The 101,736-nt window shown below is 48.3% G+C and overlaps 2 protein-coding genes, 1 non-coding gene and 1 pseudogene across 4 annotated transcripts; 2 read left to right on the plus strand and 2 right to left on the minus strand.

Moving 5' to 3' along the window:
* Positions 1–764: 764 nt before the first annotated feature.
* On the minus strand, positions 765–59,021 carry SMC1B (structural maintenance of chromosomes 1B). Of its 2 annotated transcripts, XM_070411285.1 has the most exons (25): positions 58,913–59,021; positions 56,972–57,160; positions 53,216–53,328; positions 52,924–53,127; positions 49,590–49,828; positions 48,063–48,318; positions 46,747–46,887; positions 40,484–40,566; positions 39,705–39,912; positions 37,105–37,290; positions 35,508–35,687; positions 31,085–31,231; positions 29,671–29,808; positions 29,264–29,380; positions 27,648–27,754; positions 21,689–21,830; positions 20,683–20,828; positions 16,057–16,210; positions 11,146–11,244; positions 9,312–9,468; positions 8,680–8,834; positions 7,490–7,641; positions 4,984–5,053; positions 2,440–2,550; positions 765–1,291 (listed from the first exon to the last, which is right to left on the minus strand). In XM_070411285.1, the coding sequence occupies exons 1-25, from the start codon at positions 59,019–59,021 to the stop codon at positions 1,190–1,192; spliced, it is 3,705 nt and encodes a 1,234-aa protein (XP_070267386.1). In that variant the 3' UTR covers positions 765–1,189. The 2 variants fall into 2 exon arrangements, with proteins under 2 accessions (XP_070267386.1, XP_070267387.1); XM_070411286.1 differs by lacking the exons at positions 4,984–5,053; positions 7,490–7,641 and having other exon boundaries at positions 2,440–2,546; positions 8,676–8,834.
* LOC139007755 (U6 spliceosomal RNA) lies at positions 45,844–45,947 on the minus strand. Its single transcript, XR_011470919.1, has one exon. It is a non-coding gene; the product is annotated as a U6 spliceosomal RNA (small nuclear RNA).
* Positions 46,250–46,402, plus strand: LOC139007715 (U4 spliceosomal RNA; annotated as a pseudogene).
* Positions 59,022–59,197: 176 nt separating the features above from the next.
* Positions 59,198–72,076, plus strand: RIBC2 (RIB43A domain with coiled-coils 2). The gene is made up of 7 exons (XM_070408028.1): positions 59,198–59,463; positions 60,237–60,318; positions 61,778–62,122; positions 66,432–66,550; positions 68,815–69,042; positions 70,523–70,689; positions 71,909–72,076. Exons 1-7 carry the CDS (start codon positions 59,350–59,352, stop codon positions 71,985–71,987), a joined length of 1,134 nt encoding a protein of 377 aa, XP_070264129.1. The 5' UTR covers positions 59,198–59,349; the 3' UTR covers positions 71,988–72,076.
* The last annotated feature ends 29,660 nt before the right edge of the window (positions 72,077–101,736 follow it).

Raw genomic sequence — 101,736 nt, forward strand, 5'->3', positions numbered from 1 at the left:
AATGTGTGTAAACTAGCTGTTATCAGGTTCCTATTTTGTTTTTGGAGTGTGGTGTTCCAACCCGCTTCCTGTTGCGTGGTGGTTTGCATAGAAGGTGGTTTCAGGAACGCGAGGATGCTGCCTGAGGACCTGCCGCCTGAGTCCAAGTTATGAGAACGGGCAGCCCAGGAAGAGGAAGGGGCCACAGCTCTGATGGCACTGAAGGGACATGACAGTGTTCAGCTGATGTCTTTCAAGGCAGGAAAGTCGGAGATTGAAGTGCTATTGCCGGCACTGAAACAAGGAACACGGGGAGACCGAGTGGTCTCTGTTCTCCAGTTCACAGAGAAGCTGTGAGCAGGGAGCAAGGCTGTGACTTCACGTTTGGCACATGCGTCTTGTTTATATGCGACGTGAGTGTAGTTTGAAAGCGAGTCCGCTACTTCAGGAGCTACTCCTTGGTGGCACCTGGGCCCCACGCAGTCTCCACTAGACCAGCGGCACCTCCGAATGTTCTATCCGTCCTGAGAGGGAAGTAAAGTCCTGCTGACTTTCTTTCGCACCTGGAACAATGCACTGACATGGCAAAGTCAGTTACTTGGGAAAGTCTGTTCATTTCCTTCTGAACAGAAATTACATTTAGAAAATGCAGATTGCATTAAGCGGACATAATTCAGTTTCACCTTAAAATTTTTGTTTATAAAACTGTAAATTGGAAACATTTGAAATTAGAGTATTTTTATTGATATTTTCATACATCAGTTCCTCTGAAATAATTTCTCAAAAACCAGGTTCAACACCCTATAACTAGGATATTCAGAAACCAAGATTATCCTTTAAATGTTCCTTAAATGGACAAGGCAAGACCAGAGTGAAGAGGATGTAGAATTCAAAATGTTTCTGGCTGGGCTTCAAAATGGAACTTGAAACTATGGTAACAAAATTGTACCTTTTTTTTAAAAAATCGTTCAAAGCTAACTCTTCCAGGAAACGTTCCCTACGGGAGCGGGGCCTAAACACTCCTAACGGGAGTGAGCAGCAGCTCCTTTGCTGGTAACGGTTCAGCTTTCTCAGATGGCACTCAGGCTGGCTGGCTCCACAAGTTGGTTACTCAACAGTTTGAACACTAAAGAGAGAACCGAGCAGTGATGACCTGACCACAGCTAACTCATCCGCTGAGAGCCGGCAGCTGCGCCGGGCCACTCGGACCCTAGCGGGACTCTCGCTGTCTCCTGCTGCCTTCTTCGCCTTCAGTGTCTGGATACTGAGAAAGATCTAAAGTCAGAACTCGGCTGAACATGTAGTCATCGTGCTGAAATGGAGAGCAGACAGCTAAGTTAGTCCTTCTGCGAAGGAAAAGGTGCTATTAAGCCTAAAACAAGAGCCAGTAGTGAAACTGGACTTGGCATTTGAAAGGAAACGTATGGTATGGCCACCTCAGAAGATTATCCATGGCTTGCATTTACATCAGCTTTATTAGCTCATTTCTGTATTACCTGGACAGGGTATCAGGATGTGCCACGCCAAAATACGGCTCTGGCATATGGACTGTTGGAGCTACTGAGATGCAGGAAAAGCTCTAAACACTGGCCACAAGTCCTGCTTTTCTAAATTCACACCTTCCCTACTCTAACGACTGCTGTCAACGAAAGGCACCTATGTGATCTGCAGAGCAAACCTGGCTTGTTCACCATGCTTTCCTGGTCACCTTCCTGTCCCCCCACCCCCCGCCCTTTCCTCACTTCAGCCTAAGACTGGAGAGGAGCCCAAGTTCTAGCCACCCCTTTGGGTTACTCAGCGATGATGCTCCTGCTTGCTTTTCTGTCTTGCCAGTCTGATTTACAGGCCCAGCCAGAGCCGCTAAAGTGGGCAGACTGTTCAGATTGTTCTCCTCCCTTACCCCGTGGGAGAATTTTCATTTCTCTACTGCAGCATATCTCCAGTGGTCCCCTAACAATTTGTAGGCACAGGGAAGGAAATTTTTATCTTAGCAACTCATTGTCCAAAAATGGAATGATCAGAAATCCTCCATTACCTCGAGTATTTTGAATAGCTTAACAAAGATTTGTTCACTTCTAAAAGTTACTATACAACTTGGAACTTTCAGTCAATTTCTTTGTTTTTCCCTCTGGTATTTTTGGAAGATAAATGGTTCCTTATTAGTTCTACCACAATGATATTTGCTTTTGCCTAAAACATTCAAACATTACAGAAATAGGAATACAATATTATAGCTTACTTTGTGTAAATATGCTCTTATTTTATAAAGAAAATTCTGTAATTTTCAATTTGCCTTTTCAGATCTTAAATCTCTTTGTACTGTCACAGAAAAATACCTGAATAGTTACTTTTAATCTTATTTAATTAAAAAATAATGTAAGCCTGTATTTATCACTGCAGAGACCCAGCAGCATCGCCAAGTCTCCAGGAAGAAAGGACGGGAAGGGTGCTCATCTTTACCTCTGGGTAGATGCCGATCAGGGCGTCAGCCTTGGCATAGAACTCCTCCTTGAGGGAGATGATTATCATCTGAAACTGTTCTTGAGTCTGCTCTTTGATGTAACTTGCTACCTGGGAGGAAGGAAAAAGCACACACTTCACCAGCAAGGAAGGCTCGTTTCTGGGCCCGGGGACAGTGATCCTGCAGGGCTGTTTGCCCGTTTAGGTGGCAGAACTTACTGCCTCCCTGGTAGTTTGGTAAACCCACTCCAACCACAGAAATAGAGGTTAGGAAGGATACCTCTAAATCTATGATCTAAAACTTTAAGAATATTTTTAAGGATAAAATTCTACCTTATCTACAATATGGTATAAATAAAGCCTTTATTAACAGTATAAAAACTACCACTCAGATATTTTATGAGGGTGAAGAAGGGCTGGTATTTAAACTTCCAACTTCCTATTTTGCCAACTCAAAGCCTGAAAGAGGGAAGCCATGGCAATGGCGTATTCATGACCCAGTCATGTGGGGGAGGTGCTTCTTCAGGACCGTCAGTGCCAGGACCGAGCAGAACAGAATAGTCTGCACAGAAACGGGTCTTAGTGAGCACCTGCTCAGAGCCTGGAGGGTGGTGACCTAGGACCCAAGCCACAGCTCACTGAGACGCTTCCAGCTCCCGCCCTCCCTGCCTGGAGGGGGCTTCTCCGTGTGCCCTGGTCCTGGCTGCACCCGCAATGCTAAGGACGATACTAAGGACGCAGCGCCGGAGGCAGGAATGGGGAGCTTCAGGGAGGAGTGAGTCACTAGGGAGCTGAACCCTGAGGAGGGAAACTGCTTTTGACTCAGAGAAGGAACTCCAGCTTGAGGGGCACAGTAGTCATCCCGATGCAGGACTGAGTCCCAGGATACTGACCGGACGGAAGAGGAGGGAGGATGCAAAGACGCAGGGCGTGCGTTTTGCCTGCAGAGTTGCCTGGGTAAGGGTTGGGCAACCTGATCACAAGCAGCGGTGGAGCTGCTGCTTAGCTGTTCATACTACAAAACTGCCCCCTGAGGGCGCAGTGGGGTGCCAGGAGCACACACCCCTACGGGAAACTGGGAGCAAAGAGGCTTTCAATACACACGACAGGTGGTGACAGGTCTTATGTTAGACCTAGTACCAGGGGATACCATGAATACGTCTGAATTTTGCAAGAAGATATGGACATCCTAAGTGCCACTGAAGATGCAGCCTACCGAAATATGTCCCCTCACCCCCGTAACAGAAGAGGGGACACAAAGTGCCCACATGCATCAAAGGGGCGATTTCTCCCAAATGAGGCGGGCCCGGAGTCCAGGCAGCTGATGCGGACTGGTTGGCATTCAAGGTGTTCTCTGTTCCTAGCATTCTTCTCTCCGACAGTCTGGCAGGGCACAGCATGTGGCTCTTGCCTGTCACCCACAAGGTCCAGGGACCAGTGTGTGGGTCTGAAGTTGTGCTGTTCTATGTCCACTCTGACATGTCCAGGGAGCAGGCTCCCAGAGAGGTGGGTTAGACGAGTGCCCCTTGGGAATGCTGAGAGGCACCTTCATGCCACTGGAAGGAGCCTCAGGCTGCAGCTCCTGGGAGTCCTCACTCCCAAGCCTTCCAGAGAGACTCGGAAGAGAAGTCGGGGAGGTCAGCTTCAGAGACTCGGAACCTGAGTGGCACCCCAAGATCAGATGCCTCTCTCAAAGGGGGACTCTTTAACCAAGCCCACAGGACTAAGGTGTAAGCCAGGACGCCAGTTTACAAATGAGTAATGAGAAACACATCGGTCGGCAGGACCAGGGCAGCCTCCTGGTCAATCAGCTGTGAATGCAAAGCCCAGCCGCTTCTGGAGGAAGGACACGCCTGGAAGGAGAAGCAGGAGTCTCATCATCCATCCTCAGAAGTGGGTTTTCTCTGCAGGAAGGAGTCTGTGAGCCAGAGGGACCGCTCCCCTGGGGAGTGATGGGTCCTGCCAGTATTTGCCTCTGTCCTTTGTCCATGCGTCCATGGTTGAACCACTCTCATGTCAAGAAGTGTGGCCCGAGAGCCTCTCCAGGTGGCTGTGTGTCTATGCACTGATTGTCAAGGCTGACCTGAGACTGGACTCTCAAGAGCTAGCTGTTTCCTTAGTTCCCTCATTGTCTTAAATACTGAAAACATGATCCTGCACAAGTGCAGCCACTGGATAAATGTTAATAAGTATAAGGGGGGGGGGTATACAGTTTTGAACTTCAATTCTGACATTTTAGTTAGAGATGTTAGTTTTGGGCTTTATTAAACTGATTTGGTCCTGTTTGCCACGGGCCCTATTAGTGACCCTAAGGTCCCAACCTCTAGATCAGGAAAGGCTCGCACCGCAATCTTCCCTCAACTCCATGCAGATTCCCCAACTCTGAGGCTCCCCTAAATCTTGAATGGAACTCCCCTGAACCATGTTGCTTGTAGATATTGAATTTAGATTTGATTTTTAACCAACAGTTATGGAACAATTTTTGCTCAGGGAACACTGAATTCCAGGTGTCCTGCTGGAAATGAAATGCAGGAAGAAACTTACTTTGCCGATGTTCGTATTGTCCAGGGCCGCATCCACTTCATCCAGAACGAAGAATGGAGCAGGCCGGAAACTGGAAGAGATGAGAGATTACCACTCCCCACTTGTACAAAGACTCGGAGGAGAGGATTAACCAGATGCAGATACATCCTCTTGGATGCTGGAGTCTAGGTCACCAATGAGCTGTACATTGCTAAATCCAATGATCAATTCTCAGTCCGTGTTCCAAGTGTCCTTTGCAGGTAGTACCTGGGGTGGTGCTCCCGCCTGTTCCTCTGATGTCAAGGGTAACAGGGTCCCGTCCCCCCCCCCCCCCCCCCCCCCGCCCTTACTCACTGCTCCTTCCCAGTCTGGTCTGCGAACTCCTAGTCTCTCTATTGAACACTACTGGTGCCGGTGGCCATGGGGCTCAGTGCTCAAAGCGCTCCTCTATCTAATTACCTCCCTGGGTGGTTTCACTTGATCCCAAGGTTGTAAGTGACTCCACGTGTGGATGGCTCCCACACTTCTGAGAGTTCTGAGCTCCTGAACCAGTGGTTCTCAACCTTGGCTGCACATTAGAGTCACCTGGGAATCTTTTTAAAATCCTGATTTCTGGGCCCCATCCTCCGGAAATTGTTTCTTTGTTACTAATGTTGTGGCCTCACGCCATAACAAAGAAACAGCATTTCCGGAGGATGAGGCCCAGAAATCAGGATTTTAAAGATTCCCAGGTGACTCTAATGTGCAGCCAAGGTTGAGAACCACGAACTCTCACTGCACACATTTAGCAGCTTCCTCAGCGATTCCACACAGTGTCTGATAAACAGCTCAAACTCATCCAAAATCAAACGCCTCACCTGCCCGTCCAAACCTAATCCCGTCTGTGGTGTCCCTGTCCTCAGTTATGGCAGCTGTTTCACTCCAGCTGATTAGGCCAGAACCCCTGGAGCCATCCCGACTCCTCCATGCCCCATGCTTGTCTCTGATGACCCTTCTGCTCTCACCCTGGTCCAACACTAGTTCCCTAACGGTTAGGAACTTAACCCATGCCTGCCACTGCTGCACAGTCTCTTCTCCACAGAGGCCAGGCTCACTCTGGCCGTACAGGGCCTTTGCACTTGCTGATCGTTATGTCTACATTCTTGCTCCCCTAATTCCTTTGTATCTTTGCTCAACTGTTACCTTCTCAAAGAGGCCTTCCCGGATGACTCTCTTTAATATTGCAAACCCTTCCCTACTACTATCTCCATTCCTTGCTTTAATTTTTCTCCCTACAGCATTTGCTATTTGTCATAGTCTCACATTAGAGAATTCATTTGTTAATACACCTTATTTATCAACTGTCTTCCCCGCCTAGAATGAGGTTATCTTTGAGACGGATTTTGCTTTGTTCTCTGCTCTCTCTCCAATGCCTAACCACCACCTGGCACAGTAAATATATGATGCTTATCTGTTGAATAAGGGGATGGTGGGGGGGGGTGATACCTAGAAATCATCTTATTCTGGCAAGTTTTACTCAACACAAGCTCCCAGTTAGACCCTGCTCGGCTTTCCCTAAGCCCCCTGCACTAATGGCATTTCTTTCCTATAATGGCCTATTCCTCTTCCTTCTTGAGATCAATAAAAACCAGCTGCAGAACTTCCATGCTATTCTTCTTGACATGAGATAGAGGCAGCATCGTCTCCTGAGATCTTCGCCTAGTGCTCTGGATGCTGAAAGTTAATTGCCTTCATGTTGGCTAACTTTTCCTTGATTGATTTTATGAACAGTGCCACCATCAGTGGAAATGAGAGGTGAAACATTTTTTTTCAGAAGAAACACTTTGCTTAACATTCTTTACTAAACAGCAGATCTCCAAATGTGGACCAGGAAATTAATATACAAGTTGGGTGTTTTTGTTTGCTTGGGGTTTGTTATTGTTCTTCTTGCAATTCTGATGTCACATCTGGCTATTCCAAATATTTATTTTTCTTCCTTCTTTCTATAAATCTAAAATATCAGTAGCTACTGATAATAGAAATTTAATAAAAATCTGTTAAAGACTGAATTTTCTCTTAGATTATCTGTCTAAATTGTTATAGACGTAAAACATCACCTGGATTGTCTGGCTGGAGAAAACAGTTTTGTATTCACATACTGCTAAACACAACTAAAGACAAGCAGCCCTGACCGGTTTGGCTCAGTGGATAGAGCATCAGCCTGCGGACTCAAGGGTCCCGGGTTCGATTCCGGTCGGGGGCGTGTACCTTGGTTGTGGGCACATCCCCAGTGCGGAGTGTGCAGGAAGCAGTTGACCGATGTTTCTAGCTCTCTGTCCCTCTCCCTTCCTCTCTGTAGGGAATCAGTGGAATATATTTAAAAAAAAAAAAAAGACAAGCAATTAACAGGATTCTGTAGGACAAGCATGTCAAACTCAAAGGCTAACACGAGCCAAATAAACGAGGCCTGCGGCGCGACATGCCTGCTGTAGGAGGTCCATTGGTTTCTGTGCTGATACAAAAGCCCCATAGCTCACGGTGGCCTTACCTGTGCACAGCGAACAGGAGCGCCAAAGCTGCCACACATTTTTCTCCTCCTGACAAGTTGTCCATTGGCATGAACCGTTTGCCTGGGGCCACACAGTTATAGCCAATTCCCTCCAAGTAAGGCTCTTCTGGGTTCTCTGGGCTAAGAAATGCCTGAAACACATGTTACTTAATTAGCAAAATCAGAAAAGCAATTAGTATATTTTAACTTGGATTTGCAACAGGCTTAACTGCGAAAATATTTTATCGGTTAGGTTTTCCTCCATTTTTTGGGAAAAATATCAATGCCTACAAATGTATTTAGCTCTACATGCAGGCACAGGCAACAGGGTTGTCTGGGTGGGAGAAGAGGAAGAGCATTCCAGCATACACGAAGAATCAAGCCTTCCACACACTGCCATTCAAGCCACAGCAGCACATGCCAGTCTTTAAAAAGTCTTCATTCAGTTCACTCACTGGTCCATTCATTAACCATTTATGGAACACCTATTTTGGGCCACGTACTGTAGACTCAGATGAATCCTGCCCTCAAAGAGTTAATGGGACTTTTATAGTCCTGCTTTACTGAAACTAAGTAAATTATTTCTGGTTGAAATTCTAAATATCTGCTCTAGGATCAGCTCTCAGGCATAAAGGAACATCATGAGAAAGAGTAAAAGCAGATACCTAAGACCCTATCTACATCTTTATTCCACATTCAACTCCATAGTATTTGCTGTGGATTTCGACAAGGAAGGCATACTTCCAGCAGAAACCACCATTACAAAGGACATAACTGGATTGGAATCCGGCCTGGTTCTTCCCTTCCCTTTGTTACTCAGGTCACCTTCGTAAGCCCAGATCAGCCCTTTACCAAGATCCTCTGCATGACCCTGCCTCACTTCAGTTCTAGAAAATTAAATTAGGACCAGATAACAATTCCAGAAGTAAAGGGAACTTGAAAACCAAATGATTGAACCCACTCATTCTGCAGGTGAAGAAGCAGGACTAGAGAGATCTGGACTTGTCCAGGCTGGCGATGCTAGAGTGGGGGACCGAGCACAGGCCATTATGATAACCAGTCTTCATCAGCTGACTTCGTCCTGTCAGTGGGTCACTCAAATAATGTGGTGGGTGTTTGTTTCCCATCAGAAAAAAAGCACTACCAATAACAAAGTTTTTACTAACATTTTGGGGTAAAAAGATACATACTTGGGCACTGTTGTTTCTGCAGAGCTTCTTGTAGATTTGATCAATTGAGACTGAGATGTGCTCAAAACACTGGCTGAAAAGATCATATCTCCTTTTTTTCACCTGTTCAAACTCTTGCCTACACATTCTGGCTTCCTTTCTGCTGGCCTCAAAAGCTAAGAGAGAATCAGTGTTGTTTACTGTAGAGACTGTGGAGGGACTTCTCTTCAACTTTAAAGCATAAATTATTTCTTAAATTAGATTTTGATTGTCTTGAATAAAATCTACATGGAAAATAACTCAATTATTAACTCCATGAATATGGCTCTTACAACTGACAAGCCCTTTTTCTGATAGGGTGAATTTTAAAATAATGACAAGTTCTAATACAGTATCTAATATGCCTATTATGCTAATATAAAATATATTACCTGTTCGAAAATAACCAATAAACTTGTTTTTTAATTAAAGCAGAACACTTTTCAAAAGGGAAGCAATTAGTGATTCAGTATTAAAAGTACATATTAATATAAGACAACAAAGAAAAATATACATATAATAAAAACAAATGTACAATCCAGGGTGGGGTTGCTGAGAAGTGTTATGGAAATCAAAACCCAAACACCCATGAGTATGATCTTGCTAAAGTTCACCATCTGTGGACTCCTGAAACTTGTCTCGGACAGTCTTTAGGTTCTCCAAGGCTCTGAGGTTCGGGGCTGCTGTCCTCAACAGGACATCTTCTTGTGAGGCTACTTGTTGCAGAAGGAGTTTAAGGTGGGCCTCAACTTCCTTATCAGATTGTAGAGCCTGTTATTGGCAGCGAAGAGCAACAATTAGCACGCCTTCTAGATCCCAACTGCTGAGGGATCTGGCACAGAGCCCTGTGGGGTCTGGCCCTGTCGCCCGCCCTCCCATACGGCCCTCTCCAGGCTGACATTCAGGTGCACTGTTTGTGGCCTCCAGAGTGGGCTGTGCCCTCTCATTGGCTTCAGTTGGTGTTACAGACACTGCTCTCTTGGAATGTGCTTCACCTCCATATTAATCTGTCTAGAAAGCAACAATTCAGCTATCACCTTCATTTACTCTTTCTTTAAAAGTACTGACCATCTATTAGACACCAAGGATGCAACAATACAAACTTGCCCTTCAGGAGCTCACACACACACACACACACACGCGCGCACACACACACACACAGACACACGGCATCTACAGCATGCGGGACCCCTAGCAGGCCAGCACAGGGACCGAGGGGCAGGGAGGGCCATCCCACCCACCTGGAGGGTATCACGAAAGCTGAAAGCCAAACAACGAAGAGCACTAGCTTGAGCGAGGAGGAAAGGGAAAAGGGGGTGGTGCAGGCCTGACCTTCTAGGAAAATGAGCTTCACCCCTCAGAGGGGGTTGGTTAATATATAATAAAGATGACAATTTATTGGGAAAAGAATTATTTGAAAAACGTTGAGTAAATTGCTTAACTTAGATACCTTTTTAAAAAATAGATTATTTCATACCATATACTAAAATCAATTTCAGATGAATTAAAACCATAAACAGGAAAAAATATATTTATTCAATAATGAAGTAGGCAGGACTTTCTAAATAATAAAGCACTAAGTAGACTATAGGAAGACAAAAGCTTTTCTCTGATTGCCTAAAGATACCAGTACGATCAGAGCCCAACAAATGTAACAAAACATATGAAGAACACATGAAATGAAAAGCCGTGGAGGATATTGCTCTCTGCATCCCTGCATTCACCATTTCCGCCTTTCTCGCAAGCCCACGGGACCATTTCTCCCTCATGGGTCCATGTATCTGGGGTGGGGGTGGGAGGGAGGTGACTGGTCAGGAATGAACATGTGTCCCAGTTCAGGCCACTGTGATGAGGGGCCACTTGCTGCAGCTTTGCAGGAAAAGCCTCCTTAATGGAAGAACAGCGCCACTGCAAAGGCCTCTCCCCGGAAAGGTCCTGGCTTTGGCTGGAAGCCAACAATGGCTGCAGTCGCTTTGCCCTCCTGAGAACAGCAGCCTCAGGACAGCCAGACGCCAAGAGCAGAGCGCACACGCCCACAGGTGACAGCGCAGAGCTGCCCAGGTCTGTGCTCCGCAGCTGGGAAGGACGCCACCTACTGGGCACTGCCCTGGGGATGCCGGAGCACACTGGCTCCTTTTGTCCACTGCAGGACTTTTCAAAGACTTTCATGCTCATGGTGAATCTCCAAGAAGGGGGTAGCCTTTCAGAAAGCTGGTGACCAAGAAACCTTTCTTCTTTGGCAAGAGTTTCATGGTACAGTGTCCTACAAAACACTGTGAGAGGTGCTGATACACACATTTACAATGTAACCTGTCGACACGATTTCTTCATAAACCATTAAGAAACCGACCCCCTCCAGCACTTACGCTCCATGGACTAAAACTTATCCTGCTTTATTAAAATTTTCAATATACTGTTGGTCATAGACAACGGAAACCTTCCGATTACCTTCAAGTCCTCTCTCAGGGAGCTGTAGTCTATCTCAATGGCTGCTTCTCTTTCATAGATGTCCATTGTGGCCTGGCTGCTTTCCGCTTCAGTTCCCAGCTGAAAAACACAGGAGACCTTTCCTTGTTACCGGAAATGGCCGTCTCCCCTCATCTGTCTGCTCCCACCTCCAGTTGACTGTTACCTCGCTCCGAGTAGAAGTGGAAATCTTGACGATGCCGCAAGGCCACGCAGGCCTGGCCCCAGCCGTCCGTGCCAGTCTCCCTGCGCCCACTCTGCTGCGGCCGCACAGGGCAGGCGCACAGCCACCCAGGCCGGCCCACTGACCTCCACCTGCACAACCGTCCCTGAGATGTCTGTGTCCCTTCGCCACTCACCTACTACCAACTACCTTTGCTTAGGCCACCAACAGCCTCTCCATCTAAGATGCAAACCTCCCCCCACCAATGCTCTCGACTCTTTCCTGCTTTGTTTTTTTGACCTGCACCCAACATGAGGGCTTCATGTTTACCGTTTTGTGTGTGTGTCGATCTGTCCCCCACTCGCATGTGAAGGAAGGGATTCGGGCACATGTGTTCACTGTGACTGCCTAGTGCAACCCCTGGCGACACTTGTTTCAGTTTCAACATGTATTAGCCTCTGAAGGAAGGAAAGAAGGAAGGAAGAGAAAGAAGGAACACAGAAACAAGCACTTATTCAGCTGCAGGCTTCCTGTCGGTGTAACGCTGACACCAAACACTAAGATTCACAAATTAAGAGAGAAAACCTGTGTCACCATTTCTTTCTAGATATTCTCTGAAAAACAAATGAGACTATTTTGGGAATTATGCCTACATTTGATGTAATATATGCTAAAACAGTTCACATAGAAGTTGAACCTAAATACAAAATGTTATACTGAATCTCTCCATTCCATTTATGTAATTTGACATCGAATTTTGTATTCAACTTCCCTGAGTCACCTGGGGACTTGCTACTCAAACCCTGGTCATCGGGCCAGCACCATGAGCCTCACCCGCAGCCGTGAGAATTGCAGACTCCTGCGCAACAAGATCCCGGCAGCTTTAGGCCCCCAGAAAGATTCAGAACCAGTGATCTGGTGTGGTCTCCGCACGTGAGAATCTGGGAGAACCCTGGCAGGTGCAGGTAGCGCTCTCTGCGTCTGAACACCTCGAGGGGAAGGGCAACCTCAGGCTCTACCTCAGAGTGTGTAGGACAATCACTCCGACCCAGGGCTCCTGCTCACCCTCTGGAGAGACGGTTTCCGCCGCTTGCCTTTGCTATCCTGGGCTCTACAGAATACCTTGTGCAGCGTCCCCATTACACGCCACTACTAGACGTCCTGACGACATTTTAATCAGGGACTCGCCATGACAGGCCGCCCATCTTTCTAGTAGGAAGTTCCCCAGCTGCAGAAACCCGACTCTGGCCTCCACCACAGCCCGTGTGATCCTGCTTCTGTGCTAAGACCTTCCACTGGGCCTCTTCACCCCTCTGGTCACGTTACTCTTAGAAAGCAGCATGCTTCACCAAGTGAATGCAGAACTCCGGTGCGGCTTGACCAGCACAAAGTGGAATAAAACTACCCCTTTTTCTTTCTAGATAATAATTCAGTATTAGTCCAGCTTAAGGTCTTCACACCTGCTCTAAAATACCCCCTCACTGAACATGAAAGTGTTTCAAGCTAATACAGTCAATAACTCCACTCTCCTGGTGGGCAAGGTGGACAATGACTGGAGGTTTGCCAAGTGAAAGAGCAACAGGACCCACAGTGCTCACTCAGCAGTCAGTCACTAAGGCGGCTTCCTCCTCCCCTGCTCCGTAACGAACCTCTTCTAAAATGACCCTGCCTTTATTTTTATTTTTTTTAAATATATTTTATTGATTTTTTTTTTTTATAGAGAGGAAGGGAGAGAGATAGAGAGTTAGAAACATCGATGAGAGAGAAACATCGATCAGCTGCCTCCTGCATGCCTCCAACTGGGGATGTGCCCGCAACCCAGGTACATGTCCTTGACCGGAATCGAACCCGGGACCCTTCAGTCCGCAGGCTGACGCTCTATCCACTGAGCCAAACCAGTTAGGGCATGACCCTGCCTTTAAACAGACTTCCCATTGCTTCCCATCTGCTTCTGTTAGCAGACCCATCCTTTCCCTCTCTGCACCCGTAAGAGTGGACACATGACCCACAAAGAGCCAGAATTCCTCCCCAGGACTCTTCTGAGGTCAGGAAAGCCTTCCTTCCCTCTGGTCAGAGCTCGTGGATTCAGCTGCAGCCTATGGGGAAACTGACCTGAGAGAATAAAGCCAATAGATGCCGAGCCAGAATGAGTTCTTGATGGTGTTCAAATTCCTGGACTGAGTCATGCATGAGACCACTTCCCCTCTAGCCCTATTCATTCACTTCCCTCACCCCCAAAGCCATTTGAAGTGGGTTTACCAGGTGTACCGGTTAATAATGGTGGGTTTTGTAATCAAAGAAAACACGATCATTTCAAGAGAAACATCGAAAGTGCTTTATTTAAAGTAATGTCCATCGCTACCTACACAACTCCCCCATCTTTCAGGTAATTTGTTGGATGCCGTCCCAATAGAACTTTCCTTGTTTTGAGCAAACCATTAAGAGACCCAATTCTCAACTTCTTCATACGTTTTGAAGTGCTGCTCAGAAAGTGCGTGTGCCATCGATTAGAACAGTGGTTCTCAACCTTCTGACCCTTTAAATACAGTTCCTCGTGTTGTGACCCAACCATAAAATTATCTTCGTTGCTACTTCATAACTGTAATGTTGCTACTGTTATGAATCATAATGTAAATATCTGATATGCAGGATGGTCTTAGGTGACCCCTGTGAAAGGGTCGTTTGACTGCCAAAGGGGTCTCGACCCACAGGTTGAGAACCGCTAGATTAGAACAAGTGGTCATCTGAAGGAGCAAGGTCTGGTGAATAAAGCGGGTGGGTTAATACTTCCCAGGCAAGATCTTTTAACTGGTTTTGAAGTGTGTGATGGTGCATCATCATGAAGCAAAATTACTTTGCTGTGCCTTCTGGCACATTCTGGTCGTTTCACGATCAAAGCATGGTTCAAATTGATTCTTTCTTGTCAGTAGCGATCAGTATTAATGGTTTCATCTGGTTTTAGAAGCTCATAATACACCACACCTTCCTGATCCCACCAAACGCAGAGCATTGTCTTCTTTCCAAAGCGATTTGGCCTTGCAGTTGATATTAATGGTTGACCTGGATCAACCCATGATTTTGTGCGTTTGGGATTCTCAAAATAAATCCACTTTTCATCGCCAGTCACAATTTGATGCAAAAAAGACTTTCTTTTGTGCCGTTGAAGCAACATTTTACTGATGGCTTCAGTTTTCCATTTGTGTTTCATTCAGTTGATGTGGCACCCATTTTCCTTCCTTTAAAATCTTTCCCATTGCGTGTAAATGATAGGAAATTGTTTGCTGAGCAACGTTTAATCTTTCTGCAAGTTGTTTTTGAGTTTGCAATGCATCTTCATCCAATAATGCTTGGAATTGTTGGTCTTCAAGCTTTTTTGGTTGACCTGGACGTTCTTTGTCTTTCACATCAAAATCATCACTTTTAAAGCGTTTAAACCAGCGTTCACAAGTATCTTGAGATGGAGCATGCTCACCATAAGCTTCCCAAAGTATATGATAACTTTTCCTTCAAAATAAAGTAATGAATTAAAACTTCCCGCAAATGCTTTTTTCTGCACGAAATTTGACATTTTTAAGCGTAAAAATATCTATGATTTTAACACCTTCAGAAAGTTTGACATATGAAGTTTTGAAGCTTGCTGTCAATACAACAAAATAGCATACATATCAAATCGCCTATATATCAACATATGTGTAACTCCATCTATTGAAAAAATCCGCATTATTAACTGGTACACCTGGTATGTCATTTGTGGCCAGAACTTGTTTTCTCCTTTCCTTACCTCCTGTCTAAAATGTGACCTCTGCTAAAATAGAGAAAAAGACTCTTGGAGTATAGTAGCACCTCAGATTTATGCTAGAAGAAGTGGTCAGTGTTAGCAAGAGAAGCATGGTTTTAGAGATGCTTCATTCTGAAGATTCCAAAGGATGGAAGCCTCTTCTGGAGCAGAAGGCTGGATGGAAGCAAAGGGACTTTGTCTGAGGGCAGAGCAGAGGGGGAGGGATGTGGAAAGCAGAACAGAGAAGTGGTTCACTAACATAGTAAGAACTCAGAGATGACTTGAGAGGCAAAACAAATAACTATTTTGGCATCTTCTGGATTAGCTAATATTAAGATAGTCTTTCTGAACTACACAGTCATACCTTTCCTAACATGGGAGACAGAACTAAGGGTGCATACTTCCAATGAACCTAGAGTGATTCAGATACAGTGAGAAAAAAAGCAAACCAATGTCCACTAGTAGACCTTGCTTTATCTTCTGATTCCTTGGGGGTCCATCCTTGCTCCCCTGCCCTCTCATACGTGCATGGACTCAGTGAGGCATGTTCTTGTGAGAACCACCTTGAGCTGTTGGTGAAGGTGCACATGCAATGCTACCGAGTGCGGGGAACTGCCCTGCGGTGGCAGGCGTGCTGCCGCAGTCCCCTGTGGCACCTCCCCAAAGGTCCCAAATTCCAACAGCGTTAACTCTCCCATTTCTCTTGGGCATCTCTACACAGGTCAGAAACTCGGGTCCATCCTGTGGGCTAAAGGGCCTGGATGAGCAAGAGACAGGGGAGAACTGCACCAAGTTCCTGGCCCTCGGGAGTGATGATGGATGGTTCTCTCTGTCCTGGAAGGAGGCTTCAGAGCCCAGGGACAGTCCGCAGAGCTGGGACCCACTAAGCAGCACAACGCATGACAGTCAGTTCGACACAATGTACTCATTCAGAAACCACTGGCTACAATACCTCTACTTCAATGATGTCATCGAGGGACCCCAACAGAAGAAGGATTTCAATGTCTTGAACTTTGCAATCAAGCAGCATATTATGCTTCTCTAGCCGTTTCTGTTCCAGAGAAGACTGAACGATCACAACTTCTTTTTGCCGTTTTCCCACTTCCCTGCAAATACAGATATGAAAACGTGATTACGTTTCACTCATCATGTAAAGTTGCCCCAAAGAAGAAGAATGTGTTATAAGCTTACATGAAATTATTTTTTTCTATGAGTGCTGTAAGTTCTCAAGCGATCTCACTGACCCTAATGGGATTAGTTAGCCCAAGGGAGACTATTCAATAATGAGTATTCTTCCTTCAATCAGGCTAGCAACAATACTGCTTTTTCTGCTTATTTTAATTCTAAATCTGTACAAATTTTCAAGCTGCATTTCTATTTATGTATTTAACTGAATTTAATGGGGTGACATTGGTTAACACAATGACATAGTTTTCAGGTGTACAATTCTATAATACTCGTCTGTATAACTATTCTGTGTGCTCATCACCCCAATCAAGCTGCATTTTTCCCTGAATATACACTCTACTAGAGGCCCAGTGCACGAGATTTGTGCACTGGCAGGGGATGGGGTGGTCCCTCAGCCTGGCCTGTGCCCTCTTGCAGGGACCCCTTGGGGGATATCCACAGTCAAACATCCTTAGCACTGCCGTGGAGTGGGAGAGGCTCCCGCCATGGCGGCTGTGCTTGCCAGCTGTGAGCCGGGCTTCTGGCTGAGCGGCACGCCTCCTGTGGGAGCGCACGGACCACCAGGGGCAGCTCCTGCGTTGAGAGTCTTCCCCCTGGTGGTCAGTGCATGTCATAGCCGTTTGGTCAATTTGCATATTAGCCTTTTAGTATATAGGATATTTCTTTTTTTGTTTGTTTGTTAATCCTTGCCTGAGGTTATTTTTTTCCATTGATTTTTAGGAAGAGTAGAAGAGAGAGGGAAAGAGAAACATCGATGTGACAGAAACACATCGATTGGTTGCCTCCTGCACAAGCCCTAACTAACCAGGGCCTGGACCAGGGAGGAGCCTGCAACTGAGGTACATGCCCTTGACCAGAATCGAACCTGGGACCTTTGGGCCTCAGGCTGATGCTCTATCCACTGAGCCAAATAGGCTAGGGCTAAGCTCTACATTTTAGAACCTCAAACCAAGAAAGTCTCTTAGCGAGAGAAATCTCTTGCCAATTAAGTCCCTGCACAGCTAACAGTCTGAACTTTTTTACTACCACCACTAATGTAATGCCTTCTGTAGTTTAAAAATTTTTTTTTATTGATTTCAGAGAAGATGGGAGAGGGAAAGAGATAGAAACATCAATAATGAGAGAGAATCATCAATCTGCTGCCTCCTGCATACCCCTTACTGGGGATTGAGCCCACAACCTGGGCATGTGCCCTTGACTGGACTCAAACTCAGGACCCTTCAGTCTACAGGCCGATGCTCTATCCACTGAGCCATGCTGGCCAGGCATGCCTTCTGTCTTAAATAAGGCCTTGGAAATTTTACCAGCTGAAACAATGTATGATTTTAAAGAGAAGCTAGAAACAGAACCAAAAAATGAAATAAGAATTATATGGTTTTCAAGAATATAACAACAAAAATGTGGTTCTGTTTAAACTTAAAAAAATCAAGAGTAAACAAACTTTCACTGCAATCAAGAATCTTTTTTTAAAAAAATATATTTTATTGATTTTTTACAGAGAGGAAGGGAGAGAGAGAGAGAGAGAGTTAGAAACATCGATGAGAGAGAAACATCGATCAGCTGCCTCCTGCACATCTCCTACTGGGGATGTGCCCGCAACCCAGGTACATGCCCTTGACCGGAATCGAACGTGGGACCTTTCAGTCTGCAAGCCGATGCTCTATCCACTGAGCCAAACCGGTTTCGGCTGCAATCAAGACTCTTAGACAAAAACCTTTTTGTCTCTATCTTGTGTGGATGAAAAAGAGGCCACACACTAAACCTGACAAGCTCAGAGGAGGCCTACATGGCTGGCCTTACAAAATCAGACTGAAAGTAACTTACGATTTTATGCGGGCTGTGAAAGAATTCACAACTTAAAGAAGCGATGCAGAGAGGAAGTTTATTTTACTTTCTCCGAAGGGAAAGGGCAGGTGTATTGCTAATCAAGACGAGGGCAAAGAACAAAAAGCTGGTCCCCTTTTTAAAGCCTTGGCTGCTGTTGCTAGGTGACAAGGGAGGAGGATTTGGGGACTGAAATAGAGCAGGCATCAGGGCGTGGGTCTTTGTTAGTTTTTCAGGAGACAGTCCAGGCAGATGTCCTAGGGAGGTGTCTTACTAGTATTTTCTCAAAGCCTGCAAAATATGCTTAGAGCAAAAGTTATGAAGAGTTTAAAAGAGGCTTGTTTGAAGAGGAGCAGGGAAGGGAACTTTCTACCAATTATCCCAGAGTTGTAAAAAAACCAAACCAGCAAGGAGGGGTATGCAAGAATGTACTAGTAGACTTGAGAGTAATTTAATCTTGTCTTGCAGTTTGAATAGAGGGGCTATTTGAATTAGAGGAGCTAATAATCTTGAGTTTAATTACCAGGTGTTTTTTATAAATTGTGGATGGCCACAGCAAAGCAAAAGAAAGGCCTTCCCCCGCTCCCCCCCCTCCTTACAGTAACCATACAGGATGGTCTAAACATAAAATTCCAAACGAACAGGGAAGCATGGCAGGTAGTCACCACCGAGGCCTATAGCGTCCTTGACAAAAGTCAATCTTTTTTTTTTTTTATTCTTTTAAAAAAATATTATAATAAGTATTACAAAGGGTATTACATATGTGTCCTTCCTCCACCCCCCGACCTTGACAATCCCCTGCCCTCCTTTACCCCCCAGTGGCTTATGTCCATTAGTTATGCTTACATGCATGCATACAAGTCCTTCGGTTGATCTCTTACTCCCCTCCCTCCTGTCCCCCAACCCTCTCTGGTCTTCCCACTGCAGTTTGACAATCAGTTTGAGGCAGCTCTGCCTCTGTATCTATTATTGTTCAAAAGTTTGTAATGGTCTTTATTATCCATGAATGAGTGAGATCATGTGCTGTTTTTCCTTCATTGACTGGCTTATTTCACTTAGCATAATGCTCTCCAGTTCCAACCATGCTGTTGCAAATGGTAAGAGTTCCTTCTTTTTTACAGCAGCATAGTATTCCATCGTGTAGATGTACCACAGTTTTCTAATCCATTCATCTACTGATGGGCACTTAGGCTGTTTCCAGATCTTAGCTATGGTGAATTGTGCTGCTATGAACATATGGGTGCACATATCCTTTCTGATTGGTGTTTCTGGTTTCTTGGGATATATTCCTAGAAGTGGGATCACAGGGTCAAATGGGAGTTCCATTTCCAGCTGACAAAAATCAATCTTTACCTTAATGAGCCTGTCTGTTGTGTTTTCGCATCTAAGATCGCACCCCCTTGGAATGTCAGAATATTCCCCTTTTCCAGACCCCTCAGGGTACAATCTCCCACCAGAGCATGAGACCAGAGAACTCCTCATTATCTTGTTGCCCACATACCATCTCTGTGTTGTAAATGTTAAATATGAACTGCCTTCTGCCCACCAATGTAAAAGTGTGTCTCTCCTTTGACTTTTTATTAATCTCAGATCTTTCCTTGCTTTGCTTTTTCCCACGCCCTTAATCTACCTCCAATGAATTTTATGTAACCCTCTTATGCAGGGGTCCTCAAACTACGGCCCGCGGGCCACATGCAAATACAAATATTGTATTTGTTCCCGTTTTGTTTTTTTACTTCAAAATAAGATATGTGCAGTGTGCATAGGAATTTGTTCATAGTTTTTTTTTAAACTATAGTCCGGCCCTCCAACTATCTGAGGGACAGTGAACTGGCCCCCTGTTTAAAAAGTTTGAGGAGCCCTGGTCTTATGTCTCCTCCTCTGATTCGAATGTATAAAATAAGCTGTAAAACCGCTATTTTCTGGAGCATTTTTCTCAATCCGTTCAGATTTCACTTTCCGGCAACTGTCATCAGTTTGGCTCAAATATTTTGTCAATCATGATGGGAAGTCGATGTCATGGTAGTGCAACAAAGCCAACTGATTCAGAGTGTTATCGTCATCATCATGGCAAATACACATGCTGATCAGGTGCCGGGTACTGTTCTGAGAGTCATGTAAACAATCACTCACTTAGTCCTACTACTGAAATAGGCACTATTCTCCCCGTTTTACTGACGAGGAAATGAGGGCACAGTATTAAGTAGCGGAGATGGGACATGCAGCCATGTAGTCATAGCCCTCACTCACCTGTTATGCTGTGACACACACACAGACTAGAGGGAGACTCTACAACAGGAAAACTCCAATGTCAAGAGGGATGTAGGGTAAGGGACTCTATACAGCTCCATGTTTTCATCCGCCTAAAAGAACTGCTCACTCAACAGCTAAGCATCTCTCTTGGTTTTCCCCTAAATTAGAATGTTTGAAAGGTGTGATGTGGGACCACAAGTAACAAAGGACACATATTCAAATAATAAAACTTCCTATAATAAATGTCAAATTCATAGTACACATCTTTAAAACTCTGGTTATGGCCTTTCAATCTGATAAAATTCTTAATTACCTGTCAACAGCCAAAAACTTCTTCCGCTCCTCTTCAGTTTGAGCGTGGGCTTTCTCAACATTGGAATTCTGGGCGGCAAATGCGTCCTGCAGTTGCTGCCGCTTCACCATGAGCTCATCCACAGCCTGCAGACAAGTTTCTTCAACCTGGATGGAGATGATTTGCGTTGTAGATTTACCATCTTTTACATCAATAATGTCAATAGCTCTTCTTTTTTTAAATAGCTCATCTTCTTATCAATACAGTCAAACCAGTCATTCCGAGATCCACCCTCGCCCTGTGATTCCTGAGGCTCTCTCATGGAAGGGGACCCTCACTGTACACTTCCTGGAAATTGGGGATCACAGCCCTGCCTTTTCCTTCACTTCGGACTCAGTCCTCACTAACTGCCACCGGATTTCTCTTCCCATTGTCTGGGGAAATGTTCATGCTACTACGAACTCTGAATTAGCAAACTAGACAGACATAGACTTTACTTTTTTAACTAAATCAATAAATTTTACTTGCATCACTTCCTCCTTTCAGACTCTCTGGGGCTTCAAGGATATCACCCCTCTGGCTCTCTTCATGGCAGTACTATGTGACCTTATTCCAGAATCCCATCCCTGCTCCACCGCCTTCCTCTCTGCCTGGGAGTCTCAACCACTCATATATGGTTCCAGTTTACCCCACAACCCAGCCCAGCCTTCCCATTATCTATGCGCTCTTTACCCGACAGAAATTGCTATCTAGATGTCACATAACTCAAGCCCCACAGGTCCAGAATTTTCTCTCCTTAACCTGCTTTTCCTATCCACCAGTTGCCCAAGTTAGGACCAGTCATTTGTGGCATCTCTTCTCCCACTCCAACATCCAATAATGCGTGAAGCTGTGCCTATTTTACTTCAAGTTATTTATCAAATCTACCCGCCACACCCCACTCCTCTGTAAGACTTAGGAGCACAACAATATGCATTCAATGGAGGAAGTAATTATTTTAATGATGAGACACTTCATTATTAATTACCTTCTTCAGGTTATCAATGTCTTCTCTACCTTTCTGGATAGTTTCTTTTAATGTGTTGATCTTATTTAGTTTCTTCTTCAGCTGATTGCGACTATATTCTAGTTGAATATTAAGCCGAGTTTTTTGTTTTTCAAATTCTAACCTAGAGTAGTAAAGTCAAACGTTATAAGTGGCAAACATAGTCCTTCAATTCACTGTTTATTATGGAAAATTTCAAATAAATACAAAAGCAGGAGGAGTACTACAGTGAATTCCCATATAGCTACCATCCAACTTTAGTAATTATCAATTCATGGCTAATATGACCCTACTCATCACTCCCTCCCCTCACTGGATTACTTGAAGCAAATTTCATACATATGTAATTTCATCTGTAAATGTTTTAGTATGTATTTCTGAAAGTGCAGTGATTTTTAATGCATAACCATACACTATTACAGATAAAAATGATGACAATTCCTTAAATATCAAATTGCTATCACTGGCAAATTTCCCAAGTCTCACTATTTTAAAACTGGTTTGTGTGAATCAGTAGCCATACATTGCATACAATATGTTTCTTAAGTCTTTTACACAGGTTTCCTTCCCTTTTCTCTTTTAAGTTACAATTTTGTACTTATCCTTATTTAGTCAGTCATTTGTAATAGCAATTTATTCAGAAACTCCCAAACTTGGAATTTAAGAACACGTTCCTTCCTTATGCACTACCGTATTACACAGGTCCTCCTTCCCGCCCCCAACCTCTTCCAGCTGGCCCTGCACTCCCTACTTTACCAGAGTGACAAAGTCCTCTAAAGAACCCCCTATCACAGTAGTTCACCCTTTCCATCCTCTCCCCCTCTAATATCCTGCTAACAGAGTCATTTGTTCAAGAAACATGTTAAGCACTACGTGTATCAGATACTGTGCTAGATACAACTGATACAAAGACAACAACAACTGTAATGACAAAAACAAGTACTATTTAATGACAGGTTATAAACGCTCTCGCATGAAGTGACTCACTTAAGTTGCCTGACCCTCTGAGACAGGTAATAAATGCCACTGTCCCTACTTAACTGACAAACCAAGGCACAGAGAGGTGAGCCTCTCGCCCCAGGCTACCCACTTAGGAAGTGAGGGAGCCAGCAGGACACATCACGCAGGTACAATAGAGTCCCTGCACTCAGCCACTGCCTGTAGGAGTGGCCGAGAACAAACTCTGAGGTTATTTCTGCTCCGGCAGGAAGACATCCAGGCTGCACACGAGGGAAACACTGCTTTCCTGGGCTGTGGGACTCCACACTCCTCTGGCTTTCCTTCCCCCTCACTCACTGCTCCTTGAATGGTTCCTTCTCTTCTGATCAATTTGTTAACATCGCCTGGGATCTCTTTTCTACCTACATTGATTCACTTTTGATCTGATCCAGTCACATGACTCAAATGCCATCGGTATGCCAATCATTTCCACCTTTATACTTCCAGACTGGACCTCTCCCAGGAGCTCTTAACTGTCCATGTGACTGCCTGCTCTACATCTCCGATTGGATGGCAGAGGCATCCTGGGACACATAATGGATAATCTACTAAAAGCAATAAGTTTTAGTAAGTTATTAGATGTTAGACTATCTAAAATTTAATACCATTTTCTACATCAGTACAAGACAACCAGAAAAATATCATACAAACAGATACTATTCACAAGAGAGAAAAACTAAAAATCTAGAAATTAACTGAATAAGAACATTCATATTTCTATGGAAAATAACTGTAAAATTATAATGAAGAATATGATGATCAGAATAAGTGAAGAGACATCCTATGTTCTTAGTAAGAGGGCTTAATATACTGAAGATGTTCTGCTTAAATAAATCTATAAATCCAGCCCTAGCCACATAGAGCGTCGGCCTGTGAGCTGAAAGGTCCCAGGTTTGATTCTGGTCCAGGGCACATGCCTGGGTTGTGGGCTCGATCCCCAGTGGGGTACTTGCAGGAGGCAGCCGGTCCACCATGATTCTCTCTCATCATGGATGTTTCTATCTCTCTCTCCCTCTTCCTTCCTCTCTGAAATTAATAAAATATTTTAAAAATCTATAAATCCAATGCAATCTCAATCAGAATACCAGGTTCATTTTATGAGAAGCTCAATAAAAAGCAATAGGCAGAATTCTTTACAAAGAAAATCTACTGAAATTAAAGTAGACTTCAGAACAAGGAATATGACAGGGATAAAGAAGGGCATTTTACAAAGATACGGAAATCAATTCAGAAAAAAGACATAACAATCCCAAATATATATGCACCTAATCACAAGGCTTTAAAATACAAGAGGTAGCCTTGGCCGGGTAGCTCAGTTGGTCAGTGTCATTCTGATATACCAAGGTTGTGTGTTCTATCGTCAGTCAGGGAACATACAAGAATCAACCAATGGCCCTGGTCAGCTTTGCTCAGTGGTTAGAGCATCGGCCCAAGGACCAAAAGGTCAGGGATTGATTCCCAGTCCAGGGCACATACCTGGGTTACAGGCTCAGTTCCCAGCGTGGTCGGGGGTGGGGTGCCTGAAGGAGGCAACCAATCGATGTGTGTCTCTTACATCAATGTTTCTCTCTCTCCCTCATTTTCTCCCTTCCACTCTCTAAAATCAATGGAAAAATACCCTCAAGAAGGATTAAAAACAACAAAAAGTTGTTAATGACTGCATAAATAAGTAGAACACAAATTAATGTTTCTCTTTTTTCCTTCTCTTTCTAAACACGTTGTATGCGGGCCGTTTTTGCTAATTTTTTGCGCAAATGGCAACATTCAATAAAATTACAATAACTTTAGTTTTACATATTTTTTTCAATGAAACTTTTTGTGATTTACTATAAAATGTATACTGAATTATTATTATTATTATTTTTTAATATATTTTATCGATTTTTTACAGAGAGGAAGGGAGAGAGATAGAGAGTCAGAAACATCGATGAGAGAGAAACATCGATCAGCCGCCTCCTGCACACCCCCCACCGGGGATGTGCCCGCAACCAAGGTACATGCCCTTGACCGGAATCGAACCTGGGACCCTTCAGTCCGCAGGCCGACGCTCTATCCACTGAGCCAAACCAGTTTCGGCAATACTGAATTATTTTTCTTAAATTTTAAACAGACAAATACTGGAAAACTCACTGGAAATTGTGTTTACCAGTCAACGTAAAACGTATAAATACGTTTCCTGTATACAATGTGTAAAAAAACCCAATAGACAAAAAAATTTCCAAAAAATTCATGAAGTAAAAACTGAGAGAAATTGAAGAAATTGACAGGCTTGAAAGCATAGCTGGAAGTTCAGCACTCCCCGCAGTGACTGCGAGAACTAGACAGCCGAGGACGCGAGCAACATGAACCAACTCAACTGCCACTCAGAGAACACCCCATCCAAGAGCAGAATGAACGTTTTTCTCAAGTGTACACGAACATTTGTTAAGATAGAATACATGCTGAGAAATCAAACAAGCCTCAGTCAATGTAAAAAGACTGAAACAATGTGGAATTTATTCCTATCACATGTAATTAAAATAAAAATCGGTAACAGAAAAATATCTGAATCTGCCCAATATCTGTTAAACAACATGCTTCTAAACATCCCATGAGTCATAGAAAGAAATCACAAGGAATATTAGAAAATATTCTGAGTAGAATGAAAATGAAAATACAACATACCAGAAGTAGTATGATGTAGCTTTAGCAGTACTTAGTGAGAAATATATAGCTTAAAAAGCTTATTAATATAAAAAGAAAAGTCTAAAATACATAATATAAGCTTCTATCTTAAAACCTAGAAAAAGAGGAGTAATTTAAACCCAAATAAATAGAAGGAAATAAAGTTAAGAGCAGAAAGCAACACTATAGAAAGACAAACCATAGAGAAAATCAATGAAGCCAAGAACTGGTCTTAGAAAAAAATCAATAAAATTAACACACTTCTAGCTAGAGTCTAGCTAGCTGCTAGACATTAAGAAGGAAAGAAAGGAGACAAATCACCAATATCAGAAATGAAAGCGTGAACATCAGTACAGATCCTAGACATTAAAATGGATAAAAGGAAATATTATTAATGACTTTATGTTTATGAATTTGACAACTTGGATGATACGCAAATTCCCTGAAAGACACAAACTACCAAAGCTCACTCAAGAAAAACCATACCCTGAATAGCTCTATATCTGTTAAGAAAATGGAATTTGTAATTAAAAAACCTTCCCATGCCCTGGCCCTTGTGGCCCAGTGGTAGTGTCTGCCTGCGCACCGAAGGCTTACTGTTTCTATTCTTGGTCGAGGACATGTACCTGGTTGCAGTTCGCTCCCTGCCCCAGTCAGGGCAAGTGCAGGAGTCAACCAGTCCATGTGTCTCTCTCACATCCCTGTCTCTCTCTCTCTCTGTCTCCCCCGCACCCCCCTTCTACTCTCTGAAAAAGCAATGGAAAAAAACATCCTCAGGTGAAGACTAACAAAAACAAACAAACAAAAACACCAAAAAAACCTTCCAACAAAGAAAGGTGGATGGCCCTAGGTCAGTGGTTCTCAACCTTCTGGCCCTTTAAATACAGTTCCTCATGTTGTGACCCAACCATAAAATTATTTTCGTTGCTACTTCATAACTGTCATGTTGCTACTGTTATGAATCGTCATGTAAATATCTGATATGCAGGATGGTCTTAGGCGACCCCTGTGAAAGGGTCGTTCCACCACCAAAGGGGTCGCAATCCACAGGTTGAGAACCGCTGCCCTCGGGCTTTCCTTGCAAGTTTTATCAAACATTTAGGTAAGAAATATTCTTCTAAAGAAATTCTCCCAGAAAAAAATACAGAGGAGAACACTTCCTGACTAATTTTATGGTCTGGCATTACCCTGACACAAAAACGTGACAAAGACGTTGAAAGGAAAGAAAACTATAGGGCAACGTACTCAACAAAATTTTAGCAAATCAAATCCAAAAACATTTAAAAAGGATAATACAAGACCAAGTGGGTTCATTCTAGTTGTGCAAAGTTGGTTTAACATTCTAAAGTCAAACAATGTCATTTACAATATTAATAACCAACCCCCCCAAACCCAACCATACACTCCTTTCAATAGAGGGCAGAAAAGGTATCTGACAATCTCAACACTCCTTCTTGATAAAACATTCCAGCAAACTAGAATTAGAAGAGAACTTCGACTTCCATAAAAAGATGCATTTCTCCCTCTTCTGTACTATGAAACAGTGTAATTATTGAAGGTTTTCTTAAACATTAACTGTTGAAGTTTCCTGTGTCTTTAGAGGTTGCTGGGATGACTCCTCTGTGAAACCGTACGTCCTGGTGAATTTGGGGATGGGGTGGGTAGAAGTTTTTTACTTTTTTTTCCTATGGTAACTGGCCTCCTTAGAATTTTCGATCTTAGTAATATATTATTTCTTGAAAATTATCATTTTATCTACATATATAAATATTCACAGAGAACTAAGTAAATTAGTGTCTTATTATTCTTTTGATAAGCACTGTGTTATTATGTTCCCATTCTCTTATTTTGCATATTTGTGTTCTCTTTAAAAAATTATGAAATGAAAGAACTAGATCTCTTTATAAGAACATGAGTAATTACTAGCTATTTCTTGATACACTGAAATAAATACCTCAGGCATCCCTTGAATTATGAAATAATAGTTATTTATATATGTGTACTTTGCTCAACAACATTTTATTTTTATTTATTTATTTTTTAAATATATTTTATTGATTTTTCACAGAGAGGAAGGGAAAGGAATAGAGAGAAACATCGATGAGAGAGAAACATCGATCAGCTGCCTCCTGCACATCCCCAACTGGGGATGTGACCACAACCAAGGTACATGCCCTTGACCGGAATCGAACCTGGGACCTTTCAGTCCACAGGCCGACGCTCTATCCACTGAGCCAAACTGGTTAGGGCTGCTCAACAACATTTTAAACAAAAATACCTTTTTTGATCAATTTCTTGTTGCTGTTTAACATGTTTTTTCTCAAATTCACGAATATTTTCCACACCGATTTCTTCACAGAAGTGTTGAAAAATATCATCTTCAACCTTTTACATGATTTCAAAACAATTGGTTTAATAATTAATTTTAAGAAAGTATACAGACAATGCTTAAATCTAAATTTTCCTCTCCAAGGATTTCCTGGATTAGGCAAAACACTAATCCCAACAAGCATTACTGTGCTCTTTGGAGCCTGTGCTTTCTTGTTCTTCAACTCCATGAACTACGCCCATTTATTTTCAAGTTTCTTATTCTAAAAATTAAATAAGAATGCGCAAAAGTAGTTCTATTAAGAGTTTTGGCTTCATGACGTGTTTAAAATGAAAAACATTTCAATTACATTAGCCACACCAATATGTAATATTATATATAAATAAAATATTCTTTTTATGAGCAATACCACTGTGTCTTAGGCAGAATAAAGCCTGACTAGAGAAGAGAATTAAGACTCAAAAAGATTTGGAAAAACTAGAATAAGCCAAATCCAAAAAAATAACATTTAGCTTCAATATTTTTAAAGCCCTGCATTTATGTAAAATTATACAACAAACAGACCTATTTTTACAGCACGACATGTTTAAAACTTTCAGATTTTAGTTGAATGAAAATGAAATATGAATGTGACTGATGGTTCAATGGTGAGCTGATTACACAGTAGACCATCCGAACCATGGAGTGACAGCTCTGTGTGGTGCTCCAGGCACTGTCCTGCTCAGACAGTACTTTGACATTATGCTTTGTTCTGGGCACTGACAAACAACACAGCACCCAAGAGGATGGTTACCAGAACTGGCTTAACCTGGAACAGAGACATTAAGGAGCTACGTAAGTATGGCTTCAAATCATGTGATAAAAGGTAGAACTAAAAGCAATGGGTGAAAATTACTGAGTGATGGTGTGACGAATAACTTTCTAAGGATCACAGAGAAGCCACAGGGAAACACATTAAATCAGAAAGTTCCTGTTAAGAAGCAGAGGCTAGATGACCAAAGCTTTGATTCCCCAGAGCCAACCACAGTGCCTGGCAAATACAATAAATGTTCCAGAAATAATTACTGAGCGAATTTTTTGATTTAAAATCCTCACTCAAGGATATGTTTTATTGATTTTTAGAGAGAGTGGAAGGGAGAGAAGGAGAAGGAGAGAGAAACATCAATGCAAGAGAAACACAGATTGGTTGCCTCCCATACCAGGGATTGAACCTGAAACATTTTGGTGTATGGAATGATGCTCTGATCAACCGAGCCACCGGACTAAATAAGTAATCTTAACGGATAACTCAAATGACAAAGTTCTTTCTTCCTGATGTTAATGGCAGTGGGAGAAAGACAGAGGCGGTAACTTTTACAATGAGCAAGGAAAGGTTGGAGAGCAGAGAGAGTAAGTATGCACTGGTCATTGTCCCCTAAGATGGGCAATAGTGGTTCTCAAAAGACCAAGAAAATCAATTTTGCAAACGAGTGAAACTTAGTACATATTCAAGAAGCTCTAAATCTGGCATCTGGTCTAGAGCTACGTTCTACATGCCACTTAGTAATAAATATATCATTCATGACCTTGTCTATCTTTTCTTGAAATTCTTCAATCCTTTGTTGCCACTTTTTGATTCCATCATTCAACATAGAACACTGAGAGTCAATATTTAGTAGTTCACTTTGTAGCTGAGATTGCTCCTAATTACAAGAAAAAAAATTCTTTTTTAGCATGGCTATTTTAGCTTTATATAGTGAAGCAAAAAATGTGATAGGTATCTTTTAGAATAAAAGGGGAATCCATGAGGTAGGGTAAATTCAGGTACAATTGTGTAAGATTAACAACCATAAAAATAAAGTAACTAAAGGACTATAATATAATCTCAAATCATGAAGTAGAGTGTAAAATGACACGTGCTATAGAAATGTAACTCCTGAAACTCCATGTCCTGGTTCTAATGTCCATAAAGTTTTATGTAAGTCTCTATTACCCGCTGAAAGGCAGCAAGGTGCTTTTTCTTCATCATCTCTAGTTCACTTTGCGAATATTTGAGTCGTGTATGAGTTCCTTGTACTAGAGCCTGTATTTGTTTTAAATCTGCTTCCTTGCGAAGCATCTTCATTAAATCCTAAAGAGGAAGAGAAACTTAGTGAGAACATTTTACAGCAGAAAAAGCACTTGCACTTTTCCAAGTGCTTTCATAAGTCATAATGTCACTGACGTTTTACAGGTAGCCACAGCCACATTCCCCCTTCCCTGCTTCGGGGCTGTTAAGAACATAAGCCACCTGGAGTAACCGAGAAGCCATGCAGCATCCTCAGACCTTCAGCGTCACTCACACTTCCCGACAGGAAACAGGAATGGAAACGGAGGATGGGGACTGCGGGCTCTGCTCAGGCACATGGATGGGACCGTGTGGCGCATCGCGCCTGGCTTTTAGTGCGCCCTTACCTTTCTGCTGGCCTCGTCCACTCCCTTCTCCCTTCACTTACCCTCTTTACTTAACCAAATTAACTGCCTAGTGTATGCTCTTCTGTATTTTACTCCAAGGCCTTACATGAACATGTGTGTACATATCTACCTATGTTTTTTTCTTCTTATTTTGCAAATTAAGAATCATATTGAACATGCATTCCTGCCTCTTGCTTCTCTCATTCAGTTACTCACAAAAGTCAACTTAGATAAATCTCTAAATTCATTCTTTTAATAGCCGCGTATTATTCCAGAGTGAGTCTGTACCAAAATTATTGAACTATTCCCTAAATAAGGGGCATTCACTTTGTTTCCAGGGTTTTGCGAACACAAACAATGCTGCAACAACATCCTTGAATGTCGGCCTTTACTATAAGCACTGGTGCTCCTATTTCCATGCAATCGATTCCCCAGGGTGAGATTGACGGTCAAAGGTATTCATGTTCTTAATAGCTGGTACCAAGCACTTTCCCCAAGACTATAACAATTTACATTTCTATAAATAATGTATGAGCTCACGTTTCTTTACATCTCCACCAGCATAGATATTTTTCCAAGTGTCTTTGATCGGTATGAAGCAATCTTAATTTAATTAGTATTCATCTGAGCACTCTATTCTATATTGAGCATTGTTTCATGTGCACTAGCCATATGGAGTTCTTTCTCTGAATTGTTTAATCCTATCCTTTGCCCAGGCGTTTCTCTCATAATGTCGTTATTCATGTCAATTTGTAAGTTCTTTGATAGTACAGAACCTACAGTATTCATTTTAAACTTTAAGAAAACATATACAATGGCTCTTTCTCCTCATTAAAATTTTTAAAGTTTGATTTATCTGGAATTTATTTTTTATGTTATAATATAGGGAAAATTAGTTTAAAAAACATAATTATTCTACTTAGTATTCTATAACTTTTATAATGTGGATTTACCTTTAATTCTTGCATTAGTTGGGTTCTTCTGTCTCTTAAATTCTTTATCTCTTTCTCATCCCAGCATCGAGCCTTGTATTTTAAGTCACTTGAACCTCCAGAGATCACCCCAGATTTTAAAAATAATGTTCCATCAAGAGCCACTGTCTATAAAATTAAAAATATTTTACCTTGGAGAAATGTACATGAAGAAGATAAAAGTAGGACATAATAAGGCAATTTTTACAGCTGAGAATTTTTAGATAAGAAAAGCCACATAATAAATCTGTAGTATATGAAGAGACACCAACCAATAAACCACAAATACAAAACCCTGTTTTACTCAGGCTCAAAGCAATTCTAGGCAACAAATTAAAAAGGTTCAAAATAAAGTGTATATTAGTTCCAAACATATTCACTATTGAGAAGAAAAAACCAAGGATATTTGTATCTAATATCAAATAGTTTGCATTATATAATGCTGTCTTTTGAAGATTTTGAAATCACATGTCAATGGCATATTTGGCTCAATGAATAAATCTTATGCATGCATCATTTCACATACATGTGAGTTTATCTATGTGAAGTTCCTAAGAAGTACAACTGGTAGAATTGCCCATCACAGAGCTGATACGAACTCACACTATCACAGTAGTGAATGGCAGAGCCTCTCTCTCCATGAAGTGTTGTCAAACTTTTTGATGTGGATCAATCTGAGGTGAAAATACTATTTCGGTGCACCTTTATTGGGCATTTCACATATTTTAACCCTTTGCACTCTGAACCATTCTGGACATTGGCTACCAGCTACTCGACGCTACTTTGCGGCGGAAACGTGCATTTACAGACCTTCGTATTATTTAGTATAATTTTGGAACCAAGTAACGTATTATAATGATATTGGACTTATATGAATTGGGTGACATCGAGGAATGTATATTTGCAAAAAAACCAATATTTTATTGTTTATAATTTTGTACAGTATGGTAAGTTTTGTAACACTCCCCAATATGCATTGCAGGCTGATTAGCGCATGTTTGACAGTAATAAGTGGTTTGACGCCTGCCACCAGGTGTTTTCCTGTTAGAACACACAACGCAGTCCCGTTTTCTTTGTCCCACATCGGGAATATGTAGTTTATTGTTTAATCCGACACAAAACCCGCTGACATTTCTTGTATATATCTTAGTAATTTTACGATATTTTGATTTAATTTCTTGTGCCATTTCAAGGTAAAACTTCAGGGAAACATGCATGTCTCAAAAAGTTGCGTTGAAATAACTCAATTCCCCGTAATCACTAATAAACTGCAATGTCCCCTGAGAGGGGACATCCGAGTGCAAAGGGTTAAGTAAGGATGAGTTTTCATATTTAAGAGCAATTATATTTCCTTTTATAAAATTTGTTCATATCCTTTGTCCATGTTTATTTTTATTCATTTTCTGATTAATTTGTAGGAAAATTTGATCTTTACTATGAGTTGCAAGTATTTTCCCTGTTGCCATGTCCTTATTTTATTCATGGTGGGTTTTGCCATGCAGAAATGTTTTATGTTTATGTGAATTTATCCATCTTTTGCATAGATTTTGGGATTTTATCATATTGTAAAGGCCTTACTCTCTGCAATTTAGAAAAAATTCCCATGGTTTTTCTTAGTACCTTTATAGTTTAATTTTTACACTTTTCTAATCCACCTGGAAAGCAATCTGACATAAGTGTGAAGTCTAGATTCAACTATATTTTATTCCAGATGGTATCCAGTTTTCCAACTTTCTATACCTTGCATTTTTATTCTCTCTTGTTTAACGTGTACAATTTTTGAAAAAATGATCTTTTCACAAATTATCCAGCTAGTTAATGACATTTTTCTGGATCTTTTTTCTTTTTGCTATACCATATTAAAAAGATAAAGTATAAATAGATCTTCCTATATACAAAGTAACAACCATCCAGTCTATTGGAAGAGAAAGCAAATAATTGTTGTTTTTCTGGTGACAGGGAATAGATGGAAGCACATGTATTTAAACAAATTCCAGCCCTAGTTGGTTTGGCTCAGCGGCTAGAGCCTTGGCCTGAGGACTGAAGGGTCCCAGGTTCAATTTCAGTCAAGGGCACATGCCTGGGTTGCGAGGCTTGATCCCCAGTAGGGGGCGTGCATTCTCTCTCATCATTGATGTTTCTATCTCTCTCTCCCTCTTCCTTCCTCTCTGAAATCAATAAAAATATATTTAAAAAAGAAATTCCAGATTTAAATATTTTGTTACATAAAATTTAAAAAATTGAATTATCATAAAAATCTTGATGACCAAATGATAGCTAGCAGAATTACTATAATTTATATTAGTAGTTAATATATACTACACGTTGTTTAGAAACTAACCAAAATGTTATTTGGTGATGTCACTTGCAGTATTTGAATAAAGAAAATTCTAAAACATGATATCAAGTCTATGAAAAGATATGAAGTCCATAAAAAACCAAAAGAATTGAAGACATATATGTGAAAATGTGACATCTAGTCAAAGGTTTTCCATATCCTAAAGCACAGAGAAAATTCCTGAAGTGGCATAACAATAATAGGGAGCAGATAAGGTCTCTGTAATATAACTAGGACACAAAATACAAAGCTGATTACAATTTTGAAATAACGATAAGAACAAGATGTAGCCTAAAGGGTTAAGGCATCTTATGTGAACAGATATAAACCATTAATATTTGTTAAATGAAGGAAGGAATAAACAGTCTTCATGTGAGTTCTTTAAAATGACCTCACAGCCAAAGCCGGTTTGGCTCAGTGGATAGAGCGTCAGCCTGCGGACTGAAAGGTCCCAGGTTCGATTCTGGTCAAGGGCATGTACCTGGGTTGCGGGCATATCCCCAGTGGGAGATGTGCAGGAGGCAGCTGATCGATGTTTCTCTCTCATCGATGTTTCTAACTCTCTATCTCTCTCCCTTCCTCTCTGTAAAAAAAAATCAATAAAATATATTTAAAAAATAAATAAATAAAATGACCTCACAAATCTTCAAAAATCAATTTTACAAAATATATTTTATAAACATACAAAAATAAAATGTAACATATTTAATTAGGTAGCAAAATAAGGAAGATATCTTAGTAGCTCATTTATTCCATCTGCTTAAATTTAATATGTAGAAATCAATGACAGTGATTCCTAAGACTGTGATCACATGATCATTAAAATTATTACTGATAGGAGTACTAAAATATGTGAGAAGTTATTTATGTTAGCCAGTCAATAAAAAACTAAAAATTACTATCTTTCATAATAATAGCCTGTTTTGTGTTAACTTGCAATAGTGGGCATTCCAGATCAAATATTTTAATTCACTAGTAAATAAAAAAATGACTACGATTTCTTTTTTTTTTTTTAAATATATATTTTATTAATTTTTTACAGAGAGGAAGGGAGAGAGATAGCTAGAAACATCGATGAGAGAGAAACATCAATCAGCTGGATCAGCTGCCTCCTGCACACCTCCTACTGGGGATGTGCCCACAACTAAGGTACATGCCCTTGACCGGAATTGAACCTAGGACCTTTCAGTCCGCAGGCCGACGCTCTATCCACTGAGCCAAACCGGTTATGGCCGATTTCTTGAGAGTTATTTGCAAGGCACTATAGTATTTTGAATGTTATTACTTAATTTAACCCATATAACTCTATGTAATAGGTACTGTTATTTCCCCAATTGTAGATGAGAAAACTAAAATCAGAGGTTTAGAAACTTGTCTAAAGTCACATAATTAATTCCTAAGCAGCATCATGGTTTTGCTTCATGGCTTATGCCCCACGGCACTATAAGCTTCATCAGGAATATACTAGTAGTTTTAAGAAAATGTACGTCAGATAATCTGAGAAATGAAACATTGTTAACTAAATACACACTCTATTCAACTGAAACTAAGACAATATTTATTTTTAAAACCACAATTTCCTTGAAAGATATTTAGTACACTCATTTTAATTGTGCCAATTTTATAACTTCAAATGTGTTAAAACCTTGAATGTGTAAGAATTCTTCCATTAAACTATGGAAGAATTAACCCAGAATATAAAATAAGCACCTAAATTTTTCCGGATACTCAGAAACACATGTAAAACACATTTAAATGCAGGGCATATCGAGATTCAGCTAGAACATATATTGCATCTGAGCAAAAAAAAATAAACTGCCTTGAAGGTATTATTACAATAAATCTAATTTCCAAAATATAATTTATGATATAGGGAAATGCTACAGAAGTGAATTTTTGAAAACTCAACTAAGCATTATAAAAACTATTGAAGCCATTACCATCTTAGGTTCTATGTTAGTTTTCCTTATTAAAAGTCACATGAAAGCATATATTAACATTTGTGTAATATATTAGGCTTATACATCTTGCTTCAGATTACCCGAAAGTACAATCTAAGCACCTTACTTTCCGTCTTTCAGGCCCATCGAAGGCAATGCGCCTTGCTTCCTCCACAGTCTCGCAGACAAGGCCATTTCCACACACAAACTGAATTACTTTCTTCAGCTGAGGAAACTGAGTCTTTATGACATCAATCACCATTTTACAGCCTTTAATCTCCCGCAACCTTTCATTAATTGGCTTGATCTAAAAAGTTTAAAAAACACTTATTAGATACACTAAAATAAAAAACCAAGAAAAGTACTCTACATTCTTTCTCAAAAAGCATACATAAGCGTGACAGTAAGAGATTAACAGTATACACTTATACACAATGAAAGTTTGACAAGAACCTGTCAAACTGTATCCCACCATTGGCTCGTGTACTATTTTTTAAAAATACACTTCGTCAGCCCTAGCCAGTTGCTCAGTGGATAGAGCACCAGCCTGCAGACTGGAAGGGTCCAGGTTCGATTTCGGTCAAGGACACATACCTTGGTTGCAGGCTCAAGGCAACCAATGTGTTTCTGTCTGTCTCTCCCACTCCCACTCTCTCTCTCTCTAAAAAAAAAAAAAAAAAAAGAAAAGAAAAAGAAAAATATCCTTGGGTGAGGATTAAATTTAAAAAAATACACTTCATCAAAGTCCAGAAGATAAAATTTCCAGATTCGACTCCATCACTAGCCAGCTGGGACAAAGTAATGCATGATAAGCACTCCATGCTCTCAAAATCATAAAATCTAGTGAGAGATAATACCTTTATGTGTGTGTGTCAGAAGAGTGGCACAGCATTGTGGCGCTCAAAAAAAATCACTGAGAGCTAATTGGGAGCAGGGCTGAGATTCATACTCAGGTCAGTCCTGGTCTAGGGCATGTGCTCTTGACCACTGCCTTCGGTTCAGGTTCTGGAAGGCAGGACCAACAGAACATTTTCTTTAGTAGCCACGAAAAAAAATCAACGAAGGATATAAATCTTAAAAAAAAAAATTGACGAGAGAGAGATTTGTTGTTCCACTTATTTATGCATTCATTGGTTGCTTCTTGTAATGCCCTGACTGGAGCTGGAACCTGCAACCTTGGCATATTGATCGGGGCGATGCTCTACCAACTGAGCTACCCACCCAGGGAGAGGAAAGCAATCTTGACAATGACAGAGTTCCTGCCTCAGGATTCAGACTCTCGATAGCCCAAGGCCTCTCAACACATGCCCCAAGGCTCCACATTCGCCTGCTCTACCAAGACTGATACACATTTACTGGATCACTGACGCATATTTACCACTGAGACCCTGGTTGGCATTTCTCCGACACACCTTATGTCTTATCCATCCCTTACACTTTGCTATTGAATAAAAATATTGCTGTCTAGTCGGCTAAAACAATGTCCTCAAAAGCATCAAGGTAGAGTTATGGCAAGCCAGCTATGGAAGAAATGGTATGAAGTCAGAAAGGACAGCACCCACTTGATGTTATTCCTGGCCTGCCAATACATTAACACCAGCCATCTGAACGACTGGCTGGCATCCAGGCTGATTTTTTCTATCACTACCATAGTTTTAGGCAATAAAGACATACTTTAAACAAGATTTATCACTACTAAATGCTAAACATTATAAATTTCTTACATCAAGGTAATCTAGAGCAAGGAATGTCTCAGGTTCGGCTCTTTCCTCCTTCAGAAATCGAATACAATCTCTTGCTACTTTTTCAGAGGTTACAATAATGGCGACTATGTACCGGCCAAAAAGCTTAGTAACAGCCAGCTGGTACTTCTTATGAATAGGATGACACAGGTCAAGTAGTCTTCCAAACTTAGCAGGTTTCAAAAGAGGAGAGCAAAAAATACATTCATGAGGAACATATAATTCATTGTTTTCTAATGTAACAAAGCAGCATAAACCAAAGACTAATTTGATAAAATTATAAACATCAGATTTTCGTGGAGTCTCATTCAAATGGACCTAAGTTTTATTATGAAATATTCATTTAGGTATGTCATATTTCACTTAAGAATAATGAGGAGGAGCTAGCCTTACCAACGTGTTACAATATGTTTACAAAGCCACAGTAATTAAACGGTATTCATCCATTCCCTCATTTACTAAATAAGAATTAGGAGGACCCCTCATTTCATCACCACATGCAGGTACTGAGCTAGGCACTGGGTAAACATTACTGAACAAAGCAGATACATTCTGACCTCACAGAGCTGTCTGTCTAGTAGGGAAGAAAGATATGAATAATCAATTATTAGACATGTACAAAATAGACTTATAATAGACACTGAGGTAAAGCACAGAACACTCTGAGAATGTATTACATGTAGGTTGACCTGAGATGCCAGGGACGGCTCCCCACAAAGAAGTGCTATTTGAGATCTGAAGGAAGGCCAAGAATTGATTAGATTCAATTCAGTAAGTTTTCTTAAAAATGTCAGAACATCAACCATACGATATCAATGCTTCCTAGACTATCTGAAGATTCAATTTTATGTCTTAGACTCTTTTTTCATTTGCTTGGTTCTACTTCAGGAATACTAATTTCTTTATGATAGGTCATGATTGTTGTTAATACTTGGTATCCTGCTCTTTTTTTTCTTCTCCTTTCACCTTTGACTATTAAAAATTCTTGCAGCACACTAGTTAAAAACTGCTGACCTAGAGAGTACTATGCTAAGTGAAATAAGCCAGTCAGAGAAAGACAAATACCATATGCTTTCACTTGTAAGTGGAATCTAATGAACAAAATAAACAAACAAAATAGAGATAGACACATAGAGAACAGACTGACAGCTGTCAAAGAGGAGGGGCCTGAGGGGCTGGGCGAAACAGGTGAAGCGATTAAATAAACAAAAAACCAAACCTCACAGACACAGACAACAGTATGGTTATTACTGTGGGGCAGGTGGGAGAGGATAAAAGGGGGATAAATGGTGATGAAAGGAGACTAAACTGGGTGGTGAGCACACAATGCAATGTGCAGATGATGTATCGTAGAATTGTACACTTGAAACCTATATAATTTTATTGACCAATGTAACCCTAATAAGTTCAATAACAAAAATAAATGCTTTAAAAGGATAAACTTCAATTTTAAAAAAAATATCCTGGACTATTACCATTTTCTGAAGTTTATGGCATTAGATGTATATGAGCCCTTGTTGGCCCAGTTTTTTGTTTTTTTTTTAAATACTTATTGATTTCTTACAGAGAGGAAGGGAGAGGGATAGAGAGCTAGAAACATCAATGAGGATGAAACATCAATCAGCTGCCTCCCGCACACCCACCACTGGGGATGTGCCCGCAACCAAGGCACATGCCCTTGACTGGAATCGAACCCGGGACCCTTCAGTCCGCAGGCCGACGCTCTATCCACTGAGCCAAACCGGTTAGGGCCAGTTTGTTTGTTTTTTTTAACTAGTTTTTGTCATTTTGTTTGATTCTGGTGGAAGGATTCTGTGACCAAGACTTACTCCTTCATCATTATCCTGAAGTCAAGACCAACAATTAAAAGTCAGAAAGTAAAAAAGGATGGTATAAGGGAGAAGAAGCTGGGGTGGCCAGAGATAGGAGGAAAATCATGAGACTGGTATCATAGAAGCCAATGGGCAGGGGTTTCAAAACAGTGCAAGTGGTTAACAGTGTCAAATGCTGAAAACAGGCCATCATGAAATAAGGACTGGGCAGTGAACAATGGTGTTAGTGACCAAAGCGTGAAATGCCAGACCCCAATACCAAAGGAAATAATTTTGTGAAGTTGACACTCTAAGCAACAGATTAGATATTGCTGTATTTGGGCTAATGAAATATACTAGCAAAACTGAATGCAGGTCAAATTTAGTAAATAAAAGTTCATTGTTACAAAAGTATATCAATGATGTCTATTGAAAATATAATTTAAAAAAAAAACAAAAACAGGAAGAGGTGTGAGGCTGTGTGCTTTGGGGAGAGAAACTACTTCATGACAACCAAGTCCTTAGGGATACTGGCCATAACCTGGACTTTCTGGTAATGTGTTCATGGAAATGTTCCTCCCCCAAAATTACTTATCTATAGATACTACTGGATGTTATTTTCATTTTTACCCCAAATACTTACTATAGTTTAAAAATAAATAATAAAACAAAGATTTCTGAAATAATTTTTCTTTCAAATAATGATAACATTTTAAATCCCAAATAAGAAAGCTTAGCCTTTTTGTTTAAATTAACTGTGCATTCTATTACCACAGCATCTGGGTAAAGTCTTTTAAGGTTTTCCAGAATCTCTGCTCTCTTTTGCTGACGTTTTCCCTCATGGGTATCAATCCCAGCATTCTGCAGGTCACTTCTAATAAGACTCATCTCTTCATTAATTTCCGCAATTCTTGATTTTGTTTTTTCAATTTCATCCACTAGTATTTCCTCTTGCTGTTTTTTCTCTTTCAAGCAATCCCTACATAATAATAGCAAAAATAAATTATATAGCAAAAAGTAAAACAAAAATTTAGAAATTACAAGATACAATATACTCAGGTCTGGCATTGCAGGGGAATGGAATAGTGCTCTATCAATTGTAAGTGACGAAAAATGCAATAAAATAAACCTAGCACCAAACTTGGGCAAAAGAGATTTTAATCATTCTTTAATGATCCAAAAGGTACATATTTCTGGATATTGAAAAAGTAAAGATAGAGCAATATAACCAGAGCAATCATCATGGGCTTAATAAGTAAATGCCAATTTAAAAAATTCTTAGTGGGAGAATACTTAGATTGTACTAGCTTTCATTACGTAACTTTTATTTTAAACTGTTAATACCAAAAGAGAATTTTAAGTTTCACTCCTGATAAACATTTATATTTTCAAAACTTAAATATTTTATTTATGTGCTGAAGTATAATTTTTTATTATATACACTGGGAGAGTGAAAACATGACACAATGAAAGCATTTACTTGATGAATATACCACAAATAAACCAGACCCTTGAACTTTGACAGCTGCAAAAACCTTAACAATACCCACGTGCATGTTTTTGTATACTCCTCCAGCTTCTCTATTCGCTTTTTATGATCTTCTATTTGTTCTTTTACTTGTCTTAGATTTTCCTAAATTAGAAAATGAAACCTAAAATCAATTACAGCAACTCCAAACAAATAAAATTGATTATTTTTCACTATTTGCTTAGAACTTACTATAATATCCTTAGTTGTTCTGAACTTGAAATACATCAAATATAACTACATGAAAATACTCATAAGAGCAAATTTTAATTGTGAAAAGGCAGGATGGTATAGAGCTTTGAGGTTATAAGAATCAGGATTCAAATCCTGGCTCCACCCTTTACTAAATATCTGATCTCTACAAAGTTTACTGTGGTAAACTCAAACTCCCTCCAAGGGCATTATTTTCAAACTAGAGGCTTGATGCATGAAATTCGTGCAAGGGGCGCCTCTGTCTCAGCCCCCGCCGCCACAGCGGCTTTGTCCAGAAGGTCGTCCAGAAGGACTTCTGGTCTAATTAGCATATTACCCTTTTATTATTATAGATGATATACAGTTCTTTTTCACATATCTGAAATTTTTTTAGTTAAAATATTTTAAATTAGTACCAAACTGAGATGGAGTAAACAGGTCATCCACAGAGAAATAAAAGAACAATGAAATAACAGTAGAATCTAATCTTAAATGTGCAACTAAAAGAAACTAAATCTCAGAAAAATAAAAACTAGGTGTCCCTCTCTGAGCAATTAAGAGAAATATTATCCTGCATTATAAAATTAGCTCATAAATGAAAAGATGCCATTTGATAATGTTATAATATAGTATAAATTGAGTATTTCACAAGAATATCAATAATTTCTCCTGGGACTTCTCCTTTAATATAAACTATCTGTGCTTTGTTATATATAATGAACTTTTAAAAATTTATTTTTCAATTACAGTTTACATTCAATATGATTCTGTATTAGTTTCAGGTGCACAGCGAAGTTGTTAGGAAATCGTGTACTTTACAGAGTAGGCCCCACCTGGCCTCACACATACGCATCCCAATATCACTGACCATACTCCCTGTGCTGCAAACGATTCATGCAATAAATACTTATTCACTGGCTAACATGGCGAGGACCTAGAGATACAAAGAACAGGACTCCTGAAGGGATGCGGGATAGAGGGGGTCAATGGGAGGGGGAAGGGGGACATCTGTAATACTTTCAACAAGGACACAGTCTCTGCTCTCAAGGACCAATGTCTCGTGGGAGAGACAGATAATTGAATAAGTCATCCTAGCGGAGTGGCTCAGTGCTATACTAGCACAGGACATAGAAGGCAACTCTAGGCTGTGGGAGGGGCTTCACAGAAGCCCTGCTCCATCCCGTTATCACTATATCTAAGTGCGGTGGTAGCCTCCAATCAGCTTCATGTCTTTAACCTCTCTCCTGTCTAATTCCTCTTGTGCACCACACAGCAAGATTAATCTTACTCCACTACTAACTAATTTAAAACCGAAGTGTAGAAAAGTGAAAAACACAAGTCTTTTTCAGTCTACCACACCAGGAAAAAGAAGAAATATGGAAGTTTTAAGTGGAAAGGAACAAACACATTCTATGAAGATGCTTATTTCACTGTATTCATGTATCACACAAATTCACTGCACAAACAACTCTGCTAGGTGCCAGAGTTGTAAAAATAAGCAAGACACCGTTCATTTTTCTCTAGGACGCAAGCATCTTAAAATTAGAGCTCCCCTATTGAAATTTTAATATCTCACTTAAGAATTCCATGCAAAGGACAAGGAGAACCAAGATGGCGGCATAGGTTAACGCCGGAGTTTGCTGCCTCGAACAACCACTTCAAAAATACAACTAAAAGACGGAACGGACATCATCCAGAACCACAGGAAGGCTGGCTGAGTGGAAGTTCTACAACTAGGAGGAAAGAGGAAACCATACGAGACTCAGAGGAGGCGCAGTGCTGAAGTGAAATACTAAGGTTCGGGGTGCCTGTGGAGCGGGCCAGCGGCGGAGGGTGCAGTTGTTGTTTTCAATCGGGAGGGAGTTTCAGACTCTGAGCTCCAGATCTGGGGAGTCTCTAGGGACCCAGACTCAAACAGGAGAAGCGGGAAGGCAGCTTTCTCTCTGAGGTTTGCAGCGGTTGCAGAGCCGCTGGGGACGGAACTGAGAGCAGCCATAACTGCTCGCTCCGCCCACCCTGTAGATCCCCTGGGACCCGCCCCGCCCAAGCCCTGCACAGAGGCATTTGCCGGAGAGCCTCAGGCAAAGACTAGATTAGCACCGCCCTAGAGATCTAGCACAGAAGCTCTCCCACTGAAGACACAGCTGACTCTCATAGCCAGTTAGCCTGGAGGTCAATTCACCCACAGTATTGCCGACAACAATCAAGGCTTAACTACAACAAGACTGCGCACAAAGACCACAAGGTGGTGCACCAAGAAAGCGTAAAAAATGCGGAGACAAAGAAACATGACAGAAATGGAGGATATAGAGCTAAAAAACGCACTTTTAAGGTCTTTCAATAATTTTCTAGAAACTGCCGATAAACTTGATGAGAGCCTCAAGAAATCTAATGAGACCCTCGATGTTGTGATAAAGAACCAACTAGAAATTAAGCATACACTGACTGAAATAAAGAATATTATACAGACTCCCAACAGCAGACCAGAGGATCACAAGAATCAAGTCAAAGATTTGAAATACGAAGAAGCAAAAAACACCCAACCGGAAAAGCAAAATGAAAAAAGAATCCAAAAATACAAAGATAGTGTAAGGAGCCTCTGGGACAGCTTCAAGTGTACAAACATCAGAATTATAGGGGTGCCAGAAGAAGAGAGAGAGCAAGATATTGAAAACCTATTTGAAGAAATAATGACAGAAAACTTCCCCCACCTGGTGAAAGAAATGGACTTACAGGTCCAAGAAGCGCAGAGAACCCCAAACAAAAGGAATCCAAAGAGGACCACACCAAGACACATCATAATTAAAATGCCAAGAGCAAAAGACAAAGAGAGAATCTTAAAAGCAGCAAGAGAAAGAAAGTCAATTACCTACAAGGGAATACCCATACGACTGTCACCTGATTTCTCAACAGAAACTTTGCAGGCCAGAAGGGAGTGGCAAGAAATATTCAAAGTGATGAATACCAAGAACCTACAACCAAGAGTACTTTATCCAGCAAAGCTATCATTCAGAATTGAAGGTCAGATAAAGAGCTTCACAGATAAGGAAAAGCTAAAGGAGTTCATCACCACCAAACCGGTATTATATGAAATGCTGAAAGGTATCCTTTAAGAAGAAGAAGAAGAAGAAAAAGGTAAAGATACAAATTATGAACAACAAACATGCATCTATCAACAAGTGAATCTAAGAATCAAGTGAATAAATAATATGATGTACAGAATGAACTGGTGATTATAATAGAATCAGGGACATAGAAAGGGAATGGACTGACTATTCTTGGGGGGAAAAGGGGTGTGGGAGATGCAGGAAGAGACTGGACAAAAATTGTGCACCTATGGATGAGGACAGTGGGTGGGGAGTGAGGGCGGAGGGTGGGGCGGGAACTGAGAGGAGGGGAGTTATGGGGGGAAAAAAGAGGAACAAATGTAATAATCTGATCAATAAAGATTTAATTAAAAAAACAACAGTATTTTAAAAGCAAAATTAAAGCTAAAAGTCCAAAAAAAAAAAAAAAAAAAAAAAAAGAATTCCATGAAAGAGAAAAAAACAAGATTACTTCACAAAGAACACAAAGTTTAGTCAACTAGGAAACCTGCCCCTGCCTTTACTCTGGCCGCTCCCAAGGCTCGTGTCATGCCAGATGGTTCCTTTGTGGCAATTACTTCACTGGGCAGGTGGGTCTCTGAGGGATCACTCCCTGTTATGTAAAGAGCCTGGAATAAGCGTCAGACATGCTTTGGTTGAGGAATAGCTTTCCTGGAGGAAACGGGAAAGACCAGGGCCATCATCCCACAGGGAGGGGGTCAGGGGCTGGGTGCTCTGCTGGACACATAATGGGGGAAATCAGTCCGCCTTGGTAGCAGACCTTCTGCATTTGAGATGCCAGCTGATAGTGCTAGTGTCTGGAAAACCAACCACTGCGCAGCACCTAGCCACCTGTATCTGTGGGCAGTCATGCCCCCTCCTGTCCAGGGAAGGAGTCCCCAGTCCTATGGGACACTGAGTATGAATACAGATTTCTCCATCTTCCTCCACCTCAATCTATTTCTTCTCCTGTCAGTGTTTTCATATTCAAAAGACAACAGCAATTCAACCAAAACGTACTGACGTATACTGAGTACAAAATTTATAATGGACACTATTATGAATCCTGCCTTTAAGAAGCTTCCAGTCTAGTAAAGCTGTACCAACTAACTGTGCTTTTCCTTCAATTGGATAAAATTCTTTAGATATAGATTAAGAATGAGTGATTAGATGCAGAAGAAACTATTCTCAGGTTTTTTTTTTTGGTGGGGTAGGGAGAAAAGGCAGGCTAGGTAAGGCTTTGTGCTGTGGTAACCATAGAATTTAAAATGTAGCGGTAAGTTAAGTTTTTTCAAAATTAGCATGCACAAAGGCCAACGCGTGCAATGAGAATTTATAGCAATCAGTGTACAATCTGATAATGCAATACAAATTATTCAAGTATTTAAAAATTAATTACTGCTATGTTACTATATTTCCTGCTTTTAAAATTTATTGTAATCCTCATTTGAGGATATACTCATTGATATTAGAGAGGAAGGGGGAGACAGGGAGAGAACATCAATGTGAGAGAAACAAACCTGTAACCTCGGTGCGCCCTGACTGGGGATCGAACCCACACCTTCTGGCGTACGAGACAATGTTTCCACCAATGCAACAGGCCAAGGCCTTTTTTCTTAATTTTTAAAAAATTAATTTTAAAGAGGGGAAGGGAGAGGAAGAGGGAGAGGGAGAGACAAACATCGATGTGAAAGAAAAACATCAATCGTTGCCTCCCATACACATCCCAACCGGGGACCAAACCCACAACGTGGGTATGTGCCTGACCGGGGATCGAGCCCTCAATCTCTCAGCGGACAGGACATGCTCTAATAAACTGAGGCGCACCAGCCAGGGGACATTCTTCTCCTCCGCAAAAGTCCTTTCGTCTATTCATACGATTATCACATACTACACCAGTGATGGTGAACCTATAACACACGTGTCAGAGGTGAGACGCGAACTCATTTTTTTGGTTGATTTTTCTTTGTTAAATGGCATTTAAATATATAAAATAAATATCAAAAATATAAGTCTTTGTTTTACTATGGTTGCAAATATCAAAAAACTTTTATATGTGACACGGCACCAGAGTTAAGTTAGGGTTTTTTGGTTTGTTTGTTTTTTAAATATGGAACGCTTCACGAATTTGCGTGTCATCCTTGCGCAGGGGCCATGCTAATCTCTGTATTGTTCCAATTTTAGTATATGTGCTGCCGAAGCGAGCACAAGTTAGGGTTTTTCAAAATGCTGACACGACGAACTCAAAAGGTTCGCCATCACTGTCCTACACCATGAGGCTTTAGAGGGAAATATCAGATCTTGGTGTAGTATCACACTCCTTTTCATTTTATTCTACCTGCCCATCACTATGAGGTAGACATACCTATCCTCATTGTACAAATGAAGAAACCGAAGTCCAGACAAGTTAAATAATTTAATTACCAAGATCACACAGGTCAGTAAATAACAAGACTAACTGGAAGCCAGGTCTGTCTTACTCTAAGGCAGACCATTAAAATGCTATTTTGAGCTTTGCGCAGTGGCAGTATCATAGCCAATGAGGTTTATCTGAGGTGGGATTATTGCTAACTGAAAAAAAAAAATGCTATTTTGATGGCCATTTCCCATGTAGACTATTACACTCCTCTTGGGCAATGGCCTAATGTTTCCAAATAATTTTGCATTCACCTCTATTTGATACTTAATTGTTTTTTCCCTTTATGTATCCTCCTCCTAACCTCACTGGACTATATAATACATGTAAGAATAGAAGCTATATCATCTGCCCATCCCTATCACTATATAGATGCACAGAAAATGCTTACTGACTATATGAATGAAGGCACCATCTGTACCTTAGACCCTAAAGTGGCACCTATATGACACAAGCAGCATAACAGGTAACCAAGAATTATTAATTGCTTATGTCTGATGTAAATCCACTTCTGTATTGAAAAGCTAATACAAAAAGCTAATAGCATTTCACTGAAAATATTTGTAAATCATGAGTGTACAAACCAAGTACCTGAACTTCTCCATGCCTCCTCTTTGTAAATGCCAATCTTTCTTTCTCAGCCTTCTGTTCCCACTGCAGTTTTTCCAGTTGTTGGGTCATTATAGCCACCTTCTTCCTTACTTGTTCCTTAAGTTCTTTATAACGATCCAGCTGTGTAAAGAGCATTTAAACATTGCTAACTCAAAGAAGCATGAGAGGCAAGTCTTTATGTGATATCCTTTATTAACATAATTACTAACAGATATTTAATCTCACCAAAAGTGTTTTACATAAATTAGATAAGAATTGGCCATCTTCTCCATGCCGAAACCGGTTTGGCTCAATGGATAGAGCGTCGGCCTGCGGACTGAAAGGTCCCAGGTTCGATTCCGGTCAAGGGCATGTGCCTGGGTTGCGGGCACAATCCCCAGTGGGGGATGTGCACGAGGCAGCTGATCGATGTTTCTCTCCCATCGATGTTTCTGACTATCTATCTCTCTCCCTTGCTCTCTGTAAAAAAAAAAAATCAATAAAATATATTTAAAAAAAAAAAAAAAAAAAAAGAATTGGCCATCTTCTCCAGATAAATGTGAACATTAAATGAATGTTTTACTTAAAACAGTTTAGATACATCAATAAGATATTCAAAATCACCTCTAGCAGGTCTCTGTAAGAAATCCTTAAAAGAGAAGGGAGATTAAACCTCATTAAATCCAAAAGAGGAACTCAGAGAAAATTATGTACTGTTCCTATTTATGTAGTCACAAAATTTTAGTACCTCTATTGTAATGTTAGACTACTATAAAGTTAATGAAAAAGATAAATGATAAAAATTTAGTGGAATGTTTAAAAACTCTGAATTACAAGTTTTTGGATATCTACCATCAATTTATTGTACGTAAATTTTATATACTACATTGGATATTAATTCATCACTTAATATTTTAAATCACATTAAGTAATCAATTTCCCTGTCAATTGTGATCATCTCTTCAAAGCCATATGTATCGGACTTTTAAGTTTTTATAATATTCATGTTATTTTAAAAACACAAGAATTACCTGACACTTATTACAAAATGATATATATAATCATCTTGAAGTATTTTCTATGACTTTAATAAACTCAAAAATGCTATAATGCCATTTAATCCTATAAAGAAAAATAGCCTAAAGATTAAATTTAGATTCCATATACAGGCTGCGAATTTTAAATCCTACTAATTTAGATTCTGAGGACAATCTCTTAAAGGATCAGAAAGAGAGGTCATTCTTCAAACTTTTTTTCTAATTAAAAGAAGTCGAAAGACTAGAAATGAAAGATTGCCCATGTGCTGAACTTTTCACCTGACTGGCTTCTAATTCAATGTCTCGCACTTTCTGTAGGACTTCTTCCGATTGCTTTTCAAAACTTTTCCATGCAACATCTAGATCAACCAGCTCTGTCTCTAGGGCTTTTATGTCATCTTCCTGTTTAGAACATTGTTTTTCGCTGTCCTTCATGGATTTCTTAGCCACATCTAATTTCTTAAGATGGTGAGAAGTGTTTTCTTTGGCTTTAATATACTGGGGCCTCTTCTGATTTAAAAGTGCTTCAAGAGATCTAAAAAGAAAAATCAAGTCTGCTTTAAAGGAAATTAAATGTTGTGATAAATAAAGGGAAGTTCTTTTGACCAGATCACACATTTAAAAACAAATTCTAAAAACTCACTTTCAGAGACTGTAAGCAGAGCAGTCGTTGCCAGAGTTAGGAGGAGGGTTGAATAGGTGAAGCACAGGGGAATTTTTGAGTGGTAATACTCTATATGACACTGTAATGGTGGACACAAGACATCACACGTCTGTAAAACCTACAGAACTGTATAGCACCGAGTGTACTTTAATGTATGCAAATTTAAAAAGTCACTCAGAGGCGGCCAAGACATCCTAGATGGAATGTAGGAAGCGACAAAAGAATCTAACTGTATTTCATATGCATTAAACCACCTTACTGAAGGGGTGGGGATAAAAAGTGCTAACCTAAGTAACTTTAGAAACGAGTGGCGTCTGCAAAGCTAAAAGCAAAAGAAACTGTCCATAAGCATCCTACTCCGGCTGATAAGGTGCTTCCTAGGAGGGTGTGATGCCCAATTCCAATGCTGCCGTACGTGACGCCCAGAATTGAACTGAGCAAATGCTGGCATCTTGTGAAAGGCAGGTTTCTCACTGTTGGAGTGGGAGGTTGTAGACGGGCAAGAAAAGGTCAATATCTAAAGTGCTGTCAAGTTGATATGATGAATCATTAGATAGATGTGTCATATAACATATGATCTGTGGACATCCCTGATACATATAACATGATGGGAATGGCATTTTACTCCTGTGGTTTTCTTTCCCAAATTCATAAGCCCTAATTGTGAAAACCCTATCAGACAAATCCCAATTAAGGAACACTGTGCAAAAAAACCCTGAATACTCCTCAAAACTGTCAAGGTCATCACAAACAAAGAAAGTCTGAAAAACTGTCACAGGCAAGAGGAGTCTATGGAGATGTGATCACTAAATGTAATATGGCACTCTGGATTTTAAAAAAGGACAATAGGTAAAAACTAAGAAAATATGAATAAAGTACGGACTTCAGTTAATAGTAATGTATCTGCATTGGTTCACTAATTCTGACGAATGTATCATACTCATAATGTAAGAAGTAAGTAGGAGAAACCAAGTGTGGGGAATATGGGAACTCTGTCCTCTCTTTATTATTCTTCTGTACATCTAAAGTATTCCAAAGTAAAAAACTTAAAATAAACAACTTTCAAAACATCACTTTTATTTTTATTTTCTCTATTGATCTACTTAAAATCCAACTGTTAATAATTATTTTTAAAGACTCACTTTAATTCTTTTTCTGTTTGTTGCAGCTGTCTAGTTAGCATCCCATGCTCCTTTTTCTTGGCTTTCACTATGTTTTCATGATGAGAAAGAGATTCTTTTGTGTCACTCAAATTCCTATTCACATTCTCTAACTCAGTGTTCAGCAAATGAATTTTTTTCTCATTATGGTATAGCTTGAAAAGCTGCAGTTGAATCTTATTTATTTTAAGTTCTTCAAGGAGAGTCTGGTAACGTTCTGCCTATAAAACAGTAAATTCAACAAGAGTTAAAAGGAAGCATACTTAAGTTGACTTTTCATAAACTCAGCTATAATGCCAACAAATAATTTCATGTGATATACACACATGTAAAAATATTAAGAAACAAAAAAACATCACTAATAAGGAACACATCTACCTCTCATTTATTTCTTTAAGTATTTTTTAATTGCCTACTATATACCAGGCCCTGTTCTTTGTGCTGGGTATACAGTGAAGAACAAAATAGAAATAGTCCCTGGTCTTTTAAGTTTAAAATATAGTTATTCTAATGGGGTGGGGGTGAAGAGGAGTCATTGAGTAAACAAGTAAACAAATAATAAATAAGATATCATATAGCAATATATGCTATAAAAGAAACAAAATAGAGTAATGCAATAGCACCAGAGAGTGGGTGCTAATTTAGATTGGGGGCATGGACAGCAAATGCCTGACAGAGAATGGCTTTTTATGAAAACGTGAATGAGAGAGTATTTGCCATGCAAAAATCAGGCATACAATTACCTAGGCAGAGGAAATAGCAAAAGCTCTGGCTAGAATGGAGTGTGGGTGTTCAATAAATACTCAAGGTCAATGTGGTAGGAGAGTAGAGGAAGTTAAGGCCTGAGAGGTGAATAGGGGCCAGATCAGAAGGCTGGGTAGGAGACTAGATTCTTGGTGTAGTGGGAAGCACTGCACTGGAAGAGGTTCTATGCCAGAGGAAGACAGAATCTGATTTGCATTTCAAAAAGATCACTCTAAACACAAATAATTATCAACCATACATGCAGTACTCTACTAGGCATTGTGAAGGGTACCAAGAAAATACCACAGAACAGCATTTGCAAAGTGTGGCCATTATTTCTTAGGGGTCCCCCACACTATTTTAGGGAGTCCTTGAGGTCAAAACTATTTTCAAAGTAATACTAAAACTTGCCTTTTTCATTGTGTTTATATCTGCATTGATTGATGGTACAAAAGCCAATGATGAATAAAGCTGCTAAGCCTTGCCGAACCGGTTTGGCTCAGTGGATAGAGCATCGGCCTGCGGACTGAAGGGTCCCGGGTTCGATTCCGGTCAAGGGCATGTACCTTGGTTGCGGGCACATCCCTACTGGGGGGTGTGCAGGAGGCAGCTGATCGATCTCTCTCATTGATGTTTCTAACTCTCTATCCCTCTCCCTTCTTCTCTGTAAAAAATCAATAAAATATATTAAAAAAAAAAAAAGCTGCTAGGCCTTGACACAAATAAGACTTAATACAGAAACAGATGTGAGAATTCATGTCTTTTATTAAGCTAGATATTAAGATTACAAAAAATGTAAAAACAATGTTACAGTTCTAATTATTTAGTTTTAGAAAAAAAAAAAGCAGTTTTTTGGTGGGAATGTAAACTGGTACAGCCACTATGGAAACAGTATGGTGGTTCCTGAAAAAATTAAGAACAGTTACCACATGACCCAGCATCCCTCTTCTGCGTATCTACCCAAAAAATTAAAAACCATTTATTGGCACAGATATATGCATCCCTATGTTCACTGCAGCATCATTCATGGTGGCCAAGAAATGGAAACAACCAGTGTCCTTGAATAGATGACTGAATAAAGAAGATGTGATACACACCCCCCCCCCCATGGACTACTACTCAACTAGCTATAAGAAAAGATGAAAAACTGCCATTTGAACAACATGATGTACCTAGAGAATATTATGCTAAGTGAAATAAATCAGTTAGAAAAAGCTAAGAACCATATAACTTCACTCATATGTGGGATATAAAATGAAACTCATAGACAGACAACAGAATGCTGGTAACCAAGGGGAAATGAGTAGGGCAGTAGCAGTGGGAAAAGGGGGCCTATTATGTGGTGATGGAAGATGATTTGACTTTGGGTGGTGGGCACACAATGCAATATACAGAATCCTATATGATCCCAATAACCAATGTCACCGAAATAAAAAAAAATGCAGTTTTTTCACTAAAATATTATTTATGTTAACATATAATACATTACTTATACATTGATCATTAAAATATATATTTTAAGTTTCCCAGTTTTAATTTCAAATACAATACTGGTAGATAGTTATAACCCACATGAACAGAAACTCTGCAGTCGCCAATAATTTTTTTAATTCTCATCTGAGGATATGTTGTTTTTTTAATTGATCTTAGAGAGAGAGGAAGGGGGAGAGGGAGAGACAGAGAGAGAGAAAATCTATGTGAGAGAGAAACATCCATTGGTCGCTTCCCATATGCACCCTAATTGGAGATAGAACCTGCAACCTTTTGGTGTATGGGATGATACTCCAACCAACTGAGCAACCTGGCCAGGGCCCCAGTAATTTTTAAGAATATAAGGGAAAAAGAAGCAAAAGTTTGGGAACCACTGCCATGTAAGGCATAAACTCTTCACACTTATTTAGTTCAGGTGGACCTATTTAAGAAAACACACACACCCAAATGGTGAAAAACATATTGAAAGACTTATTTTTTAAAAAAATGTTTTTATTGATTTTTAGAGAGAGAGGAAGGGAGAGGAAGAGACAGAAACATCGATGAATCAATCAGCTGTCTCCTGCGTGCCCCCTACTTGGGACCCAGCCGCAACCCTGGCATGTGCCGACCAGGCATTGAACTGGCGACCTCATAGTGCATGAGATGATGCTCAACCACTGAGCCACGCCAGCCATGCTCAAAAGGCTTATCTTTAACAAATATTAGGCTTTATTTGTCTTATCTACACTAATAAAAGAGAAAGATGCAAGTTGACTGTACCTTCACAACGCCCAGCAGCCAATCAGGAGTATGCAAATTAACCCAACAAAGATGGCGAGTTAATTTGCATATGCAGGCGCTGAGCGGCCGAGGCGTTCCACACTGCCCCAGCCGCTCTGGGCCTCTGGGCAGCGTGGAAAGGCGGCTCCAGCTGGAGCAAAGGCGGTGCCAGCAGGAGGCCCATTTTTGCACGAATCTTCGTGCATGGGTCTTCTAGTAGTATTAAAAGAGTCTCATTAGTAACCCCAAGCCAATATCTAGCAATTCTGACAGTTTTTGTATCCAACACTAAATTGGTTACATCTTCATGACACCTTACCTCATCTTTCTCTAATTTTGCATGTTTGCGCTCTGCAGCTATGTTTTTTCTTTTATTAAAATTAAACTGTGCATCCTCTTCAGCTTTCTGTAACTTTCTTTTCTTTTCCTCATATTCTCCTATAAGCTCTCCTGAAGTGCTGATTTCCTCAAAAAACTGGGTTCTTTCTCTGGGTTTTTTCATTGAAATCGACTCTACAGTTCCCTTTAAAAAACAGTAAAGCACACCAACATGTAAAATATAGTGATGGTTTTTCAAAATCATGAATCAAATAAACTTTACAACTACTTACTTGAAAAACTAGACAGTTCCGTGCTTTGACTATTATACCTATCTTTTCCAACTCTGCTATATAAGTGGAACGACTCACAGGATTATCATCAAAACGAAATTCTGAGCATCCCCCTAAAGTAAATAAAGGCTGTTATAGAAAGTATAAATATCCGACATATATCAACTGTTGAAAGTTTTATAAAATTATTTTTCTTATTGAAATGCCAGTTATGCAATAATATACGTTAATACATGCATTTAGTCAGTCAACAAATACTGTATACTACATACCAATGAGTTCCCTACAGCAGTAAACAAAACAGACAAAAGTCTGACCTCAAAGAACTTATATCCCAGTAATGGAAACAGACAAAAACAAGATATGTAAGTAAAATAAATATGAAAGAAATTGGTAAGTGCTATGAGTTAAGTAAAATAGAGTTGGGAAGAAGGTATAAAAGTTTCTGTATGCTGGAATCACGCATTTGCAATTTTAAATAGGATGGTGCTATGGTCTGAATATTTGTGTCCCTCCTAAATTCATGTTGAAATCCTCACCCCCAAAGGTGATATCAGTAGGTAGGGCCTTTGGGAGGTGATTAGGTCATGATGGTAGAGCCCTCATGAATAGTATAGGTGCTCTTTTTTTGTTTGTTTGTTAATCCTAACCCAAGATTATATATTTTTTCCCATTGATAATTTTAGAAAGTGTGGAAGGGAGGGAAGTGGGGGGGGGGGGGAGAGAAACACTGATGTGAGAGGGACACATCAATTAGCTGCCTCCTGCACTCGCCCTGACCAGGGCCAGGGATTGAACCTGCAACTCAGGTATGTGCCCTTGTCTGGGAATCGAACCTGTGACCCTTCAGTGCGAGGGCCAACACTCTAACCACTGAGTACATCGACCAGGGCTAGTATAAGTGCTCTCACAAAAGAAGTCCCATAGAGCTCCCTGTCCCTTCCACTATGTAAGAATTCAGTAAGAAGTCTGCAACCTGGAAGAGAGCGCTCATCATCATGACCATGCTGGCACCCTGATCTCTGACATCCTGCCTCCAGAACTATGAAAAATAAATTATTATTTTGTATAAGCTACCCATTTTGTGATATTTTGTTATAGCAGCCCAAATGGACTAAGACAGATGGGCAAGGAACAAGAACAAAGCTGGAGACATCATACTTCCTGATTTGAAAATATATTACAAAGCTACAGTAATCAAAACAGTATGGTACTGGCATCAAAACAGACATATAGAACAATAGAACAGAATAGTGTCCAGGAAGAAATCTGTACATCTACGGTCAACTGATCATCAACAAGGGAACCACGACATATAATGGGGGAAAGATGGTCTCCTCAATAAACAGTGTTGGGAAAACTGGGTATCTACATGCAAATAAAATGAAACTGAACCCTTAGTTCACACTACATATGAAAATTAACTCAAAATGGATTAAAGACTTAACGTAATATCTGAAACTGTAAAACTAATAGAAGAAAACACAGGTGAAAGGCTTTCTGACTTTGATCTGGTCAGTAATTTTTTGCATCTATCAAAAGCACAAGCAACAAAAGCAAAAATAGATAAATGGGATTGTATCAAAATAAAAAACGTCTGCCCAGAAAAGGAAACAACCAACAGAGTGTAAAACAAAATCAATGGCATGGGAGAAAATCTTTTCAAACCACATATATGACAAGGGGCTAATATCCAAAATATATAAGGAACTCATACAATTCAGTAGCAAAAAACCAAAAGTATTATAACCCAATTTATAATGAGAAAAGAACCTGAATAGACATTTCTCAAAAGATTATATGCAAATGGCCAACAGGTATATGAAAAGGTGCTCAATATCAGGAAAGATTAGGAAAATGCAAATCAAAACTACAATGATATCACCTCAAACCTGTTACAATAAAAAAGACAAAAAGGCAAGTGTTGGTGAGGATGTGAAGAAAAGGAGAACTTTGTATATTGTTGGTGGGAATATAAATTGGTACAGCCATTATAGAAAGCCATATGAAGATTCTTCAAAATTAAAAACAGAACTACCTGCCCTAACTGGTTTGGCTCAGTAGATAGAACGTCAGCCTGCAGACTGAAGGGTCCCAGGTTCGATTCTGGTCAAGGGCACATGCCCAGGTTGTGGGCTCGATCCCCAGTAGGGGGCGTGCAGGACGCAGCCGATCAATGATTCTCTCTCATCATTGATGTTTCTCTCTCTCTCTCCCTCTCCCTTCCTCTCTGAAATCAATAAAAATATATATTAACAAAACAGAACTACCTTGTGATCAAGCAATCCCTTCTGAGTATATATTCAAAGAAAATAAAATCAGTACCTTGAAGAGCTATCTGTACTCCCATATTATTGAAGTATTATTCACAATAGCTAATGATCTAAATGTCTATCAGTGGGTAAGTAAAGAAAACATGAGAATATTATTCAACCTACAAAAAGAAGGAAATTTTGCCATTTGCAGTTTCACAGAGGAATCCAGAGGACATTATGCTAAGTGAAACAAACCATGCACAGAAAGAAAAATACTGCATGACCTTACTTATATGTGGAATTTAAAATAGTCAAGACTCACAGAAGCAGAGCATAGAATGGTGACTGCCAGGGCTGGGGGGAGAGGAAAATGGGGAGATGGTCAAGTCATACAGAGTTGGTAAGATGTAAGATGCTAAGCTCTGGAGATCTATTGCATAGCAATGTGACTACAGTTAACAATACTGTATTGCACACTTTAAATTGGCTAAGAGGGTAGACCTTAAGTGTTCTCACCATATACACACACAAAAGAAAACAGTAACCAGGTGAGGTGATACATGTTAATTAGGTTGATTATGTCACCTATTTCACAATGTATATTAAAACATCAAGTTGTATAGCTTAAATATATACATATTTTACAATTATACCTTAATAAAATGGGAAAAACAAATGTATGGTGGTTTATTAAATAAATAGAGTAGACTAAGGAATCCTTAGCGAGATGGGAAACTTTTGAGTAAAACCAAAAGAAAGTGAGAAAACCAATGAAGATATTTAGGTAATAAAGTGGTGAAATGCTTAAATTAGACATTAAGGTACAAGTATATAAGTATTTCTAAAATTACCTGTGATTAAATTTGGGGAAAGTTAATAAAATAGTATTTATACATTAGAATATTAAAACCAAGTTCTAGTAGGCCAGAATGAAAATAGCAACAACAAACCCACTAAGAAACACTTTTATAGAGGCTCTGTAAACTCCTAGCGCATATATATATATATATGTATATATATATATATGGACACACACACATATATATACATATATATATATAGTTTACTCAGGAAACAGGATTTCATGAATAAATCACAAAATACAAATTCAAATGTTTCACTGAAGTTGCTTTCAATGGTAGAACTTTCTATACAAACCAAAAATATGCATATAATTAGTTCACCATTAAAAAAACAAGATAAATATACATAAATAACCCCTGGAAGGACTTTTATAACTTCTCTATCTTTAAGGTGGGCTCTCCTTTATTTTAACCTAATAACCAGGTACAAAAATGTTATCTGACAATGGAGAAGTTTGAACAAATATGTCTGCTTAAAGAAGAGTCCCAGTGGAGAACCAAACAGGTTCTATTACTTATTCTGAGAATTGTTATCCAAGAGAAAAGAAGTCTAGTTCACTAATGCTAGTTGAACAGGTAATCTGACTTAACTCTGGAAAACTCAAATAACTCATAAGCAAACATCTACAAAAATATACCTCGAATAATTCTTGTAAATGTTTTCTCTTCTCCATTCTCCTCCACATACACAATTTTTACACTTGCAAAAGAAGAAACAGGCTTTCCAATATGTGCTCCATGAATAAGTTCTTGAATATGTTTCACTCTTAAATTGGCTGTTTTCTCTCCCATGACAAAACTAAGTGCATCCATTACATTAGATTTTCCTGGGGACAAAAAGAGGGGGAAGGAGAGGAGAGAGAGGAGTTATTCACTCTTAACGATAAAAACAAAAACAAAAACACCCCACCTTGCCCAGAGGCAAAGAAACCAGGCCACCAATGGAAGTGAAAGATGGCCAGTACACGTCTAAATAGCACTGTCTTGTCTACGTTAACATCGCATGTGACTGGCTTCCTCCATGCAGCTGCGGTGGAGTATTAAGCGGCCTAAAGTTACGAGGCTTAATATGTAGGTCTAAACCCAACCCTCTCCCATTTTTAAGCATTATGCCACGGCAAATCACTTAACTCCCCCAATTTCCGTTATACCCTTTTTGTAAGTATTGACTGTCACATCTTCTAAAGGCTAATCTATCCAGGGTTTCTCCCCGGCGCTGGACGAAGGCTGCTGGAAGGTTTGTGACTGGGAGGCGCTGGTGGCCAAGAAAAACGACATCGCAAGTCCGAGCCGGCCGCACCTGCGAGGCCTGCCGCACCTGGGGGGGGGGGGGGGGGGGGGGGGGGGAGGGGGGGTGGATTTGGGGAGGTTTCCACCCCTTTCTGGTACGAAGGTCTCACTGTGCCTAAACGACTTGGGTAAACAACATAGAGGCTGTCTGGACGGTTCAGTGACGCCATTGGCTTCCGCAATGACCTTCCGGAAGGTTAAGTCACAACATGTGGTTTCTCATTAGGAAAAGCTCTGGCTTTCTGAAACCAGGTGCAACACTGGGACGCGAACGCGGGGAGCCGCGGCGGGGGGCGCGGAGGGCGGACAGGGGCGCGGGCGGCGGGAATCCCAGCGGACGGCCCGCACCCCGCACGGCCGCACCGGCTGGGGGCGGAGAGCACCGGGCGGACCGGCGGGCACAGCGGGAACGAGGGCATTTATCCCGCGGCAGCGGCGCCCACTGGACCGCCTGCTCACATGTGTGCGCGGAGGCGACCACCATGTTCCCCTCGCACCGGCGCGCGAGCCGGGAGCCCGCGCTGCGCAGCCCACGGCCACCGCCCGCCGGTCCCTCGGCTCCCGCAGCGGCCAAAAGGCGGCAACACCCGCTCCCTCGTGAGGGCGAAAGGACGGAGGGCCGGGACTGGGCCAAAGCGCAGCGAACTGCGTCACCACCGCCACCACCATGGCCCGCCGGACAAGGACTTCCGGTCCCGAGAAGGGGCGCTGCGCAGGTGCGGGGGGCGGAGGGTAGCCCGCGGACCCGGGCAGGAGCCGGGCCAAAGCCAGGCCGCGGACCCTGGGGTGGGGGTGGGGTCCGGCGGTCCCTGGGCTGGGGGTAGGTCCGGCGGTCCCTGGGGTGGGGTCCGGCAGGCCCTGAGGTGGGGGGTGGGGTCCGGCGGGCCCTGGGGTGGGGGTGGGGGTGGGGTCCGGCGGTCCCTGGGGTGGGGGTAGGTCCGGGGGACCTGGGGTGGGGGGTGGGGTCCGGCGGTCCCTGGGGTGGGGGTAGGCCCGGGGGACCTGGGGCGGGGGTGGGGGTGGGGTCCCGCGGGCCCTGGGGTGGGGCGAGGCCAAGTGTTGGGCCCGGAGTGCGGTTCAAGGCCCACAGAACCATGGGGGTGGAGTGGGGGTGGGAGGGCGCGGTCGGGGTGCCGGGCGGGTGGGCGGTCGGCGAGGGTCCGAGACGGAGAGAAGACGGGGCTTGCGGGCGGCAGGTGCCCGAGGGGCCGAGCGGCCACCCTCAGGTCCCCTCAGGCCACATGAGGCCCGGCGCCCCGGGCGGGCGGCGGGGCCCGGGTCCCAGTTACCGGAGCCGTTGGGGCCGATGATGCAGGTGAACCTCCTGAAAGGGCCGATGACCTGGCGGCCTCGCCAGGACTTGAAGTTCTCCACGAGCAGCAGCTCCAAACGGCCCATGGCTGCGGCCTCCGGCCTCCGGCCTCCGCGGCGTCCTCACACGCGGGCGGGAAAAGCGCGGGAAAGCCTTCACAGCATCTCGCGAGAGGAGAGCGAGAACACGGCGAGTGCCGCCGTTCCTTAGCAACCGGGCTGTTTACATTGCCGAGGAAACGCGGTCGCAGGAGGCTGTGTGAGAAGCCTGGGGCGCAGGCTCATACCCCGCCGGCTCACCGCCTAGGGAGCCAGCCTCCATCGATCGGTCAGGCTGCCGTTTGATTGTTTGTGGTCTTCTCTTTTTAACTCGTGCGTTTTAAAGGCTCTCAGAGCTTCTTGAGGATTCCCAGTCATGGATATAGTGCAGCCCAACGACCTGGAACAGTCCTTTTGCGTGGCCAGGAGGAGACATGCGGAGCTGTGCAGGCAGAACCAGATCTTCAACGCCAGGAACAGGATCCTGGGGGTAGGACGCTCGCTTGTCCCCACAGGGAAAGGGGGCCGGAGGGAACGTGGCGGGGCAGGTGGGAGCGAGAGGTAGGCGTGGAAGAGAAGAAGAGATGAATCCCTCGAGTGAAACTTGATCCAGGCGCAGCTGCAGATGGCAGCAGGCTGAGGATATATTGACTTTGCTGAGGATGACAGAAACCTTAACAGAACAATTATACTCCCTCCCACTTGCCAGACAGGCAAATGGAGTCCTGCAGTGGGAGGGAGTCGCCCGGAGTTTGTGGCCAAGGAGAGACTAGTCCTCTCTCTGAGCCAGATTTTCTACATTGTCAGGGGTTCCTTCCAGTCCGTCCATTTGACAAAATTCCTATTTTGTGGCAAGCCTGAACTGGGCCCAGGGGATGAGGAATAAGGCAATTCTTGACCTTCATTCAGGCTTTATGGCCCAGTGGAGGAGGCAGACATTAAAATGGTCACATTAAAATGTAGTGAAGGAGGGGAACGCAGACTGGGGCTGGAAGAGGGAATCAGAGAGGGCTTCCCAGAGGAGGTGATGCCTAAGCAGTGTTGTGAGGATGAGTATCTGTAAACTAAGGTAAGGTGGAAGGAAGCTCTGAGGGAAGTTAAGAGGACAGGTTGAAGAACCAACTATAAGCAAAGACATTCAGGTATGAAAAGACCTGCTGTGAGACTAAGACAGTGGGTGGAGGATAAAGAGGTAAGTAGGATTGTTAATAACGGGATACATTTATCTGATTTTAACTCCTCTCCCCTCTTTTTCCATTCCAGGGAGATAAAAAAACCTGGGATACTCAGGTGTGTGACCGGAAGATAAGAGAAGCAACTGAGAAAGCCAGGCATGAAACGTTTGGTGAGCGTTTCCTAAATGTCTATCTAGCAGGGTAGGGCTGCATGCCTTCGACGCCAGCCCTCATTCTTCACCTGTGTGAAAGCTGGTCCTTTTTACTCTCTTCCTCCTTTTAAAATTTCACAATTGCTTGTGCTCAACGTAATGCACTGGTTCTTCCTCTGTTAAAAGAAAAACAGCTATTGAATCCTGTGTGTGTTCTAAAAAATACATTTTGAGGATAAATGTGTTTTACAAAAAAAACACACCAACTGGATATGAAAAACCTTAAACGCACACACACTCTTCCGAGAGGTCAAGACCTTCTGCCGGGGACAGCCCTTTACACTAGATGACACACTCAGACTCCCAGCTCGCGCCCCCAAGCTGAATCAGAACTAGACATAGTTCAAATGATAGTGTTCTAGCTTTTAGATAAAAGTTTCAAGCAGCATTCTCATCATGTGCAACACTTTCAGTTTATTTTATTAAAGCACTGTAAGAATTTTTAAAATAGGAAGAGGAGGGGGCCCCATATTCTTACAGAACTCCCATATGTACATATGTAATAAATTTGGTTATTTTTTCCTGTTTAAAAAAAATGAAAAAAAAGCAGGGTACAAAATTTTATATACAATGAGTACTGGATTACGTTTTTAAATATATGAAAGACATGCTTAGAAAAAGAAAGTAAATAGGCCAAATGTTGTAATGTGGTAATGTTGGAGTGATTAAATTAAGAGTAAAGTTTATTTTCTTTATACAGTTCTGTGTTTTCTAATGTTTTCCCTTTTATATTTTTAGTTTAAAAATAAGTCAAACTTAGAAAAATGATGTGACACATACATATGCACCCACCACTGGATTAGATGTTGCCTTTTTGCCAAATGGGCTTCAGATGTATTTTAGGAATGATTTTTGAAGACATATGTGTATTCCCCACCCTGTCATTCTTTTCTTCCTCCCTCTCCAGGGGTGTGCACCGTTCCCATGCCTGTTTTTTTGTACTGGTGCCATTCATGTATGTGCCCATGACCACCTAAAACTTTTGTGTGTTTTAAAATTTTACATAACTGGTATAATATTGAATGGATCCTTTGCGACTTTTAAAAATATTTAATTTTGTATTTTTTAAAATCCTCGCTGAAGGATATGTTTTTATTGATTTTGGGGGTTTTTTCAGAGAGAGAGGAAGGAGGAGGAGGAGGAGAGAGAGAGAAACATCAATGTGAGAGAAAAACATCAATTGGTTGCGTCCCATATGAGCCCCGACCAGGGTTCGAACCCGAAATCTAGGAATGTACCCAGACCCGGCATCGGACTCAAAACCTTTGTACATTCAGCATTCTAATCCTTGAATGGATGTTACGTTTTTGGAGGGTTGTATTCCTTTTAGAATCACTAAAAATTATTTTTTAAGGTGGGATCCAATTGATTTTCCCCACTGAATCTTAAGCGTATGGATAACCTATGTCTCTTCTAGCGGCTGAACTGAGGCACAATGACAAAATGATGTGCATATTAGAGAACCGGGAAAGAAGGGGGCGGAGAAAACTCTGCAGAGCTCTCCACGACTTCCAGCAGAGCTTCCAGAAGCCGGAGACGCGGCGGGAATTCGACCTTTCGGACCCCCTCGCCCGCAGGAGAGAGTTCCCCGCCCGGCAGGGAGACAGCGATGCGAGGAACACAGTGTCGGGGCTGCAGAGGTTCATGGGAGAGGATTTAAACTTCCACGCGAGGCAGAGATTCCAACAGGAACAAAACAGAGAATGGTTCCTGCAGCAGCAGAGGGAGTGGAAGGAAGCCCGGGCCGACCAAAAGCGTGCAGGTGAGGACACAGCACCCACGGGATTTCAGTGCGCTCTTAGCAAATCAGCTCCCATTTCTGTTTTGTTTTATGTAAGTTTTGTTATGTATTGCTTGGGCCGTGGCGGGAGAGAGACGCCAGAGCCTGTGGTCCAGGGCGGAAACCTCTCCAGCCACACGGCAGTCATGCAGGAAACGCTTTCTGAGCACGTGCTCTGTCTGAGCTCCTGTGGGTGCTGGGCCCCTCGTAGCTCAGAACCAGCCCTGCCCTCGGGCTGCTGATGGTCTGCGGGGAGACCGGGGGCCTCCCTGGGTCCGGCCTCTGTCAGGGCGAGTCCGCACCTGGCCTTGCACCTCTGTCCATGGGGAGTTCTCGCACTTGCCCAGGCCCCAGCCCCAAGTCACCTTGACGCTTGCGTTTCCCTCACATGCTACATGCAGTCCAACGGAAGTCACCCAGGTCTCGCTACCTTTCACCACCTCTGCCATCGGCACTCTGGACTGAGCTGTCAGCTGTCTCAGCTGAAGCGCTACGTGGCCTCTGCCGGTCTCCCTGCTGCTGCCCTTGTGCCCTTGTCCCCTTGGGACCTCGTCTCTTCAGCCTGGCTGCCAGGACGATCCTGCTAAAAGCTAAGCTAGCGCCTTTGCTCACAGTCTTCCAATAGCTCCACTCAGTAAAAAACAGATTTATTTCAAGGACCAACAAGGCCTTCGGTGTGACTGTATCTCCTACTAGGCCGCCCCGCATTCATCTCATCCTCGCCACACTGGTTTCCTCGCTATTCCTAGAATGTACGTGTGTCAGGCTCATTTCTGCCTCAGGACCTTTGCACCTACAGTTCCCTCTGTCTGGAAACATATTTCCCCAGATATTTGCATGGTTGCCTCTCTCCTCCTTCAAGTCTTTGCTAAAATGTTGTCTTACCTGTGAGGCCTCCACTGACCACTATTATAAAGGGCAACCCCGCACTCTCCCCCACCCCACGCTCCCTTCCCTTTCCTTGCTGTATTTTCCCCACCGCATTGCTCAGTGACATGCTGTCTGGTTATGTATTTGTCATCCCTCTCCCCAGTGTCATCTCCTAAGCGCCATGAAGGCAGGGGATTGTGTCTGTTCTATCCACTGCTCCTTCCTGAGTGCCTGGCACATGGGTAAATATCTGTTGACATGACCACTCACAGGTGCTCCATTTGTCCGTCTCTGGCTGAGCCTTTGTCTCAGCCTTGGACTTGGTTCTTGAGCTGGACCCCAGACATCTCAGTGCGCATCTCACACCATCCTGGAAACACCCTGCATTTCTCCCTGGACTTGCTCCTCCCGCCACCTTCCTACCTTCCTCAGGTCACCTCCTTCCTTAGTCAAACCAGAAGCCTGGGCGTCCTCCTGGACCCCGTCTTATCTCCAGGGCATCCTCAGCTTCTGTCCCTTCTTTTTTTATTTATTTAATATATTTTATTGATTTTTTACAGAGAGGAAGGGAGAGGGATAGAGAGTTAGAAACATCGATGAGAGAGAAACATCGATCAGCTGCCTCCTGCACACTCCCTACTGGGGGTGTGCCTGCAACCAAGGTACATGCCCTTGACCGGAATCGAACCTGGGACCCTTCAGTCCGCAGGCCGATGCTCTGTCCACTGAGCCAAACCGGTTAGGGCGCTTCTGTCCCTTCTTACCACCTGCAGATACTTTGGACTGTCCACGCCTCCCATCCCACTGTCACCGCTGTGATGCAAGCCCCACCTTTTTTATCTGCACGGACCAGGCTTTCTAGTCCCCCCTTCTTTCTTGCTCCTCTCTGGCCCATTCTCAACACAGCAGTCGGAGAGCTGCTTTCTAAACAGTGTCAAGTGAACAGTGTCCCCCGCCGTCCCTCCAGCCCAGCTTAAACCCTCTAATGGCTTCTCATTACATACGGAATAAAATGCAAAGTCTGCCCATAGCCTACAGAGCCCTGCACGCTGGGCCACTGCCCAGCCCTCCGATGTTACCCCCACTCACTGTGTCCCAGCCACTCTGGCTGGCTTGCACTTCTGGGTCCCGACAAATGCTTCCCCACTTCCCAACCTCTGCACCCAGCTCCCTACGTCCCTCAGGACTGAGCTCAAGTGCCACCTCCTCCTAGAAGCTCTCTGACTCCCACCGTCCACCCGCCTGTCAGGTGCTCCCCACACTTCCCTCCCAGTGGCTTTTCCCTCCCCCAGGTACTCCCCACACCTCCCCCCCAGTGGCCTTTCCCTCCCCCAGGTGCTCCCCACACCTCCCCCCCAGTGAGTGGCCTTTCCCTCCCTCAGGTGCTCCCCACACCTCCCCCCCCAGTGAGTGGCCTTTCCCTCCCCCAGGTGCTCCCCACACCTCCCCCCCAGTGAGTGGCCTTTCCCTCCCCCAGGTGCTCCCCACACCTCCCCCCCAGTGGCCTTTGCCTCCCCCAGGTGCTCCCCACACCTCCCCCCCAGTGAGTGGCCTTTCCCTCCCCCAGGTGCTCCCCACACCTCCCCCCCAGTGAGTGGCCTTTCCCTCCCCCAGGTGCTCCCCACATCTCCCCCCCAGTGAGTGGCCTTTCCCTCCCCCAGGTGCTCCCCACATCTCCCCCCCAGTGGCCTTTGCCTCCCCCAGGTGCTCCCCACACCTCCCCCCCAGTGGCCTTTCCCTCCCCCAGGTGCTCCCCACATCTCCCCCCCAGTGGCCTTTCCCTCCCGCAGGTGCTCCCCACATCTCCCTCCCAGTGAGTGGCCTTTCCCTCCCCCAGGTGCTCCCCACACCTCCCCCACAGTGGCCTTTCCCTCCCCTCGGTAGCACTGAAACAGTCTGCAGTGACGCGTCTATTTCGGGTTTGCTTGTTTGTCATCCGGCTCATCTCCTGGACTGTAAGCTCTCTGGAGGCACCACTCCATCTGGGGTTCCCGGCAGGGTATGGGCTGGCCCACGTAAGGCTCGCCATACTTCTATGTTAAATGAAAGGACAGGGTAACGCAAGGTGAGAGGTGAAGCTGAAGGTGAGCAGAGGCCAGAATTCACCATGAAAGAGGTTGGTCTTTTTTCTTTTAAATGGAATTTATTAGGGTGACACTGGTTAATACAGCTATAGAGGTTTCAGGTGTGCAGTTGTATAATCCATCACCTCTATATTGGTCTTTGTTTTTGGAGACGTACAGGAGACCCCAGGCACAAACACCATACGAAGAACCTTCTTTATTACTGACTTTTTAAAATCTAACAACCCTGCAAAGTAGGGCTGCCCTGCCTCACAGGAGAGCGCCCGCCGAGGCTCAGAAAGGTCAGGTGGTAAGCAGGTCAGATGAGCAGAGCTGGGAGGTCCGGGCTGGGCTAGGAGACTGTCTGACCCAGTGCTTTATGTTATGCTGTTGGGACGCTCGACTTTTGACCCCTTCTCCTCCTTGTCCTCCTCGCTGTCCAAGTGCTTCTGCCCTGACCTCCCTCCTCTGCGGAGCCCCAGCTGGTTCCCATGGCAGAGCTCCTTTTCTCTGGGCTCCACCATCCCTTGCTGGTTGTAAGGATGTAGGGGCCTGAGAAGTCGTGGAGGGCAAGGAGCCCACTGCTCCCTGTCCCAGGACCACAGCCGACACTGCCAATCCACGGCAGACAGTGCCAATCCACAGCCGACATTACCAATCCACGGCAGACAGTGCCAATCCACGGCAGACATTACCAATCCACGGCAGACAGTGCCAATCCACGGCAGACACTGCCAATCCACAGCCAACATTACCAATCCACAGCAGACAGTGCCAATCCACAGCCAACATTACCAATCCACGGCAGAGAGTGCCAATCCACGGCAGACTTTACCAATCCACGGCAGACACTGCCAATCCACGGCAGACTTTACCAATCCACGGCAGACACTGCCAATCCACGGCAGGCATTATTAATCCACAGCTGATACTACCAATCCACAGCAGACAGTGCCAATCCTTTGCAGACATTACCAATCCACGGCAGACAGTGCCAATCCACAGTAGCGACTGCTGACACTTCCGTCCAGGCGCTGACCTAGAGCTTTACTTGAACTAAGGCCTGGGGCTCCCAGCAGCCGAGGCATCTGGGTGGCTGCGGGCGGATAGGGGCGGACACAGGGCTCCCTGCAGCCCGAGGCATCTCGGTGCTGCGGGTGGATAGAAGCGGACACGGGGCTCCCAGCAGCCCGAGGCATCTGGGTTCTGTGGCTGCGGGCGGATAGGAGCGGACATGGGGCTCCCAGCAGCCGAGGCATCTGGGTTCTGTGGCTGCGGGCGGATAGGAGCGGACACAGGTCAGCCCGCGCACCGGGAGGGGCGCGGGGGGCGCAGCCCTGACCGCGTGCTTGCTCCAGAGGACCTGTACACGAAGACCAGGCTGCAGTTTGACCAGACGGCCCAGGACTTAGAGCATCGGGAACGCGCCACCAGGAGGGCGGTCTCTGCAGCTGTGAAGCAATTCAACAAGACCCAGGTAACCGCGCCCGGGGCGGGGAAGACCAGCACCCACCGTTCCACCGGGCGCTAGGCTCCCTGGTCCCGGGCCCAGCCTGTCCTCTGGGCCACATCACGAACCAGAACCCTGACATGGCGGGGGGGGGGGGGTGGGGGGGGGGCGGGAATGGCAGGCAGCCACCGAAACCGCCGAGCTCCAGCCCCAGCTCCTGAGCTCTGAATCTGGGTGTGAAAGCGCAAACCAGCCGGCGAGTGGGGTGGGGTCAGTTCCCCTTTCTCAGCCTCAGGTGCGTCTCTAATATGAGGACAGTGACCTCTGCCCCAGGGGTGCCAGCGGGCACTGCCCTGCCGCCGTCTGGTTTCGGTTCTTTGCCAGCCTCGGAGTCGCTCCTCACCAGGGGCAGGTGCACAGCACTCGGGAGGGGGGGCAACTGTGCCGATGAGGGTGCACACTGGGGGTCTCCTGACCGTCCCCTCCTCCTCGGCTCTGCCGGACCCTCACAGCACCCCTCTCCTGCCCGCCCATGCGGAGGGGCTTCAGTTTCTCTGGTCCTTTGGAAATTAGACTTCCCTCCAGGTTTTCTTTCTTTTTTTTTTTCTAAATTGATTTCAGAGAGGAAGGGAGGAGAGAGAGAAACATCAGTGATGAGAGAGAATCACTGACCCGTTGCCTCCTGCACACCCACTATGGGATCGAGCCTAAACCTGGGCAATGTGCCCTTAACCAGAATCGAACCTGGGATTCTTCAGTCCGCAGGCTGACGCTCTATCCACTGAGCCACACCGGCCAGGGCCAGGTGCCGGTATTCCTTGACCAGATGAGCTGCTTGAGCAGACAGCGGTCTGCACAGTGGAGGTGGGAGATGGTCCCTGCAGAGCAGGAGGAGAACCGGAGCGCTGCTCTCCTGGATTCCCCCCCTCGTCATTTTTATCTATTGTTTGGTTAATCCTCACCCAATGAGATTTTTTTCAATGATTTTCAGAGAGAGTGGGAGGGGGGAGGGGAGAGAAGAGAAGGAGAGACACACATCAATGTGAGAGAAACACATCAGAGGGCTGCCTCCAGAAGATGCCCCAACCCGAGTGGGGATCAAACCTGCAACCTAGGGACGTGCCCTTGGCCGGGAATAGAACCTGAGACTCTTCGGTGTGTGGGCCGCCGCTCTAACTACTGAGCCATGCTGGCCAGGGCAACCTCCTCATTGTTTTATACGTGTGTGTACACTGAGAATGAGTTGTGAAGCACATGCTATTTTTACAGTCTAATAGTACCATTTTGTAAGTGTGAGGCCGTGGGATTAAACCAGGTATGCACGCCACGTGTTGGAACCTCTGGCCTGTTGTCAGACTCATCAGCATGGCCTTTATTTTAAATCCTGGCCACAGGCAGCTGCCCTCACTCCTCACTGTGTTCAACAGCCCTACAGAGGGCGGGGCCAGCCCAACGTTGCTGATAGAATCGTGGGGGGACTAACTTCCTAGGGACGCCCAGCGCTGATCTGACCAGAGACGGGCCTTCCCGACCCAGCGAGCCCAGTGTCTGATCAGCCTTCCGTCGAGGCAGGTGCTCACGCGGTGCCATCCAGCTGCCCCCTCATGGGCGCCCAGGCGCGCCCGCACCCTGCAGGGAGCCCGCCTGCCCATCGCTAGGGGACCTGGTAACGCTGGGGAACGTCTACTCCACCTCCTGACTTGGCAGAGAAATGGCTGCAGCCGGAGAGGGAGGTGACTGGCGCCAGATCGCAGGGCCAGCCCGTCCCCGCCATCACCACCCTCGTGAGCAGGGGTTTGGCCAGGACTTTCCCGGCTGCACCGGGAGCTCCGAGGTGACAGTGTGTTTCACCCTTTAAGTCACTGCTGTTGCCAATCCCTGTGGGGTGTTCCTTGTGGCCTGCGGGCACATCGGGGTGACCTGGGCCCACATCAGGGTGACCAGGGCCACATCGGGGTGACCAAGGGCCACATCAGGGTGACCAGGGCCACATCGGGGTGACCAGGCCCAGGGCGGCGCACAGAGCGGTCTGTGAGTGAGGCCCGGCCAAGGTGAGGATGGCCTTCCCAGGGAGGCTGCAGAACAGCGCGAAGACCCGAAGCAACTCTGCACACGGCCAGCAGGTGGCGCTCCGCTCCGCCCAGCCCGCAGGCCCGGCACCGGGCAGCAGGTCTGTCCCTGGCGCCCTGAGCGCATTCTCCCTACTGGCGCCCGGAGATGGGCCGGTGCTTCTCCCTGGGGTCGCTCAAGCATCTTCCCTAATGTCTTCCCTTCCCCCCACCCCCGCCCAGGCCTCGGAGTTGGCGGAGAGGAAAAGCCTAGAGAAAAAACAAGAACAAGAGGACGACCTGGCCCACATCTCCAACCTGCTGCGCGGGGACCTGCTCTCCGAGGACCCGCAGCAGGCGGCCAGCTCCTTCGGGCCCCACCGCATGGTCCCTGACCGCTGGAAGGGCATGAGCCAGGGCCAGCTGGGGGACATCCGCCTGGTGCAGCAGCAGCAGATGCAGGAGAAGCTGGTACTGCCCCAGACCCCCCTCCCTCCCCTCCCCCTCCTTCTGTCCCACATCCCCCTCCCCCCTCCCTCCCCTGCCCCTCCCTCCTCCCACATCCCCCTCCCTCCCTTCCATACCCTCCTCCCCCTCCCTCCCTCCCACATCCCCCTGCCCCCTCCCTCCTGGTGCCAGTCACAGCTGCCCTCAAGGGGTTTACGTTGCAGCAGGGGTGGTGACAAGGGCCAGGTGCTAGGGTGGTGGGTGCTGGGGAGGAAGTGAGGCTGGGAGCCGGGCGGATCACCAGGGGCCTGAGGAGTGACATTGGAACCGAGACCTGAGTGGGGGGAGCGCAAGCGACATCAGGCAGGTGAGCGGCCAGGGCCAGCGCCACTCCCACAGCCCAGCCGCCTGGCGGGAAGGCCGGCCACTGTCCTGAAAGCAGCAGTTTGCACTGATTTTCAATTTTCGTGAAAAACCAGCAAACAGAAATCAAAAAAGGGAAAACACACACATTAAGTCTCACCACTCAGAACACCCCTGCCCGCAGCCCGCAGCCCCTCTGCAGGGAGCTGGGTGAGGAAAGCATCGGAGCCAGGGCTCAGGGTGCAGGTGGGGAAACAGGTTCACGGTGGCAGCCAACTCACATGCCCTGCAGGTGGCCAAGCCAGGCCCCAGCCTGCCTTTTGGTCCCTGGGTGAGGGCCTGGGCCCTGGTGGCTGCCGCCCTCCCCTGCTCCTCTGGTGGGAGGAGGCCCTGTGCTGAGCCCAGGAGGGAAGGAGGGCTCGGCTGCAGGCCCAGCCCCTCCCTTTTGCGGGCGGAGCGGAGGCAGTAACTCGCAGGTTGGGGGGTGACACTGCCCACGTGTAGGGGTTGACCACCCCCCCCCCCCCAGCTGCATTAACGCCCTTTCCTCTCCTAAGAGCCAGTGGGTTTTAGAGAAGGTCTGGAAGGCAATGAGGAATGAGCAGAGAGGCCCAGCTGGTGTAGCTCAGTGGATAGGGCGTCGGCCTGTGGACGGAAGGGTCCCAGGTTCGATTCCTGTCAAGGGAGTGTACCTTGGTTGCAGGCTCCTTCCTGGGCCTGGGCCCTGGTCATGGCTCGTTGAGGAGGCATTAATCGATGTGTGTCTCTTACATTGATATTCCTCTCTCTCTCCCGCTTTCTCTAAAAAGTCATGGGAAAATGACCTCGGGTGAGGATTAAAAAAAAAATGAGCTAAGATGCAGAAATTTACCTGAGATCATGAACTCATTGTAGCATCAGAAGGTTCTAGAAGCAACCAGGTGGTCCCAGTGTTCAGCCAGGAGCAGCAGCCTGCCCAGTCGTGTGCCCAGTGCCTCCCAAGTGTGGGACGGGGCCGGGCCACGTGGGTTTGTTGGGGGTTCTCCTCTGCCCGCCCACCAGAGCCTCAGTTTCCCCATCTGTAAAATGGGAGGCCGGTTCTCCCAGCCCGTGCCCCGGGGCCCTCTGTGGGGACAGGTGGTGACGAGTCACCTCCCTCCAGAGGCTCCAGGAGGAACAGCGCCAGCGAGACGCGGACTGGGACCGGCAGAGGGTCGAGAAAGCCCGAGCCGAGGTGCTGTGCGAGCGGCAGCAGCGGTGGCGGCAGCGCGACCTGCGCAGAGCCCTGGATGGCAGCAACCGCATCCTGGCCGCGGAGCAGCTCCGGCAGTGGGTGCCGGGGCTGGCAGGGCTGGGGATACCTGGGAGGTGGGGGGGGGGGGCGCGGGGAGGGGAGGGGTGGGATGCTGACCGGCAGGGCCATGGAGCAGGCTGTGCTTTTCTGGGCTCCTGTCCCCCGTCCCCCCACCCCCACCCCCACGCCTCAGATCTTTCCCACCCAGAGGGTCCGGGTCCTTGGTGCGTCATTCACAGGAGGCCCCGTGGTGGTGGTGGTGGTGGTGGCTCGGGTCTGGCACGGCCTCCTGGCGAAGAATGCCAACAGAAAAGGGGTCAGGCCCAGAGCGAAGAAGCCAGAAATTAAGGGCTTGGAAAGCACGGGTCCCCACAGACCAGGGGATGTGATGCCATCCAGTGGGCACCAGTGGGCATCCTGCAGACAGCCCTCAATGGGCTCCTCGCCTGGGCCTGGGACCCCCAGCGGCTGGCACACGGGCGCTGGTGATGGGTACTCAGAGGGCGCAAGAGTCCAGGGCAGGGCCTGGGGGGGGCTGAGACGTGGAGGAGACGGTGCCTGCCGCCCACTGCGGGGAGTGCTGCTCTGGGCACACACAGGCCCCGAGGGTGGCTCAGGGTTCCGGCTGCCCGCTGTCAGCGCCGGTCAGCAGGGGACTGTCACCAAACCCACAGACGATTACTTGTGTGTGTGTCCACCCACCACGCTCCTGCCTTGAACTCAGAGGGGACCCACCTGTATTTCTCCAGTCAGACGTGTGCACCTGTTTGCCTGTGGGTCCCTCTGTCACTCCTGTGACTAAAGGGGCATAAAGACATGGACTGAAGAAGTCTGGGGCGAGCAGACGCTCCCAGTCACGCCTGTGGAGATGGGACCCTGGAACCAGGGGGGTCCGCAGTCTAGACGCTCCTCGGTGACGAAATGCAGCGAGGCATCCTGGGACAACAAGTGGGTGGGCTCTGCCCTAGCTGGTGCTCAATGGTTAGCGCATCGGCCCTCAGACTGGAAGGTCACAGGTTGGATCCCCGTCCCAGTCTGGTTGGGGCGCAGGGAGGAGGCAACCAATCGGTGTGTCTCTCACGTCGGTGTGTCTCTCTGTCTCTCCCCCTCCCTTCCACTCTCTCTAAAAATCAAGGGGAAAATATTCTCTGGTGAGGATTAGCAACAAGAAGTAGGCGGCTCTCCGCTATATCACACACAGGCAGGCGAGGGCGCCAGGCCTTTGCTGACGGCTTCTCCTCGTTTTATGATCAGGAGAAACGACATGAAGGAAGTCTGTACCAACCACGCCTCGGACGACTTCTTCACGCAGTTCAACACCAGGAGTCGATGATGAGAAAGACACCCCTCCCCCCCCCGCCATCATTTATGTATAAACGCCGTCACCTGGAAGAGTCACATTTATTAAAAAAATACACTCGCCCTGCCGGAGGCTCGCTTGGTTGGAGGGTGGCCCCGTACCCCAAAAGGTTGCAGGTGTGACTAACGGTCAGGGCATACACCTAGGTTGAGGGTTCGACCCCCGATCAATGTTTCTCATTGGTGTTTTTCTCTCTCTCCCTTCCTCTCTCTCTCAAAAATAAAAAAAACATATCCTCAGGGGGGGTTGAAAGACAAACACTACTTGGCCCAGAAGTCCCCTAACTTCACCTTCCACGCATCTGCTAACCTCCCCCTGCGTTTCCCCAGGAGCCGCAGTTCCTGTCAGTGCGGCTCAGAGCATCCAGAGGGGGCGCTGTGGAGCCAGGAACGGGTGGGTGCGGCCCCCCAGGGCCATAGAGAGAGAGAGAGAGAGGCCGCGGAGGTGGCGTTGGGGTTCCGCTCGGCCGCTGCAGAGCCAGCACTCAGGCCTTGCTCGCTGGGGAACCGGCTCCCTGGGGAACTGAGGCCGTCCGGCCCCGCAGCCAGGGGTGGGACTGGACTCCTCACCGCTCCAGGGTCGGAGCCTGAGACGCTTTTGCGTCAGTGGCCAAGCTCACGCCTTGGGCAGTGGGACCTGGGTTGGAGCCCAGGGAATCTGCTTCCCCACCCCACCCCACCCCACCCCACTCCGCTGGCTCCTGGGAACAGACCCCAAACAGGAGTGGCTTCAGCAAAACAAGTTTATTGTTTCTGTAAAATCCCAAGGTGAGCGGTGCCACCCAGGAAGGCCCCAGCTGCCACCCTCAGGCCACACTGGGGCAGCAGGGAGAAGGAAAGGGGTCCGCGTGCTCCCCGCTGGAGGCCTGGCAGGAAAGCGTGTCCCCTCGGCTCCCATCCCATCGGCATGACCACCCCCGCTGCATGGAGGCCGGGAGACCAGCTGGCCAGCCTGCGGCTGGCAGTGATTCTATCATGGGGTGAAAGATGGACGAATACATACCAGGGGACAGCTAGCCACGGGCTAGCCTTGAAGAGCGACCTGGAATTTGCCAGAGGGAGGTGAGGGAGGTGTTTTGCACTGGGGCGGGGCGGGGGGGGGGGGCGGTCTGCATAATGGGGTCTCCAGCTCGCGGGCCCAGGATGACTGGGTTCTGCCCAGGCACCTCTCTCCTGCACGGGGTTTCTTGAGGGGCTGGATGCACAGGGCTGGGGACAAGCGGCAGTTGTTGGCGGCAGCTTATCGGCCACGACAGCCGGACCGGCCAGTGCTGGCCACCCAGCTGCCCCCTCGCTGTCTAAACGCAGCTCGCGTCCTGCCCCTGCTCACACCCGGGCGCTGGCCGATGTTACCCAGCCCGAGGACCGGCAGGGCCCAGGTTCCCCTGGGGCTGGGCTCCAGGCGCACACAGGCCCTGGGGGCTGAGGGAGAAGTGACGGGACGTCCCCGCTGTGGTTGGCATGGGGAGGGCCTGGGGCAGCGCAGGGTGGAGTGGACGGGGGCCTGTGGCCGTGGCCTGAGAGCCAGGCAGGGCCAGATCCAGGAGGCGGAGGACTTTAACCAGGAGCTCGTAGCCAGGGAGTAACGGTCGGATGTGCCGTTTCAGAAACGTAAAGGCTGGAGAGAGGCCGACTATGAAGACAGACCTCACCGCCTCCCTCCCAAGCCAGGCCCACAGGGCTCCCAGAGGCAAAGCCTTTGGTCAGGTGACCAGCTGGGCAGGGCTCGCACCCAGAGTTAACCCCCAGCTTGAGGTGGGGCGGGAGGGGGCGGCCTCAATGCTCCAGCTAAAACAGGGCTCTCCATGTTACGGGGGAACAGACGAGTAGATTCCTTAGCGTCTGATGTGCGTGGGGCAGGCGACCTCGGTTAGCCTTGCACCATGAGGACTCTCGGAGCAGGGCTCTGCCCGGTCAGACAGGCAGAGGGGAGGGCTCTGGCTACCGGGTCGCTCCCAGGATGGCCACGGAGCTGTGTCCGCCACCTGCAGGGGCTCGCAGCTCCCTGGTCACCCTGACACGCACTCCGCCCACTGCAGACGCATTTCCTGCTGCTGCCCGTCCTGAGGTCCCTGCTTCCTGAGCAGCCACGCCTGTTCTGGACGCCAGCAGCGGCGAGTACACTCCCTTTGGGGAAGCCGGTTGCGGATGTATCAGTTCCTGGGGCTGCCATGACAGAGAGCCACAAGCTGGGGGTTTAGGCGACAGAAATGTGCAGGTGCTCACGGTCCGGAGGCCAGAATCCTCTGAGAGCTCTGCAGGAGGCTGCCAGCCACCTCCCCTCACCCCGCACCCCATCACTGCTGGAGATCTCTGGGGTTCGCTGGCTTCATCTCCCATCTCTGCCCCTGTCTCCACGCGGCTTCTCCCTGTGTGCCAGTCTGTGTCCAAACCTCCCCTTTTTGTAAGGACACCAGGCCTATTCGATTAGGAGCCCGCGTGGCCTGCACTGACCGTTTCCCAATACGGTCACAGGCTGAGGTCCTGGAGGTCAGGACACGGTCATATCTTTTGGAGGAACACGATGCAGCCCACAAAGGGGGGGCCCAGCGGGGCAACTGGCCCCACTGCCTCCCAGATGACCCCATTAGGAGCAGAGGTCCTTGGGCTGGATGAGCCAGCTGTGGGGAGCACAGGGGTGCAGTGAAGCCCCCGCATTGGGCAGGGACGGGGGAGATGGGAGGCGAGGTCGGCTCATTCAGGGCACGCTGCCGCTCTTCACGTCCTGGAAGCTTTGCCAGGACCCCACCTGTCGCAGGTACAGAAGTCAAGGGCATGAGGTGGGGTCACAGAGGCGATGGGCGCAGGCGAGAGGGAGGCAGAGCTCGAGGCCGCTGCGGGCGCCAGTAACACGCGGGCCGGCGTGGCCAGGCTGGCTTTAACTCGGAGCTTTGCATCGTTATAAAATAGTGGTTCTCAACCTTCCTAATGCCGCGACCCTTTAATACAGTTTCTCATGTTGTGGTGACCCCCAATTTCATTGTTACAAATTGAACATAATTAAAGCTGCCCGTCCTGAGGTCCCTGCTTCCTGAGCAGCCACGCCTGTTCTGGACGTCAGCAGCAGCTGATTAATCCAGCTGCTGTGTTTTCCGATGGTCTTAGGCGACCCCTGTGGAAGAGTTGTTCGACCCCCAAAGGGGTCTCGACCCACAGGTTGAGAACCGCTGTTATAAAAGGTTCCCACAGGAAAGCCAGGCTTGGAAACTTTGGACACCGGCCTGCTGTGAGTGCGCCCCCTGCTGGTAACCAGTGTCGGGCTCTGGCGACACCGGTGAGTGCCTGCGTGTGGCTGGACGGCAGAGCCAGCGTCCAGGCGTGTCGCCCTCCCCATTCCTCTCTGGACGGCCCGTTACGGTGTGACACAGACACACACAGCCCAGAGGCTCCGTTTTGTTTGGTTTCACTTTTTTTACATTTTATTACAAAAAATTTCAACCATGCAGGAAAACGGGAAGAATCGTACAGCCTGCATCCAAACACCCACTACCTAGATTGTACAGTTAATACTGGCTTCATTGCTTATCTCTGCAGACGGGCTCTTTACAATTCCAGGCATGTGCTGCTTACAAAAGACACACCCACACACAGCGGCACGAGACACGTGGTCGGGATTTACCCTCCTTCCACAGGAGAGGAGGCTGCGGGGAGCCGTCCCCGCTTGCCCAGGTCACACGGCTGGTGGTGGGAGTGGTTTACAGGGAGAGAGCCTGAGCCCAAAGCCCTGCTCGTCCCCCCTTACCCTCCAGTGAGCCCCCCACAACCCCATGAGCTCCCCCATTGCAGGAATCAGAAACAGGTACCCGACCCCAAAGTGTACACAGTACAATCCTATGTGCGCCAAACCGAAGTGTTTGCTGGGACGGGGTGGTGGGGCTGACTGCAAAGGAGCATGAGGTTACTCGTGTGGGCTGGCAGGAATGTTCAGGAAAAAACACAGATGCGCCCTGACCGGTTTGGCTCAGTGGATGGAGCGTCGGCTTTCGGACTGAAGGGTCCCAGGTTCGATTCCGGTCAGGGGCAAGTACCTTGGTTGCGGGCACATCCCCAGGAGGGAGTGTGCAGGAGGCAACTGATCAATGTTTCTAACTCTCTATCCCTCTCCCTTCCTCTCTGTAAAAAAAAATCAATAAAATAATTAAAAACAAAACAAAACACAGACGCTCCCACCCTCCCACCCCCACCCCGGGGTCCTGACAGCAAAGGGCGGGGCCCTGACACACCTGCAACCAGAAAGTGTCGCTGCCTGCTGTGCCCTTGTCTACCAGCAGGTGGCGTCTCCGCCTCGTGTGCATCCGCCTCGTGTGCATCCGCCTCCGCAGGCTCCAGCGTTCGCCATCCTGGCCTCTCCAGGCAGGTAGGAGGCCTGCGTGGAGGAGGCTGTAGCTGCTGCGAGGCCCACCCGAGTGCTCCTGCAGCGAGGCGGCTGGGCCCACCTCGTGGTCACGGGTGGGGACGCCGGGTGGGGTGGGGGGAATGGAGCGGAGCCTCCAGAGTGCATTTTCCGGAAAAGCATCTCCCCCACCCTCTCACTGTGCCGGGTCCTGAAAGACAGGGGTGAGAGAGCTGGAGGGAGCCGAGTGCGGGTCATGGAGAAGCGGCGGGGGCACCGCCCCTGGGCTCACCCCACCCACAGAGGCCCAGGCCTGCCCCACCCCTTGTCCACCCATCCCCAGGTTCATGCTGCCCCCTCTCTGAAAACTGGCCACCCCTCTGCCCAGAGCTGCACGGCCCGTGTCACCGTCCTGTGCCTGGTGGGCCCGGTTCCTTATCTTTTGCCGAATGCAGGAGAGCCGACCTGAGCACAGAGGAGGGCGCGATGGGCGCGCGGGCAGCTGGGGTGCCTTTTCGCCTGGCCATCTGTCCGCTCTAACAGTGCCAGAGAGGCCTCACCGCCACCCACCACTGTGGGGCTGGACCAGCCCGAAGCCCCTTGGAGAAGGCCTGGCCGGGCCTCCCCTCCAACGGACGAATCACTCCAAGTTCCCAGGGGGCTCTGGGGCTCAACAGACACACCTTTGCTGCTGGCTACCCAGCTGAACCGCACAGGCCTGGGGACAGGACTGGCCGCCAGTGGGCCTTCCGGGGACAGGCCCGGGCCCCAGCCAGCCACCAGTACGTCTCTCACTCAAGGTCACGCTGTCCTTGGCTTGCTCAGCTTGTAAGGCAGTGATGGCGAACCTTTTGAGCTCGGCGTGTCAGCATTTTGAAAAACCCTAACTTAACTCTGGTGCCGTGTCACATAGAGAAATTTTTTGATATTTGCAACCACAGTAAAACAAAGACTTCTATTTTTGATATTGATTTTATATATTTAAATGCCATTTAACAAGGAAAAATCAACCAACAAAATGAGTTCGCGTGTCACCTCTGACACGCGTGTCATAGGTTCGCCATCACTGTTGTAAGTGGCTTGTGTCCCTCTCACATCGATGTTTCTGTCTTTCCCTCTCTCTTCCCTCTCCCTAAAAATCAATGGAAACATGCCCTTGGGTGAGGGTTAGTGAAAGGGGGTGGCCTGCAGCAACAATCAGTGAGCCTCAGGCACCTGTGGCCGGCTCACTGAGCCCAGCACAACCGGGCTCAGCGGATGCCTATGTGACTGACCCCAGGGCTCTATGATGTGTTGTTGCCCATTTCACTCCCCAGATGAGCACCTGAGAGGCGGAGAACAGAACTACCTCTCCCAGGAGCTGGAGCCGCAGCCGGAGCTGGTCCACCCGGTTCAGAGGGACCCAGGGCATCCAGACAGCAAGGGGGCCGAGGCCCCGGGGCCTGACCTGCAAGGGGCCCAGTTTCCCGGGATCTACAAGGGGGGCCAAGTCCTCCAGGATCTGTTCTTGTGATGATGGAGGAGCTGCCAGGGAAAGTGCCCTGGGCCATGTCAGTCCAGGCCTCCCGGGCCTTTACTCGGACCGGCAGGCCAGCCAGCCGGGAGCGGGGCAGGATGGGATCCCTGTCGATTCCTTGGGGGCCACGTACACAGGAGCTGCGTGGGAGATGCGGAAGGAGCATCGGTGTTGGGATCCGGGCTTCCTGCAGTGGAACGAGCTGCATGTGGTCCCATCTCTCTGCTTCCTCTCCAGGCCCCTCCCCGCAGCCATGCCTGGTGCAGCCTCGAACTCCCCAAGGTCATGGAGGGCCTGGGAGGCTCCCGGGGCTGGACTGTGGGGACCTGGTGGAGACCTGCTGTCTGTCTGCCCTGCGTGGTCCTCATGCCCGGGTGGGGGCCAGGGCTGCAGAGGGAAGAGAAGGGCCCGGGGAGGACGAAGGGGAGGGCTTGCGCCCTCTCACACCCAGGCTCGGCCGGCAGCCCTGCCCAGGGCTTCAGACAGGGCTCTCCGCCTGTGAGGCTCAGCCTCCCCGGCTGTAAGCGGGATCATGACCCTGACCTGCCCCTCAGGGTTACCGAAAGGAGTGAGTGGGTGCGTACAGGTAAGGGCCCACCCCACCCACCCCTGGCCCACCTCGGCTCGCAGGACTCAGGGATGGTGGGTAAGCGGGCGTGGTCGCTTTCCCGGGGCTCAGCTCCCCGCTCTGCCTGTCACTAGCTGTGAACCCCTGGGGATGATGACCCGCGTTTCCCAAAGCCGCATTTCCACGCCTATGAGCTGGGGTAATAAGTACATTCTCATCCCAGGATTGTGAGAGTTAAATGAGATGATTTGTTGAAGTGCTTGGCGTAGAAGATGATCTTCCCAGGTGTCAGCTGTTAATGTGCAAAAAATGCACCTTCGGGCCACCCAGGACTCCGAGGGGAGAGCACTGCACCACCATGTTCTCCGAGGGGGACCCTGGCCCGGGGAGGGGAGCGCGCTCTGCCCCTCGCAGCTCAGAGCAGCAGTTCTGCGTCGTCGGAGCGTCTCCATTTCTGCCTGCGATAGCCGTGGGCCCTTTGGAAGGACACGTCAAACGAGAAAACCCAGCGTGTTCTCGCTCGTGACCTTCAGCTGTTTTAGTTTTTTTTCAGTCCACAAACCCTGGGTGAGCACCTTCTGTGTGCCTGGCTGGGCGTGGGGTCTGGGGACGGTGGGAGGGATGCCCGGTCTTTGTCCCTAAGGCTTTCGCCACCAGAAGGCCCCGGACCGGACCGTTCTGATGACAAGTCCCGATGAAACTACCAAGTGGCTGGCTCCCCTCCCCCCAGAAACGCACTGGGCCGCGGCTCTCTGGGGGAGCGGGAGCGGCCGGCAGCCATTTCTTGGAATCGTAACTGTCTGAGCGGCTGCAGTCCCTCAGAGGAGCTTGTTTTCTTTCTCCGGGGAAGCCAAGGTTTTAATGCTCCATCTGGGTGAGGATCGCGGGGTAATAAGAACCAAATGTTGTCGGGGAAATGACTGGAAATGACACCGAGGAGGAGAATGTGGGGTTTTGAATTGCCTCTTGGAAGGCCGGGCTGAGAAGCAAACACACAAGACGTCCTGCCTATAAATCTCCCCAGGATGTTGCAATACTCGGTCTCCTGCCGAGGCCCCTCTCCACCCCCCTCTCCGGGCCCCTCTCCAGGCCCCTCTCCACCCCCCTCTCCGGGCCCCTCTCCAGGCCCCTCTCCACCCCCCTCTCCGGGCCCCTCTCCACCCCCCTCTCCACCCCCCTCTCCACCCCCCTCTCTGGGCCCCTCTCCACCCCCCTCTCCACCCCCCTCTCTGGGCCCCTCTCCAACCCCCTCTCCACCCCCCTCTCTGGGCCCCTCTCCACCCCCCTCTCCACCCCCCTCTCTGGGCCCCTCTCCACCCCCCTCTCCACCCCCCTCTCTGGGCCCCTCTCCACCCCCCTCTCCACCCCCCTCTCTGGGCCCCTCTCCACCCCCCTCTCCACCCCCCTCTCTGGGCCCCTCTCCACCCCCCTCTCTGGGCCCCTCTCCGGGCCCCTCTCCACCCCCCTCTCCACCCCCCTCTCCAGCCTTCTCTCCACCCCCCTCTCCCCCCCCTCCCTACCCCCCTCTCCGGGCACCGGGAGCCTGGGATGGAGCAGCCTGGGGCAGCGGCCTCAGCTGCAGCGACTACCCCACAGCCCCAAGAGACGCCAGCCCACCTCCCCTCCGTGTGCCCCTCCCCTCCTGCTGCTGGAATCCCCACCTGGATGTCCCACAGGCATCTCGGACTCAACGTGTCCAAACTGCTCTCATCATCTCCCCCAAACCCGCGCTCTCTCCGCACATTCCACGGTGATGAAAGGCACCACCTGGCCCAGGGCGGGCGGACACCTGGGAGCCATTCCCGGCTCCCCGCCCCGCCGCCCATGTCAGTCAAGTGCGGGCCCTTCTCCCTCCGATTGGGTTCTTGTGCCCGGGCCCTGTCCCAGTTCGGGGTCCTCCTCGGAGTCTGGTCACTTGGGGTGCCCTCCTGCTGCCCGCCCTGGACGGCCCGCTCCCCGCCCTCCAGCGTGGCGGCCTCGGGAGAACCCAGCGCCCCTGGCTGCGGCCGCTTGGGATCTGAGTTGGAACCCAAATCCATCGGTTTCTCCGCTGAACTCCACCAAGAAAACGCAAACAACAACAATCTAAACGCAATCGAGGGTCCAGTCAAAGGAGTGACCTTCCCGGGCCTGCCCGCCACCAGGGCACTCTGGGGGGCACTGTGCCCTTCCCTCCTGTCCACCGCCTCCCCGTAGTGAAACTGAGGGGGTGGCACACCCTAGGCATGGAGGTGACTCAGAGCAGTCCCTGCCCAGGGGGCCCTGAGGGTGGGTAGTTAGTAATGACGGAAGGGAAAGTTACCAGGAGGAGGGGCGGGAGCAGGGCAGGGCCAGAGGAACCCTGAGCCCTGAGGAGGCCCCAGGGTGGGCAGGTGCCATGGGCTGGGGACGCGGGCAGAGCCTTCGCAGGACCGCGGGCGGTCGGCAGAGCCGGGCGTTAGACCCCTACAGCAGGCCCCAGGCCCTCCCACCCCCTTCCAAAGAGCGGCCTTTTGCTTGGGCTTTGCGTGGGGAATCCGGACAGGGGGACGGGGACCCCCTGAGCCCACCCCTCACCTGGGATGGCGCTGGGCCAGGGACCCTCCGGGCGGGCGGCGCTGGGAGGCCGCCGGGGGCGGCCCCGGGGACCCTGATGAATAACAGATTTGTGTCCATTTGCTTTGCCCCAATTTGCTCTTAGAAGGCCGCCAGGAAATAAATATTTGCTGGGTGAATGCAGGCTCCCCTTTCCCTCTCACAGCTCCCAGCAGCCTGCCCCCGAGGCGCCAAGGGCTGCGCTAACAGCGCTCAGCGGGTGTCACCCTCCGAGAACCGCAGCGGTGGGCGCAGCTGCGTCCCGCTCCGTCCCGAAATCCCCACACCCGGGAGCTGCACACCGGGTTGTGCCCTGTGGGTGAGAGGCCCCGTTCAGCTCGGCACCCGCCCAGGGTCCCGCGGCCGGTCGGCCGGGACCAGGCAGTCCAGGCGGAGCGCCTGTGAGTCCCGTGCAGCCTCCGCACAGGCAGTGCGCGCTGCACGTCCTCCTCTCCCGGGGCTGCAGGCCCCGACCTCAGCCCCTGGGACAGACACTGCACCAGGTCACACGGCCCGGCTCAAGGTCAGGACTTGCGGGCACTCTGCAGACTTATGCTGAAAGCTAGGAGCGCACCATTTACACAGATCCTAGCCGCCTCCCTCACCGACGGCTCCCGCCCCACCGACAGCTGCCCTCGCCGGCACCCAAAGACCCGGGGGCGGCTGCAAAGTGATACCTGGGAGGAGAAGTCCTGGTTCTCCTCTCGTTTTACTATAAATGGAGCCCTCACCCTTCCCAAAAGCTCCCGCTGCAGCTGCTCCCACTCCTTGGGCAGTAATTTGTTGAACGCCCACAACACCCTTGGATGTTTCGGAGAAGTCATGATAAATGACGTGGGGTTTCGTGGGGGGAAGGCAGGCGTGGGCGCTGGGCACGGGAGGGTCACCTGGGCGCCCCCACCCCCGCTCCCCACCCTCCACCCCCGCCCAGAGGAGCGGGTCCTGCCGCCCCAGCTGAGTGGGCCTCTGGGGAGGGAGCGCGTAATTGGTTCTGCATGGCGCTGTGCTGGTTTATGTCCACATCGCAGGAAAGAATTCCGTGGGAGGCCCGCAGTCGGAGACCACGTGGCCGACTCCCCGCGGACGCCCACCCCCCCAAACCTGTTCCCAATTAGGCGCTTGCAGGAACTCGGGGCCGCTTCCTCTGACCAGATCCTGCCTCTCCCATTGTGGAGCTCTGCTCGCCCTTCCTTTTCAAAACGCACACGAAGAGAGGTCCCTTGGAGGCGGGAGAAGGGAGATCTGCAGCGGCCGCTGGCGGGACCGGGCGGGAAGGGTTGGGAAACGCTAAGCACGTCCCTCCGCACCCACCGGCCGCGGTGCCAGGCGCCCGGGTTTATGGGGCCGACACTCCCGCAGCTGGACGCCTCCAGACGGGCTGGCCACCTGGATTCGAGAGAGAGCCAGGCGGACCTTTGGGCAGAAGCAGTGTTTCCGTCCCGGGGGCCGTGAGCCATCAACAGTGAAAGATCAGACGGACAGAAACCCCGAGGCTATTTTTAGGCCGAGCTGCTCACAAGACGGCTCCTTTCCCTGTTTCTGGGTCGGGTTTTGCCATTTCATAGTTTCCCTGCCGCCTGGGGAAGCCATCAGGCCTCACATTCCCGAACCGTCTTTCCTGCTGCTGCCGAGGCCCATGGAACTCTAGTGACAGGACTGCTCCCCTCTAATCTGTGGGGGCGTAGGAAGTGCTGTGCTGCCCGCACCCCCCCACCGGCATGGTGAAATTTCGGGGTGTCTGCTCTGCGCGATACTATCGATCCCCCGTCTGTTCCCTTCCAGCTCTCGTCTCCCAGGTGCTGTGGGTGGTGCTGCTGGCCTCACGGCACCCACCCTCCAGAGGAGACGGAGCCCAAGGCCGGGAGCCGCAGCCGCAGGGGCGTCGGGACACTGAGCCGCGGCCAGATTCCTGGGCCGGGCTCCGGGCTGACTGTGGCGATACCTCGGGGAGCCGGGAGTGGGGAGCAGGGAGCGGGGAGTGAACCTGGAGCTCCTCTCTGGCCTGGCGGCTGGGTGGGGTCTGTCACAGGCGGGAGCACAGGCGGGAGCCAGGGTGCGGGGAGAGCAGGCGACGTGTGTGCTCACTGACAGCGCCCGGCGTGACAGGAGCACAGCCCGGCGCCCTGAACAACACACAGTTACTGTCTCACAGGCCGGAGGCCGGACGTCCGAGATGGAGGTGTGGGCAGGGCTGGCTCCTTCCGAGGCCTCTCTCCTCGGCGTCTACGGCTGTCCCCTCCCTGTGTCCTCACGTGGGCGCCCCTCTGTGCCCTAATCTTCTCTTCTTATAAGGACCCCGGGCAGGTTTGATGACGGTGACCCCTAAAGACCTCATCTCAACTGAATGACCCCCATAGAGACCCCCCTACGGTGCCGTGCCGAGGTCCTGGGCTTGGGGCTGCAGCACAGGCTTAGGGGTGGGGTGTCCATTCAGCCCCGACCAGAATGCATTGCAGTTTGATGAGTCCAGAGAACCCCAGAGAACACCCGAGAGGCGATGTTGGATATGAGAGGCGATGTTGGATGTGTGTCGGGGTGTAGGGAGGCGCTTGGCTGGGGCTGGGAGTTGGGGAGGGGGAGGCAGAGATGGGAAGTGGAGCCCCAGGCGCAGGGGAGTCGTCCAGGAGAGGGGCTGGGGGAGAAGAGCAGAGATCCAGGACCAAGCACCCGGAACCCAACGTGGGGAGGGACAGGAGGAGAGCAGGGGAGGGTGGCGTCACCTAAGGGACCCCAGGAAGGGGTGGCCTCCGCGTGGGGGTGGGCGCCCTTTTGCTATCAGGCGTGAACCCCGCTTCTTGAGGCCATAAGGCAGCGGGCGTTGGGCGAGAGGCTGAGCTTTGCTCCTGCCCGAGTCCCCAGCACCCACCCGGGGCTGGTTCAGGAATGGAACAGACTGAGGTTTCTGTTTTCAGGAAACCAGCCACCTCCTGGGAGTTACAGAGGGTGAGTGTGTCCGGTGAGGGCAAAGGCTGGCGCCCTCCCCGAGGCTGGAGCTAAAAGGAGCCCCAGACGCACCGCCCCCCTCGGAAGGGGAGCAGCCCGGCTGGCGGCGCTCACTGCGGCTTTGTTTGGCCTCTGAACCCTGATTGGTCGAAGCCAGTGATGCTTTCCAGATGCGCCCTCTCCTGCAGCCAGAGTCCGCCCCAGGGCCCCTCGGGCGGGCCTCTCCCGCCCGGCCTCTCCCCCTCGCTCGCCTGCACCCCCTCCACCCCCCCTGCGCTGCGGCCCCCACTTCCTGCTGGGCGCAGGGCCAGGCAGAGGGTCCCCATGGCCCTCCCCTCCGGCTCCAGCATTCCACATGTGCCTCGGGGCTTGGAAGGCCCAGAATCAAAGCCAGGCACGTCCCCCTGCCCCCCCGCCCCCCCACTCCGGCTAGCAGTACTGATGCCTTTAATTTGAAAAGTGCTTCATAATCTTCAGAAACACCCCCCACCAGTCTGTCTGAGCTGCCTGCCCAGCCCCAGCTCTCTGGGCGCTGCTGGGGGGGTTCGTGCTATTGGTTCCAGCTGCCTTGATTCCCCCCCTTGGAGGCCAGCATGAACCCCCCAACACACACAACCTACCCCCCACCCCCAGGCCTGCCCCCCCCTCCCCTGCCTGCCCCCGCCTTTGGGTAAATATCTTTCTTGGATTCTGACACTTGAACCAATAGGTGAGACACCCATGTGGCAACTCCGTTTGAACTTTTAACTGGACTTGGTTACAGATTCACTGGAAGCTGCAAAACCAGCCCAGGGAGGCTTGTCTGCTTCTGGGACGGTGGGTAGAGGTGCTTTCCCTCTCCCTCCCTCTCCGTGGTTCTCAACCTTCCTAACGCCACGACCCTGTAATACAGTTCCTCATGTGGTGGTGACCCCAATTTCACTGTGACAAATTGAACATAATTAAAGCATAGTGATTCATCACAAAAACAATATGTGATTATATATGTGTTTTCCGATGGTCTTAGGCGACCCCTGTGAAAGGGTCGCGACCCACAGGTTGAGAACCGCTGCAAGTACAACAGGAAATCTGCACGTTTTGTACAAAACAAATGTAAGAAGGTTCTGGAAGGTGGAGAGAAGCTGGTGGGCTGACTGGAGACCCACAGCACAGGCCTCAGGGAGTCCCCTCTGTGCCCTCAGCCTCGTGGGGGCCGGTCTGGGGGCTGAAGAAGGGGCTGCTGGGCGCCCACAGGCAGGTGAGCAACAGCCCGAAGCCCCTCTGCAGCCAGGGACCCCGAGCAGCGGCCCAGCAGCTGTCCTGCTTCAGGGGCGCACACAGGAGCACCCCCACCCCCTCCAGGCAGTGCCCCCACCCCAGGGGGCTGGGTGGGGAGCCGGGCGCAAGGCCCCTCTCGCACGGGTCAGCAGAGACCCCCGGGAAGTCGAGACTTGTACCCCAGCGTGGCCGTGACAGGCACCCCTCCTTCTCCCCGTCACTCCGAGGAGGCCCAGGTCCCCGGGGCCCAGCTGTCACCTTCCCCTGCCCTGTGGCTCAGGTGGGAGCAGTAACAAAGCACTTCTGTCTCTCCCGCCTGGAGGGTTCAGGGGGCCCCTCGGGGAGCCAGAGCCCAGCCCACCCAGTGGGAACGAGGGGCCCCCTTCCTGGTGCAGGGGGGCCGGCAGGACCCCAGCCCTTCCACCTCCCCTGGCAGGAAGGGCAGGGCCGCGTCCCGCCAGAGCGCAGGGGGAAGCTGGGGACAGAGGTTTAGATAAGATGGCGTCTCACGTGTAATCTGAGCACATCCGGTGTCGGCTGGGAATCACTCATCGCACCACCGAGAACCAGCAAGGTCTCCACGGAAGGAAATCCGACGATAAACAAATCTCAACCGGGGAGGACGGACGGACGGACGGAGGTGGGAGATGGTCTGTCAGACAAAGACCCCGAAGCAGCCCCGGTGAAAGCGCTTCGGCAAGCACCGGGAGATGCTTCAAACACATGGAAAAAGCGAAAGTCACAGCGAAGAAACAGGAGAGAGAAAAAAAGGGAGAATCTGTGAACCAGGAGACAGCACAACAGGAATTACTTCACACCAACAACCTGGATGCGACACCCGGGGAGAAATGAGCAGGGCCTCCGGGATCGCGGCCACAACCTGAGATCTGATGTGTGTGAGGTCAGGCTCTGGAATAACAACCGACAGCTTCCCACGTTTGGCAAAAGACACAAACCTATAGCGTCAAGAAGCCGAGTAAATTCCAAGTGTGATAAACCCAAGAACCCCTCAGAGCCCAAATTCCGAACACGAAAGACAGAATAAAATCCTGAAAGCAGCAAGAGAGACACAGCACCTTCTCTGGGGGGAATAATTATAATCACAGCAGGTTGCTCATCAGAAATCCTGGAGGTCGGAAGGAAGTGGTGACGTTTAACAAGGGCTGGGGGAGGGGAATTCAGACTTCTATACTCAGGGAAACTATCCTTTTAGAGAATAAAGGGAAAACCAGCACATTACCACATTAAGGGAAACGAAGAGATATTTTTGTCAGCAGCCCTATCCGTCAAAATGACTAAAGGAAGTTTTCTAAACAGGAAGGAAACAATAAAAGAAGAAACCTTGTAAATCAGGGAAATAAGCAAAAATACAGGGACATTGCTCTAACCCAGCCGTGGGCAAACTACGGCCCGCGGGCCGGATCCGGCCAGTTTGAAATGAATAAAACTAAATAAAAAAAAAAGACCGTACCCTTTTATGTAATGATGTTTACTTTGAATTTATATTAGTTCACACAAACACCCCATCCATGCTTTTGTTCCGGCCCTCCGGTCCAGTTTAAGAACCCATTGTGGCCCTCGAGTCAAAAAGTTTGCCCACCCCTGCCTGGCTGGTTTGGCTCAGTGGATAGAGCGTCGACCTGCTGACCAAAGGGTCCCGAGTTCCATTCTGGTCAAGGGCACATGCCCGGGGTTGCGGGCTCGATCCCTAGTGGGGGGACGTGCAAGAGGCAGCCAATCAATGACTCTCTCTCATCATTGATGTTTCTCCCTCCCCCTTCCTCTCTGAAGTCAATAAAAATATACTAAAAAAGAAAGAAAGAAAGAAACCATGCCAGGGAAACGGGATGCAGTGAGCGCGCACCCCGTTTCTAAAGGCATGGGAGTGCCGTCCACATTTTGGAACTTTCCACTCAAAATTGTCAAAATAAGAAAAAGAAGGCCTGTCGGTCTCAGTTTGGGGGAGAAATTGCTCGCGTTGAACTGGGTCGTTTCCAAACATAATGGAGCTGGGGGTCCCTACTGCGAAGGTGTTGTCCGAGGGGCGTGGCCTGCTCTGTCCCCGCTCAGGGGCCCGACCCTCCTGCTGGTGACCTCGTGTTCAGAACCCTTTGCTTTGGGTCGGCTCTAAAGTCTCATGAATTCTGTGTAACTAGGAACAAATTTGTGCTGGTCTCTCCCATCTTTACGGGCAGTTTCATTTCCCAGCAAAGTGTAAGAAGTGCATTTTGCATTTTCCCTGGCTCCACAATGAGGTCATAAGACCTGGGAATTGCCAACAGATGCGCGCTTGCTGGAACGCCAGGAAGTTTTATTAAAGTGATTTCATGCCCCGAGGAAGATCAGGCACGTGTGGGACCGGCCGTGAGAAGTACACGCCGTTCCGGCGAGGGCCTGGGGTGCCGGGGTGGGCCTCGGATTTAACCTGGGGCTCAGTTTTGCTTTGGTACGACAGTCCTTAATATGCACACACATTTCCCCCTTTTTAGTGTGCGCCTGTTTCTTGCTAGTTTGGCCTCTGTCCCCACCGTGACTCTAAATTGCCAAAACGGCAACCTGGGGAACTGGCTTCGTTCGAGATGAGGCATAGAACGAGGAGACCGGAGACCTCCAGTTTCGTTTCGTGCCTTTTGGACAACCTCGGTTCCAATGTTGTTGTTTAAATTGCGTTTTATTGATGAGAGAAGAAGGAGAGAAACATCGGTTTGTGGTCCCACTTATTTATACATTGAATGGTCGCTTCCTGTGTGTGTCCGGACCCAGGACCCAGCCCGCACCCCGCACCCTTGGTGTAATGGCGATGATGCTCTAACCAACAGAGCTCCGCAGGGCCCAGTGTTCTTCTATCACAGTAACGAGCTCCTCGGGGAGCAGGGCAGGCTGGGGGGAGGGGCTGGGGTGGGGAACCTGCTTGTAAAGTCAACCCCGTGGGGAGGAAACAGAAAGGGCTTTGCAAACCCTCCACCCCGTGGCTGGCCCCAAATCCATCTCAGGAAATACCTTCGCCAAGGGCAGGCCTGGGACCGCCCTCCCCTCATATCCAGTCCCCAGCTCACTGTCCGGACAGCCTTGGGTGCCTGGTGGCGGTCAGCTACATGGCTTCTTTGGAACTGCTTGACAGCCAGAGGTGTTACGTGGACAACTCAGAGGATGGCCCATGCCTCCAGGCAAGGATGCTGGACTGCCTTCACCTCCAAATTAACCTTCTGAAGGCTGAGCAGGGACCCGCCTCGCCATCCAAGCAGCTGCCTTGCTTGCAGCGACAGCCCAGAGTGCGGGAGGGGAGGGCTCGGGGCTGTGCCGCCGGCAGGGCCTGTGCCTGCTTCCTTTCCCGCAGAGCTTGCTGGGGCGATGGGTTCCCAGGAGCCGTTCTGGGAAATCCTGAGAAAAGGGACCTTCCACTCTCGGGGCCCCAGGCTGTGGGGCGGAGGTGGCATTCTGGGGGGCAGTGGTGGGTCTGTCGGAGCAGCCTTCTCTCTTCCCAGGTGGCTCTCACCTGCTCCCCAGGACTCCAGGCGGAGGCTCGCTCTGGGAAGGCTACGCTGCACCCCAGTCTGAGTCTCTTCTCCTGTGGGTCTTCCTTGTCCCCCGCGTGTCCATCTGGCGTGAACTAACCACAAGAATTGCAACCCTGTTTCATCCCTCGCCTGTGAGCTCCTTTGGGAGGGACCATGTGAGGGACTTGTGTCCCTGTGGTCAGCACAGGGTGTTCTTGTCCCCGCTTGACCCCCCCCCCCCCCCGCCCGCCCTGCCTCTGCCCACCCCGACTCATCAAGGTTCTTTGGAAGATAAAGCATTTTCCTCACCCCCGCTCCCACCGCAGCTGCTTTTAAGATTTTTCTTTTTGTTTGTGTTTCTGCTAGTCTGTGCTTCAAGCGTGGTTGTCTTTGTGTTTACCCTGTTTGGGATCGATTGAGCTTCTTGAATCTGTGGGTTGGCGTCTTTCATTGTTTGGGGAAAATTCTTGGCCATAATCTGAGTGTTGCTTTTGTGCCCTCTGCACCTCTTTTTCTGAGGCTCCGATGATATGTATGCTAGTTAGGCCTTTTGATTATGTCCTATGGGCCTTTTAGCCTCTGTTGTTTGTTTTTATCCACTTTTGTGTTTTTTTTCTCTTTCTATATACATAGATTTTTACTGACTTCGCTTTGACTTCCTTTTTTTCTGTGTTCTGCTGAGTCTGAATCTGTTGCTAAACCTTTCCAGTGGATTCTAAATTTTTCGTATCTGGAATGTCCGTTTGGTTATTTGGTTCTTTTTCTCTAAAGATTCCAATTTCCAATTGGAAAAAACTACCTTTCGTTATTTTGCTGACACTTTCCTCCATTCCCTTTGACATATGAATCATTATTATTTCAGAGTCTGGTCCGCTCACTGCCATATCCGGGTCGCCTGCGGCTGTGCATCCTTCCTGTCTTTCTCTTCTTTACTTGTCGTGGTTCCTGGGCTCTTCTCGTGTCTAGTAATTTTCACTGAATGCTGGACATTGTGCATGGAAATCAGGAGGCTCTGGGTGGCCCTCTCCCGCTCTGACCTCCTGAAAATATTCCTGCTTAAGTGAGAAAAAGCTACACACAGAACTGTCCCTGTGAATAAATCACTTGAGGGCTTTTCATCTCAATGCAACCAGAAGTGAGCGGGGGAGGGGCATGGGGGCAGCTGCAGGCATACTTGTCTGTCCCCACATAGTGCTCTCCTGAGCTTCTCATTGAGAAGTTGGGGACTTGGTCTCCTCGTCCCTGACAGACGACAGGAGAGCCAGCTCTGTCCTCCTGCGGTCCCGGCTCGGCTCTCCCACCTCCCGTCCGCGTAGCTTCGACGTCTGGCAAATATGCGGAGAGGCGACGGGCGGTGGTGGGTTTGAGGCAGGTCTCCTCCCAGGCTGGTCTCCCGTGTCCTAAGCCCCACGCTGCCTTTCCGACGTCCCCCTGGTTCCCAGGTCCCCGCACGGCGCCAGAACCAGCAAATGTGCCACCAGGAATGGGGCCGTGCGTCCGGACCCCCTCGAGTTCCCTGCCTCACTGCCGTGTGACCACGCAAATCGCAGCCGCCTTCTCTTTCCCCTGGCAGAGCCTCACGGCCCAGAGCAGCCCAGGCCTCCGTCCTCAGAACAAGCAATGGCTGGAGGGTGTCAGTGCGCCTCCAGGTCATCCCACACCTGAATGTAATCTGGCCTCATCCTGAGCGAGTCCACAGCTGTGAGGCCTTAAAATGGGGTGTTTGCAATGGACCCAGGTTTGTCTAATGCAGTGGTCGGCAAACTGCGGCCCCTTGAGTGTGGCTCTTCCACAAAATACTATGTGCAGGCGCGCACGTACAGTGCGATTGAAACTTCGTGGCCACACTCAAGGGGCCAAAGAGCCGCACGTGGCTTGAGAGCCGTGGTTTGCCAACCACGGGTAATGGATGCGATGGGACTATTGACCTGGGACGGATGATCTGCTGCTTACTCCAACTTAAAAGGTAGAAAAGGATGTCCCGCCGGGCGTGCCCATGTGCTCGCTTTGTATAAACCCGCGCTGACGGAGAAACGCCAAGCACAGGGGCATCTCTGCCGCGATCCCTGGGAAGCCCTCGGGGTGAGCGAAGGAGAGCGGAGGGCGGGTGGAGAGAGGAGCCTGGGGTTGGGAGGTGGGATGGCACTGCCCCTCGGGGTTTGAGTTCCTTTCATGTGATTACCACGTGGTTTACCGCATTTCCACAAATGTCCCTCTGCAAACCCAGGCTCATGTGCGGCTCCCTGAGGTCGGCTTGCAGGCTGGTGTCTGGGTTCTAGTCGAGGGGCCACTGTCCCCCCCTCCCCACTGTGCACCCTGAGTTACTCCTGCTCTCGGGAGAGTCCTGGCCCCGTCTGGCCCCGTCTGGCCCCGTCTGGCCCCGTCCCGCCCTTCTCCTCCCTGAGACCTTACAGAGGCGGGAGGGTTAACCACAGCCCAGGCCAGCCTCCTGGCCACTCTCTGTGCTTCAGCGGGTGGACTCCAGACAGGGAGCCAGGAGGCCGGGGAGGGGAGCAGCCTGGCCTCCCGCCGGCCACACGGGCCTGCTGAGGCCGGCCTTGCTGAGCCCTCTCCTCGGTGCCGTGGTCGATTTCCTGTCTCAGGGCTGTGGGAGGCCCCGGGCCATGGCTACGGCTCACCAGGGCTGGTCTGGTCTGCATTGAGCCTGGAGTCCCTGGGTGTGAGCCACAGGGGCTGCGGAGGCTCAGGCCACTGCCGGAGGGACAAGCACATGGCCCAGGCAGGCCGGCTGATCTGATCAGACACATGCACGGGTCAGGCCTGCCCGCATTCCCCATACTTCCCTGAGACACTCTGTGTAGGTGCAGGCAGGACACAGGAGCTCCTTCCCTGCGATGAAAGGGCAGCCCGTCCAGTAGAGAGAGAGAGAGAGAGAGAGAGAGAAAGAGAGAGAGAGAGGCAGTCAGTGCTGGGCAGGCTGGCCGGGCGAAAGCCGGGGAGAGGGACCCATAGAGACCAGTCGGGTTGACGGGAGGGGAAGCCAGCAGCCAACGTGCCCCCAGACCACCCAACCCGTGCCCTGCGTCACCCCAAAATCCCAGAGGGAGGGAGAGGTGTTTGTGATCTGAAACATGAGAGCACGCAGAATGTGGTCATGCTGAAGTCAGCCTCATAAACTGCGAAAGCCGAGACGCAGGCCGCCTTCCCCCGGGCTCAGTAAACCCTGGGCTCAGTAAACCCTACACGCGTTACATTCAGGCTGAGACTAACGCCACAGATACAGGGGGCCCGGGCTCGCGTAGGGCGGGCTGGGACGGGCAATGCTGAGGTGGGCCACCCTGTCACCACAGTGCTCCGGAAAGTCCGAACACCTGGGGATGGACCCGCAGGAGGGGAGGGACTGCGGGGGGGAAGGGCCTGCCAGGCCAGGGAGTGGCAGCCACAGCCCGAGGGAGGGTGTTTCACGGCTGAATGGGAACGCCGCCCCCATAGCATCAGCCTCACGGAGGCAGGATTTTGTCCGTCTGGGTCACTTCTGCACCTGGGACAGTGCCCGGCAACCAGCAGGTGTGCAGTGAAGCACTTGCGGGACTGGGTGAGTGAGCAAAGCACCAGACACGCAGAGGGAAGAGCTGAAGATGAAACAGAAGGGAACAGACAGTGCGGAGTGTCCCAGGGCTTCCTGTGGCAGCCGGAGGCCCTGGGCGTGGTCCCGCCCACAGCAGGGAGCCAGCAGGGGTGCAGTGAATCCCTCTGCTGGTGCCCAGCTGCCCTGGGCGGTGTGGGGCCGGCTAGAGCCTGGGCATGGCCACGGCCACGGCCACAGCCACGGCCACGCCACAGACACCACAGTCCTCCGGGCCTGGCAGTAAAGCTCGTGGTACCTGCGAGGCCTCTCCTGGCCACACCCACCCGTGGCCACACAGATAGGAGCGAAGCCCAGGGCTGGAAGGAAGGCCAGGGGCCAGCCGGCCAGAGGAAGCCACTGGGCCCTGAACAGTGTGCACCTGGGCTCAGGGGACACTGACCCCCAGCGCCTGCCTCTGGGAATGGCAGCTTCCCAGCCCACGGGAACCCACAGAGCCCAGCGAGCGACGTCCCAGCACATCCATCCAGCCTTGGGCCAGGGCCCCAAAGACGTACAGGGAAATGGCTAAACACGATGGAGACAGCAGGCCACCTGCAGGGCCCGGCCTCTCTCCAAACCCTGCTGTTCTTCCTGCCTCGGGCGCCTCTTCCCCCTCTTCTCGGCCTGGGAACTCTTCATCTGCTTCCCAGCTCAAGGTCAGGGTCTCCATGAAGTCTCCCGAGACTTCCCTCCCCATCCCCGTCCCCCCCTTCTCCTCCGTCGTCATAGTTACCACTTTCCATGTGCTGAGCACAGGTCTCGAAACTCCCGCTCCTTCCCCGATCTAACCCCCCAACCCAGAATGAGTGACTTGCCGACGGTCCTCCAGCCAGTGCGAGGCCGTGAGGGCAGAGCTCAGCCAGCAGGAGAGACACAGGTGCCGAGTCCCTGGCTCTGTGCGCACAGGGAACCCCAATCATGCTCCTTCGGGGGTTGCTTACATGCTTGTCTTTTTAAAATATTTTTTAAAATATATTTTATTGATTTTTTACAGAGAGGAAGGGAGAGGAACAGAGAGTTAGAAACATCGATGAGAGAGAAACATCGATCAGCTGCCTCCTGCATCCTCCCCCGCCCCCCCCGCCACTGAGGATGTGCCCGCAACCAAGGCACATGCTCTTGACCGGAATCGAACCTGTGACCTTTCAGTACAAAGGCCGACGCTCTATCCACTGAGCCAAACCGGCCAGGGCTATATACTTGTCTTTACCCAGGAGGTGGGAGCCCACTCTCCCGAGAGCCAGGCTCGGCTCACCTGCCTGAACCGTCCTGCTCGCTCCTTTCCTTGCCCGCCTGGCGCCCGCCTGGCACACGCCCGCGGCCACAGGGAGAGCCCTCGGGCCTCCCTGGCACTGAACGGCCGGTTGGCATAGTCTCCCTGACTCTGAGCTCCTTGAGGGTTTGCTACTTGCAAGTCCCTTCCCCTCTTTGAGACGCGGTTTTCTTGTCTGTAGAACGGGGGCCGTGGGGCCAAGAGCGAGGCGGGCACTGCTAAACTCCCGGTTGCCACCGGCTGCAGGAGGGAGGGGCGGCCCCCAAGCCCCAGACTGAGGAGGCCCGGGACCTGCTCCTGGCCAGGCGAAGCGGGCGCTTCCTAAGGCTCCCAGCTACGCAGATTTTCCTAAAACATGACTCAATGCGAGAGGCTGCCGAGCTCCTTCTAGAAAAACAGACCCACGGAGACTCCCTGCCCCGACCGTGTCGCTTAGCAAGTCTGCTGGGCTTGGAAAGGCCCCGCGGCTCCCCCTGCCACACGGCCGGAACCCGAGGGGACTTCGGGCCTCTGATTAGAGCCTGGATCCTTCCAGAAGGCGGGCGGGCGGCTGAGACGACTTAGAGAGGGGCTCCCCGGAGCTGCGTGCCCTTTGACCCGCTCGCCCGACTCCGTCCTAAAGAAGTGATCCCGGAGGTGGAGGGGCTCAGAACAAAGACGCGGTCTTTGCAGTATTTCTTCTAACAGCAAAGAACCGAGCTCACTCACCACCTAAGGGCTGCGCTGACGGCTCCCCCGCCCGGCGGTGTTTTATCGGCCGCCCGGGAAGTGGCCGCGGAGCACGTTTACGACAGGATGTTAATGAACGAAATCAGGTTACAGGCCAGAGACAGCCCCGAGACGGGCTGTGTAAACTCTGCATGTGAAATACTGCGACTCAGCCACCACGACTCCAGCTACGGCCAGAGGATGGGATGATGGATTCCTTCCCCCTCCCGCTCCCCAGCTCTCGGCAATGTGGTTCCAGTTAAAAGTAGATCAGACGCCTGCACGGATCGAAACAAAGAAACAATGGCTGGTTTGTGCAAACAAGTTCTGCATGGCCTGGGTTCGATTTTTTTTTTTTCTTTAATGAGCAAGTAATGTTTGTGGAGAGTGAAACGTACCCCGTCAGAAAGATCTACAACTTCCACCGCCCGAATGAAAATACCTTTCTCCCAACGCTCCTCCGCGCGCGCACATGCAGTTATATGTGAACAAAGGCTGGCCTGTCGGCATTTTGTGCCTTGCTTTCATTTTTAGTTCGTTTAGGGAACAAGTACCTCTGTTGCAACAGCCTTCATGTTTGCAGATGTAAAGAGTCGCGTGACATTCCGCAGGCGGGCACGTCTTACATTTACCCAATGTTCCTCCGTAGGGCAGCTAGCTGTTGTGTTCCCGTGTCTGTGCGTGTTTCCAGTATAAATCTCAGGGCAATACATGTAATTGTACATAACGTGCACAGAGTTGTGCATAATGAGTCTGGAAAATCTTATCGCTTTCCTTTATCTCAGCATTCACAAATTAGAAAACACAATGGGAGAATACTCCATTCAGAATTACAGTAAGAAACTTAAAGTGCTTAGAACTAAAGAAGTAAGATGCAAGGTCTCTACTTTTAAAAAAAGTATTTGCCCTAGCTGGTTTGGCTCAGTGGATAGAGCATTGGCCTGCGAACTGGAGGGTCCCGGATTCGATTCCGGTTGGGGGCGCATGCCTGGGTTGCAGGCTTGATCCCCAGAGGGGGGCGTGCGGGAGGCAGCCGATCGGTGACTCTCTCTCATCATTGATGTTTCTATCTCTTCCTCTCCCTTCCTCTCTGAGATCAATAAAAATATATTTAAAAATAGAAATATAAAAGTGCTTAGAACTAAAGAAGTAAGATGCAAGGTCTGTACTTTAAAAAAAAAGTATTTGCCCTAGCCAGTTTGGCTCAGTGGATAGAGCGTCAGCTTGTGGACTGAAGGGTCCTGGGTTCGATTCTGGTCAAGAGCACATACCCGGATTGTAGGCTCGATCCCCAGTAGGGGGCATGCAGGAGGCAGCCGATCCATGATTCTCTCTCGTCATCGATGTTTCTATCTCTCTGTCTCCCTCTCCCTTCCTCTCAGAAATCAATAAAAATATATTTTTTAAAATGCAGCATTTTACTAAAAGGTACAGTTCTCAAAGGAGAGGGAGTCATGGGCTGGGCTTAAGTCCCCAAAGTGCCCACTCCATCCCACCCCTTGGATGCTCAGGACACCCACATACCCTGCCTCTCTCCATAGAAACCTGGTTTTGCTGAACTCAACTCAACCATCTCACCCACAACTACAACTATTTTACCTCCCACCAAAGGCAACCAAAGTCATGTGCAGACCCTACATCCAGATGCCATGAAATGCAGGTCACTGTTCTCAGTGTCCACATCGTTAGGGGAATGTGCATGCCCCTCTAAGCCTCTAACCATCTCCACATCCATCAGCGCTCTTAGTTGTCAGCGCCAGGAACCAGCTCTGGAGGATGTAATTAGCAAGAAATGCACTGGGATGGCATTGGGCAGCCGGGAGGGTCATCAGGAACACTGCAGACCAAGCCTAGAGGCTGGGCTGGAACAGGGGTGTCTGGAGCAGCCAGGGCCACAGCCAGATTCAGGCCCCAAAACCATCCGGTGAGCCCTAACCAGTTTGGCTCAGTGGATAGATACAGCATCGGTCAGCAGACTCAAGGGTCCCAGGTTTGATTCCGGTCAAGGGCATGTGCCTTGGTTGTGGGCACATCCCCAGTGGGGAGTGTACAGGAGGCAGCTGATCGGTGTTTCTCTCTCATCGATGTTTCTAACTCTCTATCCCTCTCCCTTCCTCTCTGTAAAAAATCAATAAAATATATTAAAAAAAAACCAACAAACCATCCGGTGATATCACTACCGCGTGCCACGTGCCACTCAACACCGGATGCCACGGCTCGCTCGGCTGCCAGCACAGATCCCAGGAATTCCACGTGTTTGCTGCCGTTGCTTCTAACCGCCAACAAACTGGATTCGCCACCAACCCTGGCCCTTTCCATCACCAGCTCCCTCTGCACAACCTGCGGTCGGCGCACCTGGTGGCCGGCCAGCACCCTGGGGTGGGAGAAGGGAGAACTTCGTTTCTGCGAGGCTCCTAAGCGGGGAATTCTTCAAACAAAGGTGGAAAAACAAACAGATGCTCATTATCAGCCTGTTTGCTGTTCTGCAGCCTCATTCCTGCACGTACGGCTGACACCAGCGAACAAAAGCCCAGACACACGCTGGCCGTCTCCACGCAGCGCCGCCCCCAGGGCTCCAGGGGCAGCTTTTCCAGAACCAGAGCAGAGTTCTCTCATTTTGTCAAAACAAAATTACTCTCCCTTCAGCTATGGGACGGTTTCTTCTTCCTCACCACAGGAGCTCCAATGCTTTTCTTAAAAAAAAAAAAAGTGTGTGTGTGTGTGTTTTATTGATTTCAGAGAGGAAGGGACAGGGAGAGAGGGATAGAAACATCAATGATGAGAGAGAATCAGTGATCGGCAGCCTCCTGCACACCCCACACTGAGGATCGAGACCGCAACCTGGGCATGTGCCCTTGACCGGGAATCGAACCGTGACCTCCTGGTTCATGGGTCAGACGCTCCACCACTGAGCCACGCTGGACTGGTGCTTTTCATCTTTTTGTCAATCACGTTTGCCACGCCCACGGGACTACACTTAGGACGGCTGCGCTGTGTGCCCCTCCCCACGGTCAGACTCCCACCTGTGGCCTCTCCTGTGGCCCGGAGTGGAGGGGGTTGGCTCTCAGCACTGGGCCAGCTCTGGGGCCAGCAGAGGGCAGGGCCTGGGGAGCCACCTGGGTGCCACGTCCCTAAGCCACAGTCTCCTCAGAGGTGGTTGTGATGCTCTGTGTGACTCTGACCCCGAGCCCTGCGCTTGTCACTGCATCGCCACCTGCTAGGAACGCAGCTCGGCCCTTCCCCGCACTCAGCAGGATGTTTGCCCGCCACAGGGTGCAGAGGCTTCCTTCCCTCTGGGAGCCCGGAGGCCAGGGGCAGAGAGGAAGCCAACTCTTCAACAAAGAAACAGGAGGTAGGAAACACCAGGATGTCTTGGGTCCAGGAGCCGTGCAAAGGCCCGGGGACTGCCGCCAGTGAGCCAGGGGTATAGGAGCGGGCAGGGGCCAGGGCAGCCGCTGCCCCCCGCAAACCACCCATGGTGCGCCGCAGCGGCACACGAAGACCCACAGGACGCTGTCCTCACAGGCTGGGTGGCATCAAAGCCATTTGTTTTCTGGAGAAAAACAGGCCCCGGGTGCCAACAACGATCTTTCAAACAGACAGAGAGCTGTTTGTCCCGGAGAGCAATGGCTGTGCGGCCGCTCTGGGATGAGGGACAGCTGGGCCGTCACAGCGGGCGTGATGAATGGCTTCCTGCTTGGAAATGAAGCCGAGGGGGTGTCATCCTGCCCCGACCGGGGCTCAGAGGATGGGGGGCCTCCCTGGAAATCAGTCCCATCTTCTGCAAACTGACACGCAAATGTGCTGTCACGTTTTGACTTACGCAGAGCTGCAGAGGGACGCGCAGCCAGGAGAACGCTCTCTCCCGGTTAAACATCAGAAGGGGTCAGAACGTGGTTTTTACTCTGGCTGCCAAGAAAGTCAGGGTGTAGAGAGCCCCTGGGAAGGCACATGGGCATTTCTTTAATAAATTGTCAGCTGAATGCAGGGCGGTAGGCAAACCAGGTCCTGGAAACACATTTTGCCAAAAGGCAGAAGTGTTCTCAGCTTGACCTTCACTTCTGCCCAGGTGCCGGGGGAGTGGGTTTTATTATGTAAATCCAGCCAAGCACCAGGAATGCATATGACCCCATCCAGAACTGACATTACAAGAATGCACATAATCTCCTTTATCTTGACCTATGACGAAACTTCCTGGTATTTGGGGTATAAAATAAACACGCTGTACGGGTGCTGGGCCCCTGTCTCTCCATCAGAAGAGGACAGCGTTCCAACCCGGTCCCAGCTTTTCCTCCCATCTCTGTGTCTGTCTCTTCCTTCCATTTTCTCAATCCCCCACCCACCCCTACTCAGGAACCGGACTGCTCTCTAGCCGCGCTGGATGCAGAAAAGAGAGAACCCTCCACATCAGGGTCAAGTTCAGGTGCAGGAACCCTATCCCTCCAGCCGTTGGCACACTTATTCCTCTCCATCCCAGTTGTTTCCTAAGAAAGGAAAAGAAAAAGTTCACCAAACACAACATCCACTTCCATTTAGTTCCTTTTGATCTTTAGTTACAGGAACTGCTGTGTGGACCTGCACGCTCACATGCAATTTTGTTTTCCTCATTATTGTTATTTCTTTACATAATATCAGGTCACGAAGATCACACTCCACTTAGGCCTCCGAGTGGGTCTTTCACAGGGCGCCCGTGGCACGTGCCGCAAACAGGCCATTGTTGGACGTGCTTTATTTATTTATTTATTTTAGTTTTTCTGTATAATAAACAATCCTGCTGTTACGAAAACAAATGAGTGCAGGTCATGAAAGCAGTCATACAGAAAGCAATGCGAACACTAATAAGCGCATGGGAAGCGCCGGTCGGCCTCCGTGGTGGTTAAAGACGCGCTGGAGCAACGAGACGCCCGTTTCTTTTACCCGTGGAAACGGCCCAGATTAAACCAAGATGTTGCTCAAAGCCGGGGAGGAGGCGAGAGCCACGCTCGGCCCGTGCCTCTGCCAGTGCCGCGAATGGGTTTCTGGGCAGCGATGGCTCTTGGGGTGCAGCCACGCTGGGAGCGGAGCCAGGGCCTGCGGTTTCCGCCGCTGCCTGATTGATAACCCCCAAAGGACACGGCCAAGTGCACGTGTGTGCGCACCGCTCTCATCCTGGCACTCGCTAGCTGTGCGATGCCGGTTTCAACTGACGCGGAATGTTTACGCCGTGGGATTCAGTGGCAGACGAAACCCTCCATAGGCGCCCGGGACTGGGAGACCCATGTCCTGGGTTCAAATCCCAGATCCTCTTGTCATGAGAATCTGCCCACGACCTCACCTCTCTGAGCCCCGGCAGAAAGGGGTCCCTGAAGCCCCGAGAGCCATGTGAATTTTAAGGAAGTAACATCTGAGCACCTCCCTCGCCTTCTCGGCACTCCAGCCTCGTTACGGGGCTTAAAAACACAGCTACCGCCAAGCACTGATGAGTCTCATTTGTCTCCACCCCACAGCCAGCTGCCTGCAGGACCCCCCCACCGCCCGGGCCCCAGGCCACCGAAATGGACCAGGCAATCTTCCCGAGCGGCCCAGGGTCTCTGTGCCCCTCGCCTTCGCAGATGCTGTTCCCTCTGCCCAGGAAACCCTTCCCGCCCTTCTGCTCGCCTTCAGGGGCCAGTCCGGGCCACCCCTTCTGGGAAGCCCCTCACCCAGGAGGCAGGTAGCCAGGGGCCCCCGTCTGGAGCCCCGAAGTTCTGAGGCTCCTGTGGGGAGAGGAGTTGCTCGTCTTTTTGTTTTTGGTGGTTGTTTTGTTAATCCTCACTCAGGGTATTTTTCCATTGAAAGTTTAGAGAGAATGGAAGGGAGAGAAGGAGGGGGAAAAAGAGAGAGAGAGAGAGAGAGAAATATCAGTGTGAGAGAGGCACATGGATTGGTTGCCTCCCCAAACCGGGGCAGGTACCAAACCTGCAAACCAGTAGGAGCCCTGGACCCGAGACCCTTCCGTGCGTGGGGCGACGCTCTAACCACTTGGCTGCACTGGCCAGGGCTTGGTTTCGATTTTTAAATCTAACATGCATTCAGAAAAGGGCATTGCCCGGCCCGGGTTGCAGACTCGATCCCCAGTGGGGGGACTGCAGGAGGCAGCCGATCAATGATTCTCTCATCATTGATGTTTCTCTCTCTCCTCCTCGCTTCCTCTCTGAAATCAATAAAAATATATTATAAAAATAAAAAGAGGAGGGACATATCATATGTGAACGGCTTGATAAATTTTCACAAATGGAGCCACTGGTAACCAATATCCAGTTAAAAACAACAGATCCTAACCACCAGCACCCCCCCACCCCCAGCTTCCTTGTGTCAGTCGCTAATCCTCCCACGGTCACCACTCTCCTGACGTGTCACCTGTTTTTGTAGTTCTGAGACGGAATTCCCACTGAGTTCTTTCTCGTCCGCTGCGCTGTTACACGGATCCCTGAGAGCCACGCTGCGGCTGCACGGGTGGCAGAGCTGTCGCTGTCAGAGCCGTGGGGCGCTCCGAGGTATGTGCCGTGAGCAACGGAGTGTCCCCGGGAAAAGTCACTCACCCCCGCTGGGTCTGTCCACATCGCCGGTGTATTAACGGAGGCCTCCCCATGAGCCAACAGAGTCGCGTGCAGGGTACCCTCGGAGAGGGAAGGGGAGTGCCGGCAGCAGCAGAGTGAGCGTCTGGTGGGATGTCTGGGTCACTGGCGGCGTCCACAGGTGGCAGAGGGTGTGGGTCTCAAGTCAGGCGGCGGCCGCAGCCGTGGCACCAGCAGCCGTGGCACCAGCAGCCATGGCACCTGCCTGGTGGGTGGAAGTCAGCAGGGCTCTGGGCGGGACTGGGGACACAGCCACACTCCAGTGTTCCTGTTACACCGTCACCTCAGTCCTGACAGCACTGGACACGACCCTCATGGCCACAGTGACTCCATATTGGAACTTCCGAGGTGTCCAGCAGGCCGCTCCGCTCTTGCTCTGCATGGTGTCACTGGCCCTGTTTTCTTTTTTAATATGTTTTTATTGATTTCAGAGAGGAAGGGAGAGGGAGAGAGAGAGAGACATTAATGATGAGAGAGAATCATGGATCGGCTGCCTCCTGCACGCCCCCTACTGGTGATGGAGCCCGAAACCTGGGCATGAGCCCTGATCGGGAATCAGACCGGGATCCTCCAGTCCAAACAATGACTCTCTGTCCACTGAGCAAACGGCTAGGACTGCCCGCCCCCCCTTTTCATTCCACTGACTGATGATGGGCGGCCCGGGGACACAACTGTGAACACCATGGGGCAGGCTCCTGCCCTACTGTGCGCAGGCACGTGGCCTTTCTCTGGGGGGAGGCCCACACATTCGGGATGGTTCCTGTGGGTTGCACCCCATCATCCGCACCTTCACTGCATTCCCTTCCTGTTTTTTTGTTTGTTTGTTTGTTTTTTAAATAAATCTATGTATGGTTCCCACAGACGCCGGC

The sequence above is a fragment of the Myotis yumanensis genome, unplaced genomic scaffold (assembly GCF_028538775.1).
Source record: "Myotis yumanensis isolate MYYU_CA2020_CCGP unplaced genomic scaffold, mMyoYum1.0.hap1 SCAF_3, whole genome shotgun sequence".
Classification (NCBI taxonomy): Eukaryota; Metazoa; Chordata; class Mammalia; order Chiroptera; family Vespertilionidae; genus Myotis; species Myotis yumanensis.

What these genes read in the sequence shown, in the direction of transcription:
- SMC1B (XM_070411285.1), bottom strand. Translation starts at nt 59,021, where the DNA reads ATGGGCCGTTTGGAGCTGCTGCTCGTGGAGAACTTCAAGTCCTGGCGA. An exon ending in ATTTACAAGAATTATTCGAG is followed by an intron (nt 53,329 to 56,971) that starts GTATATTTTTGT and finishes TATTTACTTTAG; the next exon opens with GGGGATGCTCAGAATTTCGT. An exon ending in GGAGGCATGGAGAAGTTCAG is followed by an intron (nt 40,567 to 46,746) that starts GTACTTGGTTTG and finishes TTTCTAATTTAG; the next exon opens with GAAAATCTAAGACAAGTAAA.
- RIBC2 (XM_070408028.1), top strand. Translation starts at nt 59,350, where the DNA reads ATGGATATAGTGCAGCCCAACGACCTGGAACAGTCCTTTTGCGTGGCC. An exon ending in CCAGGAACAGGATCCTGGGG is followed by an intron (nt 59,464 to 60,236) that starts GTAGGACGCTCG and finishes TTTCCATTCCAG; the next exon opens with GGAGATAAAAAAACCTGGGA. An exon ending in AGCCAGGCATGAAACGTTTG is followed by an intron (nt 60,319 to 61,777) that starts GTGAGCGTTTCC and finishes TGTCTCTTCTAG; the next exon opens with CGGCTGAACTGAGGCACAAT.